Genomic DNA, 144,179 nt, shown 5'->3' with positions numbered 1-144,179 from the left:
TGTAAAAACCAAGATAATTTCTGGTAAATCAAAAGCACCTTGAAGGAATGTGGAGAGAGTGAAGGCACTAAAAAGAACCTGCTGCAAATCCGAGTGCAAGTGGCATAAGACAAAATTTCAGGCTGATTATATTCTCTATAAAGACTTGCTCTGTAAATATAACAAAGAAATAAAAAAATCTAGACAGCATTACTTTTCTCAAATTATTAGCAAAAATCTCAATAACTCTAAGTTTCTCTTCAGCACAGTTGATCATTTGGTCAATCCCTTCAGACCAATACCCACTGAACTCCACTCTTCACAAAAATGTAAGAATTTGCCTCATATTTTAAATCCAAGATTATTAACATTCAAAACAAAATTGTGGCTTCTTCTGCTGGTGCAAGTGACTTCTCTTCTTCCCCTCAGTGCCATACTGCCAACACTCTCCAGCTTCGCTCCCATTCAAAGTTATGAGCTGCAAGAAGTAGTACAATAGTTAAGCTCTGCTAAATGCGCTCTTGACCCAATGCCCACCAAGTTGTTTAAAAGCGCTCTCAACTGTTTGGTAGATGATGTCCTTGAAATTTTCCTTGGAATCTTCCCCACAGCTCTTAAACATGCCATTTTTACACCACTGTTAAAGGAGAGCAATCTTGACCCATTTGTCCTTGAGAACTATAAACCAATCTCAAACCGACCATTCCTTGGGAAAATTCTTGAAAAGGTTGTATATCAACAATTACACATGTATCTGTCATATAACAATTTATTTGTTGTTTACAAGTCTGGTTTTAGAGTTAACCGCAGTACAGAAACTGCCCTGGTCAGAGTTGTGAATGACCTTAAAATTAGCTCTGACAACCACAAAGTTACTGTTCTGGTACTTCTTGACCTCAGTGCAGCCTTTGATATGGTTGACTATGTAATTCTTCTTAAGTGTCTTGAACACTGTTTAGGCCTTAGAGGTACTGTTCTTAACAGGCTTTCTTCTTACCTTACTGGTAGATCTTTTTCTGTGGAGTCCCTCAAGGATCAATTCTTGGTCCTCTACTGTTTAGTTTGTATATGCTCCCACTTGGGTCCATCATTCAACAATACAACATATCATATCAGTCCTATGCTGACGACACACAGTTATACATATCTGTTTCTGCCAGCCACCTTAACCAGTGCATGATATCATCCAGTGCATTACTGATGTCAAATATTGGATGGCTAAAAATTTCTTGCAGCTAAATGAGGACAAAACAGAGATTCTTTTAGCAGGTCCGAAGGCTTTGAGGCACCAGATTCAGTCTTTGTTAACTCCCCTGTTGGTGAAACCCTGTGAGCCTGTCAAAAACTTTGGTGTGATTATGGACGCTGATCTTAACTTTCAGAAGCACATTTCCAATATCTCTAAGACTGCTTTTTATCATCTTAGAAATATATCAAAAGTTAGATCTTTCCTGTCACAGCCAGATTCTGAAAAGTTAGTTCATGCATTCATTTCCAGTTGACTAGATTATTGTAATGGACTCTTTGCTGGACTGGCAAAGCAAGTGCTTAATAAATTCCTGCTTATTCAGAATGATGCAGCTAGAGTATTAACCAAAACCAAAAGGTGTGAACACATCACTCCTGTTTTAATTTCTCTTCACTGGCTCCCAGTAAAGCAAAGCATTGATTTTAAAAAACTTCTTATTGTCTTTAAAGCTATGAACGGCCTAGCTCCCTCCTACGTTGCTGACATGCTCTCTGAATACACACAAGATAGACCCTTGAGATCATCAAATAAAGGTCTCCTCACTATACCAAGAATAAACTCTAAATCAGCTCATGATACCTTCAGTCATTATGGTCCTACTCTTTGGAATTCTCTACCACATGAACTCAGGTCTGTTACAACGGTGTCTTCTTTTAAAAGCAAACTAAAAACATATCTTTTTTTTTGCAAGCTTTTAGTTAGGTTAATGGGTCAAACCTTCATTTTAGAAACAGTATTATTATTGTTATTTCTTTTTTAATACTGATAATAATAATACTTTCTTACCCTACTCTCTTATTGTAATACCTTCTGACCTTCTAATATTATATGTTGTCTTATATGTTTTTATGTATGTAACCTTATTTTATGTTTTTATCTTATTTGTATTATATATAATGTTAATGTAATGTTATGTATTTTTGTCATGTATGATCTTTACTTGTTTTTAAGCATATTGAGTTTATGCCTATGCTATATAAATAAATTTGACTTGACTTTCTAGAAAATTACTGGAGTGTGAAAAAAATGTTTTTTCTACATTAATATATGTAATTATTACTTACGATATGTCAGACATGTAGACTTAATTGTACTGTCTTACATGACACAGCTGAACACTTTCAAAACTCAGTGACTGCAAGCTTTGTTCACATTTTTTAAGTGATGATTTCAAATCTTTCAACTAAAGAAAAAAAGATCAATTTTCAATCATCCATCAATAAAAATAGTTCTTGAAATGTGATGATACACATTTCTGACAACTAACACATTTTCAGATTTCCAAAAAACTCCTCTCAGGTGCTGGAGTGTAGTTTTTGTTGTTTTTTTTTACTTTTATTTAACAATTTTGTTCTATTTCAAGGGTGCATAAGATATTGAGATTCAGCTGCTGGAAATGTCCAAAAACACATTATTCTTTTTAAACATCGATGGCCAAAGCGCAAAACCTCCTATCTGCAGAATTTTCTGATTGACGGATTTCACTTTGGATGATGAGAACAAGGAAGGCTGCTCATATTCAGTCTGTCTGCAACATAATCCCACTCTTCGTTGTAACAGAAAAGTCACACTGGGTAGTTTTCGAAGGCAATGACATTGGACTTTGTTGTTGAGTTTGGAGGACTTTTTGACATGAATACATACTGCATAAAGAGATATTTTTTATATTCATTGTAAAACAAAATGAAGCACACACCAGCACACTTTTTGCTGGTGATGCTGATATTGGGTTGATAATAAGTAACCATGAAATTAAAATATATAATGGAGACAAGCAGCTCAGCAAGCTAGATTCAGACTTTCTTGGTACAAAAGTTCAGAATTAGCTCTGCAGACAGAAAAATAATAACAACAACTCCAGAAAATTGGTAGCAAACCTGCATGTGAATAATTGGCTGATTGCATCTTTAAAAAGATCCGACATCCATCAGAAAAATAACACCACACTGGCAAACACAGCCCTGGAAGCATTTCATTGTGAAAAGACAAGAGCTGAAATCATCAAAAACGGCATCAGAGCTAAAAATGGAACATGATTGACGCACATGCGCATATAGTAAGACAAGATGTAACCTTCACAATGAAGTAAACAGGAATGTAAATGATCAAAATGAAATGTTCACTGCTGTAGCTGAGCAAATGAGCATATGTTCACACAGGCTCTATCTCCCTTTCTACTTTTAGAACCCTCATCTTCATCTTCAGCTTCTTGTTTTTGTTTTCTAACTTCCTGTCTCCTCTCTTCACCCCTTTCCTTCCTTCGCTCATCGTCATCCTTTCCATCTTCTTCCCTCTCCCTTTTCCTCCTACTCCTCGTCTTCTTGTCATCTCTCTTCCTCACTCACGACTTTTGCTTTTTCTCATCAATTCACCCCATGCAAATGAAACCTTTCACACTTTTACACAGTATTTCTACAAATTAATTGTTTTACTTTATTATTTTTTTGTCTTGCATACATAAGATGTCAGTCAGTATTATTTTATTTTAATCATTTTTTCAACATTTTTTTAAAATATACATATGTTTTGTATATATACAAATGTACAGTATGTGTGCTGTTTACAGCCATCAGCAGGACATGCCATTACTTTATAAGCCAAAAGACAAATAAATAGGTTAGTAAATATTTACGTATTTATAAGGCACGCAAAAGTTACAAAGTGCTTAAAAGCATCAAACAAGCATGATAATAGGATAGATTTATAGTATCCACAATGTCTGCTACAGTATATTTAGATATTTATTATATACAACTGAATACTGTACACATTTCAGAGAAATCTGGCCATTTAATTATTGCAATATCCTGCTGTGGAAAAAAAGTCTTGGATGAATCAATCAACTCACTGACTGACCAGCTGATCCTGTCATGTGTTGAATGTGGGTGAACTGTTTAGTAACAGAGTAGTATACATGACTTTCTATTGAGTGCAGGCAGCCCCTGCAGATATGTTTCATAACATATATGAAATACTTTGAATAATCATTCGTGTTGAACATATTTTTTCCTTAAAAATATTCAATTACCGTGGTTAAAATGATTTAAATGACATCTACTCCTTCTCCCACTGAAAAATCTGGAATCTATGAATATGCAAATATTTGTCATTTCAAAGGTTTAGCTGCCGGAGACAAGATGTCTTCTACTGAACTGCTGAATCCAGTCTTAATGTATATGCACTGGAGGTTTTCAAGTTTGGATTTGGACAACGTTTGGTTTCCAATCAAGTTGTGATGTCACAAATCATGCTCATTTGGCATTTCTTAAACACAGATTTAAGGGGAACATAGGAACATTTCCCTCTTCAGCAAATAAATGTTTGTGCACATACGTCATTCTGCACAGTGAAGCCTAAAATCCAAGTAAAGTAACAATAATCAAAATAAATTTTTAAGTTTGGGATAAACTTTAAAGGCAAACTGACAGTTGAATTGTCCTCACTTTTTTGTGCAGGGAAATATGAACTATAATAATACTACTGGCATCTTTTTCAATTTCCATCATAAATCATCATAAAAAATTTCTCTGACATATTGGTGGAAACAATGTCTAAGCGTTAAGCTTCTGGATGGGCTTTTGACATTTCAGAGATGGCGTTACTAGGAGACACACTGTCAATGTGGTGCATTACTGACTGGAGCACATCACAGCCCTGAAGCCTACAAACACTGATGCAAGACTTTAATGCTCACTTCAATCAGTTTGATACTTGGGACAACAAAAGGCTACACCATCAGACGTCTACATTTTTAAAATCAACGTTGTCAACAGTATCTGACTTTTCCTAAATGTTTGGCTTTGAAAACAATGTAAGAACTGAATCAGTCAACTAACTGAGTCAACAAGTTTTTTTCCTCAACTCTGGTAAAACTACTTTTCTTGTCAGAGTCCTGACAAGAAAAAACCTTCATAAAGTCCCACTCCAGTCAAAAATCTTTTATTTCTTCTTGTTCCTCCAGTTGAGTGTTTGAGCTTCTCTGTGCAGAACGATGTATGTGCAGAGTTTGGTTTCACATTCAGGGGCAAAGTTTCTCTCTCTCAAAATCTGAGTTTAGGTCACAAGCATAATTTGTGACATCACAACTATTTTGGAGCCAACTGTGGTTCCAATATTCAACTTATGCAAGTGTGATGATATGATTCCCACACATGATGATGAGGACTTTAAAGATCCCGCCCAGACATACATGTTTTAAGATGTGATTAAAATATTCTACTTCAAAGTGATTGATTGATTGAATTGTTTATTTAAGTGTCCTTCACCTTTCTGGTGTCCAGCCCATATGGGCTTACAAGACACTAGACAAAAATAACCAAGATGGCCACATGACAGATCATAATGTACAGTTCCTCAAATTCAGAAATAAAGCATTTCAGAACATTTAGTTCATAGAAGAAATGTCCCGTTATGATGGATACAATGTTCTCTGTCTTAGCTGCTGAGCATCTCCTATAAATCTCGCTAAAATAAAAATTTCTATATTAAAAAGCCAACTCAACACATCAGCATCGGACAACCAAAACAAATCAGGGTTTTTCAATTCTGTCTTTTCAAACAAACAATCCCTCAAGTCGTTGTACAAAGGACAATGAAATACAATATGAAATTCATCCTCGACAACACCAAGATCACAAAAAATACATAAACGTTCCTCTTCAGGAATACCTTTGTATCCGCCAACCTCAGCTGCCAGTGGTAAAGTACCAGTTCTTAACTGAGCACACTGGGACCTTTGCCTTCTCTGTAAGTTTAGCTTTATATATGGTTCTGTATAATAATGTCTTCCTTCCATTGTTCCTTATAAATCTTTAATAATTTTTGTTTAAGTGTATTTATATTACACTGCAAGTTATTTCTGAAAATAAAATTCAAATCAGAAAGAGGAAATACTTCAAATAATAATTTGCGTCTAATATAATATTGTTAAAATCCTTCTTCCTCCTTCTCTGTATCACACTTGCATAAGTTGAATATTGGAACCACAGTTGGCTCCAAAATATTTGTGATGTCACAAATTATGCTTGTGACCTAATGAGAGAGAAGCTTTCCCTCTTCAGCAGATGAATGTGAAACCAAACTCTGCACATACATCGTTCTGCACAGAGAAGCTCAAACACTCAACTGGAAGAACAAGAAGAAATAAAAGATTTTTTGACTGGAGTGGGACTTTAAGAAGGTTTTTTCTTGTGAGGACTGTCTATCATGCTACAGCCTTTTGAAAACAACTCAATGATCTCTACATGTTTCTATATATGTTTACGTAGACTTAAAGGTGACTGTGAATGTCACACTTGCTTTTCTCGCCTTATTCTACTTTTAAAAGAAATATATTCTCATAGCGGGAAAGAGGAAGGGACACATCAAGGATGTTCCACAAACTGGCTCCGTCGCTTGTCGACTCTGCTGATTGTATTTTCCTGTCAGTGAACGTACATCCACACTGTGCTGAGCAGATACGCTCATATTGGTGAACCCAAAGCCCCCTTCCTTCCCAATCTGTAACTCCAGCCCGTTGCTGTTGAGTATGATGCATGCTGGATGAGCTCCAGTGCCCTCTATTTCTCTTCTTTCCACCCCCAATCCTCCTCTTTCTCTATCCTTCTCTCTTCCCCCACGTCCCCCTTCTCCATCTGTTAGTCAGATGAAAAATTGGAGAAACATTGTTCTCACCATTTGCCATAACCCAGAATAGACCTGGCCTACTAAAATGGCCCCTTCTTCACCTTCCCATCGGAATCGAGCCAAGAATACCTCCTTTTTTTTCATGTCATAATTAACTTACTGTTACTTCCTGGAAAATATTTTACATTTTGTGATTATTTGTGGTTTACCAGCAGTCCAGTAATATGAAGGTAAATATGTTACAAAATGTGAGAGCTTGTAGAACACAAATCTAAACTTGTATGTTGAAATTTTCATTCATAGAAAATATTCATACGCCCATGATTTGAATGTGAAGTCACACAGCTCCAAGTGTTTATGAAGCATGGATGTAATCCTTGAATGCAGGCATGATGATAGGCTAGACAAGCAGCCCCCCCGCGAGTCAATGAGATGTAAGTTGATTGGCTGCCCAAACCCCCGACCCAACCCACCACCTCTGAAGCCACAAGTTCAAGTTTTGCAACACAGTTATCGCAGGAAGTGTTGCAAAAACCAAGGCGCAGATTCGTCACTTTGTGATGCGAGGGAGCACATTTGTGAAGTTGCAGTGACCAGTTCGAGAGGTTGTTTTCACCGAGTTGTGGTTGTACTGGAAAATGGACTCGAGTAAAACAAACAAACAAACAAACAAAAAAGAGTAAATGTCGGATTACAAGTTTGCAACTATCATTGTATTCATGTAAATATCAATCTACACATTTGTGAATATTTTAGTGACTTCACATTCAGAACATTGGTGTGTGAATATTTTCATGAGTTCACATTTTTCTACAAGCTCTCGTGTGTTTTGCTTTGTTCTCTGACTTCAAATTAAGCTCATGTGTGTGAAAATTTTATACAAGTGAAAATTTAAACATATGAGCTCAGATTGATTCTCACTTCAAGTCTAAAAGCTCTTGCATTTTGCATTTACCTTCATGTCAGCATGTTACAGTAGCATGCAAAAAATGACTGATTAGTGCAGCTGAGGCTGATGGAATATAATTAGTTTTGAGTATTGGACAACTTGAATTTTTGACCTGATGATGGCATTAGATGAAAAGTTCAAAAACACAAGAAAACAGGAAAAAAAAAGGAAACATGTCAACAATACGCTTGACTGTGTCAGTCATGAACTTTGATGATAAGAGTATATTTTTAGATGCTAGATGCTCCATGTTAATGTGCCATGCAAACAGTAAATCAAATAGTTCCTCTCTCCATTATCAGCCTTCCTGTATGAGTAACCATTCAAGGCTTCTCAGACAAAACCTAAGCAAAACCAGAATGTCACAGCCGTCAAACTCAATTCATATTACATAATACACTGTATTCTTGCAGCGTACATTATACAGATCACAGGTTTTCTCTGGAAGCCTCACATGTGATTTTTTCTGTGTCTCATTTTTCTGTGTTTCATTACGCATTATTGAAGATTGAACACAACATTTCATTTTCTTCTTGTTTTCATGCATTAACCATTTCATTCTGTCCAGGTCAAAATTCAAATGTACATTTGAGAGCAGTAAAAACACTCACACATTTCTTTTAGCCTGCAATCTTATGAAATACATTGTTCTACATACTGTAGAGGGTGTTGGGGGTTAAATTTGATCCATATTTATTCAAAAATTCTAAAAATCACAATTAAAAAAGGTTGTTGCACTCTTGAGTTTATTTATTTGTTTCATTGTATTTGTTTGCACGGGTTAAAATCAAGCAAATACATACAAACAACAAGAAAAAAATAAATATGCAGGGAGAGAAAAAACCTATTGGGCTTATTGATTACCTCTATAATGTAACATGCTACTTATCTTTACTTGATCTTGTAGATGTATTTTGTCCTTATATTTATTATCTATATATATTTTTCTATTTACTCTTCAAAGGATTCAAACTATTTAATGGGGTCATATAGCTCTTAATTAAATTAAACTTGACTATGCTATGTGCCCTTTCTACCGGTTATCGTTTCCACTGATTACTGAGGTCACACTTCCTTCATTTAAAGAGGCTGCATTGTGATTGTTCATTTGCAGATGGATCCTATTATATAATTATGTATTCTCTTTGCTGATTGGCGTTTGAACCTTACCTGTTAATATATATTTTAATTTCTTGTGTTTTTTATTACGCTGATAATGGCCTCTGGCTGAAATGCGTCCATTGCTGTCTACAATGAAAAACAATAAAAAGATAGATCCGTGAGTGCAAAATAAGAAAAACAAAAACAGACATCAAGAAAAACAAGAACAAAAACAAAAGAAAACAAATGACACTAAAGAATCAAAGGTAAAGCCTTTTTAAAGATCTGCTGTAAAGAGAAATTTTAACCCACTGAGAAAAGTGGTTCCATAAATTTGGAGCCTTTTATCTGATTGAAAATGTGGTTGTCAGACGTTTGGGAAGATGAAGATTAAATGATTGTCTGGTTGAGTGAATCTGAGAGTTAGTTTCAAAATATGATCTGAAATGATCTGGAATATTTCCCTCCTTGAATGATATCCTAAAAGTACATACTTGGAAAATACGAATATCATAGATTGTGAGAAGTTAATAGAGGAGCTGATGGGGAGCAAAGATTTGAGCGGGTTGCAATTCTGACAAAGCGTTTTTGTAAAAGAAAGATTCTGTAAAGAATTGGGAAATGTACTTGCACATACTATATTGCAATATGAAGAGTAAGGTTAAATTAAAGAATGATAAAGAGTATGAAGACATTGATTGTCAACAAAATAGCCTGATTTCATAAGTGTACCGATAGATTTGGTTACTTTTTACTGACATAATCAACATGTTCTCTTCAGCTCGTCAATTATCATTCCAAGGAATTTAGTTGTTTGTTTTTCTCTTTTAACTTGAGGCATGTTATTACTCTCAAGTGAGACTCTTAGATGAGTTCTGACAACATGTTTTTTTGCCACTTAAAAATAACAAAATTTGATTTTGTAATATTTAGATATAGTTTGTTTACTTAAACCACTCTGCATAAACAGATAAATCATAGTTAGCATCTTTAATCAATGACATTCTTCACATTTGAAGTAAAATTAATTGAAATTATTATTATTGCTGTTATGCTCTCCTGATGTAGCAACAGACTATAATGTATTACGATTATGAATGCTTTTTCTTCATAAACAAGTAGCGTAAAACCTAGAGAACACAGTCTTTCTGCTCTCTGAAATCTTAATTAGGGATTAATCACCTATTAATTAATGACTGAGGTATTTATGAATGAATGAACAGTATGTAATGGTTAACACATTCATGTGATGAGGAATTTTACTACTTTGTAGAAAATGCTGACACCATTATACCAGCAGCAGGTGAAAAAAAACGCCAACTTTAAACTAATTACTGCTGCATCAGCAAAATCAATGTGAAAGACATGTTGGATATAAATCTAATCCTAGTGTTTGTTAGCAAATGTTCAATAAAATGTATCATTTATTCACCAAAAACTTCTTAAAGTCAGAGCAAGGAGGAAAAAGTCTCTTAAAATACTTAATTCCTTGCACTGACAAAACACACACATACAGTACATGTTCACTTTGGCACACACTCATACATATTCACCACCTGCAGTCCTTGTATAGAAGCAGCAGACCTAATCTCTTCCACATACTGTTGGGTGTAACACGGCATGAAAGATGCATGCATGACATTTTCAAGAGAAGTTGCACAACACAAGGACATGACTTTCATTCTGTGTTGTTCTGATTGGTTCGTTGTCTTTCATTCTTAAGTAGTGGATTTCTCTCTGCAAGCCAGCAGAGTTTGAATATGGAGTGAGGGTGGTGCTGTTGGTCCAGAACTGATCCTTGTACTGTATTAAGAGGAGAGAGTTCTATTAGCAGGGCTCAGATGGCTTTGACTGTACAGGAAAAAGGTCATTTAGTGGTTTCTAAATAGGTTTGCTGAGTAATGAAGGTCGTTCTGTATCTTCCCTGTGAAAAGGCATGGAGTTTTATCTCTGAATTGCAAATGGGAATGACTGTGGAATTAAGGTCACTCTGTGGGTCCATAATAATGTGCTGTAATATTAAAATAGATTGAGCACTTTTCCCAAGGACCTGAATCTGTTTGACGCTCAAATTGAATTGGATTGATTAACTTAAACTGAAAATTTATAATTCAGTCCAATTATATTTCTGTGCTAATGTCAACAGCTGACGGGAAGTAAACTTGGGTCAAAGCTGTTTTTAACTGTATTTTTGCATCAGAATTCAGATGGATAGGTCTCTATAGGCTGTAAAAATGCATAATGGGAATCACATACAATTTGTGTCATATGGTTAATTGAAACTAGTTATTATGTTAAGTCATTAGAGGATATAAGTGGACATGTTGCAACATAAAGCTTTGGTGTGTTTCAATGATGTCTTTTTATATGTCTTATAAAACTGTTAGAATAACAGCTGAAGCAGGGCTGGATTAAATAGAGAATCTATTTGATTACTACTATTTTGGCACAAAGCAGGATTTGTGTAATTGCTATATGTTGTAATGTAAGTTGTTATAGGTATGTATTATTGCATCATTTCATCTAGTCAGATTCCATCCAATTTTTATAGTTCAAAAAGTGATTCTGAACCTTCCTCGATTCTATTATTGATCAGCTAACGTGTATTACTCTTACTTACAAAGCTCTACCCGGTCAGGCTCCTGTCTATGTTGCTGATCTACTATACCCATACACATCAGCTTGCTCTCTTAGGTCAAACATGCAAAATTCCTCACACTCGCCTTAAGACCCGTCGCGACCGAGCTTTTGAGGCCGTGGCACCTAAGCTTTGGAAATGCTCTGCAAGCAACCTTAAGGTCTGCTGATTCTGTTAATTAATTTAAAAAGCAGCTAAAACACACCTTTTTAGACAGGTGTTTGAGTAATCCTGTAAGTTTTTTACTGTGTACTTTTATTACAGATTGTGTATTTCTCTGTATTTCTTTGTGGCATCATGGTCATGTAAAGCACTTTGTGACTGATGTCTGTGAAAAGCGCTCTATAAATAAATTTTACTTACTTAATTTTACTATTATATGATAGCTTTGGATTTTTTTTATTCAAACCGATTTTAAACCTGAGTGTGGAACTTCTGTCTCCCTCTTCTGGCAGTGAGAGTAAACAGCAGTTACCTAGATGTAACTCCAGTTCTTCATCTGCCACACCATTCATGTTGCATCACAGCTGAAAAAGAAAAGTGATAGAATCAAAACCATCGTGAAGACAGCAGGAAGATTGCTTGATATGAGAGATTTAAAAGCAGACCAGATGCATGCACTGCTGACAGCAAATGAATTTGGAGAAATTGTACAGGTTCAGGGTTAAGACTTTTATTATGATATCTCACATACTACAGTGGAATGTGAGAAGCCTCATAGTGAATGGCGAAGAATGCAAAAAGTATGAATTAGTTCCAGATGTGGTATGTGTGCAAGAAACTTTCAGTTTTGTAAGACACAACAGAGCTAACAACTAAAATGTTGGAGGGTGTGCTACTTTTCTCAAAGATGGGTTGGCCTATAGGGAGCTTTCCTACCCTGAAGATATGGAAAGTATCATAGTTGAGATTTGCAGCCCAAAGAAAGAAGTTAATATTAAGTTAATCATTTTGTTTAATCCATGTAGAAATCTAACCGTGGACAAGGAAATGGCAGGGATGGTATAGAAAGGAAATATGGTTTGCACACAGCAGCTTATGGGTAGCAGTCACGCAGACAGGTCTTTTTTCTTACTGCTGGAGTTCACTGATCCACTCTGCTAACGTTAGTCTTTGAGTGACAGTGTTGAAAGTTCACAATATACTTCACGTTCATCTCGCAAAGGTAATTATTTAGTCATTAAGCCTTTTTTTTTGCCTATTCAACAGAATTTCAATCCTTTTTTTGGAAAAAATGTACCTTTTTCCATTATGAGACATATAAAATGTATAAAACATAAAAGGTTGACATTTGAAACCAACTGCAAGACCCATAAGACGTGCCTCCTAGTAGCTGTATGAACTCAACAGAACTTATTTTACAATTCGACAAACAGAAATTCAAATTGAAGTTGATCAGAAGCTCAATTATGGAAAACCCACTGAAACAGGCTCATACTGGCAGCTTACTGTATACCAATCAGAGGTGAAGTACAGGAGGAAATGAGGACACTGACTGCTCAGCAGTACATTACTTTTGTGTACATCAGTTAAATGAGCCTTTCTACATGTCAGCGAACATCAGCCAGAAAATTGCAGCCACTTAAATACTGCAGTCTGGTGACTCTGAAAAGATATGTCCGTTCCATTATAGCAATGACCAACAGACACACGCCCAGCTCATACATCTCGCTATGATGGGCCAATTAAAGTAATGCTTGCTGGTGAAATGTGCTGCCCCTGCTATTTTGCAAAATGAAACAATACAACAAGGATAATGTTTTTTTGTTTTTTTTTTGGTCTCAGACAAACAAATCTTTTGTTTGGCTCTAAACTGCAGCAGCTCAGCCAAGTACTTGTTGACTGCCAGTGAATCTGTAGCTTGAAGGCCAATGTAAACATAAAACCTGAATAATAGGACCCACTGGCTTGTAACATTTACAGACCAGTACCCTGGCTCCAAAAAATTTAATGAATAATAAATTTGTGGACAGATGTAGCCTTTTCCCTGCCAAAGTCTCACGTTTTCACTGCAAGCCTGCAGAGATGTCAGCTGAACTTTTGCCTCACCCTCAAAGGGGATTGTACAAGACAAGACTGGCCTTCTTTCACAAAGCCATATAGTTGGTTTGGTAACTACTGAGCTGAGAGACATTAGTTTTTTCTTTGTTTTTTTTTTTTTATACAGTATGCTTGATTTATTGAACTTCATAAACTTTTTTTTTTATTGAAACTCTGCTGCTAAGACAACATGGCTCCAGGTTTATTTCCTGTAGCAAACTTTGATTGTAGAGAGGGACGTGTAAGTGTTATACATATACATACAAGTGTTTTGCTGGAAGACAATGAGAGACAAAATAAAAGAAGGACCTTAAAACTCAAGAGTTTCTTTCTTTTCCATAAACAGCACAATAATGGAAAGAATTACACTTTGCTCCATTCATTTCAACACCATTGAGTCTCCCGTTGCTCATATCTGAGCTATCATCTCTTAACCATCTACAAATGGTCTTAAATGCTGCTGCAAGGCTGATAACCGGGTCCAGCATGATGACTCACATTACACTAACACTGGCTTCCCATGTGTTTTAGGATTCATTTTAAGGTTCTTGTTATCACATATAGAGCCCTGCATGGACAGGCACCTGAGTGCATCAGTGATCTTATCCATCCCTATATCGTTAGTAGGTCTCTTAGGTCCTCTGACCAAGACCTACTGGCTGTTCCTCGCTCTCGGCTGAAAACTAAAGGTGATCGTGCCTTTGCAATTGTGGCTCCAACACTATGGAACTTGTTTCCTTTACACGTACGGTCTGCATTCTCTATAGATGCTTCTAAAAAACAGTTGAAAACCCATCTTTTTAAATTGGCTTTTGTGTCTCATTGAGTTGTGTGTGATGTCAAGTGATTGTTCGTTTGTTTGTTTCTTCTTGAAGTACCCTGTTGCCTGTGTTTTGTTTTCATTTTAACTTTAACTTGTGGCGTATGCTTTTATTTTATGTATGTTTTTATGGTCTTAATTTTAACTTTTATTCCTGTGAAGCACTTTGTGAATTTCATTTCTGTGAAAGGTGCTATTCTAAATAAACATATTATTATATGTCTAGGACCTCTTCTTATGATTACAACAGAAAACAAGCTTGAACCCATTTAGGATGATGAATGTCATGAAAATTGGCTGAAACTTTCATTTAAAAAAGTGCTCTGAAGTACTTATATAAGTTAAATCACTGAAATAAAAATGGGCAGAATGGAAATTATAATTCACACGACTCTTCTTCCATAACAGTCATAAAAGAGGAAGAAATCAATACCTAGAGACCTTGTGATGAATATTTCTGTGCATCATGTTTGTCCCTGTACCTCCTGATGAAACACACAACACAAAAGGGAGATATTACAGTGGGTAACCAAGTATAAAGCTAGGACGTACATTAATATCTCTGTGGTTGGCTGTTTGGCTGCTTCTCATTTTTACAGAACAGTCAATGTAAAGAAATGCCGCAGAGAGCTGGAAATGTGTGGATATAAGCAATGAGCCAGTATCCATAGCAACAAGAGTCCTCATGTCCCACATCAGCAGGGCACTGATGACCTATCTATACCAGTTTCTATCTGTTGGGAAAATGCAGGATTAAATGATGAAGGAGGAAGGGCTGCTGCATTTGCTAACAACATTAAACAAAATTTTGAAAGCTAAAACTACATAAAAAAACACTATAATTAAACGCAGGGGCAAAAATATTTAAGCTCCTCTTGTAGAATTTGAAATTTGATGACTTTGTTGACCTCTCAAATATAAATAAATAAATAAATATATAGTGAAGTGGATAAGGCAGCCATTAGCATTCACAGCAATAATATTATTCTGTGTCAAACACAGAAGATGAAATAATCAAACAAACTGCTGTCATTGCTGTCAAATGTCAAAGTTCATCTTTACCTAATGTTATTTGACCTACACTGTATGTGTAGTAGTGCCTTATATCAACAGCTTCTGACTGATCTCAAAACCTACCAGGAACCCATCTCCTTACTACTATCCGTAATGAACTGGAGTCATTTAACATAAGGATACATGAAATTTTCTCCCCTAAAGCTGCATTCAGACCAAAATCAGCCCTGTGTTAAAACAATGCAAGGGGCTGCGTTGGTCGAGGTATATTGTTTAGGGTACTGGTGAGACATTGAAATACGATCCAGGAAGTCGAGTTGGAGCTACAGATTAATTCAAAACACCGCAGAGAGGTTTTTTAATACTCACAGACAGGATTTTACAACTCTGGCAACTATTTTATCTGTTTGCGTTGCAGAAAGAGGTTCAACTTTTTTGCTGAATGAACCTGTGGTGTTTTACAGGAGCTCTCTGCGGTGGCACCCCCGCTGTGTCAACATATTGCCCCCATTCAGATGAATGAGAGGGCTGCATTTTTTTCACATAGAACTATTTTCTCTAAGAATTCTACATCCCACCTTCACTTTAGCTGCTGGCTAAAATGGTGTGTATGTGGGTGCATGTGCACAGGAACATGTTAGCTGAGCCAGTAAACACTTACAGTATACGGTTACAGTATAGCATCAGGGTCATCAAACAGCTTCAAATTATTTGTGACAGTCTTGAATGAGGCAATGTTGGACATTCACCCTGCACAGTCTGCACAAAGCGACTCATAAAACACACAGAGTTAACCCTTTTTCCAACGTTTTCTTTTCTTTTTACAGCCGGTGTACTATGCTATCAAAATTGATTAGATAGTGTTGCTTTAACTGTGGTACATGTTGCAGGTTTAAATATATCAAATGAACATTTGCATAAATGCAGGACTGGAGAAAAGCTTGTTATTCACAGCCTCCATATCAATGCATAATTATATACTCACAATGTAGTTTTGCTGATGCAACACTGATGCAACGCCGGCCCAACCGCTGTCTGTCTTATACCTCTTCACTTTTACTTATTTCTGTCTTGAATGGTTGTAGGTTGAGATTCGTCTCTTCCCTCTCAGAGCCCCTCTGGCTCCCAGTTATCAGATATTTATTCTCTAATCTCTCTGTCCAGGAGCAGGCTTGGTCTGGGTCCATATGGCAGAGAGTTGAGGTGGCAGCTGGCCCTTTATCAAAGCACAGAACTCGGCCAGGTTACACACTAACACACACCAGGAAAAAAAAAAAACAACCACATGCAGTACTAGATACACAGATACAGTGCAGACAGCACCACGTGCAATTCTGCAAGCCCTGGCCATATTACACACAGCAGTCAGTAGACAATGCACATGCACTGGAACAATAACACAGATTGTACAAGGCAAACACAAACATTTGTGCAGAGAGAATGTCAGAGAACTGGCACAAACACCCATGGGAGAAGGTGGACACATGTACACAACACACAGACTAAAAGGAATTATAAAACTGTTTACTACTGAGGAATGAACACAGTTTGGAGACAGAATTGTATTTTTTAGTTATTGACTTATCTGTAAAGGGAGCACAAAACAAATCCAACTACAATCACGATGTAAGTCAGTATAAGATAGCACACGGGGACACAGTCGAACATTTTGATCACAAAATCCTGATTTCTAGCACAGTAAATTTCAAATCTGCCTACACATTTTTCTGCCACTCTGCCACTCTCCTCCTCCATCAAAGGTTTCCTTTTGCGTTTTATTGAAGAGGGTACAGTTGTTGGAAGTTGAGTGCCTTCCACGGTCGGCCCATCTGTCATTTTGAGCAGCTCCACAGAAAGTGATGCTGTGCTCTTCACGTCTCGGTCAGAAGTCACTTGTCTCATATCACAAATCATATGTTACACATATGTCGACCATGGAGTCATATTTATCATTTGTCATATTTAACAAATATTCTTCCTAGTGCAGCTTTAACAGCCCTTCAAGGTAGTGGAAGCTGATGCAGAAGTAAATTAAGAATTGCCAAAAGTGCCCCTAATGGACATCACAGAAAATAAATCATATGGAATGAAAATGAACTCTGATGTCCTGACTACGATAAAAGAAAAAGGTATCACTTTCTGCTCTATATGAGGCTTCTAAACCCTTCATACCTTTTATTAACCTTTATAAACTACCACAGAGGTCATTTTAGTGGAGCAGTTATAAGAATATCTATGTTTTTCGATTGCCGAATGTTAGGAGGGCAAGTTTTATCTAATCTGCAAGAATGGTGGATGCTGCAAAGTAAAGGAAAACATTTTTATTGAGACTGTGATGGAAAATGACGTATCGTGGTGTATCATTTCTGTCTTTGTGTAATTGTTAACTGAATTATGTGAAACAAATGCAGATCTATGATATTGAGGAAAAGCCATTATTTAGTGCCAAATTTAGCAGCATTCTCTCTTCAGTGAAAGCACCTTGTCTTTCCAGTTTAAACCTTGTGTCTTTGCTTTGCCAGATGACTAGACTTACAAACTCTTTTTTGGGCTTGAAAAAAAAAAAATCTCTAAAACTGACTCATAAAATATTTTCACAAACCCAGTGAATCATGAACTTTTTTATATTCTGCCAATATGTTATTTTCATCTGATATTGTTACATCCTGCCTGGACTTTGTTTGTTTTTTGGACTTTTTGTGTACTTTTTGGTTTCCTGTATCTGAGGGTATTGTGTTTTTGGTTTTCTGGTTTCCCTGTGTTTTCTCCACGTGTTCATGTAATCCTCCTCTCAGCTGTCCTGCATTGCCCTCGTTGGCCCTGCCCTGCTCCTTGTGTCTTCCCCGCACCTGCCCTTTATCAGCCTCATCAGCCCTGCTCCTTGTGTCTTCCCCAGCCAATCGACCCCCTGTCTGTTCACTCCCTGAGTTCTCCACCCATCTTCCCACCTGCACCTCATCTCCTCATTAGTTTGGTTGGTATTTAAGGTCTGGTTGTGAGCTCAGTCTCTCTTGAGTCATCTGTGACCTGTCCCTCCTGACTGAAATAGACGACACGTGATCGGTCTATTTTGTGCAGAAACAGTGTTACTTTTTGTTGTGATAATGTATTTATATTCTTCATTGCTCTCCATTATAATGACCTGTCCCTCCTGACTGAAGTAGATGACACGTGATCGGTCTATTTTGTGCAGAAAGAGTCAAATGATGTGCCAAACGCCCCCCTTTCATGGGGATGTGCAGAAAGCCTGAGTTAACAAAGAAAGTTCATATCCACCGTCGTGATACCACTTATCTCTGATTGTGAGTTTAGGGTTTGTCGAGCCAGCTCACACAAAGAAAGCCTGGGTGTGTTGAACTTGCTTTGTAGTACGCCCCTCTGGTCTGTGTCTCAGTGTCTCCTGTGATTTGAATGAATTCATTAAATATTCTGCATCGTATCCTGCCTACCTGCTGTCTCTTGCGTTTGAGTCCACCTGCTCCACTCACCATCCTGACAAATATAAGATTGTGTATAAACAGCTAATTTCATAACATGCACATAAAATAAATGTTTAATAAATTTATTAAAACTTTGAGCTATTAATGACACATTTGTACATTGTTTTAAACTGTTAAGTTGCAATAATACACTACTGAGTACTACTGTAACCACATACTGTGACTTGACATGACATCTTTCAACTTCAGCTCTCAAGTCACTTGTATGTGAGATAATATTCATGTTTTTCATTGGTTGTGTTATCTATATATTTCTGAATGTAACTACTGTATAATTTTGTCTTGTTGACACGTGCTGACGCACCTCCTGCTGATTCATGACAGCAGGTAGAAAACATCAAATCTCCCGCTTGTAAATACCAGGAGACTGACATGAATATGTTCTCCAAGGCCTCAGGCTGTATTTACAATCAGTCCAGTCCAGTCTTGTCACACTGACTGCTCTGTGTAATGAATGGGACAGAAGATGAATCATCCAGCAGTAATGCATTATCAATTACTTGATTTCTGCCCGGTCTTGGTCAAATGGATGGACACGGTGTGGGTTGACAGTGAAACCATTGTCCAGACTGTCAATACGGCACAGCTAGAGGCATCACTAATCTTTTTAATGTATGTGGTGAATTAGGACTCTGTATAAGGGCAGCTCATTAATCAGGTCCAATACTGTATTATCAATAAGCTGATCAATGGCAGACCTGAGCCAAATCTGGTACAGCAGTGAGTTCTTTAATGTGTAATGAATGGGGAGTGTTTGTGTGTGAGAGAGAGAGAGAGAGAGAGAGAGGTGGAAGTACAGTATAACATATAGTCTATAATGGCTAACTGTGTCTGTTTGTCGTTTGGTGTTAGGCAGGTAGTGTTCAGTGGGTTTTCATGGCTTTTTCTCTGAAAATGGCTGCCTACTGCAGCCGAAAACTATGCTATGAGAACGCTGAGAGTGAACCAAAACAGTAAAGTTGCAGCCGGACAGCTAAACCATGAGCTGAAACTCGCTATGAAGCTCCTTTAAAGTCAAGAAGAGCTGCAGATTAGCTGATAATTCTATGTAGCTTCATCACTACGAGCGCCACCTCTCACATGACACACTGTCATTTCATACATTGTTGCTGTGAAAATAGTGATTATAGCCTCTTTAAAGGTAATTAGTAGATCTTTTCCTGCTGCTGCTACATGTATTGTTTGTAAAAACCTCAACAGGAAAAATGTGTAAGCACAGTCAAAGGTGCATTAATTGAATCTTTTGGCCACTTGGGGACAGTGAATAAAGTTGTAAACACAACATTCAGCATATAATGGCTTTCTTCACCAGCTAGTCGTTAACTTTTTGTGCTTTGCAAGTGCTGTGCAGTGGGTTAATCAGAGCTTTTAAACTGGAAAAAAGCTGCTCCTGCTGGAAATGAGTGGTGAGAACCAAACAGTCACAGGCCACAAAAACCAAAACAATAAGCTAAAAGATGCCAAAACGCACAGTGGAGGTGAGGGGAACTGCAGAGTTGAATGATAATTCTCTATATGGGTTCATCACTATGAGCAATTCTCACACTAGTACTGTCGTCAAGTGATCAGTTAACATCAGTTAACATAAAGGTGAACATGATTAGTGCAGCTTTAAAGAAGTAAAAAAAAAAACATTTCTAGGGAGAAGAAAGCAATTCAGAAGCTGCTCATCAGTATGAGTTTAAAAGTCAACCCGATCTTGTTTCCATCTGAATGCACATGGGGAACTCTGGTACCACAGAACCTTACTTTTTTGTCACAATAGTGATGAAGATGTAAGAGTAGCAAAGTTGTCTCATTTTTCATTCATTAAACAATTTTTTTTTTTTTTTTTTTGTCCTTTGGTGTGCGATGAGCCTTACAGCCTAAGGTGGTCTTGGGTCTTCTTTTGCAGCTGCTCTTACTTTAAGAAAGCAGCTTATTCATTTTTGCACATTACTCTTTGATACAGTTCAGTCCATTAACTGCATATCTTAGTCTGAATGCTGGTATTTTATAACTGTAGTTCATTTTGTCAAGGCCAAAATCACTAACAACTGTACTAGATCATGGGTTTCAGTTTAAATTATTCCTTAAGATGGAATTTGATTAAAAAAAAAAACATTTTATAATTATTCCCTTTGCATTCATTACATAGACAGTAATGTTTAATCAACTAAATAAAGACTGATACTAGAAACAAGATGTTTGTCTTTTCTCCTCAACACATGAACGCACTTTAACAAAAGAGATAATTATTGTTCAGAGTGCTGCTGTCCTTCAAATGTCACTGCATAAATAGCAGCGCTGAAGCGAGTAACTTCAGTATGTACACATGGAAACGCCATGACAGACACACATCCATTCACATTTATATTTACATCAGAGGTAAATACAATGGATTATAAATATAGAGGGCACTGAAAAGTGAAACTGTTTCACTGGTGATATCTCTTGAAGCCGTGAGGATTCTTGTATCTCTGGAATGACATGAATAAACTACCATTTCAGCCTGTTCTCCACATTTAAGCCACTGGAATAAGTAGTTAAAGCAGTGATCTGTGTATCATTCTCTGTCAATCAATGTGGAAACGATCACTTTGCTCGGCTTTCATGGAGGAAAAATCACAAGGGAAATAAATGCATAAAGGAGAAAAAAAAAAGATGGAATGGGAAAAAAAAAAACCTCATTCATGAATTCATTCTCACCATATCTCCCTGCGCCTGAGTAGCTCATATCTCTGCTTAATGTGGTTTCATGCAGACGAGGATCTGAAGCTGTTAAATGCAAAAGAAGCTGCAATACGGCAGATACCATGAGAGTCATTCCAAGCCTCAGTCAGAAAGGAAAAAAAGGACTTAGGGAAATTTATAAAGACAGCATTTGGAAGAAAAAAGACAGAACTGGTGTGAAATGTTACCAAAGTGAACTAAGACATGCATACAATTTTGATCCTTATTCGGTCTTTTTATAAAAACACAGTAAATTGCAGGGTAACTGTATCATTTGCAGGTTTGAATTTTAAAATTGTTCAGCCAACTAACCACAATTGCGATCCTTGCCATTAGTGCCATTAACATATCTGTATAACACTGAAAATCCATTTGTGTCAAGGCATAAGAAAATCAATTGAAATGCATTAGCCAAATAACAAGTACAAGGATTCAAAGGCACCAGTTTTCATGTGAGATGGCTGCATTGAGTCAAACAGCTCGTCTGAAGCTGGGAGAAAATCACAGCTGAATCTCATATTTATTTTACTTTCTTAGTAGAAATTGTCATTTAATCTGTTTGTCTCTCTCTGAGCCCGCGAGCTCGTCTGTCAGTTTCATCCGCCCAGTGAGGGTTCACATCATGTTTACAACCGCTTGTCAGTTTTTTTTTTTTTAAAAAAAGAAAGCTCTGTTGCCTAATGTCCCAGTCGTTTTGTCAAAAATGTTGACAGCTGGAGAGCAAACATAGCCACGCTCCAAACACCTGTGATGTAAATCAAAATCACTTTGGGATTTAAAATGAAGTTGGAACTCTTCAAAGTGTGACAATGTGAAAAACTTTCTGAGCAGCGCTAGAAGTGGGGGCACCAATCTATTATATATCATACATTAGATATGGCAGACTCACTGTGGGAGAAATACTCTATTTGACCTTTTTTTTTTTTTTTTTCCATCAGCAGTGGGTTTCTCTGCTTCCCCTCTTCACCTGCAAACAGAGTAATTAAATGTTTAAAAATACTCTTCCATTAACCAACTCCAACTCTGAACCTGCATGATCACCGAAACAACCGTATAAACTGAATAACAAGGTATTATTCACAAATGAAAAAGATTATTTTGAGTTAAGTGACGAATTGATTAACATTGAATTGCACTGTCAAAAGTTCAAACCCCTCATTTTCCTCATTTGTAGATGGAAAGAGACAAAGTACACCTTTTACTCCAGCCAATTAAAGGGGCAATCCATCTATTTTACACATGACGATCACACGGAGTGCCACTCAGCCTGTGAAAACAGTTGTACTGCATGATGTCTTCTGTTGCTCTGGAGGGAGCTTTTTAAAATCTGAGAAAGTAACCCTGATGATGTAATTTGGGTTATCTCAGACTAGACTTGAAACTTGTTACATATTAGGGGCATAGGGTTTGAAAGATCTGGGAGTTTACCAGGCTGTATATGAAGATGGATGTAGCGAGATGTGATGTCACCCATTGGTTTGCATTGGAGCCGGTTTGAGTTGCAGCTTATGGTTGGCGCCATCTTTTCTGCTTGAAAGCAGGATGACCAAAGCGAAGACCAGCTTACTCTTTGTGTTTCCTCGGACAGTGTTTCCCTGTTGAGCTGCCTTGGAAGTATAGTAACATAAAGATGGACTTTGACACTAAAAAGACTGTAACGTTGAAAGATATGATTTGACTCATTTGGACTGTTAAATCCTGTCAGTTGAATGGAAACAGAGCTGTTGTCCCAGCATTTGGCCCCCACGGGTGTTCTGGGTCTTGGATGAGATCATGCATTATTTGACTTTAATGAATAATAGATGGAAGGTCAGCTGAAAACCCTCCGTTCTCTTTGACTTGACATTTCTAGTACGTCAGTTCGATTAAAAAGACGAGGCACTTATAGCACTGGAGCAAGAAGGCACTGAAGTAGCTGTATGATCTTAATCCTCATCTTTTTATTCCCTCAGTCAGCTCTGTCTCTTACATTCACACTTTATAAATCTGCACACTCGTTTTCTCCCTGTGCCCCTTGGTCAGGAATAACAAGGCCACCAGATGGGTGTTCACATATGTTAATAATGGAATGCATGGATATGTCTCAGGTTATAACTCGTATTCACAGCCTTGATCAGCACAAGAAAAAAACATTTAACAGGCTTTTGAAATATTTCTGCATTCTGTAGCTGCCATGCTCGGCCAAGGTGATTTCTTGATGTATGATAATTATAAGAATTTCAAGTTTATCTTCAGTTTAAGTGGCTTGGCTGGCTGGATGGTAAGAAATTGACTGTTCGCTGAACCTTTCCTCTAAACAAAGATTGTTCAATCTTAGCAATCGTATGCTGAGGCAGTGTGGATGAGGAGCTAGTTAGAGAGATACTTGGCATTTAAAGAATTTGGAGAATTTGTATTTGACGTTTTTACCCTTTCCAAAGCCAAAAACACAAGAAAATAAGTCTAAGGAATGTCTTACAAACGTTAGCATGTCCGGCTATCTAGCCTACTACAGCTTACTACAGTTATAACCCAACGCAGTGTTGCTTCCAAGGCCAAAGAGTGATTTATTAGCTAACTACATTTTTTTTTTTTTTTGTGATTAATTATTCACTGTTTTATTTCTTAAAACAGAATGAGACATGGGTCAATAGCATTTCCTCTTTATGTCAGCTACAGTACATACGATGATGCATCTTCCAGTATAAAATGTCCACTTGCAATGTTTGTTCACAACTTATTAAAGGGAGTAGCAAGAGTGCAAATCAATACATGCGACTATAAGGTAACATACTGTACAGTATGTGGCAATTACGGGAAATGCTACTACATCTACCCTGCTCTTTAATGGATAAGTTTACACTCCAGCTACTAGGAAGGTGCAGAGGGCCGAGTATTTGTATTTGTATCTGTATTTGTTGAGGCAGCAAAATTATTTGTATTTGTATTCGAATAAAAGTGAAAAGAGGCTTAAAAATCCTGTTTTTGATTTTATTATGCTTTTAATTTTAGAAAATTAAAGTGTTACAATAAGTGTTCATGAATAAACTACCTTACGAAGGAGAGATCATAGACGACTGCGCTGACTACTGAGATAAAACTTTACTCATCGACTCATTACAGACAGACCTCTACCTATTTATACACCCATAACACAGAGACAGCACAGTGTGTAATGTGTAGGGAAGAACTTCAAAGGTGATTTTTGCTTTGCACTTTTCATTAATTGCCTATTTTTTACAACCTAACTTTGTGGAAAAGAGAAGGGGAACAACAGGTTATGGAGTGTGTCAGTAGCTCAGCTGCTCACTGATGTCCATATTAGGAAATGTGCGTCATGTAGCAGGTGGATGTGACTCCCCTCATTGAGACCTGCTGATAGACGTAACAGCGGAGCAGAGGAGAGAGACTGAGATAGCGATGTAACCGACCTGCGTGCTGGTATTTGACATGAGTTTTTTTTTCTTCCTGAAAACGAATAATTTTTAAAATATTTGTATGAAACAAATATTCATTAAAAAACCCACTATTTGTGCTTTGCTGAATTATGTATTTGTAATCCAGCACACCCCTACCAGCAACCCCAGAAAAACTCATTATCTGTGATTATGTTATGTTTGCCAGAGTCTTGTTAACTTTAAAAAGTGAAACATTGTGGTTGAAAACACCAACAACAGAGCATAAATCTAACCTTTGTCTTGCTTATCCAAGGAAGCAAAGCAGTCAAAGAGGGTTATGTTAGAATGCAATAAAAATCTAATCTTACATTTTTTATTGTTATCATACATAATATAAACTAGGATTAATACACAGGTCATCAACTAGTGAAGATGCTGACTTTTTGCCTTAGGCATTCAGCTTAACCTTGTCTTTTAGCATGATGTCATGTATGTATGTATGTATGTAGAAAAGCTTGACAGACGTAACATCAGTAAATAAAGGAAACAAGACATAAACATGCTATATACTAGAAAATGTACAATTTCTTGTTAATGGGATAAAATGTGCAAAACCACCTGTATGGTCCTTTAACTCTGGCATTCAAGGTTAGCTCACTACAAACTATTATTACTGCTTTCATCTCAGAGAAATTCACTATCCTCGAGTAGATGCATTTGCAGCACCATCTGCCAAACTCATTAAGGCTGTTGTTTGTTTAGAGGCTGATGAAGGTATTAAGGCAGCAGTGGGGAGAAAATAAGTCAGAAAATGAGTGGAAAATGGAATGGGCTGGCTATGTTTATGGTAGAGAGGGAAGCTTTATGATGGTGTTTGGATTGCAATGCAATGAATAGATTTGGAAGAGTGATGGATGGAGCAACAGAGGGAGACAGACAGAGGAGACAGGGACGGACAAACGGTGGCGGAGAGAGAGACTGACAAACAGAGAGAGATGACAGGGTTGCAGGGTAGGAAATACTGTCATTTTTTTTGTATGGTTATAATTTTGAAAATGGATGGCAGGAGGCGGATCAGCATTTAGATGAGAAACAGAACAGCAAAGTGACTCGTGGAGCCATGCTTTTGGCAGCAGGATCCAGATACTATCGCTTTTGTTCCTTATGGAAGCAGATGAAGTCATTCATATCAAACATCCTCATATTGCCAACAATGCTCACATGGCGGTGCCTGTTAGCGACTTGAAAGCAGGCAAGGCTCTCAATGTTACTGAAAACATGCAATTGCCGCATTTCACTGAAAATCTCAACACGTCCTCATAATTGAACAACCACATAGGTCGATTGTACCATGCCCTCCAGAATGACCCATAGGAGCGTTTTCTAATATGCTGCTTTCCAAAATGGTTACAAATCATTGTTAAAGAATAATTATGGTTTATGATGTGACAACGCTGTGGTTAAGGTCTGCTTAGGTTTAGGCACAAAAACCGCTTGGTTAGGGTTAGGGAAAGATCGTGGTTTGGGTTAAAATGATCAATTGAAAGGTGGTGTGGGTTCAAGTTACTACTTCCTTAAAATTAGGCAAATTTCGTCATCATAGCAACAGTAAACACCACGACAGTTGTAGTTACTGTTTTAAAAAAAAAACTGTTCTGACTCACGGTTGGAAAGGTGACACTCGTGGTCAGAAATTGGAAGTGAACAGCGGGTCTCCGGCAGCTAAGTCCACTTTTTGCCATCTATCCATCTAGCCGTCCACCCAACCCGCCTCCTCCTAATATGGGCATTCTTCACCTTTATATATATATATATATATACCTCATCTGAACCGCTTCACTTCCCTGGGTCATTATTACTACGTCACCCAGATGATGTCCTTCATTCAAATGTAACTATAGGTCGTTTTTGGTAACTGAATTTTCAACCTATACTGGCGTTTTTTTCTTGGGGGGATTTGGCGAGAAAATCTCCATGACACCACTAAGAGGAAAAAACACTGTTTGATGGTCGGTGCATTGATGCTGTTATCTTCATTCTCATACTGTGAGGTGTGGAGCAGATATTATACATAATTTAAGAATGATGGTTTTTGAAGATGAGTATGTTTTTAAGCCCCCTTATCTTGAATTCACAAATTAATTGTCTAATTATTGCTTATGTTTAGATTTTTTTTATTACCTTAACATATCAAACATTGTTTTCGTGTGTTAAATGTTTTATTATCTTATGATAATTTTGATCTTTTGAAGTTTGTTTCATCATGGAAGTTTCTTTTCGGCCTCAAGAGAGAGAAAGTGTCCCAGAAGCAAGAAATAAATAAATAAATACGAGAACCCCAGAAACACGATTCCTTATCTAATGAAACTAATGAATATTAGGATTATAACATGAAGTTATGCTGATTAGGAAACTGTTTAAATCACCATACTGTGAAGAGAAAATTATATTAGCAACGGCCTCCACAACAAACATTAGCTTCTACAGTCAGTTCAGTTAAGACAGTTAAATATCTGCTTGTATTGTGTTCAAATGTTTATACTGTGTACATGCATATTATGCACAGTACTACTTAAAACTGGTCTGTACATTTCAGCAAGTAGAATGCTGTAGACATTGCCTACTCAGTGTGAATAGACAGGCACATCTAAATTAAGCAGAAGTGATATTTTTACTGTCTGATTTAGCTCTTTGACTAAACAGTAACTCCCAAATTTTCCAAAACAAACTGTAGTTATGTACATATATGCTGAGATGAAAAGGAGAGCGTTAACTAATGAAGCTTACATAGATGTTACCTTTAGTTATTGTGGTTTTGGAAGTTTTTTGATTATTTTTTATTTTCTTTTTGTTTCTATCTTGACAAGTTAGTTTTTATTCTAAGTTTGCACCACCTCCCTTGAGTTGTTTTTACTCATTTTCTGATCTTTCTATTTGACTTCTTTTTGCTTTTTCTTGTTTTATTGATCAATGTGATTTTAAATTTAAATAAGTTTTGTTTAATGTTGCTGTTGTTGTTTTGCCTCAAGGAAGACTAGCGACTAGAAACTGATGAGGATCCAAATAAAGAATAAAGAGCTTCACTGCCTGCAGTCCAAAAACCTTCAGAGGCATAGTCACTCATTCTTGAATACACGAGGTCAATGAAAACACTGAGAAGATCATGAAAAAAAAAACATCCCGCAGTGAAATAGATCAAACTTGTACATCCTGAGGGCAAAATAGACAATCAGAGGACATTATTTAGAATACTTCTGTGCATCTTGTGCATTAAACCTTTGGTGCACAGAAAAGAGAACATAAAAGAGAGCAAATGGTGACTTCAGAAACACAAAGATATGCAAGCAAACACAAAGTCTGCCAAGAAATCCAGAAGTTGGCAATTTGTCATCACTCCAAGAGAGAGAGATGCACATTATGAACTGCTTGGGGGGCCAGAATTGACACATACGAGAGCAATAAAAACCAACAAGATGCAACAGAAGTCAACAGAAAGGGGCACAGTGGACAATAAACTGGGATGATGGGGCCTATCTATTGTCTCACAGCTGGGATTTTTTTTATCCCAGACAATATTCGAGGCAACAATAGAAGTCCCCTCAGGAAAGATAGGTGTATGACCACCTGGCGGCACCTTTTGATATTTCTTTATACAGGAAAGGAGCAGAACTACAGCCAAAGCTGTCAGAGAAAACAAACAAATGCAGAGACAGTTAATGTGATGTAAGGGATGTAGAAAGTACTGTGGGACCACAGGAGACAGATTTACAGAGGGCACTGGTCCGGGAACAGCTCTGGGAATGTAACAGCCTAATCTCTCTTTCTCTGCCAGTTACACCATGAGTCTTAGGGAATACTGATGAAGCATAATTAATTTATACACAAAGACAGCAGACTCCATTATTGTCAGCACAGAAGGATTCCTGCTTGGAGCATGTTTGATTTGGCTGCTGGCACACATACCACCAAACTGATGGTGTGTCCATATTTAAGTCCAGCTGGAAGACCTTTAGTGCATAAAATGAATAAATAAATGAAAGAATTCAAATTACAATTTCAGTCTGTGACTTTCAGTGCATTCCACGAGTTATCACATGATGTAATGTTAACTGACTTGATTTTTTCATTTCCCGCAATGCCTCCTGACAACTCTCAGAGAGAAGAAATTAACTTTCTATCATCTCAACCAGTAACACTGTATTTTAACTCCATATTTAGCTTATATAAGTAGTATATAAACACTTAATTAATTGTGTTTATTAATGTATTTGTCAACAAATAAATGACTCACGAAGCTTAAACAGTTAATTAATAGCTGGTTGATAATATAACAGTACTGTTGTAATCATATAAAATGTGTCTTCATATTTATATGAATATGAAATACCAGGTAGATATTAGTGTAATTATTAGATAATATTGGTTATATTATTTGTTGTTTTATTCATTGATTAAATATGTATTTAAATATAAATACTTTTTTGTTAAAAAACTAAAAACAGAACACTTTCAGAGTCTGAACAGTATTATGCATGTATACATTCAAACACATGCATACACACAAATATTGATATACATATGGATACCGGTACTTTGTACCAAAACATCATATCCAATTATAAAAACAAGTATCTTAGATTTGTCTATTACATCAGTTTTAAATAATCCATTGAATTTCTGTATTGTACTACATATTTTTACTTCATCCTCAGCTTGATCCATAGTTTCACATCCTCACCCTTGATTTGTGAACATGAGAACATATCCTTCTTTAAATATTTACTGTATCTTTTTGCAGACATATATAACAATTTTAAACCCTACTGTGAATGATCTGTTGTTATATATGCATATAAAATGTTAGAATTGTTTCATGTATTTATTCATATATTATTAAATATGATTGCAGCTATGTTATACTGGGTTTTCAACTATTCAGTAACAGTTTGAACACCAGTTATATAGCTTCCCCTATAGGATAAGTTACAATATATACAATAATTTCACAAGACATACACTTTCACGGACATAACATGTTACAAGCAATGATAATAATTTAAAGCAGATATAATATCTATGTTTCATAACAATGTATAAAATGACAATGTGCAATGTTTTGGTCGTAGCTCATACTGATGAACCTACAGAGAATTATCAGCGACTCTACAGCTCCTCTCGGCTTTACGGAGCTTTATAGTGAATTTTCAGCTTGTTGTTTATGTGTCTGGCTGCAACTTTACTATTTTTCACTCTCAGCGCTCCCATAGTGTTGTTTTCAGCCGCAGCAGGCAGCTGTCATCAGAGAAAAAGCTCTAAAAAGCCACTGTACACTACCTGCTTAGCACCAAACAACAACCAGATACTGTTAGCTGTAGACTAGCTGGTGAACATAGTGGAGCATTTTGCAGCTAAAGAGCCAGAATTTTCCCTCAGGAGTTGGTAGAGAGTAAAAACAGAGCTAAAAGAGAGTGAGTATTGGACTTCACATTCACCAGGTGGACAGAAGCTCAAAATGAATGATAATGTTGCTCCACAACTGCTGGATGTGGAAATAAGCAACTGTTTGCTAACAACTTCAACATATCAACTTAAAAGTTGATGATATATAATTTCTGCTGTCCACAAGTGGCCAAAAAATCTGTTAGTGCAAGTTCAAGTTGTTTAAATACTGCTTAGAAATGCTAAATTTGGTTTTGGACTGTATATTTTCCATTTTTTTTAGCTGATTCCAGACAAAGTGGCTGCATAATTTGGGAGATATTTTTGACAGACCATCAGCTTTAGTTGAGAATAGGTACGAATAGACAACCAATTTCACACAAAGTAGTCTGTTTGAAGCATGCAGAGGTTATCTGGCTTCCTCTGTGGGATGAATCTCTCTCCTAAACTTTCCTGTGCTTGCCCACATGATAGATTGCTGTTCTACAGATTTAGCCAGAGAAGCTGAGCAATTATATAGAAAGCATAAGATGAGAATAGTGAAAGTGGAACCATAAAGCAAACTCTTCACCAGTTCCATGCTTCATAACAGCATACTAGTCATGCCTGATATTATTTCACTGTCTTACCAAGTGCAACAGTAATTTCTCTGGTGAATTACCACATCTTGACCTTTCATGGCATTAAGAAAGGGCAAATTCCACATGAATTGTGTATGGAGTGTTCCTCCAGCTGCTTTATCATGAACAGAAAGAAAGCAAAGCCAGCGAGAGAGTTTAATTATGGGAGATTTGTTTCTTTTCTTTTTAACAACCAGGCCATATTAGTGGTTGAATGCAATTTCCCGTCTGTCATGAATGTGCTTAGCACCAACCAACAGTAATACAGCAGACATTTGAATAACGCTGTCAATGACATTTGAGTGTGCTGAAAGACATACAGTACACAAATCCCGGGCTTCAAGTAAATATCCTGTTGCACATCCTGCTGATTCAATGAATGTTGTTGACAGGTTGTCAGGTCTTTTTTTAAAATCTAAAATCATGCATTTTCATTCTTATTTTTTGTGGATTTGAGTCCCACAAATTTGCCAACTTTAGGCAAGCCATAGCAATGCTGTATGTCAACTAAGAACAAACCAGAGAAACCAGAACTGGCCCAGATCCAGAATACACATACCTGAGAGAACCACATCTTTTACCAAAAAAGGCCCACATTTGATTTGGGATATCTGGGCCATATATGCTATTTTACATGTGGGCCATTTCAGGCTTACATCCATTTTGTCCAGAAGAAGGCCAGTAGTGCCGCATCATTCCCTGAGGTGGCCCACTTTGGTATGCTATCTGGGCAACCCCCCCCCCCCCCCCCCCCCCCCTGGCTGCAAACTGATAAAGATCCAAGAGTGGTGAGACTTCAGTTAGGAGATGTTTTAACATCATCTTCTCAAAACACTTGATAGGCACTGAGGTAGATGTGTTTCTGAAAGCCCATGGGATGTGATTGTCACTACATATAGCACCTGCTATTATGAAAAGCTTAAACTGTGAGACATATATTTTACTAAGGGTGGCAGTTCTGCGCTGCTGTAGTTTTCTATCATGACACAAAGAAATACAACAAATCCTCAAATCTGAGAAGCTTGAAAAAAAACCCAATCAATCAAAATTGAAATTGTTGCTGGTAAATTTTCTGTCAGTCAACAAAGTGACTTGCTGATCAGTGAAGCTGTACAGCAGATGAATCACCACCCGGAGATACAGTTTTTGAGTCACCGGTAAGAAATCCCCAAACACTGTGTATATTATGGTCATTTATGCTACAAGGCAGAAAGAATCTTCCATAATTCTCCTTAGGGAGAATTTCAGTTTCCCATTTACAAAAGGGTGAGATGGTAGTTGGCCGAAGCTGCAGGAACAGAAATAATTGCCCATAACTCTGTTTTGTCTTCAGGGGAACAGTGCCAGCAGTAATACTCCTCTAATCACAATTCAGCTCAATTTAAAAACAGCATTGTTACATAAATCAAACACAGAAATAGATATACACATGCTGTAGATTATGAGGTAATATATTATTGGACAGTGGTTCAACAGGTGCTGTATATGCACCTGTTCTGATGATGATGATGATGATAGACATCCAGTATCTTAACCTACTGTAGATATTTCTGTTCTATTTTTGATGTTTCTTAACCCGACAGCAGACCGCTGTTTGTTTCCCTTTTTAAACCGTGAGTCGGAACAGTTATTTAGAAACTGTAACTACGATCGTCCCCTAACCTAAACCCTGTGGTTATTTTATTCTAGCCATGACAAAGAAGGTTGCCTAACTGTAAGGAAGTAGTAACTTTAACCCACACCATATGTTTCTCTAACGGTAACAATGTGATCATTTTAACCCAAACCATGATCTTTCCCTAAACCTAACCAGACCTTAACCACAGCATTGTCCCATAAAACATCATTATTTTCTAACAGTGATTTGTAACCACTTTGGAAAGCACAGACAAATGTTATCCTGGTGATTACTGCCGATAGAGGCACCAGATTACAAAACATGTCTGTGTGTCATTCTGGAGTCATATGGTCATATGATGTAATTGGTTGTTTCATTTAGAGGACTTGCTGCATGTCAAGGATAAACAGACATTTTCGCCGGGGAAAATTATTGTAATTTCTACATAGAGACTACACAGAGTTCTTTCACACTGTTTTCCCTGTTTGCTCAGTGTGCAGAAGCACATTTTTTGTATTTATATGTGATTATCCTTCCAGCACCGAGCAGAGCTTCTCTGCCAGGCGGAAGTGGACGGTGTTAGCTCTGCGGTTCATCAGTCCATTTGGCCCGCTATTTGAGCTCAAAAATGAAAGTTTATGCATTCATTTTTGCTATTCAATTAACATAAATAAAGTTTTGCAAAAGTAGTTTCTACTCACTTTTGTGACCGTGATTCATATAGAAAGATGTTGAACTCCTCTTCTTGACCTCAAACTGCCCCTGTGATCCATTACTGTGTCAAGTGGCAGCTGATTTGCCTCTTCCCTGTAACCTCTGACACACACACTATGAACAAATCCTCATTTCTAAGCCAGTCAAGCGTCCCCCTAAGTCTCCCCTAGCACTTGCATTTGACAGGCATGCATATACAGAGCAGAGAGAACGAGTGTGGGTTAACTGGAGATTAGTCACATTGTTTAACAGAGTGGACTTGAAACCAGGATGTGTTGGAGTCTCTGCCCCTGCTAATCCTGCTCTTTCTATTCCTGCTCTGGACACTTGGAGAGAGAGCGAAAGAGAGAGAGAGAGAGAGAGAGAGAGAGAGAAAGAAAGCTCATTCCTCTCTCATTCTCTCCATCTGTACCAGCCCGAGTTGTGACAATTCAATCTGTTCAGTGTCTTCCAGCATGAATTATGGATGAACCCTGCAACCTCTGAATGTGCTGGGGATTTACATTTTTTTATAACTCCTCCCGCTCATGTCACAGGCTCAGTCTGGATTTGAAAGAGGTTCGGGAGGGGAAAAAATCAAGGTAATTTTCAGCGCATTAAAGCAGAAGAAATACTAGTATTATTATCCTCTGATGGCAGACCACTGATTGACTCTTATGTGCTAAAAGCCATTAGCAGAGCTCATTCAGAAAGGGTTGGGCCGTGACTTCCCTGATAAGCCATAACTATATGACTATCATCCTGTCCCAATGAAGTGAGCTGTAAAATCTGCTCCTGTAGGTCAAATAAACCCAGATTTCACCAAGACTCTTTTCAGAGAAACCACAAATAGAAAGACATAAATTATAAGTCTGATAACACATTTTGTAATGTACGTCATACTGTGTGTGTGTGTGTGTTTGTGTGTTATGAGTAAATATAAGACTTTCTTGCCAGGTGTCCATTAAGCAATTAATACTTTAGGCAATGAATAATCAGATCAATAAATGTTGGAATCTATTAAGTGATAAATTGCGAAATAATCCAATAAATCACAAAAACCTAATTTTGAAATGTCATGTTTGTCTATAAGGAGGCACAAAGGAAACTAGCATCAGTTAAAAAAGAAAGCCAAACATAACATTACATCAGGAAATGTATGGGAAATCATGCAAAATATTGTATATAGTCATTAACTACAAGAGAAAAGTGTTAACAGAGACATTTTCTTTTTTTTTTTTACCAGTCTACTGCTCCACACTGCAGTCCAGTAGGTGGCAGTAATGGTGAGTTTACACTATCAGTGCATTATCTTATGTTCACTTTTGGTAAAAATGCAGCAAAAGAATAGACCATATACTGTATTTAGTTTAACGCACAAAATAGTAAATCTGTGTGATTTGTAAATGCAATTCATATATACATACCTGTAATCCTTCAAACTGTAAAAAAAAAAATGAAAGTATAAAATCATCACTCAACACAACAGTGAAGATGATTGTGCAACTATTCATTTGGCGAACGATGTGTAAGCTATGAACTGAGTAAATATTATTATAACCAATAGAAAAGACGACTTAATTAGACCCAAGTTGTAAGAAAAAAGATTTCTTCTGACTGGTAAATGGACTGCATTTATATTCTATTCTTCCGATCACTCAGCATTGACTCATTCACAGACACACATTCATACGCTGATGGCAGATGCTTCCATGCAAGGTGCCAACCTGCTCATCAAGATCTAATCTAATTTGCATTTAAACACCCACTCACACAACGCTGGCAAAGCCATCAGGAGCAATTTGGGGTTCAGTATCTTGCCCAAGGACACTTTGACATGCGGACTGTAGGAGCCGGGGATTGAACCCCCAATCTTCCAATTAGTGGACGACCTGCTCTAACAACTGAGCCACAGCTGCCCCTGATAATGTCCCTGATGAGACGATTAATTTCTATTCTATTCTATATTAATGACCTTATAATGTACCGTCTACACAGTGAAGCTTTAGGTGCACCATAGTCATAGAGGGGGAATGGTGGAACAAACATCCCAAGGCCCCAACATGGGAAAATCAAGAAACCTGGAAGTTAGTATTATGTGCAAATTTATGATAAAAATGCTGTTAGGAGGTGGCTGGTGTCGGCTGAACTAATAGTTTGAATATGTTTAGTGTCAAAAACAATATTGAAGCCTTTTGAGGGCCCCTCCCCTCTCTGAAAGGTACACTTTTTTTTTTTTTTTTTTACACAAGGTCAAAGGGACACATACACAAATGTATAAAGAAAAATATTAAGTGTCAGCAATGAAAACATTGCACATGGCTTTGTTTGCTCCTTGTAAATAGATAGGACAAAAACTGTTCATCTCCAAATGTGGTCATTATACAATATAGAAAAGAGTGCTGCAGAGATTTCAGACTATGCAGACCAAAGTGCTACAATAATACATTATTGAGTAGCATTTGCTCATAAACTGTCATTACTGATGGCCCTAAAAACCATTACTAATGCATATGTTTGATTCAATTATTTGTGCATGTGGTATAGGGCTTTCAAATCAGGCTGCATTAAGATGTTCACACCAAACGCTGAGACCAGAGAGATGTGCAGACAACCAACGGGAGTTTATTTCATTACACACGAATATACAACTCATACTCTCAACTCACCAGTATACTCACCTCTTATACCAGAGCGGACCTGACTTTTGGCACTTTGTGAGTCAATGATCACTTGGATTTTGACCAATGAGAGGAGGACATTTCTTAATTTCGTCTTTGCACGCTGTGTGCAAAGACTATTCCCAGATGTCTCCTGTTTGTCTGGTGGCCTGACATTTTTTGGGTGTGTCAATGATCGGCATAGGTCAAAGCATCCTGGCAACAAGAGTATTTACTTCTCCAGAGATTGTAACCGGACCTTTCGAAAACAACTCCTTGTGCTCTGTGTATTATTTGGCACAAACAACTCCTTATCTATCTCTTCTGGATATGCAGCTATTTATTTAACCTGAAGTGCTCTCTGTGTTGTTTGGTACAAATCCACACGCTATCACGTTTTTTCGCTTCTACAGTGGGAGAATGGATGTATTGAGAAGGGAATGGGGCCCAGATTTTTAATGCCACAACTCTGTGTACATGATGTGGGACCACATTAGGTTATAGAACATTCCCTTTTTTCCAGCAGTCATCTACTCTTCCTGCAACTCTGTTTTTGCCTTGAATAATATTTAGCAAAGGCTCTCATTCAGATTCTAGAGTCAAGCATCAGTGGTGTTAATTAAGTAGGAAGTGGAGAGCACAGTGACAATGGACAGCAGTAATTATATCCAGTCTGCAAGTGTAGCCTTGAGAAAAATTGCATGAGATCATCAGGGAGGGAGGCAGTGGAGGAGGGTTGAGGGGGATTTAACAGAACTTTCCACATGGAAGCACGAACGTTTATCTGAGGAAGTTTACAGCTGTGTTTGGCTTTCTATTAAGACAAAGAAGGAAGAAGTGAATACAAAAAGACTCTGGGATGAGGACAATGGCACATGGTGGAAAACAGCCGTAACAAAATGAGACAAAAGAACTGGCACTACTGGTCTCTCTTAGTTTATTTTAAAAGAGCCATTTAACATCAGGGTGAAAAGCAATGTTTTCTCACCCTTTGTGGTTGGAAGTGTCAGTCTGTGCTCTTGCATCTGTGTGATTACAGGTACGACAGTGATGTCACTATACTGACACACCTTGTAGTACACCTATAGATCACTGCAGCAAGGCAATATGCCTTTGTTAAACCACTGGAGATCAGCAAATACAAGATTTTCAGCTGCCGTTAAGTTGTTCTTTGAATACTTGACTGTTATTTTTTTGCATGGTTACCCGAACAAATTATGAATCATTTACATACAGCAACATGTTTTAGACTTTTCATTGTGATTTGTGGCTTTGATTAGTTTAAAACCCTGAAACTTGTTTGTGTTTAGTTATCTATGACTAGTTTTACTGTTGTAGATTTTACCTTATTGTTCAGTGTAGAGTTGTGTTGTGTGGATTGATTTGAAACGTCTGCACCGCATCACCAAACGACGACAATTTACCTTAAAAGCAGACAGGATGTTCGTTAACGTGTCTTCAAATGGATTTCCATACAAAAATGAATGGAAACCAATGGATACATGGATGGTATGAAAAATTACACCATGTTTTGGAAAATGGTCATCAGCCTGAAGACTCAAAGTGGTCATGTAATTGAGCTTGATGCCTCTAATTTGTCCTCTTGTTTCAGTCTCATCTACTGCACTGACAATGAATAGATTAAATGATGATTATAATTATGATGATTATGATAATGATGATTATTATTATTGCGTTTATTACTCGTTGCATACCTTTACCTTAATGTGTATCTCAACATGTTTGTATTTCTGCTTTTGCTCACATGGCAGATTTTTCATTTTAAGCAAGCACTAAATTCTGAAAACAAAATTTGTCATTGTCAAACGTGTGATCCACTGGATTACCTTCATCGGTCCTCTTTCAAAACGATCTCTTAACTGCATCACGTTTGTTAGAGAGAATGAGAAAGCCGCTGATTTATCCTGCAAAACAAAAGTGTCAAACATGTCATTTTCAGAGGAGGGGGAGAGGAAGTGGGAGTGCAGAACAAAATAAATGAAAAGACTCAGTGGAATCATTACATTAACTTCAGAGTGATACTGAAGCAGTAAAATGCTAATTTGTTACAATACTAATAATTTCCTGGTGTCAGAGTTTCTTGTGGCCCATAAAACGTAACATTTGATAACTTAATGAAGCAAACAGAAAAGAACATTTCAGTTTCATTGCAGAGCCATAAATTCAGAAGTTTCTACAGCTTTGCAGAACCTGAACACAGTGTGGATTCTTCCAAATTGTGAGGTGGAAATTTTCTCAGTGACTTCTCACAGCATGGCACACAAACAGTGTTCATACTGACACCAGCTTAGCTCTGATTTGGCAGCATTTGGGAACAATTATGTTACAACCATGGATTTAAATAAACCTTTAAGAGGTAGTAGACTTACTTTCAGGCTGCTAGCTTTATTTTTTCATTGTGTAGCTATGTACATGTTTGAAATCTATCTAGATGAGTTTAAATAATATCCATCACGTACTACAGAATGCCTTTGTTTTGTTTAACACTTAAGATTAAATTTGCATTAGTTATTTGCATATTGAGGCAATTAACAAAGACAGTCAGTCACATACTGCTGGAAAGACTTATTTTGGCCTCTTCAATCTGATATTTAGGGACATTTTAGTTTGTTTCAGATATTTTATATGTATTTTATTGTTTTTATTTAATGGTGATTTGTGAATCTGGAGTGTCTAGGATTCTTTATACCTTTCATAAAAAATGTATTGATTAAATTTCTTTTCCCTCCACTTTATTAAGTCAGACATTGAATTCCTGTCTCCATCCTGATTAATGTTGATGGACTGTCCATACAGCCAATAAAAACTTAATTACTGAGACTCATTTGACTTTACCCTTGTGTTTTGTGACACTGACTTTACTTCAGGCACATCATCTAACACGAACAGTCTTGCACATGTAGTTGAGAACAGTCAAAACGACTTGTAAAGCTAAGATATCTTATTTTGAAAGTCACGACCGGACGTCGCGTATGTTAGTATATTTCAAGTAGCTTATGAGCAGTCCGTCCCGCCAGTCAGAGTGAAAGTTGTCTCCGCTTGGGAGAGCAGGGAGTCTGGACTCGCTAGTTTTCACCGCTGCTGCTGCTGCTGCTGCTGCTTCACACGCTTTCTCCCGGAGAGATGAGGCGGAAAGAGAAGAGGCTCCTGCAGTTCGCCGGGTTGCTCATAGCGGCTCTTCTTTTCCTCCCCAACGTCGGGCTGTGGTCTTTGTACAAGGACCGCGTGTTCGACAACTCGCCCGACATAGGGGACGGTCCGGGCGGCATCCCCTCGATACAGGTAGGGGAAGCTCGGTTACTACTACTGGTGGTCCTCTCATATAATGCTTCTCAAAGTGGAGTCCGGGGACCTTCAGGGAGGATTAAGAACATGCAGGTGCAGAATATTTTTCATAGTGTTCTCCTCGTTTTCCTCTCAATTCAAGCGACCCCTGAGGTGGAGTTGCTTAAGGTTCTGTTCAGGACTCGATAATCTGAAACAAAGAGCTCACTCATAGGCGACCTCATAATTGTGAAAATAGTCCCAACATAAATGTTTTCAGACATGTTGAGAATGTCTTATAAAGCAGAATGTTCCACCCACCGTATGTACAGTATGTTTGGGGTAGAGAGTCAGGACCATGGAGAGCGACTTGGTACTTTAAGCGCAGCCAAGGTTCAGCACCATGGAGAGCACCCAGGCTGTTAGATACCCAACTGACGGCAAACGACGTTTCTCGGTTTTGTATGACTGTAGCGATAAAGCATTAAAGTCTAGTTTGTGCAGGTTGCAAGACTGCAAAGAACTGAAAAATTGAATTAGTAATTGTGAGATTTCCAGCAGCCCCTGAAGACGGCTCTAGAGGCATGAAATTGCAGGCGGTTAGGCGTTTGGATCATTGTTCCGCTGCTCTAAAGTAATTTGTGCTGTTAGTTTTGTTTGCCTGTTGCTATTATTCATCTCTGTTACAAACTTGGTGAACTGCTGCTGTTGCGTGTACTGTATTTAGCAAAATCATGTCTTGGTTTTTATTTTATAAAACCAACCATAAACCGTTTCATGTGTGCTCTTATCGATGTTACAGTCTTTCATTATCTGCTTTGTAGCAGTTGCCATGGGTAATAACTAAGGCTGCCACTGTTTCTGTTTTTTTTTTTTTTTTCTTTTTTGGAGGGGGGGGGGTGCGTTATTGAGTAATGTAAGGATTAATTGATCATGTAGGAGATGAAATGTCAAGAAAGAGAAAGCACTATTCATCAGATCGTTTGTGTTTGGAATTGTTTGTGTTGTTCAAGAATAATGAGGGATGCACTCACCACAGGCTGCCAGAACCTAAAGTGATGCCTTCAAACTTCTTATTAGAAAAATCATTTTGATATCATGATATAATAACAGAGTAAAGCAGCAAATCTTTATATATGGAAAGCTGCAACTATCATGTTTTTTATACTAGATAATGTTTTGCAATTAATATATTTCCTGTTTATCACTGATCCTTCAGTTAACTAGAAATGACAAACTATTATACATAAGCATTTACGGCTAATTACCGTAGCTCATCTACAAATCAATGCTGAAGTACTTTTTGTCTTTGTCTCTGGTATTTGGTATCCCATTCGATGTGTCCAGCATCTCCCTACAGCAGTAATGAAGCTCTGATGAAACCACTGATGATAATTATTAGTCTCAGCTGGTCACATCTACAGGATCATTGACATCACACCAAGCTGTTGTCACGTTTCTACTTGTATATATTCAGGTTTCTACTTTATGTGTGAGAGGAAAGCCACCCTGAGCTCCAAATCTGATTACAATCAAAGCATGAAACAACAGTTTTCCACTCAAAATTACCTCAAAATCATACAGAGGTGTGCTGTTTCAGTTTGTTTGAGGACAGCTATTATAAGTGGGTAAATTAACATGATTTATGTGCCAGTATGTGATATTATTCCATTCAGTTGCTGATCAACGGTTGTAAATGTGACAAACAGCAGAATGTTCAGACATGAGCTGCCATGAAGATTTCCCTCCATGAGTTTCTTCTTGTTGACGCTTGCATTGATTCCTCACTTTCCTTCCCACTGTTTCAGCAGAGCAGATGAGACAAGATGAGCGCAGTGATTAGAGTTTATCATATGGTTTACAGACTGACTGACTTACTGTCCGGCTAATTTACTGAATGCAAGAGTGGATGACTGGCCTGGAGGACTTTTTGTATTTGAATTTGCATCACTGCATAAGGACTCATGGCTCAGTTTTAATGCAACAACTCCTGAAGTCCATACTTGGAAAAACCAGAATCTCTGAGCAGAGCTGGCATTTCTAACTGAATGTGTATACAGTTAGATTAATCTATTGACATGTTAAGTTAATAGATTAGATAAGATAAGATTTTTGCAGAGGGTTTGTGGAGGATATCCCCTACTGTCGCTGTCAAAATCAGTAATACTTTGGATTTGTGTTGGCTTTTTATTTCATTTTCCAATATGAGGATCCTCAGACGGTTATCACTAACAACCCCTTTATGGCATAATGTCAAATTTTGTAAACATTCAAATCCATTGCAGTTGGAAAATAGCTCTTAGGTGCTTTGTGATGTGGCACAAATTTCATCAACTTCTTCAGAGAACATTTTGCACAGATTGCCTTTAATATCCCTCATGAGTTCAAAAATATAAAGGCTAATTATGTTACATAATTACAGTATATCTTTATTACTGAGCTGGATTTACTCAGTGCTCATTTGGCAAAACCAGCAGTGTTTCATGCTAAATATTCTGAGTGAGCAGCATTCTCCTGTGTCAAAGTCTGTGGTTTTGTTGACCCATTCAACCACCCAAACTCCTCTCTCTGTAGACTTTGAGGTATAAAACCTGATAAATTTGATGGCTGGAACTATAACAGCAAGACCCAAGTGGCAAAAAAGCATCATCCCTTAACTTAATTTAGAGGGACAATTTAATCTGATATTTTTCATGCATGCATTTTCTGTTATGTTTTGAGGGATGAAATAAAACATTTACATTTCAAATTGTGAAATAAACCCCAAATTTCTCAATTTACCCTCTCATCTTGTCATCCTACCATTCTTGCTTACTTGCTTATTCACATCATGTTGGATGGAAGACAGTGATGGAAAAGATTTATATTTATGACCTGCAAGTTTTTATATCATAAGATGTATCATTGCAGGTTGGCTGATGTTGTGGTCAGGACAGCATTATATCTATTGATTGAGCATTTAATTACCTTGAACAGCAGGTTTTGGCTGATGTGAGGCATCTAGGATTGTTTGCATTTTCAGGCAGTTCCACATTAATTTGTGCTGAGTTGCAATGATGTTAATGGCATTGTTTCAGTTTCATGTGGGTACTGAACCCTATCCCAGCATACATTGAGTGAAAAGCAGGGAAACACCCTTGACTGACTGCCAGGTTATTGCAGCACCAACATTTCTCATTTTAACATCTAATATAACAGAAGAACCTGTTTTACACTGCGGGACTCTGGCTGAAAGGATTCATCTCTTGTTCTGTTTCTTTCTTGTAAACTTTTAATAGCAAAAGACAAATGGAACACAGGACAAACGAGGAGAAAGGAAGGAACAATATGTGTGTCTGTGATCTGTGTTTGAGTGCTCCCAGTGGGCTGTTATGGCTTCACTGAAGTAGATAAAAATCAATACCCTAATCCCATTGAGCCTTTTCCCACATAAGTCTTGTTAGAGACATTTGTAGTGGATATTTTCTTACCCTTGTTGGTTTCTGTCTGTGTTGTGGTTCACTTGAAGACGACACAGTGCTTAAACCGTCAGAATAAAATCGCAGAGGATTAAATACAAACAGAATGAGCTGCAGCCTCATTCATATACAATCTACTCTTCCACTGATGTATTAGATAAAATGGAATATAAATGAGTAACATTCATTCATATTGTTTTTTTTAAAGATTTGTTTACTCAGGGGGGAGGCCAAGAAGGCTTTTCTTCAGCAGTGTCCTTATTTACATGTATTTAATTTAACTTTTTCACAAATAGTTTATCCTGCAGGATTTTAGCTGGAGGAAAGTGTGTTTTACATACAGTACATGCCTTGCTAAAGGGCAACCTAGCTGCTATCAGCAGCATAAAGCTATATCAGTCTTTGGCCATACAAACAACAATACCTCTTTTAATAGGGACTATTTCTTTAGTAATTCTGAAGATACTGTTTATGCAAGAAAAAAGGATGTTCTCGAGTCAAATGCAATTTTTCAATGATTTGAGCACCACAAATAAAACTGAATTCAGGTTCATTAAATTGGGATGGCAGAACAAATTCCAGACACGGATTCTGTATCTCAAGAAAAAAAAAAAAGACAAGGCAATAAATGAGGCAATAACACTAAATCTACACCATGTGCATGGCTAGATACCACTAGGGGTGAGTGGAAAAATGTCCGTTTATCATTCAGATAAATTGACCCTTCAAAGGGTAATTCTGAAGGGTTAGTGATGTCAAACCAGGTGTTTTCATATATTTATTTGAATTCCCAATTTAATATTAGATTATAAATGTTGGAATTTACATGTTTTTCCACAGTGTGAAAAGTTATTTGAACCATACAGTGTAGACCACCAGTGTGGCTGAATGCCTCCCAGCAGCAGAGTGAAAACTCTTTGTATTAACTCAATTGATCTGCTCCTCTTAACCATACTGAGCATTGATTGTTGTAGTAGAAGGAAGGAGCAACCTGTCTCTGACCCCACGCCCCCACCCCCCTGCCTCAGAAAAACACAGCACGACTCAGCAGGATAAGTCTGCTTTAGATCAGGAGGTGTATAGTATGTAAGGATGCTGGGAGGAGGATTATGTGAGCCAGTGAGATGATGATGTAAGTCACATCTGTCCTTTTGTAGTCCCATGTTGAACGGAGCCAAGCTCAGAGGCTACAAGGAGAGACAAGTCACTCATCTGTAGTCTGAATTCTGCTGACAGAGACTTTCATTCACACAGAGGGAGAGAGAGGACTGCAGGGTTGCCACTGCTGCTACCGGTCATGTGACTGGGAGTTTCATCTGTAGCTCTAAAACCACAACTGTGACAGAGAGATACAGTTTGGCCACTGGTGGCAGTGGAACAAGTTGTAAACGGTTGGGCAGGTTGTACCAATATCAAACAATCTTACCATTTTAATTTCACATATCTTTAATGGTACAATCTATGCAGAGTTGCCAGGTTTGTGTGTTTTTTGTGAAAAGTGGGTTATTATGACAAAGAGTGTTTAAAGTATCATTTTGTTTTACTTTGAACATAAAGTCTATTTATTAGCCTCATCTCAATATCACTGGCACTTCACTTAAAGGTTAACTTTGGTATTTTTCAACTTGGACCTTATTTTCCCATCTTTGTGCATCTAAGTGACTAACAGGCACAATCATTTTTGAAATTGGTCCAGTATTCGGGGAGCAGGTAAAAATGTCAATTTTTCTAACATAGAGGTAAAAATGGTCCCTATTTCTTAGCTTCATCTAAAGGTTTAGTGTATTACTGAAGCTTTGGAGCTGGTTTTGCCGAGCAGAGAGTCAGGGGCTGATAGCTGCGCCTGTCTGTCAGCTTCACCTCTAGCTGGGATGGGACAAGAAGCTTCTCTTTGAGCTGGCAGCACCCTGGCTCAGCACTTAATGGCCACCGTACAGTATTTCTGTGTTGTTATTCCCCTGCCTTCCTCTCCCACAGACATGATAATAAGGAGCTTATTTGAACAGCTCAGATGGGTTTGGACTGGAGCCAGCAGAGGCTGTGATTCCAGCAGTGCCAACACAGCTGTAAATTACCACTGAACTTCCCAGCAGGTCCATCACACTATGCTTATAGCTAACAATGTGCTGTTGTCTGCTCGTTTATATACAAAATCTCGTGCAAGCGTCCTTAAAACATTTTCTCTCTTTAAGAATTAAAGCCTTGGGTTCCAAATTCTCAAAAAACAACAACAACAAAAGATGTATTTTGTCACTTACCCCACTTACTAACCTTGGTTATGCAGATATTTTTGGTTTTATGTGCTGAAGTTTTGAGATATACATCTCTCAAATGTCTGTTGTTACATTACACTCACATGGCACTTTCATCCAAAGTGACTAACAATAAGTGTATTGTAACACTGTCTCCAACGATGTGGGAGAGAGTTAGACATCACCCAAAATTGTTTAGTGCTACAGTACAAGTTGTTTTACCTTTCTTTCAAGAAGTGAGACATAAGTAAGTGCTAGCAGGGCCAGGGTTGTCGAGATGAAATCTGAAATGGTGGTTTTTAGCCTGCGGCAGAAGATGGGTAGTGACTCTGCTATCCTGACTTCAGTGAGCTGTTCATTCCACCACTGTGGAGCCTGGACCAAGCAACCACAGGGTTGTCTGAGTGATTTGACAGCTAAATGTCCAGAGGCAGAGGAGTATAGGGTTTGACCATGGCTTGGAGCTAAGAAAGAGCAGTTCCCTCCACTGCCCTGTAGACCAGCACTACAGTTTTAAACTGGATGCAAGCAGCAACAGGGAGCCAGTGTAGTGAACAGAGAAGAGCATTGGTATGAGCTTTATATGGTGCCTTGGCATCCACTCAGAGATGTCATCCAGGCAAGCATTGATGGGCATCAGGGAAAGGGAAATGGTGAATCTTGTTTGTCATCTTCAAAATATTGGAAAATCAACAGCAAATCACAATAATCCACACTGACCTCACCATCAGCAGTTTTCATATAGGGACTATTTCTCTGGAGGGAAGTAGTCCTAATGAAAACTTCATCATGACAAGAAGCAGACAGGAAAGCAAATAAAGGATGTGGACAGGATTGTAAGAATGGGCAGCTGCAGTATCATGAACTCTGCACAATTTAGTGGGGTCTGTGCATGACAGCAGTAGCAGGAGTGCAACACCTGAAGCACTGAGTTTAATCATTGAGTTTTATGGTTATTAATTATGGCAAGAAAGGTATCTTCAAAGCAGTCAGGTCCTTATTATAAGTCCTCATTGTATGCACTTAACAGGCTTTTAAAAACAAAACAAGCAGTTAGCAGTAGTGTATGAATATATATCAAAGTTTTCAGTAGCAGTAATATGAGCAAAATTCAGGTATCTGCATGTTTCCAAGCTGTATCCACCAACAATAACCTTTAAGCTGTTTGGGAGACTCTGCTGTCAGCAAGCGATAGCAGGACTGCTTTAAGCTGGAGGTGTGTGTGTGTGTGTATAGATATGCAAAGTTTGCCCTCCTTAGTGTTTGTGAAGTCCTCTCGCTATGTTTGTGCACTATGTATTTGCCCTCTACACTTTTTTGTCAAGTTTGTTTGCTTACCATGTGTGTATGTGTATGCAGACCTGACAAAGTCTGCAAGCTGAAAAGAGAAGTAGAGTACGGCAGAGCAAGAGAGAAAAACAGTCTGGAAATAGACAAAAGTATGTTGACACCCTAAAATTACACCCATATGTGATTTTTGAACATGTGATTCCAAAACCATGGGCATTAATCTGCTGTTATAACAGTCTCCGCTCTTCTGTGAAGGTTTTCAACAAGAGTTTGAAACCTGGCTGCTGGGATTGGCTCTCAATCAGCCACAATAGCATTAGTGAGGTTGTATGCTGATGATGGGTGATAAGGTTTGTACTTAGTGTCCCAGTTCATCCAGTTCAGTATGGGGATGAGACCAGGGCTCTGTGCGGGCCACTCAAGTTCTTCCACCCAAAACTGGGAAAACCATTTCTTTATGGATGTGGCTTTGTGCATGGGAGCATTGTCATGTTGAAACGGGAAATGGTCTTTTTCAAACTGTTGCCACAAAGTTGGAAGAACACTATTGACTAAAATATCATTGGATGTTGTAGCATGAAAAGTTGTCTTGATTGGAACTAAGGGGTCTGGGCCAAACCAAGAAAAACAGCCCCAAAACCAAACGCATGTGGACAGTGTGTCCAGCTGATCGTTATTGAAAATATTGGCCCATTTTTCTGTTGTGCTTACAGACATGACTGAAGTAAACAAAACCTTTAACACCATCAACTAACATGAATAACTTGAGAGATGATGTTTAGTTATTGTCTAGTGTTCACCTCTGTATTGTAAGACAATGTCAGGTTATTTGAGAGTGACAGCAGGTTTTTATCCTGTGGTTTAGTGGTTGGACGACCCTTTTGTTCATATTTGAAGTTTGGATTAACATTTAATAGAAAAAAAAGCTACACAATTATTAACAGGTTAAATCACAATGGGCCCCTTGCTGAGCTATCTTATTAGACCAATATTAAACCATTGACACATAAAACAGTCTCTAAAAAATAATTATCCCTGCAGTTTTGCAGCTTTTCATCTTTATTTTCTTTTGCTAGGGTTAACATTTTGTATCAGCCAATGCAACTGAACAAATTGTACAAATAATATAAGTCCACCATTTATCTATCCATCAAGTAGTGTTTGAATAGAAAAATGGTCTTGGTGTTGAAGTGACATGTTGTATTTTATGTTTATACTAATTTTCATTTCTTGTCATGATTGACAGGCTGAGATGTGACTTGACATTTTCTGGAAAGTTAAACCTTTCACTGGAAGTGCTGCACTCTGCCAAAAAAAGCCGCCGGGTGCAGCGTCTTTTTAAAAAGAGCAATTGCACTTTGATTGTGTTATGGCTGCTTTCCATTGCTCTCTGTGCATATAAGGAAAAGTAAAAAAAAACAAAAAACAGAACATAATTGCATGTAAACACATCCATTTGCAAAATTCAGTCCTCAACACAATGCTCTCATGTCCCCAACTTCATCCTTCATCTTTAGTTTGATTTAACAGCTGATATCAAAAAAGGAGCGAAACCCTTCATCTGGACACTTGTTCTCTGGTCATTTCATGGAAACAGCAGGTGGTTCAAACACTTTGTAAGACCAGTGTTTGTATCACAATCCATCAATATCTAAGGAGAAACCGCAGGAGGCGGAGAGTGCTGGCCTCTCTCTGGTCCTCTTGCTTGCTCTCTCTATCTCAGCGGGACTCTCAGTAATGACTTCTTCTGGGAGATGGACTGTGCTGTGGCCTCGCTGAGCTCCTCTTTGAGGGGGGGGTTTGGAGTGCCTCGCTGCAGGGTACTCTGCCTGGAGGTCTTCTGCTTTAAGCTCAAGTCTGGCTCAGACAAGATAGAGAATGGGAGCCTAAAGAGATTTGCATGTGAATCGCAACAGGACTACTCAGCCTAAAAGAGTGTTTCTATGTGCTATTTCAGTGCTTCATCGAAAGTACTCTGAGTGGTAAGTGAAAACAGATACACCTTATGTTATTTTTAATTTTACTTACTACACAACAGCAAAGCATTTTTAGCCAGTGTTGTAACCTGTGAATAGATAGTCAGGACTTTCATATCTCTCTGCCTCACTGAACTGAAGTAGGAGTAGGTCAGTTACTCTCACAGAAGCACACAGGTTGTTCTTAGAAGAGGGAAGGGTTGTGAGTTGTGAGTGTCCAGTGCAGATTTACTAGTCTGTGAAGTGGTTCAAGCTGGAGGAGGAGGTGCAGAGGGGTGAGGTGGAACAGGAAAGACAGGTAATTGTATCTCTGGGGGTCAAGGTGAATCTGTCTGTGATCTGACAGAAGAGGAATGGGGAATAAACAGAACAGAAAGCTTCCTCTTCTCATTCAGAGCTACTGTCAGCTCTCAGCAGAAGGAAAGGAAACAGAAAAGGGAAGTATTGACCCAAGGTGGTCTGATTTGTCCTCCTCAGAGAATGAATGGGCCATTCTGTTCTTACCAGAATTACTGTTCTGCTGGTAATACAAGCTTTTCCTCCGTACCAAACAAAGGCAGTCCAATAGAAGTTTTCTATCTATCTGTTCATAAGAACAGATTTGAAAGCAGCTAAAAATGAACAAAGCACCACCAGCTCACAAGCTGGTGCTGAGCCATTCAGCTGCTGTCGGAAGATACCATAAAGCTCAGCAATGTTCAAATTTCCTGCTGTCTAACTTGTTTTCATCTAGTAATTGTAGTTCCACTGTGTCACAACTTCATTCAAATTTGCATCAGTGTATAGGGTTGCAACTAACGATTATTTTCATCATCAATTAATCGTTTCATCTATGAAAATTCAGAAAACAGTGAAAAATGTCACATCACATTTTCTCCACAGTCTAAGATGACATCTGCGAATGTTTTTCTCCAACCAACAGTCCAAAACCCCAAAATATTCTGTTTACAATGATATAAAAAAGCAGCAAATTCTCACAAAGGAGAAGCTGCAACCGCTTTGAAAATGACTGAAGTGACTATTGATTATCAAAATAGTTAATTTTCTCAGTAGTCACGTGACTAATTGCTGAGTGTCACACAAGTGGCCTTGCTGAGTTGCTGAAATGTGCAACACTGGTGCAATATTATTTTCCTGGTTTTATAAGCTGTAGTGATTTTTATTGATGTCATTGGTCTCATTGTGTTCTTTTTTTCTGTTTGTTTGTTTTTGTATTAATGATGTAAGGTATCTATGTGAGTATATTTGGGAGATAAATTTTGTGATGCAGCAACACTAAGCCTAAGAAAAATTTCCATAAGGGGACAGTAAAGTATATCTTATCTTGCAATGAGCAACAACTTGAAGTTGTTGAACCATGATGTAAAATTGATGGCAGAGCTAAACACAATTAACTGATAAATAAGAGACAACTTTGCTAATATTAGATCCTTACCTCTAGTGTGACAAGAAATTTTAAGTTTTCCCTTGGTGGCACCAGAGGAGAAATCATGCTGTTCCCTGATTCCAAAGTGTTTATCTTCCAAGGAGCACAAATGTCCTCGGAATATTGCACATTTCCTTATAGTAGTACAACAGAAAGGATCTTGAACTAAAAAACTAATAAATTTTTAACGCTGGTAATCACAGGATAAACAAGGATATGATACTATCTAAATATATTACATGATACCAATACTATATCACATCAAAGATTATTCTATGATACATAATATATTGGAAGACATTCAACTTACATATATCTGTGTAACTGCTGGGAAAAAAATACAGTATCTCTGAAATGGCAAAATGTTATTTAAACTGTAATTTGGCTATTCAATGTCCATTCGGTGTGTTTTTTCTGTCCCACCCAGGACTTTGAGCAAATGGAAATGATGGATGGGAGTGTGGTTGGTGCTGGTGGGATGGTCTGGGTGCCACCAAAATTTAAACTGAATCCATGTCATGGTATTCCTCTGTTTAGATTGTGAAGCATGTTGTGTACAATTGCCCCAAAATTAAAATATCAGCAATTTGTCATGAACTAGAGGCTCAGACAAATGGATATTTAATCTGTCGGTGGCACAAGATGAAACTTCAAGGGATCACCAAAGTCTTTTGGATTTATTTCTGGAGACAATGAATGGCTGTAGAAAATTCAATGGAAATCCATCCAAAAATTGCCAAGATGTGTCACTCTGACCAAATTGTTGGACCAATACACCAACTTTTCCATCTCACTAGTGTACATAAAAAAATATACTCTATATGTTCATAAGAAATCCACAGTGGATGCCTACATTTAGCATGCATTCATCCTGGGGATTAAATGTAACTCAGGCATTATTAATGTCACATCTGACCCATACAAGAAAACTGTGTGTAAAGTCAAGCAGCTGAGATGAAAGCAACACTCACATTTTCTAGTCAAATCTCTGGAGGCAGGGACAGCAGTAGCTTATACTGTCAACACCAGTAAATACTGTGCTGCTGTTTCACAAATGAGAATACAAATTTTGCACAGTGTAATATATGAATGCTTTCTGCCAAAAAACCCCCAAAAAACACTCTAATCATTAGTTTAAATAATTATTGTAAATTGTTGACTTGGCACTTAGGTTCTACTCTTGGGGCTCCTCAGTGCAGTAATACAGCATACTTGAATACATAGAGATAGGTAAATAACAAACAAAGAGCAATACAAAGTGGGGATGGGATTTATTAAGAAAAGACCTACGTGGTGCTTTCAAACTGAGAAGACACAAAGCATTTGGAGGCTGGGATGCAACAACCACCATATGTGATAAAAGATCAGCATTCCAGCCTCTTGTGTTTAACTTGATCTCTGTAAAGTTTCCCGTTGTGCTTTAATGGAAAGTTTTGGAAGTACAAGTTAGACCTCAGAGGTCACTGGCATTTTGTTCTGATTTTGCTGTCATTTATTTCTCGGGAGAAATGTTTCTCCCTTGTGCCATAATACAGCCACTGAAGAATAAAGCCACTGCCACAAAGCATGATGAGGTAACTCTTTGCTGAAAAGGTGACACCTCAGAGGTTAGCGTGGCATTTCCAGTCATTGTGGTGTGGTTTTCATTGGTTTTTGCAGTGCTGAAGACCTTTTCAAGTTTGGTCAGGTGCGACGTGTAAGACATTTTCAGAAACCAGGGAAATGGCACAAAATGGTTAGCAGATATGTCAAGAATATAAAGTAATGTAGAACAATGAAGGATAAAATAGAATCAAGAGGTACAATGTGAATCTTTCATGTCCCTGTAGTGCAACCGACCATTCAGGAAGGGTCCAACTTTCTTACAATTATTGTCGCTTCGCCTGTCAAGCTTTCTGTTGTAGAATGACACATATGGAGTTTACACTGATAAACTGTTAGATTGACCATTAAAACAATCATTGGTAATATTTGAAGTAATGGGTTATTGATTTTACTTGTCAATTTTGTCAGCTGAAATGGTAACTGTGTGGCTGATTTGATCAGCTCTAGAAAGCTAATAAAGCTAGTTTGTTGAAAAAGCTTTCTCTGGCTAACTTTAATGTTTCAAGTTGCCTTGTTTTAAAAGGAGATATGTACTTGATGGCTGTGTACATCATATGCTAAAAGACTGAGACTAAAGCCGCACCCTTAGCGGTTGATGATCCATGTAGAAGACATGGTAAGAAGCATTGTTGTTCTGTTATTTCAGGGTAGGAAGTCAGTCCCAGTATGATGAATGAATATTATTTCATTCTAACATAACCCTTTTTAGGTGCTTGCTATAGAATAACATACTTGGACAGTAGCAGAGGTTAGATTTTTGCTTTAAAAAAAACAAAAAACACTATCTCGGGTAGCAGATTTTTGCTACGGCTGCTGGTGTGTAGACATCCGCAAATCCAAGCAGGACAGAGTCTCCAATGTTAGCTTAACTTCTGTGACTGGGCTTTTTGTAACATAACCTCTATCCTCACATAACAATGTGGTTACGTCATAATATGCCCCTTGTCTGAAGATATAATGCGGGTTACAACTGTAGGTAGAATGTAGGAGGCAAGTTAGCCAGTCATACTAATGTTTGCATGTTACAGCAAATAGATACACTGTATTATACATTCCTTGGACTTTGCTCTTGGCTTTTTGGTCTTGGAAAACAAAGACCCTTTTTGACAGACCTGCCGTGCCTGGTTATGCTTTTTCTGTCTCTGTCCATGGTGCTGAAAGAGTCAAGTTTTGGGGTTTTGGCAATCTGTCACTTTCTCTTTAATGTGCAGATAAGCTTGCACACACACACGCACGCACACACACACACACACACACACACACTCACACACACACACACACACACAAATCCATGCTGAAACTTCAAAGTGGAACTCATTCATATTGTTTATCCTCACCCAGGGACAGAGCAAACATTAGATGAATAGATGAATAGACCATTAAAAGACTACATGAAAGTTAATTAGTGATCACTCATGCAGGTGAAATTGGCCACTCCCCCCCCCCCCCCCCCCTCTCTTTCTCTGTCTCACTCTGCTGTACCCTAAATGTTTTGCTCGATAAAAAGAAGAGCTTCCATTCCAGCCTGTCACTTATCAGACACAATGTTTTGTAATTAATGGTTGAACAGTTGATGGAGATAAAACACGGCCTGCATGGCTTGTGGTGTAGCTCATATGATGCCCTATTAGCTTGTTTATGCTGAACCTTGAATATTGATGGAGCAGAAAAGTGCCCTGAGCAGACATTTATTTGTGGCAGCATGAAGCCTCATCCCCATGATGCTGGCCATTAGCAAGGTAGCAGCAGAGCACACAGCAGGGAGGCAAAAAGAGTACACAGAGTAGAATAAAGAAGGCTGTGTTTACTGTCTTTTTTAAGTACAACGTGAAAGCCACTTACACTAGCTTTTATGAGGTGGGTATTGGTGATGTGGTTGATACTACACAATACAACCCCTAAGCAGTGTAGATTCACTCCTTTATTAGAAACCTTCTCCCCTGCCTTGCCAGTTGAATTACCTCTTTTTCAAGTGTTGGAGTGAATGAAAAAGGGTCAGGTAACCCTGGGGGTTTTGTTTAGTGAGGTAGCAGCAGGTGAGGAGCTGTGAGATGAAGATAAATGACGGTTAGGTTTGCTGAAAGGTTTTCTTGTATCTTTTGAACAATAGATTGACTGCCTGATTTCAGGATTTCTGTATGTTTGGAATTAACTTCTAGATGTTATGTTGTGATTAATACCTTTGCAACCTTCATCTCAACCTGGGTTGAATGGAGGTCAGATGCTGCTTGGCTTTGGTGAGGAGGGGATTCTGTTATTGAAGGGAATTTATTTTAATGTGATTGATGTTTAAAGCTGCATTCAATGTACAGTGGGTTTATTAGAGCTTGTTTGCTGAAAACAGTGATGTTTCATTTGTTGAATTGGACTCTGATTTGTTTCGGTGACAACTAAAATGGGAAATAATTTAATTATGTAATGCAATTGTGTTGTTTAGAGGTAAAGAGAACAGAATATAGTTGCAAACTGGAGTGATTGGTAATGGGATGGGATCAATTTATAACAGCTGTCTAGCAAGAATTAGTCCAATGGAGACATAATTTTTTTTCATTGTTGACATGATGTGTTGTTATTGCACAGACCTCCTCAATGATTTCTTGGTATGTGAACTGAAAATGTACAAACAAAGGAAGAAAACGAGCAACACTGTCAAGGTAGCGAGTAAATAATGGTGAGCAGCAGCTTTTCTTGTCAAAAGTCTTTAGCCAACAAATCACACTGACAACTTCTGCTTGATGAGGTTTGACATCATCCCAGTTTTTTCTTTATTTAATGTGCAATAAATGTACTAATTTTAAAGATAGTGTAGTTTGCCTCTTGGTTCCCAGCACAGCCTAGCACTTTATCTCATCCCTATTCTTATCTGTGCCGTTTTTATGGATTTTATTCATGTATTCAGACTAGAGCGAGTCATTTATCCACTTTTATTGTTTAATATTGTCTTTTAAAGCTGCTTTGCTGCAAAACTCTTGTGTGATAATAAAGAGAAGAACTGATGAACCGAATTTTCCCACTTGACCCACAGTAAGAACCATTGTTTACTTACAATAAGTTGCTGTGTTGCATTCATGTCTGTTGACCTCACTGTGGGTGTAGAAATTAATCTCTGGCTCTTGTGCGATGGATTTTTCCTTGTATGACTGTTGAACTTGGGTGCAAAAAGGCAACTCAAGAAAGAACCTCCAGCTTTTTATAGCAGAAAGTAACACCACTGCAACTATGCTCTAATATGCTCAGTGTAGTTCCGTTTATATACTACTATTGATGTTGAACCTTTGTATGGTATGTACTGTATTTCTTGTCATGTAGTGAGGTGCACTACATTGCTTTTTTTTGTTGAAGCCCACAATTTGAAAAAAGAGCAGCTTGCTGCGTCTTTTTTTCATTGCTGCAAGGCAACCACTGAGTAACCTGTTCTTAGCCTAACCATTATTTTGTTGTGAAGTAAACTCACCCCAGGCCTGCTGTTTTCTGTTCAGATCATGGCAACTACAGTTGGTAAAGTCATAAGAAGTCAAAGTCAGCTCCGGGTACCCAACAGTCACCACTAGTTTGTCCTCCATGACCATTAACTCCACTTGTTATTGTCACCACCACAGAAGGCCCACTTCTTGATTAATCTGATTGGACAAATGGGGAAAAAAGGCAAATGATGTCAGGTGTTCTGAGTTGAAGTTTTATAAATTCGAGGTGTTCAGGGCGCTCCTGCAAAAATACGAGGCACATAGAGCAGAAAAACGCAAGGAGATAAGCAACGCAAAAGCAGCGAGTAAAAACTTTCACTCTCATTGAAAACAATTACAAAAAGCTGCCCCAGGCTGCTTAAAAGCGCTCTGTCTGAATGGGGCCTTATTGTGGTGTCCAGTTCCATTCCCTCCATATTAGTGTTGAGTGATTACGACAGCTTTTCTGGGAGCTAAATTCCCCCGGCTGTTTGTACAAGGTCCTCTATATCTACTCTGTGAATGTGTATGAGAGAGAGAAACACACACACACACATACACACACATACAAACCTTAATCTAAGCTCAATTCACACCTCTCCGTTAACCTTAACCAGGACCTCAGAAATGACATTTTGCCTCATTAGGACCGGGCTTCGGTCCCCATGAGGACTACTAGTCCCGACAAGGGCGGTGTTTATTCTGGAAAAGGTCCCATTGAAGTAACAAAAACATGCACACACACACACACATACACACACACACACACACAAACACACACACACACACACATACACATATGTAAATGCCACAAAAAATACTCACAGAGACTTAGAGAGATTATGAAAAATTTCAAGTTCTCCTTGTTTGTTTTTCAAGGTCTTGTTAGAGCAGAAAAGCACCAGTGATGTGTGCTGAAATTTTAATCAAAAGGAAATGGGGTGGAACATTGTTGCTTCCTTTTAGTTGGAAACGCACAGATGGACTCTTGCTGCATGTCAGACCCTGATGTGACTTGGAGGAGAGAGGAGGCAACATGAAGCAATCAGAAAAGAGAGGGATGAAGTTGTAAGATGAATTGGCATTTTATTTTGTAAGAGAAAACTTAAACTACAATTTCAGCAACAGCAAGGATCAAATTGAACAGAAGTAGAAAAACGATGACAACCTTAGATTTGCATTTGTAGTCTGAATCTCGTTAAGTTTTCTGCGGATCCAAATCAATGCTGAATAAATCTCTGTGATGCTTTCGGGATGTTATCAGTGGCTGCAACGGTTCAATGACCTCATCACACAAATCATTCATAATTGACCTCATTACTAACACATCGTCAATCAGAATAACTAGCCGCTAATTATTTCAAAGAGGTGGCACTGAACAATCAGGATGCTGATTTTCCACAGTTAATGAAACTTAAATACTGTAGCTGTGGTATCGACGCTTTGTGTTTGAAATATCCGCACGGGTGCATCAGATCCATTCTGTCAGTCAAAACTGTCAGTCTGACTGCTCTCTGCCTAACAAAGCATTCTCATGACATTCATGACCAATTATTTCTACATTTAAGTACATTTTCATCACACTTGCTGTATGTACAGACGGGTGATAAATTAAAGGAAAAACCATTAAACAGTGTCTTAGTAAGGTGTTGGACCACCAGAACAGCTTCAGTGCGCCTTGGCATTGATTCTACAGTCTCTGATCTCTACTGGAGGGATGAACACCATTCTTCCAAAAGATATTCCTTCATTTGGTGTTTTAATGATGGTGGTGGAGAGCACTGTTTAACACGTCGGCCCAAAATCTCCCATTGGTGTTCAATTGGATTGAGGTGACTGTGAAGGTCATAGCATATGATTCGCATAATTTTCATACTCATCAAACCATTCAGTGACCCCTCGTGCCCTGTGAATTGGGGGCATTGTCATCCTGGAAGAGATCACTCCCATCAGGATAGAAATGTTTCATCATAGGATAAAGGTGATCACCAAGAACAACTTTGTATTGATTAGCAGTGACCTTTCCCTCTAAGGGGACAAGTGGATCCAAACCATACCAGCAAAATCCTTTAATTTGTCAGCCGTCTGTATATGAATAAATCATCTTTACTGTTAGTGGAATTTTCATTCTTATTGGATCTAGTTTTATTTATTAAGGAGACAGTGATTTCATGCTATTCAGTTTGTACATCTGAGTTAAGTTTTATTCATGAGGTTACATTAAACTATTACATAAAATATTAAAATGATGGACATTTTCTGTAATTGTGTGCAGTATATACTTGTTTATAAGTCTTGTTTAATCTGCTCATTAGTTCCTCACTTGGTCTATAAAACATCAGAAGACAGAGAAAAATGCCCATCACAATTTCCTAAAGTATAATGTAACAACTTGAAAAGTCTTGTTTTATTCGTTTATCATAAAATTAAGGATTACCTTTCCTCATTTGGAAGTAACTAAAGGCTAAAATACCTACATTGCAGATATGTCTACTTTTTGTCGGTACAAAGTTTTTAGTGGCAGCCTACTGTAATTGATATTTTTGCTGTTGCTGAATTAACATTAATTAGATTATCTAATCTGCCAGCATTTTTTTCTTTTTACCAGAGACAGTCGGCTAAAAATTAGAAGCCTGCTACTATATGTTTTCCATTGCTCTTAATTAAAAAGAATGAGGAGAGATAAAAGGTTTAATCTGTTAGCGCAGGAGTTTAAGAAATCAGATTATTTTGCAGACCGGAAACTGGATCCAAAATGGAACCAGCTATAGGAACCTGTCGCTAGTATGCACCACCTTGGCAGATTGGCTTGGCCGTCTCTGAAATGTCAAACAGTCATATGGAAACAGAGAAAACACCTACTGTAGGTGCTTTACACTCACATTTACACACACTCTCATTACTCGCCATAGCAGTTTGTTTGACAGTACTGTGATATCAGCTAACAGCCTGGTTAATAGTATTCCATGCAGTCAGACGTGTCATTTGTATTTACAACGTTTCACTAATTGCATCCTCCCATGGAGCTAATTAATTTACCGTTGTGCTGTGCTCCTATAATATCTTGAGTCACTGAAAGTCATTTCTAAAGCGGGGAGAATTTCATAAATTGCTGCTTTTGCATTTTAATGCCGAGTAGAGAATAATAGCTTATGGTGATGAGGGTGTGTGTGTGTGTGTGTGTGTGTGTGTGTGTGTGTGTGCATGTGTGTAAAATTGAATGTCATTTTCTTGGTGTCATACAAATAAACAGATTTCATTTTTGCTTTGTGTGAACCCCCAGCTGTCAGCAGCACATGTAAAGTCTGTTTTTTTTTCTTCTGTTTGTGTTTGTTGAAATGATTATAATATTTAAGCATCTCAGTGCACCAATTCTTATTTTTAAACCAATTATATAGATTATTATGAATCAACTTTATATTATTTTATACCATAAGCTGTCTTCCTGTATTTTTTTATTGTTTGGTATTAAATGACAAAACTTGAACTACATGGATAATCCTGTTTTTTTACAGACACCGGAAATCTGTCAGTATTTCAAGGAAAATTTCTATTCTCAAGGAAACCTCTCAAGTTGTATATGAAAGCATAATGTTCTTTATTGTCATGAGAGTAATACTTATGTTTCAAGTGTTTCAAGTTTCAAATGATGCTCATGCTCGTTTGGAATAAAGTTTTATTTTCTTTAACTTTCTCTCTTTGTTCTCGTTTTTGTTTGAAACGACTTAGTGGTCAAGATATTGCCCGAAACTGAGTGCAAGCAGCTAAAAACAGCTGTGACTAAAGTCTTAATAGTTTGTGTGTTTTCTGTGTACTCTTGCAGGGCTTGAACCAGATGAGGAAGGTCGCTCAGGTGGGACTTGATGGTGTGCGGAGGACAGACTGGCATGACTATGAAGCAATGAGGAAAGATGCTGCTCGCGTCGGTAGGTCCAAACTCTTTGCTGATGCTGCTCTTTTGTTTGGACATGTTTGCTGAGAACATCTGCTCTGTTTCAGCACAAGGCCACATACACAGACTGCAGCACTGCAGTTCAACTTTCTTTTTTGTCTTTTTTTAATTTTCTCAAAGTGGATTTCTCTCCCTCAGAAGTAGTGTGAATCAATGCAGTGAGTACAGTTCTGAGTTCATAATTTAACACTGGTAATCTTCTATAATAAGCATCGATTGAGCTTCAAGGCAAGGCAAGGCAAGTTTATTTATATAGTACAATTCATACATATTGGCAATTGAAAGTCCAAATGAACAGCTAAAAATATAGAAAAATAAGAGATTAAAAAAAGGTGAAGTGCATTAAAAAAGATAAAGGAACACATGAAAATAAGAGATTTAAAAAGGAGGAGTGCATTCGATCAGTTAACAAAAAGCATCTTAGAACAGTTGGGTTTTAAGTCTAGATTTGAAACTGGCTACAGTTGGAGCATCTTTGATACCATCAGGAAGTTGGTTCCAGAGCTGAGCAGCATAGCAGCTAAAAGCTGCTTCACCATGTTTAGTTCTGACAGTAGGCATTACCAACAGATTTCTAGCAGGTATGTACTGCTGAAACATATCTGAAAGGTATTTTGGTTCCGCCCCATTTAGTGATTTATAAAAAAGCAGCGGTGCTTTAAAGTCAGAAGCCAGTGTTATGGTGTGTTCACATCAAATGTGACGTTTTTTTAGTTGTTTATTTGACTCAAACAGCCAGTGAGCAACGGCAGGCACCGACTAGTCCCCACCTGGACAATGGCAGGCAGTGCAGTGATGTTGCTGAAGCTCAGCCTTCCTGCTATCATGATGGCTCAGTCCTCCTGCTAACAATAGTCATACCAACACTTATCTGTAAACACTGAAAGATACATAATCAACTCTTCTCTGTTCGTCTTGCTGTGATAAACTGCACTAACCCATCACACAAAACTCAAATCTGTTGCTTCACTGCACTTCCCAGACAACAACTACAGGCCTTAAAATTGGTATGAACCCAAAATAAACTAGATTTTGCTGTGATTTAATTGCAATAAGTGGATCAAAAGGATGCTGAAATAACTACATCATCTGCAAGACAACAAGTAAACAACAATTAAAATGCTTGTTTTTTGAATGGAGTTCAGATCGTACAGGGCTATGCTTTGCAAACATTGTAGCTGCTCCTCATAACGTTATCTAAAGATACATATAAACTCACTACTAAACTATATAAACGGCTCCGGATTAGAGCAGAATCGGGTGTGACTGGTGTGGTGGTCTGGTGTGTGTTCATCAGCAGCAGCTCCGATGTGCTCCCTGACTCCCTCCTCCTGCTCTCAACAGCTGTCTGGAGGGAAGCCACAGCTGAATCCCCTGGTTCAGCCCTGCAGTACACGCAAATTTTTTGCTCAAGCTGACTATTTTCAACTTACGCAAATATGCGAGTGACTCAAATTTTGGGTATTCGCATTTTGAAATTCACATATTTGCGTCATTATTAGCTGCTTAACCGAATCAAGACATGAAAGACATGAAATCCTACAGTTCTCTGATTGCTGCTGATGTTCTATCAGCAACTGTGCGGCAGAGCTGTGCAGAGCACGTCTGGCTGTGTTTGAACGCTACGTGACAGCCAATAGATGATCTAATCACAAGCACGGCTGGTGTGCCAGTATGCCAGCTGCTCTGCTGAGTATGTCCACTGGACTTTCTGTGAGACCCACTGGCCAGTTGATGTGGTTGTGTGTTCAGCAGCTGTAGCAAAAGCAGGATTTGCTGGGATAGCAGGACGGGTATGTGCCACAGCATCAGCAGAAAGCTACTGCAGCCTCTGGTTGCACAAGAGATCTTTGGTCTGTAGGCAGCAGGTAAAGTAGCTCCTGGACAATTTTGGCCCAAAGGCTGGGGTCATTGTTTGATGGCAGCCATTGAGACATCGGCTGGATTAGAAAGGCTGAGCAGTGGTGGTGACGCAACGTGGTGATTTCCCTTTTGCCTCTCATAACCAGTAGTCTGAGGGTTGGGGGTTGAGCAGGGGGATGGCCGCAGACACGACACAGGATCCCACAGGATAGTGTTCAGTTCTTTGGAGAATTGATGGATGTCTTTCTTGAGGTTGGTGACATCTATGTTGGCTCCATGGAGCAGCTGGCAATCCTCACACAGCACATTGATAGCATTGATCCGAATATATTTGTGCAAATGGTGATTGATCAGTCTCTCGAGTGGAAATCTACAACTGATTTAAAATAGGATCAGAGCAGCAGGATTTGTCCAGGGAACCACTATAATAAACGACTCTTCAGGCCTTTTCTGGGAAACATATCTTTGTCTCTTTACTCCAATTCCAGCAGATTTAACTGGCTTTTATATGGTATTAGGAGATACTTAGGTGGCCAATGAGCTGGAAATTCAAGAGAGTACCAAGTAGTTTGAGACTCTAAAATGATCAAAGCAGTAGATTTTCTGGACAAAACAATGGTTTTGGGTGCCAGGGTCCATGCCTCTATTGTCCCCCACATTTTACTACCTTTTTTTCCTCAACATCATAGTAAAAATTTGCTGATTTAGCTGTGTGGACATGGTATGACAGTCCCATTCATTTTCTGCAGCATTAGGTGACTGACAGTTGGAGCACTTCCACAACTTTGAAACTCTCCTGCTTGAATCAGTACAAAACATGAGCAACAGTGTTAGAAAATATCTCATTCATAAAAATGTGAAGTGGGAAGTTAACTACAACTCCCAAGGTAACAAACAGGATGTGGGTAACAAACACTACACTGAAGATTATGCTGTTGAGAGAACTTGTGATACAATCTGCAGCTTCAGTTAATTTACTTTTGGAGTCAGGGTCAATTTTGGATGAATTCAGCAACTGTGGCACCTCTTACTGGCTTTTTCTCGATGGAAACAAGCTCACAATTATTGTAGTATTTAGAGCCATCCACCATAGCAAACTGATTTATAAACTGAACTGATAACATAAACTGGATTGTTACATTATCAAGGAAACTCATATGTGTCTATGTTGTGTAACTTTGAGGATATCATTAAAAGACAGATTTGCTTAAAACACAATTGAAGTGATCCATGTAACAAGTTTATTATGCAGGGAAAAGTACAATGTTAAGTAGAAGAGTTTATCTCTGAAATGAGCCATTAAAGTGAGGAGTTATTTTCCACAGTTATTACCTTCAGGAATATAGACAGATCATTTCTGCCTAATGGAACAAGGCAGCTCATTTTAATTCGATGCTCTCCTCTGACTATAGATCAGCCTCCATGCATGTGTGTGTTTTGTGTGGTGCATTGATGAGTGGCTAATGCAGCGCAGTGTAATTTGATGCACCCCTGAAATGAGTTCAGATTTCATAATGTCTGTGTGTGAAAAAAGGTTGTTACGGAGTGATTAGGTATACTGATACTGAATGTCCCAATTATATACAGTTTACACCTATTCTCAAACTCTGTGCTTGAATGCTGTGATCTCTTGCTAGGTGGGTGTAGTGAGTTTTGGCCATGCCTCAAGACATTGTTTTCACAGGAGACTTTCTGTTTAAATAGAATGATTAATAAATTAAGAGGGAGACCCTGTAAATATCTTGTAAAACAGAAAGCAGATTTTTATGTTACAAGAACAGATTCGTCTGATTGGACCTTTCATCCAAGTTTCAATCCAAGTTTTGTTGCACATTTGCCTCTGTTGACATCTTGCAAGCCACATATTACATGTAATTAAGAATACTACAAAATTTCATTAAAATTAGGTCAAGTCAAAGTAAGGTTCTCTGTAGACTTTAGGTGTGTTTCCATCCACCGGTTTTTATTCACATTTTCAATGTGTGCATGAAAAAAACGTATCAATGCTGAAAATGTGAAGAAATCCCAAAATATTACAAGAAAGTTTTTAAGCTTGGCAGAGGCAGAAAAGACAAAGTACAATTAAAACAGACTTAGCAAATAAATCATCATGTACATGAAGCACGTTACTTAAGTTTTTTTGAGATTATTGTGGCCAAAAATTCTTGATTTTGCAGCGGCTTTTCTCAAGAATTGCTATACAATTTGCAATATTTTATGTGCTCTTTTTGCGGTAAAATTGCGGGAATTGTGAAAAATAGCAAGCAATGGAAAATAGTGCGATTTTATAAAATTACTACCAATGAAGAGTCATATGTAATCACTTCCTGTGCACTACGATGATGCGAAGTTACCACAACACAAAATGTGACAGTTGGCCCAAATCTCAAGTGGTCTGTTGATTTGGCCATTACATGTGGAAAAATTGTGGTAATTTAGCAAAATTTCAAGCTTGTGCAAATACGGCAGAGATTTCTTGAATTTGCGTTAATTATAGCAATCATGAAATTGCATTTTCCTGGAAGGAAATGATGTGTACTGATGAAGAGTTTATTTTTACACTGACCTGCATGTATGTTTGTGTGTTTGTGTTTGATAGGTAACGGTGAACAGGGGAAGCCGTTTCCTCTAACAGACGCTGACCGGATGGACCAGGCCTACAGGGAGAACGGCTTCAACATTTACATCAGCAACCGGATCTCCCTAAACCGCTCCCTCCCGGATATCCGCCATCAAAAGTGAGTCCTGTGTATGTGTGTTTGTCCCTCCAGGTAAATGAATGAAAGCACTTATTACAGTAAATAAAGACACTATCGCTAACAGTAGTTTTCACCAGCCCTTTAGGTCAAAAAAGGGCCCTACAATGAATTCTGTGATAATCACAAACATGGTTCGGATCAAACCTGATCTGGCGTGGTATCGATGTTTTGTGTTAAGATTGCTTCACCTGGTGCCTCAAAAGAAGTACTCTTTATTCACAATTAAATACTGTGACTTAATTAAGTCCCTGAAATCCACCTACAGTTTGTCTTCATCTTCATCAGGAACAGCTGGTCATTTAGAGGATGCTTGGCGCAGTGTTTGCCAAGGATTACTGCTGAGGCTGTGCTACATCAGGAAATAGTGACAAAGTTTTGGAATTCCTCTCTAAGAACCAGAACATGTCGAAAATCCTGTGAACCGCATGCTCCCTTTCAATCCCAGAATGGCATTGTGAAAAGCCTTTAATCATGTTTTTTCTTTTGCCTGACAAGAACTTTCCTCTGACATTTGACCCTCCCTCCTCTTTCATGTGGAAAGCAGCTTTGAACGCTTCCTTGCTGCCAGTTTCCCCCCTGGAGGACTGAGTCTTTTTTATCTGTGTTTATAAAAGCAGACCTTCCTTGACCTTACACACCTCTTGCCATGACCTGTCGGTGCTGACAGGTACTCACCATAAATGCAACATCTTTAAACATTCACCCACAGATACCTAGTTTTCCACATGGGCCTCCAATTTGGTTCTAAAGCCTCTCAATCTAGATGCGTGGGAAAATGGGACTCCTTGTTTTTGGACAGCCATGGTCAAGGAATGGCTTGTTATTGAATGCATTCATATCCATTTTTAAGATACTTACATGCTGATTAAATAGAGGTAAAGACTTTTGGGGTAAGTCCCAGTCAGTCCCAGTCAGACCCAGTCTCAAATCAAGTCTAAAGTCCGTCATGGCAAGTCCAAGACAAATGCTCATTTACATATCGCAAGTCACAAGATATTCTTTCAGGTGTCTGGATGCTGATCTTACGATGACACGACATTTGAATGTGTTATTTTCAAAGCTGTTAATAGTGTTTTTTATTACATAACTGAGACAGAGTTCTTTCAGTAAATATTCAAGGCCTGTTTGGCACTATCTTATTTGTTCTTTAATGTTCCAGGATTTTAGCAGGTCAAATTAAAGACTTGGATGTTGTTGCTGTTAAGTTAAATCAAGTCTCGACCCTATCCCTCGCTCACACTGGGCGAGAGGCAGGCTACACCCTGGACACATGGCTGGTCTGACAGGATAACACATTCACATATTCACCCCTAAGGGAAATTAAGTCTCCAAACCACCTAACCTGCATGTATTAGGGAGAAACCAGTAAGTTACTGGATACATGACTTTTTAAATATCTAACCATGACCACGCTCTCTTTCTAACCTGCTACAATCAACCACAGCATATTGTATTGCTATGAGTGGAGATGTTAAGGAAAACAAATGGAATTCATTTTCAACATTTAAGTTTTGAAGATATGTTCATTATCTACATTTTGCGACAGAAATGTAGTGAAAAACTTATTTGGTCGAAATTATATGTCTCTCAAAATGTTTTTGCTGTTACACATGCAGCATACTAAGTGCTGCATCGCTGTGCTGTGCTATAATTGAATTATTAGAGCTTAATGAGTGAATGCTGTTGATGACTGACGTGCACCCCTAGCTGCCAGACGCTTGTGACTCTTCTGTGACCAGTCGGATGGACACACCTGCCACAAACCAGTGGCTGTCCACAACCACTCCCCCCCCGTCTGAGTCTGCCTCTTAGTGATTGCCATGTTGTTGGGGCCACGGAGGCAGCCAGTCCCAGATCTGCGACTGACACATTCGATTTCTGCACGCTGACAAGATTTAATTGAAGCACACACACACGTACACACACACACCTCCATCCCCTGCGGAATTGGACAGGGTTCGTTAGGATTCACTTGCTGGCTGCCTGTCGATCACTCTGCCTGCCTGTCTACCCGGTGTTCATATTTGAATGAATAACACGCAGGCTGATGTTCAACACAGACCTTGATCGCCTGACACAGTTCACTACGCACTTTCTCTCTCTCTCTCTCTCCATCAGTGAGGGAACATAACTCTCTTTCCATGATGAGCTCCTTTGCAGGGGGTTCGGCCGCTTGCTGTGATGATCATGTACGAGGTGATCGCTGTAACCCGTCATCGGAGCGCATGTTAGCGGCTGATAACAGCTGTATATACTGCAAATAATGAAATTACAGCTCTTTTCCTCCTGCGTCTCTGATGCAGGAGGAACATGTCAGTAGCATCACTGCAGAGCCTGCTGCACTGACCTCATAGGACCTGTCTGAAGGTCTGGTCACTGTTTTGTAGTTGAACCACTTCTTGACTCTTTTATACAGTATGTATATAGTTTTCTCATTTGACAGCAAAACAGATTATTCCAAAGAAAACAAATTCTTCAAATGCAAATGTTTCGTTGCCAATTTTGTTTTTTGTTTTGTTTTTTTATGGGGAGGGATCCTCAAAAACGAGATCATTGTTCTTAGCCATGCTAGCGACGTGACTGTGCCAATCACTACTGACACTACTACCCAGATTGTTGGCGATCCGCTTAAGCCAGTTGTAAGCGGTAGCATCACGCAGTAATGAGTAAAAGCAATTGGCACAATTTGGCCAATTGGAGATGATTGGAGAGGTTCAGGGACACCAGTGACACCACAAACAAAAAACCACCGACCTCCGATAAGTTAGGCCTAGAGGTCTGGAATTATATACAGGTTGACAAGATGTAGGAGGTATATTGTGTTCTGCATAGTTCTGGCATAAAGCATGTCTTAATTATTGTTATTCAAATATGACTCATTATAGATGAAGACCACTTTTTTGAGCCTTATTTGAACTGATGTAGTTTTGTTTGTGTTTTAGCCAGATGCTAAACAAACACATTTCCAGAAACTAGAAGATGTCACTTGTCAAATGAAGCCTAATACATGCATCGTGGCCTTACAGTTCTTCTGTTATGAGCTTTTTCCATTTGAGTGTGCCAAATAGGTGGAAATTCTATAAAAAGGGTGGATGTTAAGGAGTTAAATGTATTATTTATTATGATATTAATAGTCCTTATGAATCATCCTTCCCTCAATAAAGTGTAAGGAGAAAAACAAGGACAATGTTGTAAAATGCACACCATAGAAGTATGAAATGCTTATTCATATATATATATTAATTCTGTGTGTGTAGCTGTAAACAGAAGCTGTATGCGGAGAAGCTGCCCAACACCAGCATCATCATCCCGTTCCATAACGAGGGCTGGTCGTCGCTGCTGAGGACCGTTCACAGCGTACTCAACCGCTCTCCTCCACAGCTCATCGCAGAGATCATCCTGGTCGACGACTTCAGCGACAAAGGTACAGAGAACACACACTCATCACCGATAAGACCAAAATACACACACCTGCACAGATGACACACCTTGATTTTTTTTTCATTCATTTTTTTTTGATTTCTGACTTCACTGAAATTGAAAAAATTATGTAACGGTCCAGCTTCAAGTACCCCAACAAATGCTTGTCCAACTTGTGTTTGTATTGCACTAAAAAGGCATTTAAGAATATGATAATATATCCAGTACATAAGCATTAACAGTCATTTAGTGTATTAGATGTGATGATATTCAACTTTATTGTCATTGTGTATGGTACAAGTACACAGGCACTGAAATGCAGTTCGCGCCTAACCAGAAGTGCAAATATATATTATTTATGGATAAGTGCTGCAGGAAATATAATTTATACTACAGTGGTAGTGCGGTAACCGGAGGCATATTAATAGCAATGAACAGAGCAATAGCATAACCACATACAGCATGCTGTGCAGAACAAAATGAGCAGTAACATGGCACATATTATGTGTAGTACAGAAACCCCCCCCAGAAATGAGCAGTATATGCAGTATGTATGAACAAGATGTACAGTATATACAGGGTGCAGAATTTACAGAAAGTACTCCTATGTAAACCTGGTAGTCTTGAGGCAGGTGTGTGTTTCTCAATTCAGACCTAAAAACTCCAACTCTGCTGTTACAACCAGGAAACATGAATGTAAAATACAAATTTCTCCCTCAATTTCTGCTGAGGTTGATCTGAGAAAGGTACTAAACTAAATTTATTTAATCTGCTTTAGCTAACAATAGCATTTGCAACAGCTGCTAATGACTAGCAGGGTGGAAGTAAGTGAGAAGAGTGTACACGGTCAGATTTTTCCAGAAAAATACAGGTTCAGGGAAAAAAAAAAGTTATTACCTGGAGATTGAGACACATATGTATCACACAGAAGTCTGCAGTAATTTGTCATTTAATAATGGCTGCCCAATTTCCACAGTAAATGAAATCATTAATTATATCGGACTGAACAAAAAGACTACTGCGGCACTTATCGCCGCGGTCCACTCTGTTCAGCATACCTGGGTTTGTGTATGTGTCTCTGTCTCCCCATTTCCTTTCCATTTTTGCATAGTTTGCGCATGTGTGTGTGTGTGTGTGTGCATGCGGACATGTCTGTGTGTTATTTTCTCCGTCCCTTCACAAGCCCTCTTAAGAAAGTGTTTAATTCCTTGTTAATTAGTGCTCTCTGTCACGGTCCCTCGTTGAAGGATGTGTTTACTTCTTGTCTCCACGGTAATGAGATGTTCCGCTGCCTCACACTCACTTGGAGGTTAACACCCATCAGAGCTCCGAGACGAAACCCTCCCACGGCTGCTGCCGAGCAGAGAGGAAACAAAAACAGGCAAAAGTAACACTATAATCATCAAGACTGTCAAACTCCAGGACATTTAATTAAAAGTCTTGTTATTTTCAAATATTTTCATCTGTAATATCTACATGTTATGTAGTGTATGTAAAGCATTTTGAAAGTAGAAAACATGTTGCGAAATCTTATCATGAAACAAAATCAATGATGCAACACATGAGTGTAGTTGTGACAGTCTGAAGACGAGCCAGGAAGTTTAATAAAGTAAGTATCTCCATGTCCAAGTCAACAAATAACCTAATTGATTTGACCTTTTCATTAAATTATCATTTATTTTAGCGCATGAAAGCGCATTAGAAATGAGGAATAACTTTTTGCAGATGAGATTTTGTAGAAATTGAGCAACATATAGTTCCAATGCAGCATGATGACATCCTTAAAGCGGAACAAAAAGTTTCAGGCAGGGATTTGGATGGATGGATGACCAGGATTTGTGTCCCATACCACAAATGAGAATTTATGTTTTCATAATTAGATAAAGGCAATGATCTTTCCCCAAACTTAAGTGTTTTAATTGCCTAAGCTTAACCATTACCAGTGATTCCCTAATCGCAACCAAACAATTAAAGTTAAGCACATTTTTTTTAATACAGTATGTGTTCAGTATAGTGAACCTTTTCCAATACTGTTTAATACAGTTTTGTCAGTATATTTATACATATAAAAAATAAAAATCACAATCTGGCAACATTATATTTTCTCCAAAAAGCTATCCATTTGACTTCAGTTTGCACCCCACTGTTTGAGTGCAGTTAATCAAAATGAACCAACTTAAATTAGGGTTCTCACCAAAGAGAATCATTTTATTCCTCTGTTTCTTCTCCTCCAGCCTCACATGTCCCTGTGGGTGGGGAGTAAGAAACAGCTCAACTGTGTGAAAATAGCCCAGAAGCTAGGATGGGTCTGGGCCCCTCTGTCGTCAGGATCGATGGGAGAACATTACACAGCTGCAGGGGATGGATTTAACCTCTACAAGCTGTCTGCTCTAACGTTCTCTCTCATCGCTGTTGTCCTTTGATAAGAAATTACTTGAGCTGTAATTAAAATTTAAGAGCCCAGAGAACAAAGTGAACTTCAATCAGTTCTAGTCTCTGGTTGAGAGACTGGTTTAACAACGACTATGTTTACATGCACACTCATTTTCCACTATTATTCTGATTATGACGATATTCCGAATTTGATACGGGTCATGTGAACAGCATATTCCGGTTGGATATTCCGAATTAGGCCTTATTCTGAAAGTAGCATTTTCCCATTAAGACGTGGGATATATTATTCCGGTTTTAGAAGCATTCTTTGGACAGCACTTTTGGAATATGTGTCTCAATTGCAGTTTTTACTGCAGTTTACGACACACGAACCTCTTGCCTGTTCACCCTTGCGCAGGCAAAATGACATACGCTGGAGCAGGAAGGCAGACAGTGGAGAGGAAAGAGAGGAGAGTGGAGAGCTGTTCAGGGCAGGCTGGAAAAACAGAGCGCACCTTTTCTCCACAACAGGGAGGGAGGAGATTGGTTATTATCCTGAGACACAGCTATTTAATGACGGCGATGACTTGGTGTGATGCACCAAAAACTCTCATCATCATGGGACAATCTAGGTGCTGGATTCGCCTGTAACTATAAATTTATAATATCAGTCAAATCAATATCACTTATGAATATCAGGCAGGAGCTCACTAATGTTTTTCACCTTGCTGGTTTACTGCCTGTGGAGATCTTGTGATTCTCGTTCCCACTGGAGCAGCGGGAAACCCTGAAAGTCCTTTGCATGTAAATAGGAATATTAGTGGAACATTCATTTTCATTAGCCATGTAAAAAGCTTAGTAGGAATATGGTCTTTTTCGGAATAAGGGCAAGAACCGGAATGTTTTGTTCACCTAAACATTGTCACTGTTGGAGAGAGTAATTCTGAACAGTTTCTTTGCAGAATACCACAAATCAATGCTCAAAGCTTTGAAACCTCACATAATAAATTAAGGGGTAAGTGCATCATAGAGGAAGAAAAAGTGATTTATCGTGAAGTGTGGTTCAGAACTACACTGTAGTGCTTAATTTCTGGTTTGCACATTAATTTGCCAAGCAGGGGAATAATTTTCTGCGAGAATGTGGAAAAAGGAGGGAGAAGAATTGGTGATACATGTGTGCTGGAGCGTCTGAATAAGTCCTGTCTGTGTGTTGGTGTTTGTGCTGCAGCTGTGTTGTTGAGACAATGAAGCAGTTTAAGTCTTTTTTGGAGCATTTTATACCTTTATTCAACAGGGACAATAGAGAGATGCAACAAAGGTCCCCGGCTGGATTTGAACTAGGTGACATTGTCCATAGTTGTTCTTAACCTGCATGGTCCATCTAGCGCTTTGGTCTTTGGGCAGACCTAAAACCTGAAGACACAACCTAACTTAAACTGAGTCTTAAGGTCCAGACTTCCCAGCTGTCACCCATTCCTGACAAACCTTTCAAAAGTCAAAATGGGGTGTTCTTCTTTGCCTGCTTACTAAAAAAAGATTCAGTCCATAAAGATTTATTTTTTCCAAAGTTAAAGGACTTTTCGCAACATGGTGGGAATACAGATCATAGCACTCATCAAAATTCTGCTTAAAGGGGACGTATTATGCTTTTCCTTATTTTCAGACATATATATAATGTCACAATATCGGATGTTCATGTTAAAAGTGGCCGATGTGTCAAATAACGAGGTAAATGTATGTAGCAGTAATCCCTGTGAGCAAAAAGCAGCAGCTTCAGACTGCTCCGAACGCTCGGTTTCCAACGGAAACGCTTTCCAGCTGACGTCAGTTCATGATGGATTTCTTTATATGGACATCTGCTACGTGCACGGCGTGCGAGTTCACCGCTCTGCTCCGAGAGTAGTTACGCCAAGCCACAATGCCATTACACAGCACAGCAAAGTGAAATAAGTAATTTACCTGTTGGAGGTGTGCTGGTTGTCTGCAGCTCTCTGCAGCTTGTGGGACCGATTTTAATGCACGTTTTTACTTCCTGTAAATTCTTCACAATAAAAGTCTCCCATTAGTTAGTCATTTAAAAGCTTTTAATTTGAAGCAGTAAAGCAGGAAATGTTTGGTTTTCAATGACGGTAAAGTTACACAACTCTGATACGTAAAGCTGGCCAATCAGAACAGAGTGGGCTGCATAAAGGGCAAGCATAAGATAATTAAGGAGTTTTTTGAACTTTGAATCACGCTGAGCTACTCTAGTGGAGTCCAAAAATAAAAATTTAGAGCTGAAATGAGCATAATCAATACACTTAACCTATCTAAACCAAACATAAACGAACCAAAACAAAACACAAATAACTTACCCTGCTAAAACATGAGAAAATCAGTATAAACAGGACACCCACAGCTACATCTCCCAGCGCAGCAATACATTTGTGAAACAGATTTTTAACAGTAAAATACAACTTGCACGTACACAGCAGCACATTGACTTGGTTTCTTGAGGGCTGCCTGCAGGCTCTACCCTCTCCATACCGAGGGAATCACTCAAACACAACTTATCCTTTGGGAGAGAGAAAGATCCACAATGAATACCCAAGTTTATGTCAGTGAGACCTTTGGATGGAACAAGGATTACATAAGTTTTAATTTGTACCAGTCTATTGGAATTTGTTATTCATAGGAGGTTTACACAGCTAGTTTGGAGTTGGATACGGTAACAGACACAAGACCTCTTACTAATTAGAGGCGACTCACCAGCAAACTGTCCATTTGGGTCTTTTTTTCCATCTTAGGTCCAATTGCTAATAAGATTGGGTTTTATAGCATTTTCTTTTAAATGAGATAAATAATTCATTCATTTTGACAAACAGTTCATCTTGGGTTCAGGTTAGATATTAATTTTTTTTTATTGCAAAGTCTGTAAAGTTCTAAGAGTTGTCTTCTTGTCCTTCTTTCCTGAAATATAATATCACTAGAGAATATCATCAGTTTACCGTGTTGTTGTTTCACAGCTCTTGTACCTTTTATTACTTAAACACTTACGCTTTTCACAAAACTGGACCAGAGGTCAGCACAAATCCTGAAATTACACACAGACCGTTTAAGCTTTTGGCAATTTATTGAGTGAGCACAATATAGAGAAGGCAGAACACCTGGGATGGAAAGTGTAAGTGAACTTAAGTAGAGTTGTTTTTTGGACAAGTACAAATGCATGCGATCAGACAAAAATATGTATAAATTTTTAAAAAAAGGAAAAATCCCTGTGTAACAGATAAACTGAAAAATTCATAAAAATCAATGAATCTAGATAGAAAGTTCGTATCTAACTACCTAGTAAACTAGCTAACAGCCCTGCTAAATTTGTTCTAGCTTGCCCATCAAATTTATGACACTTTGCATATCCACACAAAGGCACACTTAACCGCGGTGTATGTAGACTTCAAGATCAAATTGTCATTCAAAAAAAGAATCAATCTGCATGAGTCATTCATGGCCTAGCCCACCCACTGCTCCTTTCATAACACACACACACACACACACACATACACACACACATATTGAAACTATCAGTCGGCTCTGCTGACGCTACTTTACCTCTCTCTGTTCACCAGCAGCTTGCCTGCAGTCATGCTAATACCTGATATATTTATAACACATCATTATGCACCAGAGCTGCTTGTAACAGTGAACTCATGATGAGACTGCTGTTTTTGTTTTTTTTTAACATTGTGAAGTTTGCCTGTGAGGTGAATGAGATAACACATGTTGTATTTATAGGAATGACCTCTAGTTTCAAATGTAGTCATTAAAGGACCCCTACTGTGTTGATGAAAAGCCTCTCTATCCCTTTATTTTTCGATTGTTGTTCTTTGTCTCCTCGATATCAATCACAATTGTGGAATGTATATGTCACCTGTAGCCAAATAATATCCCGCCTAGTGTAGTTTACTGAAAACACAAAGTTTAGAGGTTAGAGCTTTGGAAACCTGTCACCCCAACAGAGATTTGTCCTGCAGAGATAATTCAGATCTTGATGATGGTGGAGGTTTTTTGCTGTACCTTCTCTCATGCATCAGCTCTATTTATACCAGTTCAGAACACATGAAGAATATATTTCTATTAGTCTCAGTCCAGACTTTGGTTTGCAGGCAAAGGTTCCACATTTATCTTCATCTTGCATTTCAGTGCCATCCTTGGTTGTGATGAGATTCTGAGATGCTCATACCACTTTCTTGGTTTTTTTTTTGTTTTGTTTTTTTGTTTTTTTTTCAGCTAGAACAAGACTAGAAATTGTCTGAGTGCCTTCAGGTTTGGAATGGTGTTTTTATCGCTTATCTAATTAGCAAAACTTCAGTCTCTTCCACTGAAAAGGGGTTTACCATGAAATTACCCCCTGCTGTCAAACAGTGGAAACATCGGGAGGCAGCATTTCCATTTAATTTTCATCTTGGTAATTTTCACCTAGTGGCAGATTGAAAGTGTCTGCTCTCCCCCACCTCCCCTGTCAACAAGTCGTGCATCTTCACTCTTGTTGTAGAGTAGATAATAAAAGCAGCTCGGCGCCTCTCTAATCTCTGCAGGTTTTGCACTTTCTTCATATTTATTCAATCACAGGTATCAGTTGAGGCTGGTTCAGGCGTCAGGACAGAATGACCCCCACTCTCTGGTCTCTGCCTCTGTGTCTCTGTCTCGCTCTGCCTCTCTCCCCTCCACCACTCTGTCACCACATCTGACCAGCAGGCAGCTGTGATTTACAGCCAGCAGCTCAAGCGTGACACTGAGTCAGTCAGTGAGCAAGTGTTGCTATCAGAGCTGACAACAGATCTTTTACATCTCCGTGTTTTGACTCTTTTCTTCAACTTATTTTTATGCCTCCCCACTACATACAGTATATAACTTGAAGAAAATAGTGAAATACCTACATCTAAAGCCCCTGTATGTAAAATATTTTCCTGAATACACCATTTACCATATGAAGTCACCAGTAAAAGGGTTAGCCCTTCAAAGGGGTTTAACCATGAATCAAAATTATCGTAATGTATGATAATGTCAAAATTCTATATTTCTGCGATTTGTGATTATAAGAATAGACTGATATCCCCTTGCTGTTTATAGACAGTCACACTGGGTAAATGGTTGTGTGGGTGTGTGTCTGGCAGCTTAGCTTTGGTGGATGAGTGTCAGCAATGAATACTGCGGGTGGAGCCCAAGTCATTTCATGGATTTATGGCCAGATGGGTCAGGGAAAGTCGCTGTAACTTATCACATACAATACCAAACAGAAAAGAACAGAAAGCTGCCTCCTTCTTCTACACATCAGGGAAGAGAAAATAACGTACGGGAGACGAGGAGAGGGAACATTGTATGCAAGACTGTGCATGTAATGGTATGCAGCGGCTGGAGCCTCATATGTTCCATCAGTTCTTCAAAGGATCAGATCAAGAAAGCTCCTAAATCTGACTCATAGATCAACCAACATCAGTTTCAGTCACTGCTCAGTTGTCATATTGTCAAATATAACTTCTGCTCCTAAACTCTGCTGCTGTTGACTTGGTGAATTCTCCACCAAAAGTCAGTAAACTCATAATTGAGCACACCCCTATACAATATCATCAAAATGTTAAATGATTCAAAAATGTATCATCTTACAATAATTTGTAGTACTCTTAGGGTGAAGTGTAGTGTATTTGATCTTATTTCTAGTGAAAAACAAACAAGTTAGATAGACTACACTGACAATACAGACCTCAAAGTACAACCTCAGTGCAACAAAAGTGAGTACACCAGTGACCACTGATACAAAAACTGACTAATTGCCTGAACAAGGTTATAAAAGAACCTGTGAACACCACAACTTTCTCAGTTTTGGCTTTGGGTTGTGTCTCATGCAACATGGCTCCACGCAGGTTGTGAGCCTGCATGAAGATGGGTACAAGATCATCAGTAGGCTACTGAACATCAGCCGAAACACAGTTGCAGCAGTGGTTAGGAGGTACAAGAGGACCCATACTACCAATAACAGAAGGCGCAGTGGCCATCCTCGAAAAATGACAACACGCATACTTCGGTATCTATGCAGCCTTGCATTGAAAAGACAGATGGGCAAGTGCTTCTGACTTGGCACAAGGATTATCTTTGGAAATTGGTGTTTCAGTGACAACAAGTCCTCAAAATTAAACGACCACATAAATCGTTTGTACCTGCACTCCAGAACGACCCCTTGGAGCGTAATATGCCACTTTCCAAAACAGTTAAAAATCACTGTTAAAAAATAATTATGTTTTATGATGTGACAACGCCGTGGTTAAGGTCTTGTAGGGTTTAGACACAAAAACCACTTGGTTAGTGTTCGGGAAAGATTATGTTTTGTATTAAAATGTTCACTTGAAACGTGGTTACTACTTCCTTAAAGTAAGGCAACCTCCATTGTCATGGCAACAGTAAACACCACATTACATTTTAAAAAAAAGGCGATTAGAAACAGGAAGTGAACAGCAGTCTTGTGCATCTAAGTCCATTTTTCCATCTAACTAACATACTAGCCATCCACGCAACACGCCTCCTCCTCATAAGGAAGTCACCTTATATAGACGTCATATGAACTGCGTCACTCCTCCAGGTCATAATTACTATGGCTGCTAGATGGCGTCTGTCACTAAAACATAATTGTAGGTTGCTTTTGGCGACTGAATTTACGACCTATAGGGACATTTTTCTTGGAAGGACAGGGTCTTCAGTGACTGCTTTATTGTTATATATTGTATTTGTCCACATATCAAATAGTGACCCCCTGTAGCCTTGAAATGAGGTTCTGAAAGGTTTGGAGCTTACTTCTTCATGGTGGACAGCAGCTGTTGCTGTAGCTACTGGATTGTTATACAGTTACAATGGATTCAAATCTGAACCCGTTTTCAAGGGCAAAAAAGTACCAAAACATTCCTAAAACTTCTCAAATCACTACTGCAGCAAAAATCAGCATAATGAGGAAACATTTATATTTAAATATCTTCAAACTGTTAACTGTTAACATTTAGTTTTCCAGCAATATCCTTTCTTGGCAAGTTGTTCTGAGGTGTTAACTTCTAACTGGGTACGTTAACTTAGAGCGGAGGCGTAGCAGAGCCATGGCAGCAGCTGGAGATAAATCTGATGTTTTGGCAGCGCTAATCAGAGCCCAGCACACAGTCACTGTAGTCGCATGCATAAAACTGAGGAAAATAGATGTTAAGTGTCTTGCCATTTTGTGGCCTGTGTTGACAGCTGCGCTGAATGAAAATAGAAGCATATCTGTTAGGTCAGATGTGTGTGAGATGGACAACACACTGTTGGACTAAATGAAATCACATTTTCAAGAAATAACATATACAAAAGAACTATCACAGCCAACTGCATAATTATGAATTACATTTACACATAAAGTAGACACAAGACCATATGAAGGAACTCAACATTACAGTTCACCTATACAATCTGACAAAGTTAACAGTATCTGACTCAATTCTAGTAATTATGACAAAATGCAGTTTTTTGTACACATACACTCACCGGCCACTTGGTGGTGTAATGGAGTGCATTATATTGCAAGGTGTTCCTAATATTTTGTCCACTCTGTTAACATACATGAGGGTGGCAAAATATTAGGAACACCATTCAATATAATGCACCCCAGTACACCACCACCACCGCCCACTATGACCTCAATAATTAACATAAAGTAGAATTATCACCTTTCCGCCAGCGTCAACAAAAACTAAAAACGTATAAGCTTCATAAATGTAGAATTTATGGCGGAGCTGTTGTATTGGATTGCATTAGAGTGCACAGGTGTACCTAATGAAGTGGCCGATGAGTGTAGTTACACACACAAACACTTGAATAACAAACAGATGTCAAGAAGAGGCAGCACAATCCAGCCAATTATGCTTAATTGAGTGCAACTGGTGGCTCTGGAACACAACCTAATTAACCTTATGGGTGTTTTTTTTAACACAAGTAAAGCGTAATAAACATTTTTACATTTATGTTTTTAGATTTAGGTTAGGGAAATGAGAACATGACTTGATGCATGAGACATATTTAACCAAAACCAGATTTTTTTCCCTAACCTTAATTATTTCAGTAGCCTAATCCTAGCTATATTTGCGATGCAGAATGTGAACTTGGTCTCCGAACTCAGGCTTTTTACATTTAGACTGCCCACCACTGCCCACCACTGCCGTATAGGAATTTCACACTTCCTGGACTGGAAAAAACTGGAAAACCGACAGCAATTACGATTTATCCAAAGCATAGAAGCATATAAGTGATATATACAGTGAATTCATTACTCAGACACATCGCCATCACATTATCACATTCAGGATTTTGACACCACATGAACACTCACCTTTAGACTTTTCAGCTTTTTTAATGACAACAAGTTCACAAAGAAAAACAAAACATTGTTTACAGCAGTAGCTGTGGGGGAGAGCTGTCCACATTCATATCATCACACCTGGGAGCCGGCCAGTATGACCACAGCCTGAGTCTACTGACACATAAACAGCACCAGTAGAGCAGTTTGGGGGCGAAAGCTTTGTTCTGGGGATTCTGACAGGAGTTAATGATGCAGGGGAAGGTGTTACTCATTCAAGTCCCTCGGCCATCTCACCGTGGGGATTCATACAAGGGGTGAGCTGAAGTAGATAGTTTGTTATTTTGTTTGATCTAGTCACAGCTGTCTCCAACTCTGAAAACTGTGGAGCAATATTCAGAGCCTAAAACGCATATCACATTTTTCAGTGCAGAGGTGAAGCGTATTGAATAAGTCTGTTTGTTAACTTTCCTCCTACCAGTGCTGCCAAGTGCTTGAATACATACTGATTCACTGTTTGCTTATTTTTACTCTTCTATATTTTATAAATGTTAAGAGATCATGTGGGTTTTTTTTTTTGCCTTCTCTGTCCCATTTTATTTGGAAAGTCTGCCTCAAGCTTCTCTGTGATAATATAGCTCACAGTTGGTTTTGATCTGTGGTGCGTTCGGGTGCTGTAGAAACCCATTATTTCTTTCTTCCATTCTTCTGACCACTGTTTTGTTTCTCTGAACCTCATTCACAAGAACGATCAGATTGACTTGTCTTATTTATCCAAATTTTGTTTTTATTCCTATGTCTACTCCTATTTACTTTTAGCCTTAGTTTTACGTCGTCATGCCTTTCTTCTCAGAATAACAATCGCATAGTGCCAGAATAATGATAATCATAGAAAAACATAGAAAAACAACATAAAAAAAATAACTTTATAAGTACATTTTGAACCCCAGAACAATAGTACAAAATAAGAAAATTTTTTTAAAAAAGTTGACAAGTAAGAATCTGTTATGTTATGTTATATAATAGGTCGGATTACTAATTTTTGAACATCTATATTCTGTTTCTGTACTGTACGCATGATTATGCGCAGTAGTCTCCTAGAAATTATGTTCATATACGACTAAATTGCAACAGCAAAGACCTTTTGCTAGAAATGTAACGCTGGCTGAATTATATTTCCTCTCAACATAACAAAAAGAAAAAAAAAAGAAGTTGTTAATTAATTTATTTGAAAAGTTGCAAAATGTTGATACTGAAGGTATGAGTGAAATGTAAACAGACAATGTAGTTCTTTGCCAACGCAAAATAATTAGAAAAACAATTAAGTAGAGGTAAAAACATAATTTAAACTTCCAGGAGACAGTGTTGTTTAGTTAAAATAACAATGTTCCCTGGGAAGAAACATAACTACACTCTCTCTATCTATAAGACTCTCTGGCAGTGTTTTGTCATTTGTGAGAAGTCTCTTTTTTTAATTAGCAAGTGAATACAAAACTTATTATGGGGCACATGCTAAGATACATACTGGCCATTTTAAAATGATTTTGGCAACCGTATTTACTTTTTCAAGGAGATTCTTGAATCATAGCAGATGCTGCCGGTGGCTCAGCTTCTCCCCCCTTTATTACTACAACAGTAATGTAGTCTGGTCAAACAGTTGCTCCAGTGAAAAGCACAGCAGTAAACAAATACCTGTTCCAAATGCCTGATGCAGGTTCGTATTTGGCCACAGTGGAGTGTGACATTCATGTACTTCTGTTGCATTTGTCAATAACATTGATTTTTATTCAGAATGAAAAAAAAAGACTTGTGTCATGTAATCACAGCCAGTAACAGAGCCTGTATTTATTCAGTGTGGCTGCTATGGCACACTGCACTCTCAGCTTCTCTATGATGGAAATCTGCCATTGGCAGATTGATCGCCCAATTACTTTCTCACTTTCTGCTCCACGATGGCATCAGTTGAGCAAATGGCTGCAATACTTCATTTCAAATAAGGAGCAGCCTGCGTGCTGTTCTTATGCAGAGTGAGTTTTGATGTATTTCCAGTCAGTCGTAGGGGCAGTTTGGCGGTCAGACAGCGCGGCTCCCAGCAGGTGTCAGCACAGCCTCCAACCTGGAGCCACCACAGAGCAGACTGCCAGAGGTCTGCTGATAATGTGTCTCACATTTCCATGGCAGACGGATTTTCATCGTGTGATATACACATACAGGTGCTTGCTTGGCTTTAATTTACACCTGGCATCATATAAATATAACGCGTTTGATGTTTCTGAATAAAATGTTGCAAATGAAAAGTCAAACGGGGCTACTGTCTATCTGTAAGAATGACCACAGCATCAAGAAGACAGTTGCTGCTGTTAACTGCTGTGATGCCAACTGTTTTTTTTTTGTTGTTTTTTTTAATTATTGCACCGCACTGTGAAAACCACATAAGAGGAGAATGACACTAATGGAGTATGAGTGCTGAGATGTGTTTGTCAGATTTCTACCATGCCTCAGACAATTTGTTCTGTAATTGTCCTTGTTTTAAGACATACAAAGCTTCAAAACGTGTCTTCCTGTGCTGTGTCCATGTGGATTCAGTTTTCCTTCCTCTGTTTTTTCTTTCTTTCTTTCTTTCTTTCTTGTTTTATTCTCATCATATATGAGTATTCATTGTTAGAGCCCCTCTCTGTGATTATTGTTTTGGTGCTAGAGGAAATACCCTGGAGTCATGGATATACGCACAAAATCTCACAGTAATCAGACTAAGCAGTCTGAAATATGTAATTGTCACAACCGGGCTCAAAGCTGGACTAAGGAGGGGAGACCAAACATGAGTTTTAACTAAAAATAGGGTTATTGTACATAACTAAAAGAGAAATTAAACTTAAGACCAACTAAACACAACAAAACCAAAGCAGGTGGAGAGAGGACTGCCATCAGTTTATAAAGAGCAGCTAGTCAGTCCAGGTAAGCTGAATGTCCCTGATGACCCCACTCCGCCCACCAGGCTCCTGCAGTGAGACACCAAGGAGTCTAGTGAGGGTCGTCACATCATGTACGATGCTATGAGAAAATCTCATAGAGTCTCTAAAATGTAAAATACTTATCATCTGGGGTGCTTGAATATTCTTAATACATTTCAAGGCAATCTTCTCATCAGATTTAGAAATGTCTGTACAATTGGAAATTATTTGCTTGATGGTGGCGTTAGAGGAAAGGTCATGAGGTCACCGATCCCATGAGGATGTATCCCATCCTCATTAAGAGTTGTAGCAAATTTTTGGCATTGCAAGACATTTTGACCTGGTGGTGGCGCTAGATGAAAGGTCAAGTGATACCCACAACCACCAGGAATCAACCTCTGGTGACCATGAGCATCTAGAGCAAATATCATGGAAATCTGGCAAATAGTTGTCAAGACAGAGAAAGTATTGCTCTGAAGCAAAGTGTTTGTGACTGATGGACATACTGGCCACCTGACATCACTATGCTTTGGCTGTGCCCACTATCAGGCATCGACTGAGGCATATGGTATGGACCTAGTACAAATAGAAACAACATACTTTATAAACAGTAAGCTTCTAATCAGTACTTAATAAACTGATTTCATTTCAGGACAGTTTTATTAATGATTTAGTTGCTTTGGCTGCCTGAGACAGCTGCTGTCAGCAGTGTAGAGCTGCTTTGAACAGTCTTATCAACACCAGCAGCCTCGCCATCTGCATGATGAAGGGGTGGGGAGAGGAAGCGGCAGCGATGAGGAGATAGGAGACGATGTGTGGGGATGGAAGCGAGTACGAATGGAGAGAGAGGCAGCAGCAATGCATAAAGATTGAACAAAGTTCAGCATGTTTATTCATTCATGTCACTGTGTGTGTGTGTGTGTGTGTGTGTCTGTTAGTGTATGTGACTGAGGGTGGGGGAAGATAATGAGGTAATGGTGCTCAGTGAAGTGTGACGGCGAGACAAGGGAGAGAGTGATATGAAGAGGGAGGTTGAGAGGGAAACGGACGACAGAGGACAAAAGGAGCTAATTGAGTGTTGCCATTCAGGGATGTAGAACCATCAGTTGGAGCCGATCGATTCAAACATCTTTCTGAAGACGAGAGGACCAGATGAGTCACGTTTCCTGTGTGAAGACAAAGTAAAACATATCTACTGTAGCTCTGATGATGTAATTATTGGCCTCTGCATTAAGTTATGAGGTGAAGAACATGCCATCTGGAGCTTCATTTAAAAGCCAAATTCACTTTTATCTGATCTGGCTTTTAATCTCACAACTACCAACATCCAATACCTCAGCTGTTGTGTTACGTTATATGTATACCTATACCAAAGTTTATCACATGTAAAAGCAATTTTCAAAGTCTGTTGTTAGGCCTAAAATGAAATAATTTCCTCCATCAATCAAGTTTTAACTGTTTACATGCAGGCAGATTATCTCTAAAAGTTGTAAAAACTAAACAAGAGGAAACAAATGTCAAGGTTTGGTGTTGTATCACCAGCATCATAACAACCTTGCTCAATATTACAGACTGTTTGGGAAAGTGTGTAAGAGAAACAAGACATTTTACTGGATTAAATGTCTCTGAATGATTGTCCTTGAAGACGACTGAATCGGGCTGCTCACAAATGAGTTTATTAAGGCTGATCAGTACATTCAAGCTGTCATGTTGACAAAAAAAATATAACCATCTTTGTTGCATTTCACAACTTATCAGAACATCAGTTTACAACTTGGATTCCTGAAACCTTTTACATAGAAACTCTACTCCGGCTTTTGTTTCCACATTACAACAGCAAAGGAAACTGGCTTTATTTTTCAAGGTTACTATACATGTAGAGTTAAGAGTGGTAGAAGTTATTCAGAAATACTTTGATCATCAGCACACTTAGATAGAGAAGTCACTCTGGTTGATGGCCCAACCCCTCAGGAGGTTTTTCTGTGGTTTAGATCCAGATCGCTTCACACAGGCATCTAACAGCTCCCTGTTTAACTGCTTATATTAACATTTGGTGGCAGAAGATACGTGACAGACATTTGTATTAAACCTGTAAAAAAAAAAGTATTTCCTCCTTTACATTTCATTGCCTTATTTTTGTTCTTTACCCCCATTCTTTGCTCATGCATATTTATGCATATTTATTTATAAGGCATTTTTAGAAAGAGCTTATATTTAGCATATCAGCAAACAACAGGGATTTCATTATCCCTCCTGGTCTGAAATCTGGAGTACTGAGATACTTGAGCATAGCAGAAATAAACCACTAAGACTCTGTAATAGAGTTAGACTTGTAATTTGAGTTCTCTTATTTATAGGAGCAGCATCTTAAATCATGAATTATTTTTATACATTCATACTTTTTTTAAATTTACACCTTCCCTACTGATCATGTGGTTTAGACCTTAACAAGACTTGCACCAAGACATCTTTTATTATTTTCTGTGATTTATTTTCTTCCCCTTGTCTCGCTGCTCTTCTCCTCAACAAATCATTCTTAATGAAAGCATTTTTATTCTAATAAGACAAGCCTTCAATTCCTTCGACATCTCTGGCTTATCTGGAAAAAACACCTTTACTCTTTTAATTTTAATTACATTAACACAAAACATGATTTGCTAAATGTCTTCTAGTCTCATTGTACATCATCATATCACATAATATGCTGCGGATTGTGTCCTTTGTTAGTTTTTCCCGTTCGTCTTTTTTTGTATACTACAGTTGTGCTGCAAGGTATCAGCTATGAAAGTCTAGAGAATAATTGAACACAAATGTTGTCAGCTCTGTTTTCCCTGACTGTAAACATGCTGGCATTGCCTGTTGGATATATTTCATTCACATGGATCGAAGATGTTGTCTCGCAAAATGCTGCTGCTTTTCAAGGTTCCTGTCCTCCTCTCCAGCATCTAAAATATGAATCCCTAAAGTAGATAAACTGGTCTAAAAGATAATCATCATTCACCAATATCTTCCTAAGTTTTTTCTTAAATTTGTTCTTAAGAAACGTCCTAAGAAAAGTCTTTGTCAGATTCATGATGTGTTCCGCAGAATTGTTTGCACATGTGTTCTTATAATGATGAATCCCATTGTCCTCGTAAGTTGAAAGAGTGTTCCAGGTGATCCTAATTAGCATAGGTAAACGCCCCACCAATCCCTATTAAAAGGAGACTGCAGGGTCGTGTGCAAACACCAGCAACAGCCCAAACCAAAGTCTAAAGAGGGTGGAGCACCGGACTCCAAACGTAAAAAACCCTCAGTAGTTCTGAAGTGGAACTACTGCTGCAGGAAGTGAACACCAAACGAGCTGTCATATGTAGTAGCATCAGTAGTGGGTATGAAATAACCAAAAAAGAAAATATGTATGAGATGCTATTACTCATTCAGTGGAGAAGGTGACACACAGCTGATGAAGTAAAACGGTTTTACCGTAAATCTGAGGCAAAAAAAACATTGCCAAATACAGAAGAGAGATGCTGACCACTAATGTGTTATCTCAGCTGGACCAGTGGATAGGGGCCATAATTGGAAAGACAGCTCTCTCAAGTGTGCCATCAGATGAGCATTTGGACACAGACCTGGGCCCCGTGTCAGTGGTTTCATCTCCTCTCCTCTCCTGATCTCAGAATCAGAAGGTAAGCTGGTTTTGTGACACATTTAACATGTAAACACCAGTATGTAAAACCTAAAAGGCAGGTGATTATTTTTGTGAATAAGTGTTTTCTTCTTCAACATGTGTTTAAAAAGTGTTACCTAAGTGCTTAGTTTGTATTCAAAATTTAAACATTTGCTTTTGCAGTATAGACCAAACATTACATAATTGAAACCCCCTAAAAATGAAAGGTCACTACAATGGTTTGATTTTTTTTCTATTTAGTTACAGATGTTCCCCCGCTGAGGCAACAACACTCAGAGATTGAACCTGGTACCTCACAGCCAGTAACATCCTGCAGCAGGAACCACCCAGATCCAGATCTGGTCTCAGATGCGATCCTGGACAACCAAGAGAGAACAGCCAAAAGGCTTTCACAGATAGCCTCAACACTGGCCACAATCTCTGAGACACTTGAAGAAATGAATATAAGTGATAATATAATAATACAAATAAAGATATGCACTGAAACCTAATTGATTTTTTCAAGTGATGTGTTTCTTATTTGTAAGATGTAAATAATCACACTGTAAAAGTCAAATTAATTTAAAGCATTTGTTTACAAATGAGCAATTAATTGCTGTTGAACTTGGACAGCAAGGAGTGGGTGAGGACATACGTTATTATACAAGATATAAGACAAGACATAATATTGTACAACTGTAGAAATGAAGAAAATTCAATGATCAATTATTTTGCACAAACATGTCAACACTCAAGTGTGCTCTTGAGTGTGCGTAGATTCTGTTCTTACCTAAGAACAAATCCCAAATAAGAAAACACTTTCTTCTTAACAGTTGGTCAATAAGGGCCCATTGTTATTATCTCGCAGTCTCAGTAGAATATTAGCTCACTATATAATGTTAGATGCCCATTTTATACACAGACAACCTCTATTAAGATTTTTTGGATTCTTTCTTGATTTAATCTGTTTCTGTCTTGATAATAGTGTGACGGTGATGTTGTTTAGAGAGACTTAGATTACATTTAATAGAGTAAGATCTAGCAATAAATGTGCCACCTTTTTTTAAACTTGTCCCTTGCCGCTGCTTCTGTTTTTGACTTTCATGGATAGAATCTGTTGCGATGTGGAAGGTGTCAAATTTGATTGCCTCGGTATTGCATATCTACTTGTGCAGATGATGTGTGGTACTAATAGCTTCATCAATCTGTGACTCCCAGCACACACTGGGGGGGGGGTTTGCAGCAAAGTGTACAGCTATATTTATAATTGATGCAAGGGGTTAATAACAGTTCCTTTCACGTAGGTGTTGAAATTATAGTTCAGAGTCAGATTTCACCCCGTGATATCATCCCTGCAACGCTGGATGTATCACAATCAGGCCATGCTTATATCATGCTTATATTATATCCCTCACAGCTACTGTATTTACCTTTCTGTCTTTACTTGTGATACAGAGCAATGGTGCACATGTAGAACTGGTGTTACATACAGGTAATTTCTGTTTTGCATGATCTCATTACTCAGACTGCTGCCATGCAATTGTACTGGTTACATTATTTTATCAACTTTATGATAGATAGCGGTGATGGCAGTAAGTAAGAAGTATGCAGTGGAAATGGCTTTTCTAAACATAACCCAATCCATGAAATGACCAGATGTTTGACATATAAACTTCTGTCTGATTTCCGTTATTTGGCTGGTATTTATCATGTTGTCTGGTTGATCCGGTCCAATTTAAAAAAAACACTAGTTGCTATAGCAACCTTCTATGCACTCGAATAACCTGGGTGATTTTCATTTCAAAGAGTATGGTCTAGACCTGCTCTATGTGAGAAGTGCCCTGAGATGACTTTTGTTGTGATTTGGCGCTATATAAATAAAATTGAATTGAATTGAATTTTGATCATGTCATGCAATATGTATTTACTGAAGTAAAATGTTTTGCAAGCAGGGTAATGAAAATACATCATTTCATCACCAAGCAACTTTTTCAGAGGAACCAGAAACTAGTGAAAATGAAGTGAAAGTGAAAACAGGCAGAGACAGAGAGAGTTACAGCAGCTGGGAGGAGTCTACCTGTGACAGCGTTACGATTGACTCCTGGTAGTACTGTTAGCAGTCCGAGGAGGGACACCAGCATCCAGCCACAACTCCATAACCAGCAAAGAAGGAGCTTCATTGTGTTTTGGTGAGGCGCCTATTCAAATTTTGAAAGTTCAGAGTGTATAAGGGCTTAGAACATTATGATTGAAGTACATGCCATTCCCATGCTCAGTTATGTCTCATTAATTGCTGCAGTAATTTTCTGCATACTTTCCATTTGTTACACAGATTTGGTACAAAATTTAATGATTTTTAACCACTCGAGAATTGATAAAAATGACTAAAAATCCCTCCAAAATATCCCATTAAGACACCAAGACCTTGAGGAAAAACAATAGAAAAATTCATGCTGAGATTTGGTATCAAAAACTTTTTCACATTTGGAGATTTCTGTAAGAATTGCATTTTTTGGTGATTGGATGGAGAGCACTCCTGTTCTGGAAATTGCCCATAAACCCCCTTATTGCCATTATGCCTATGAAGGCCATATATCCTCAGAACTCCTGAGGTCTCTAGTTTGTGGTTGTAAAGTTTCATAAGGCTGTGATTATCCCAGACACAATAGGTCATTTTATACAGTGAGGTCAAGTTTCAAAAAATGATCTCACTACTATGAAATGGCTATTATGGGGACTAACATCATCACACATGAAACTAATTGGGCTCACTCTCACTCCACATTCTCACTCCACTGAGACTCCACAAGAGTCTCAACTTTCCAGTCATACCAAATTTATGCATTTCCAAGACTGTTTAGAGACCCCAGTATGCAGAAATATTCAAATACACCATTTTTAGAATAGGCGAAAATAACAAATTTATACTGCATGCAAAAAACTGCATGGTTTTTGCCCAAATCTACATGGGATTAGCATAAAGTGGGCATGTCTGTAAAGGGGAGATTTGTGAGTACCCATAGAACACATTTTCATTCAGATATCTTGCGGTGAGAGGTCAAGGGACCCCGTTGAAAATGGCCATTTTCTCTCGAAATTTAGCGTAACTTTGGAGTGTTATTTAGCCAACTTCCTGACAAGCTAGTATGACATGGTTGGTACCAATGGCTTCCTTAGGTCACCTAGTTTCATATGATACCAGTATCTCCTCTGTATCTTTTTTAGCCTGCTACAGACAGTGATGTCACCTGCAGATGCCGGCGTCATCGAGGAGTAGAAGAGGTTCAAGGGGGTTGTACTGGACTGTCGTGGTCAAGGAGTGGAGTGAACAATATTAAAACTGCTATTAATATTGCAGCATGCCAAAGCTCAACATCATTGGTTTGTCATGCACCTCTCCCACAATGCAGCAAGCTCTGACCAACAGTACAAACATGCTCAGTCGCTCCCTTAACAGCCTTTTTTTTTTTTAATGACAAAAGCAGCAAAAATTAAAACTGAAAAATTGACAGAGTGTGATGGAGTTCACAAGGGCCTTTGAATATTTTGCTGAGGGAATAAATGAACAGCTCCGATCTTTGGTGGTGTGCCAGAGCATCTGGGGATTAATCTGCCACCATGGAAACAGAGCTCAGCGGGTCATTTCGGGTCTACAGTGTCTCAACGCTAATGAAATTATTAAGAAATGGATTAAGGAGGATGTCGCTGCTGAACATTAGTTTATGTTTGCTACTGAGAACACGGAACTAACTTTTATATTTCATATAAGATTTTAAGGCTGAGTCTACAAATTTGGAATAGAAAAGTGAAAAATTTGCTTACATGTGCAGTTGAATATTTTGAGTTAAATGCAAAATAAGAATTTTGTGTTTCTCAGCATAATCAAAATAACCATATTTATAATTCAGAACAGCTTGTTTTACTCTAATATCTCCAGACATTACTGATATAAACTTTTCAGCTACACAAAACATTAGAGACTCCGATTTAGTTGTTGTTTACTGTTAATCCTTGTTTTAAAAGTTCTGTCTATCAACTTAAATGTGTTATAATGGGCATGCAAATTACACCATTCATGGTTTGTTTAAACTCTTAAAACTGTTGTTTCCTAACAAGTGACTGTCTGTGGTGGTGTGAAAAATGACAAAGCAGCAAAGGAAGCAGTGTACTACCATAAAAAGTCTGAGAGAAGAAGTCACAGTGGATTATTGGCCATAAAAATGTGTGACTTTCTCACCTGAAGCCAAGATTTGGACCCTGTCTCCCTGTCTTGACCACAGAGGTGGCAAATCAGAAAATACTTACAAATCAAAAAACACTCACATATCAGAAAACACCTTGTTGTGGAAATTTTCTATCGTTGCTCAAGAACCACACAGAGACATAAAGAAAGCATTAAACACTGTAACTTGTTGAAGCAGTTGTAGACACTGTACAATCTATCACACCATCAGTAACAATTATACAAATGTCCAAACACAAACAAAAATACAATCATCTTGTATTTTTGGAGAGAAAGCATGTTGTTCAGCCGGCCCTTTCCCTAAAGATTGTGAACTCAAACTAGACAGCTTTATACCTCTCCAGAAGCAAAGCTAAAAACAGTCTGGTCCCTAAATGGACACTTCCACAAACCATTACACCTTCTTACAAACAAGTATGGTCACACAATCTAACAGAGACCTCATGGTCGATCAATAACTTCAAACATGGACATCCTTCAACTTTAGCTTGTCTAGGTACCTCCACACAGTCTCTAAAACAGTAGGCTTAAGACAAAGATATCTCCAGCTAACCCTAAAGGTCAGCAAGCAATCCTCAGATAGAAACAAGTTCAAGAGTTCAACTAGCCTAGGAGTAGGTTTTCTTCACTAACATGTATCCCCAAAATGACAATGACATTACATCACATTCAGTTGATAACAAACATTGACTCTTTAGTTTAAAACATTTGTAACAAAAGATTTATAAAATGATAACCTACTATTCAATTTTCTTTCACAACCCGTATGAGTAATCTTTGGGTAATTTCAGAAGGAACTGACAAACTAATGTTCTCGTTTAGGTGTGAGGACTTGTTATCTCCAAAAGGGCAGCTGTGTTGGAACTGGAAACCATAAGTCATTATAAGTCATTAAAAAGTTTTGAAATTTTCTGAACCAAGTGAAAAATGTATTGGGAACAAATTATGCATTTTAGCTCACTGGCTGATTTTTAATTTGCTTTAAAGACGATTTGTTAGGAGTCAATACAGCTATAACTGACATGCTAAAAGGAACGTTTTGCAGTTATGGAGCTTATAGACTTGAATTGACTGACTACTCCTCAGTCAGCAGATGTGATTTCAGTTCACAGGGAAATGCATCAAAGTGAGACAAGCATAAACTACAAACGCGCACATTTTATCAATGACATTTTAAATGCATACAGACACTTTGACAAGAGCCCGAGGCCAACTGCCGCACCTTTCATCTGCTAAGTACTAATTCATGTTTGAGCATGGCCCCATGTGAACAGATGAAAGACGGCCGGGCGGCTCCAGCACTGTCCGCAGGAGAAATAAGTGAGTGACAGGCTGCAGGGAGGCAAACAAACAGAAAAGGGAAGAATGGTGTGCTGGCAGTTAAGGTGGAGTTCAGTCTGTGCAGCATAAATGGCCTGGATTTCTATCACCAACCTGATGTGTGTAATGAGCGATTCATCCCTCTGATCCACGCTGTGAAATGACCCCGACATCCACGACGCCTCAGCCCTCCAATCTCCTCTGCTTCACATTCTAATAAAGACTAATGTGTTTGCCAACATCAGCTCGCTCTCATTAGCGTGATTAATTGCCTCCTTACTTTCGGTAAACAGTATGAGCTGTATTCCAATTTATTCAGGGAAAATTAACCAATCATAATTAAATGCTCTGATCTTTCTCCCTCACCTCTCCTTGTACAAGTTCTCGTCACACAAGAGAATTCATTTCGCTTCGGATGATGTAAGCATCACTTTGTGCACGGTGAACTTTCATAAAGAGCAAGAGACTTTAATGGTCAGTTTTTAATAGGTTGATTTATTGCTGGAGTATACGAGTAGGACAGTTTGTTTTTTTCTCACAGTTTGGCGTCGACCCCTGCGACGCCCCACCGCCCTTCTTGCAATGTCACATTTTACAGTGTGTAGGTCAGCTGCTGTGCAACACAATAAACACACAGCGGTGGAGAAAATAAATAAATAAAAAGATGGCTGACCTTCACTGGTGTCAGAGAGAATCTGGAAGGGAGAGACGAAGACGTCACATAGAAATAAAATCAGGGATGGAGAGTTTGTATTCGGGGTTAGTTTTTAGAGAGGGACAGTAAAAGATATTTAAAGTGCTCCTCCAGTTAAAAATGTGTTTTTCTTCTTGTTACTTCAGTTGGATGTTGAGTTTCACTGTGCAGACTGATGTATGTTTAGTGTATGAAACTAGAAGGCTATTTTCACATTCATCTGCTGAAAGTGGAAAGTTTCTATGAGCATGATTGGTGACATCACAACTACAGACGTGTGACAAATTAAAGGAAAAACTAAACAAAAACACTTGTCCCCTTGGAGGGAAGGATTTAGGGTCACCTTTATCCTGTGATGAAACATTTCTATCCTGATGGGAGTGGTCTCTTCCAGGATGACAATACCCCCATCCATAGGGGACGAGGGGTCACTGAATTGTTTGAAGAGTATGACAATGATGTGAATCATATGCTATGGCCTTCACACTCACCAGATCTCAACCTAGTTGAACACTTATGGGAGATTTTGGACTGACGTGTTAGACAGCGCTCTCCAGCACCATCATAAAAACACCAAATGAGGGAATATCTTTTTGAAGAATGGTGTTCATCCCTCCAGAAGAGTTCCAGCGACATGTAGAATCAATGCCAAGGCACACTGAAGCTGTTCTGGTGGCACATGCTGGCCCAACACCTTACTTTATGTTGGTTTTTCCTTTAATTTGTCACCTGTCTGTAGTTTGGAGCCAGTCATGTTCCAGTATGCAACTTATACAAGCTTTTTTATACATACAATGAGAATTGACTTTTCAGTGATGTAGGAGACATCGTGCGTCCAGCAGTTAAACTTGTGAGATGAACAATATTTTTATTGAATTTTTAATAAGGCAGAAGGAGTGGATGTCATCTTGAGGATTTTAAAGACATAATTAAACATTTTTTTTGTGGAAAAACCATATTAGATGTATTAATTATTAATTTACATATTTACATATGTAATTTACATAGTAAAACATGTCTGGAGGGGATCTTTAAAAATAAAATGAGGCTTTAAACAGGATAACAAACACACAGCTTGGAGGGATCAGCTTGAGGTGAGAGTTTAGTTATTTGCAGAGATGATTCCTGTATTGAGGCCTTGTTTCAATGTCCATCACTAAACCTGCCTCCTCATGCAGCAACAGGGGATATTCATTACAAACAGGGGTGTGCAGCCTTTGTGAGTGCGTTGCATCTGAACTGAGTAAGCAAGAAATACAGCAGCTATGTATCTCATACATTAACCCTCAGAGCCTAATTGATGCATTTTGTACCTCCTCTTCTCAAGATCATAACTCAGTGTGCATGAAGGATAAACATCCATAAATCTATTTTGCAAACACAAAAAAAAAGACGCTCCTTCAGATGTTGCCTCTTAATCAATTACTCAAATTAGACACAAACCGTAGCAGCCAATAGCTATTGCAGCATGACATTGCAGATTTGCCAAAATAAAACTTAATGTAAGAAAAAAATAGACTTAGGTGCCCACCAACCCAGTATCACAACAATTTGTGAAATAGTCACGAAATTTAGTGTATAGATTTGTGTACATGGACAAAAATCTCTATTTTTTCGAAGTATCATTCGTGCCTGTACCACGTTTTTTTGGGGGTTAGGGTTAGGGTTAGGGTTAGGGTTAGGGGCCATAAAAAAAAAAAACATATTTCTTATTTCTCAGAATCGAAGGAGAAATAATTCAAACTGATGGCTTTAACACTGACCTATTGTGTTGTGGTTGTTTTTGTGTTGAGAATGTTGCGGATATCATTAAAATCGACAGAGAGGAAAATATTTACTGAGAACGGGTCATCTGGTCCGCCCACTGGACTGACACAGACCATTGACTGTATAATTGAGAAAAAAGATAAAATCTTGTGGTTAAATGTTGAATAATGCAGCTTAGTTTAAAAAAAAAATGAATATCAAATGTGAAAAAAACAGTACAGCTTCTGTGCTCTAGAGTCCATACATAAGATTAAAAGTTGTCACAAAAAAAAGGAATATTAGTATCCATGTACACAAATCTATAGATTAAATTTCGTGACTATTTGAGGAACTGCTGTGATACTGGGTTGAGCCCATAGCCGACTCACTAACTGAATGACACCATTCCTGTTTGCATCATCCAAAGAGTGATGGGAACCCACACAGTTTCAAATCACTTTTTGTCATTCATGTCCTTATACATGTATGGTACCACATGCATACCCAGTGAAGGCCTTTCTTAGTATCTTACAATAGTTTATCCAAAAAATAGTATATCGTGCCTACATAAGAAATAAAGTACCTTCGCCATAAGCTTTCAATAAAGGTGAGAAAAACAAACAAAAAAGCAAAAATTCACAGTAAGAAGGTTTCCTGTGAAGTCACAGATGCTTAAATGTACTCCTACAATCCAAAGACTCTAAATTGCCTGTAGGTGTGAATGTGAGTGTGAATGGTTCTCAGTCTCTACAATATGTGTTAGGGATGTGCAGAGGGCCCAGTATTTGTATTTGTATCCCTATTTGTTGAGGCAGCAAAATTATTTGTATTTGTATTCAAATAAAAGTGGGAAGAGGCTTAAAAATCCTGTTTTTGTTTTTATTACACTTTTAATTTTAGAAAATTAAAGTGTTACAATAAGTGTTCATGAATAAACTACCTTACGAAGGAGATCTCCACACCGGGTCTTGAACTGGAGTCTCCCAGATCATAGACGACTGCGTTGACTACTGAGCTAAAACTTTACTCATCGCCTCATTGCAGACAGATCTCTACCTATTTATACACCCATAACACAGAGACAACACAGCGTATAACGTGTAGGGAGGAACGTCAAAGGTGATCATTGCTTTGCACTTTTCATTTGTTGCCTATAACCTAACTTCGTAGAAAGGAGAAGGGGAACAACAGGTTATGGATGGATGGATGGATGGATGCAAAGACTGGTGCAAAAGGAAAATAGGTGATCAAACCAACACTGCCTGCCTGGTCAGCTTCTGGTAATAGTAAACATTTAGGCACAGACCAACCAGAGAAGAGAAGAAAATAACAATGGACAACTGGAAGAAAAGCACAAAGTATCCATAAATGTCAAAAAAATCCTTACATGTCATTGCTAAACAATAGTTATAACAGAGAGAGATACCAAGGAAGGAATGAATGACTCCTGTCACCTCCTCCCTGTTGCTGTTGTAGATGTGATTCTTCTTTCTCCTAAAAGTTGTGTTTCTCTGCAACACACCTATTGGTCTTCAACAGCTCAGGGAGATACAGTTTTAGTCCTAAAGGTTTGATATATAAAGATGAAACAGATGGGATGAAAACAAGAAGGCTCTGTGGAGTTTGGAGAATATTATTTTTTCTCCTTTAGTCTCCCCTTTGCATCATAGTCTCCTCCCTGTAATTTTTAACATTGTTCAGCCGTACTCTCTACTCTTCCTCCCTCACAATATCATAAAAATAATTAGTGATTATTTCTCCCCCTGCTGCAGGTTGTCTGCATGTGTTTAAAGTGTAGCCTTTCAGAATACTTTCTTTTTCTGTATTTCTTACTCTGTCAACCTCAACTCAGTCGAAGCTGCAATTGGCATGGAAGTAAATAAAGTTAAAAGGTCAACATTTCAACTTCGGCTTCTGGCTTTCTGTGAAGAAGCTGTCTCTGAGTTAAACTGCATGCTTTGATGGCCACAGGAATGACCTCTATTCAAACCACTTTGACTACTGTCCCAGGCTCTGAGACCAAGATTTTTGGAGTAAAAAATCTAATTTTCACATGCTCTCCAAACAAATACAAAGGGAGGCCACAACATCCTTCTTAATTGAGACATATCAAGTTTAGATACTCAACCATTTTTAAAACATCACAACTGTTGCCTCTTGTCCTTCTAGTTGTTGGTGAAATTGATGATGTAGATTAAATAACAGGATTTCTTTTCCCAGTTTATGTGGGCTTTAAAGACAAATATACCAAATACAATGTATTGTGAGAAGATGACCTCTTTCTGCAAGAACGTCTTCAAGGAGACCATTAAATCAACCTGTGTCTAGGGCTAATGGTAGCTTTTAATGCAGGTTTCAATATTTGCTGGTTTGAAAAATCCGATAACAATATAGCAAGGGTTCCCCTTTATAGATGAAAACAAATTTATAATAGATTAATAGATATTGGTCTTGATGAATTTTTGATAGTTACAATATCCTGTTTCCAGTGACTATTACATCACGTACCCAGTTTATCCATTTACCTGTGCTGTTTTGTTTCCATCTATGAGATGGAAGCTAGAGGAAAGCATTTTCCAACCGCCATTTATGTCAACAGACGGAAAATACAGCTTAAAAACATGACATTTTTAATGATGCAGTAAACTGATGCAGTGACTGAGAGTGAAGGTCGCTGTAAACACAAGACATATAATTGGAGGAGGGAGGGGGGCATGAAGAGTGTCTGAATCAGCTTTCACTGTCATTTACTTATCTCAGTGAGTACAGGCCGAATACTCTCTCTAATACTACCAGTCCTCTCCAGCTGTTTTTGAATGTGATGATCCGATATTAGCTAATAGGATTTGTAATTCTGAAAAGGTGATGTGTCTCAGCTTTTGTAACAATAATTTCTCTGGTGAAAATCAGACATGTGTTTCCAATATCACTGACAGTATATTTACTATGATGTCAGTTAGGCAACGCTATACGTTAACAGCTCATTAGCTATCTTCCACTCTATCGACAAGCATTGACATTAGCTAGCTTCATGGCTAACTAGGGAACTAATCTAGCAACAGACAAACTGCAAGTGTGTGTTTTCAACATCAATGTTATACTGGCAAGGGAGAAAATGATATGGCCATTGAACTGCTGTTGAGTGAATGAGAGAAAGTGACACGTAATAAAATATCTCAGAAATTTACTTTTTGCTTTTCATTATTTCATTTTCTTAATTATCAGCCGACATAAACGCATTTTTAGCTGAAATCGGCGATACTATCAGCCCGCTGATGTATCAGTCGGGCTCTCGCGGTCTTTGAATTGATTGCAGTGATTGATGTGATCACATGATTGTCCTGTAGTCCATTTGTTTGACACAGCTGATAGATTTTAACAAAGTTAATAGTTTATATATGCTACAGCATTTGTTTACTTGTTATAACTTGGCCAGAAGGAGGCCTACAGCATTGGTTGGATATGACATATCCACTGTGATTTTAGACTATAAGGAGAATTACTTTGCAAGGGCGGTATGTGTTACTGCAAATACATTCATAAAAATAGGTCATCTACTTTATGTAGCAAGATAATGTATAATCAGATAATTATGAGTATGAATAGTTTGTTTCTGTCTCTTTTCTCCTCAGAACTAATTTTGTACATTTCCGGCTCTTGATCATTAAATTAATAACTGAGTCCACCTCACCAACACAGAGCTGTGGACTGTTACTGATGCAGGATCGTTTTCCATCATTTCCATTCATTTGAAGACATTTGTCCTGCATCAATAAAGCAACACATCTCTTTGTCAGTGTGATTCATTATCACTGCCTTTCTGTCTCTAATGTTGGCATTCACAGTGCAAAAATCCCACAGGCAGAAAACTTTTCCAATTGCCAGTGTTTATTGGGCAAGAGGCAAAGTACACCCTGGACAGGTTGTCAGTCTATCACAGGGCACTGCAGTGACCACTGCACAGCAACCTCTATGCTGTAAATACAATCAAACAGATATGTCCATCCAAAGCAAACGGTTAAGGAAACATATCAGTTATGTGCCTTGAATTCTGAATCAACACTTTTGTTCCTTATTTTTCACTCCTGAAACATCTCAACCATCCAAACTGCAATACAATAACATTTAATTATCGACGTGCACCTGCTGATTCACTCTCCTCTGTCTTCTTTTGCAGAGCACCTAAAAGTGGCACTAGAGGAGTACATGATGCGGATGCCGAAAGTTCGCATTCTGCGGACCAAGAAGAGGGAGGGTCTGATCAGGACTCGCCTGCTGGGAGCTGCTGCTGCCAAGGGAGAGGTCATCACCTTCCTGGACTCCCACTGTGAAGCCAACGTCAACTGGCTGCCCCCACTGCTGGGTGAGGAACACACACACAAAAACATATATTTGCATTTCTGTACCTGTGAGGGCACTAAACCCTAGCCTTAACCTTTACCTAGACCTAATTCTAGCCAACTCTTAGACCATCAAACTGCACTTTGAGAAAGTGAGGAATGTTTACAATATCCCTACTCCAAAAATATCCTCACTTTCCAAAAATGTCCTCAAATTCCAAATATGTCTTGACTTCCCAAGCATGTCCTCACTTTCTAATAATGTCTTGACTTACCAAAAAATTATTTATTTTTCTAAAATATCTCCAGTTTCCCAAAAAATGTCTGATGACTTTTCAAAAAGGTAATCGCTTTCTAAAAATGTCTTTAGTTCCCAGAAAAGCTCACTTTTCATAAATGTCATAATTTAGAAAAAATGTTCTCCTTTTCCAAAAATAATAACACTAAATAATACTAAAAATGTCTTTAGTTCCCAGAAAAGCTCACTTTTCATAAATGTCATAATTTAGAAAAAATGTTCTCCTTTTCCAAAAATAATAACACTAAATAACACTAAAAATGTCAGCTTTCCAAAATGTCCTCACTTTGAAGGTCCTCACAAAGATAGATTGATTGAATTGTTTATTTAAGTGTCCTTGGGCTTACAAGACACTGGACAAAAATAACCAAGATGGCCACATGGCAGATCATAATGTACAGTTCCACAAATTCAGAAATAAAGCATTTCAGAACATTTAGTTTACATGGAAGAAATGTCCCGTTATGATGGATACAGTGTTCTCTGTCTTAGCTGCTGAGCATCTCCTATAAATCTCGCTAAAACAAAAATCTCCATATTAAAAAGCCAACTCAAAACAAATCAGGGTTTTTCAATTCTATCTTTTCAAACAAACAATTCCTCAAGTCATTGTACAAAGGACAATGAAATACGAAATGAAATTCATCCAAAACACATAAACGTTCCTCTTCAGGAATACCTTTATATCCGTCCATCTCAACTGCCAGTGGTACCAGTTCTTATCTGAGCACACAGGGACGTTTTTCTTCTCTGTAAGTTTAGCTTTATATATGGCTCTTTATAATAATCATCTTTGATTTGAATGTAGTTTCTAAGCTTTGGCTTCTTACAAATGTTTTCCTTCCATTGGTCTTTATAAATCTTTAATAATTTTTGTTTGACTGTATTTATATTACACTGCAAGTTATTCCTGAAAATAAAATTCAAGTCAGAAAGAGGAAATATTGCAGCCACCTCTCTCGACTGAGGATAATTGTGTGCTCGATCCCAGTTAAATATCTTTTTGGTCAGTCTTTCCTCTGGCAACCTAACCATTTCAACTCTCTGCTTTACAAGACATGACTCACATCCCATGTCCCCTTCGACAGCTTGCTTAGCTGTCAATTTATGCACCTCAAGAAAACACCTCATGGCTCGATTCTGGGTGGCGTTACTGTCGTGGGCATCTTTAAAACCCCACAACCCTGCAGCATAAAATGAAATTGAGCTGACCATTGAATCATAAAGTTTAGTGTAAGTTGAAAAACTAAGTTCAGGACACAATTTCATTTTATTCATTACAGACTCCAGTGCTCTTCCTGCTGATTCTGCCAGTACTTTTCCTCTCTGTAAAGCATTTTCATTAAAAACCAAACCAAGATATGTATAAGAACTAGAGCAGTTTAGAGGCATTGATCCAAACTTAAATAGATGTTTACTCTGCCGTTCACTTTGCTTTCTAAAATGTATAATCTGTGTTTTGTCATTATTAAAAGTCAGTCTCCATTTACTACTCCATAAACTCAAAAGATTTAATGTTTTTTGTAAATGAATCTCTGTCTCTGCAACCAACACAATATCATCAGCATATAATAAAATACTTCATATTATCAATCGCTATACCTATATTGGCCTGCTTAGTTTCTTCAGCTAAATCATTTACACAAAGGACAAATAATATAGGGTACGTCTCCTTGTTTCTTTGATGGCATTATAAAAGTAAAAAAGTACACACATACATATGCACAGTCTTGATACTGCTGTCAATTTGTTTTCTCAAAACAGAGAACTCATCACTCTTACACACTGAGTGCCTCCTCTTCAAGCTGATGGAGTCGCTCACAAACAATCTCACTCTTCTCAATTACCTTGTCTTCCATCAAGGACTCATGTTCAGCCATGTTTCCCAGCATGGCGTCGTTCCACGTGGAATTGTTTCACAACAGCCCGACGACCCCACGTTCCCTCCGTATCAAGCTGTTTACTCATCATGAGGGAATAGGACGCGTGTCTGCCAGTGTGTAATATTAATACGCAGCTATTGTGTACATTATAGTGGGCTGTGACACTTGGAATATTAATAATGGAGAGAAGTTGTGGAAGCTTTGACAAAATGATTTTACATGCAAGTTCATGTCCTGTGTTGCATTCAAATGACAACAATTTAGTGATATATAATAATCACATTTTTCAAATTAAATTAGAATTTATTATGCATACAGTGAATTAAACTAAATATAAAAGATCATAAGCCACTTCTGAAAAAAAATACTACAGTATATGCAATATAGTAGATGACCCAGTTTTAAGTTGTAGAAGTTTGAAGATGAGTGAGCTTCCTGGTGACTTTTAAGTAAAAGTCTCAAAGGCAATCTAACTAGGTCAGACCTAGTAATGTTTCTGTATCGCTGCTTTGCACACAGCAAGTCTGAACTGAATGCCATCAGATTAACATAAAGGCTGCAGCGACAAAAGATAAAACATACATAGAGAGAAACGCACATTTTGTTTTACATCACTGTGATAAATGTAATATCTCAACTATCATCTCTTATGCAGAAAAAATGCTTTAATAAACTAGAAAACACTTTGAAAAAAGCTAATTTTAAAAAGGCATTGAGGCGATTGACCTTCTCTTATCTGATCAGTCTATCAAAATATATTTTCCACTCATGGTGCAACTGCAGCAGAGGAGGTTAGAAAAAAGCTCTCATAAGCACAGTAATAATCTGACCAGCAGGCCCTCTCTATAATTTCAGGATGCTTCACGTAAAGCATGTCAGCAAATGGAAATGAAATAAGAACTTAACGTCTTGTCTTTCAATGATGCTGGACTTTGCAGGCAGCAGAATTCACTGTCTAATAACGTTAAATGATTAAATTGCCAGTAGTGCTGTCAGTGTCGAGCATCCTTCATGCTCATGATGGTCATTAACTACAGCTTCAACATCAAAATAAGTTTTAAAATCTCTCGGGGACACAGCCTGTAAACCAACAATAAAAAAACCTCACCTCTCTCTCTCACTCTGCCTCCTCTGACACACCAGACGCCAAATATCACGCAAGCATTGTCTCTGTCTCTGTAAATGTCCTGTCATGTTTGAATAACGCAGTGAGGAACAATAACGTAAAAGTCACCTCTGTCTGAATGACAAAAGCTGTCACTTTATCAGGCTTTGAAAATCACAAAATGTGACTGACATGTTGCAGGTAATCTGGCATGCGAGGGGTGGAGTCATTGATGGAAATGAGCAAGAGAAAAAAAAAATTATCACACTGCAGACCTCACATCTACAACATACTTAATCCAAAAGCCAAATAATGAAGGAAACTACAAGTTTGCATTTTCAGTCATCAGTTACCATGAAAAGTATGGGGATGGACAGAATATATCAATGCTGCAGGTCAAAACATTTCCAAGCTCTACTGACAAACTATGGAGGAAATTTGACAATAAGCAGAAGAGAAGACAGCAGAAGCTGTTACATCAGTGACCTGCGTCAACACACTGGCAACCCTTTTTTCAGAGTCAGTTGATGTGTGTCTGACAAGAGTTGAGAGCTCAGTGGAAAGATATTAGTATTTTATTTCTTTCTGGACACCCAGTGGCTTTTTTCTTTACCTCTATAGATGATCAGGACACACTCTTACTCACAATACACAAACACACACAAATATAAGCCCTGTATTTTTTATTTTTTTTTGATCCTTCAGTAAAAACCAGTGGAACAGCTTTTTTTGAACTGAACCAAACATCAACCATCTGCCTCCCCTTGTGTCTCTCAGACCGAATCGCCCAGAACAGGAAGACCATTGTGTGTCCGATGATTGATGTGATCAACCACGACAATTTCGGCTACGACACACAGGCAGGGGACGCCATGCGAGGGGCGTTTGACTGGGAAATGTACTACAAACGAATACCCATCCCTCCAGAGCTACAGAGGGACGGCGCCAGTGAACCCTTTGAGTGAGTGACAACACATTTAACTTAGATTGAATCATACTGTCTATCAGTTTCTTTGTTTTCATTCTCCTCCTATTGACTTTATTTTAGCTTCACCTTTCATTCAGCCCAGCTGATCTGTTAAAAGCTTCTGTCCGCTAAAAGCACACATTGTACTTTTTTCTTGATGTTTCTGTTGGTGTTTTTCTGTCAAAATGCTCCATTAAATGTATCATGAAATTATACTCACAATCAACCACCAACTGTTGCAGGAGGTGAGGCTAGTTTATTAGGCCAATTACTAAGTGCAACACGGTGGGAGCACACACTGGACGTGCTGTGCAGACAGAAGTGGTTAATGTGATAAAATTACTAGTTTTCTGGAGAGTTGAGGCTTCTTGAGTTGAATGTAGCTAAAAATGCACCCTGCAAGTGAAAAGCCAGGGCTTCAAGCTGCTCTGAACGCTCCATTTGCAAAGTGACCTCTATTTCCCCCTCGTGTTGACCTCAGATCGTTCGCACATGCCGACAAACAGCCATCTTTTCTGTAGACTTTGTTCCTAAGGTTGTTTGTGTTGTTCACTCACATTGGATTAATGCTCAAATTGGCATTTTGAGTAAATAACGAGAAAAAGGAGCAAAATCCTACCTTATTATATGTCCTCTTTAAACCATTAGCAGGAAAAGCTAATGGTTTTTTTCTAAATTATGACATTTATGAAAAGTGAGCATTTCTGGGAACTAAAGACATTTTTAGAAAGCGATGACCTTTTTGAAAAGTCGAGACAGTTTTTGGGGAACTGGAGACATTTTAGAAAAAGAAAAAACAATGTACAAAAAACATATAACAATGCTGCTGTGCAGGAATTTTATATTATAACAGTCTATTTTTTTTTTTTAGTCTGGTAATCTTAAGGTCTAATTTTGGAGTTTAACCAAATTTCTTTTGGATAAATTACATGTAAATTGGTGGTGGACAAATATCTTATACTTATTGGAGTCAACCTAAATCAACAGTTTGTGTGAATTTATATAGTTGCATCCTGAGGTAGGTGCGTACGACAGACACCAGGGAGGTAGACTCAAGGATCAGTCACAGTTTGTGTTTTTCTGCACTGTCACTGATGTTATCATGTTTTACTCTTCTACGTTATATATATATATATAGTAAAATCATGCACACACCATCTAATTCAGGAAATGAACTACTACAGATTAAATTATTATAGTAGTTTGCCGAAGATAAATGGAATTATGATTCACTTTAAAAATATTCAGTGTGACAAAACATTTTTGAACACAAAAATTATGTTTTGAGCTCTTACACATCCAAATACACTATGTTGAATTCTAATAATGGTGTAAATGTTGTCAGTTACAACCCTGTTTGATGATGTCATTCCAAATATTTCAAGGTAGTCTGACATAATTGGCAAAAAGTACTTCCTGCTTCCCTACGGCGGGTTCAGCTGCTGTCACTCCATAGTATTAGCAAACCAACTGGAAGCTACTGAGGTAACTAACACTGAACAACACCTCCTACACACACACACACACACTCTGCCACCTCACTTACAGTAGGTTGCTATTTCAGATGTGTGTAGGAGGTGACAGGTAGTGTTTCATTACTTTTTAACTTCACTATTGAGAGCCCTGCAGGAGGGGGGATCCAAGTGCTCATACGCTCATATACAAGGCAGTACAGTTGGAGTCGAACCCCCCCCACCCCCTGAGCAGCCACTTCACTGGTGCACTGCAGTGCTCTTCTAACTGTAGAGACTGTGTCAACACATGCATTAAACATTTCGCTCGCTGGTTCTCCTACTTAAAGTCACACTGTTGTACCACAGCACTTCACATGTGGAACACTTAGAAACAGGACCCAAAATGTCCATTTGTCATCAATATGGATAATGTGCATACTGTAGACTTGAGCCTCAGCAATAGGCCATTTATAATAAAGCAAAAGGCAAATGAAGTGTCCCAAAGAGCCTCCACTGTGAAGGAGATTTTGTATATATGTCAAACAGACAGTGAGACACAGACAGCTGTCTTCTTCCCATTTGAGCCGACCTGGCTTTACGACTGTTGCCATAGCGACAGCACTAAAGTAAATACTCTTATGGTATGTTGTGACCAGGAAAAAGGTTGCCTGGGCGCTGCCTGAATAACAGAGTAGTTCAATTCTTTTTTCCTTCATATTTGTTGTGGCATTTCACTGGGTCTGCACCGGCACTTTGAATTGTAACTGCTATCTTCTTGGTCAATCGAGTTTGTGTTTGTCAGTAAATCTTCTTGGATGAGACATATCTCCTGGAGTTTCTGAATTGACAAGCTCAAGAGTTCCTGTGTCACAGTCGGGGTGTGCATGTTTGTGTATCTATACGCTTTCTCTCGACAACAAAGTGTTGCCAGTTAATTTCTGAGGGTAATTAGAGCTGTACAATGTGTTGTATTGTTGTCAGTGCAGTATGAGCTTTCTTAAATTAACATCACACAAATGCTGAGTCATAAAACTGGTAGCTCCTGCTTCCCCACTGCTTTACTTTGTCTCCGCGGTAATTAAGTCCATTCTTCTCTATTGTTTCAAACTCATGATTTGTGCTCAGAATTGTATTTACATTGAATAAGACCTTTTTTTTGTTAAGCAATGAGTGATTGTTTCAGTTATTATGTGACTGCAGCTGCCTGCTATTTAGTACTCTCTCTACACTGGACACGTTTCAGCCATGGTTTTCATCCATCCATCCATCTCATGCCCATCTGATCAAACAGATGTGCTTTACACTTAAAGTTTAATTAATACAGCCATCCACACCTGCTAAATATTGTTTATCGCCTCACTCACATAACTGTAACACATTTTTTAGGCTTCAAGTCTGTCTGAGATTTTGGACTGACGTGTTAGACAGCACTCAGACAGAACTTTTCTGGAGGGATTAACATCGGTCTTCAAAAAGATATTCCCTCATTTGGTGTTTTGATGATGGTAGTGGAGAACGCTGTCTAACACGTCAGTCCAAAATCTCCCATAGGTGTTAATTTGGGTCGAGATCTGGTGACTGTGAAGGCCATAACATATGATTCACATCATTTTCATACTCATCAAACCATTCAGTGACTCCTTGTACTCTGTGAATTGGGGCATTGTCATCCTGGAAGAAACAACTCACATCAGGATAGAAATGCTTTCATCACAGGATAAAGGTGATCACTCAGAACAACTTTGTATTGATTTGCAGTGACCCTTCCCTCTAAGTGGACCCAACCATGCCAGCAAAATGCCCCTCAAAGCATAATAGAGCCACCAGACCTCCTCTTCCATTATTTAGGTGAATAGTATGCTGTCCCACTGCACAAATCCAGGTACACAGTGAAATGGTTTTCTCAGTTTGATGTGGAAGAACTTGACTCGCCTGCATAGAGCCCTGGCCTCAACACCATCTAACACCTTTGGGATGTGTTAGGATGCCTTACTGTGAGCCAGGCCTTATCACTCAACATCAGATCTCACTAATGCTCTTGTGGCATTAGTGAGCAAATCTCTGCAGCCAGCAGGTTCCAAAATCTATTAGAAAGCCAGAAGTGTGGAGGCTGTTATAGCAGCAGATTAAAGCCCATGGTTTTGGTATAACACGTTCAACTGTCAAGAGTTCAGATGTTCACATGCTTTTGGCCATATAGTCTACATTTTTCTTTTATCAGCAGACACTGAATATGAAATATTATTGTCATTGAGAAAGTAAGTTGAAAATCATGTAGATTTTATTATCCATTATCAGTTATCACACATGCGTATCATGCAGTTTACAGTTCTATCACATGGCATATTCACAGAGGGCACAGCAAACATAAATTGTCACTCCAAATTGTTCTGACTTTAACGCTGGAGTGCGTGACTTTTAAATATAAATGAACGTCTGTTACATTCAAGCACCTTGCCAAATGAGTTCACACAGTGCTGATTAAGCCTATCACTGCCAGATAACTCTCTCGGTATTTCACAGTCTACAGAATTTTTAAATCTGGTGTCTGGTATGACATTCCCGCGCCGCTGCACCGGCAGTGATGCGTTTCACGTCAACCAGCAATGATTGGTTTCCCCTCAGATTTGCCAGGGAGCTCAGCCCTCGGGTATCTTTGTCAGACCGCAAGGTATGCTGGGTATGCATGGCTAAAAGCTGTTGTGATTTCCATTGTAGGACTGTTAATATGGCACTTTATTAAGTTTTAATATTTTTTTCAAGCAAGAAAGTAACCTTTTAGATTCCCAATATGTGGTCGGTTTATCCAAATAACACCTATTTGGAAATTTGCTTCGACGTTTTCAGAGCTGTGAGGAACTGTCGGCATATGTCATATGAGCACTTGTCAACGGTGTTTTTGTTGTTACTCTCATTGCCAGAAGGGAGAGACAAAAGTTCCACACTACAGGTTTAAGGTGACAGTGAAACAGAAATTAAAGCATAATGTTATGTATTTCTGTGAGCGAAACTGAAATAAGTCACATTGCTGAGAAAATATGGAGCAGGAGCCCTGCACACATGAATGGGGTGAAATAACTGAATCAGATGGCATTTCTAGACTTTCTAAATGTTATTGAACCAAATGGATCTAATTTTTTTCAGGGTGTTTGTGAAGCTTAGGAAAATGTATCCTCCGTTTTACAGCTACTCCTTTTCTGATGTTGTATAAGGGGAAAAACGCTTGTTGGGCAACTGTGTGTCACACAATACTGGAAGTTGCATTACCCAGTGTGGCCACTATGCCAAAATTGCTTCACAGCTCAGTGTTGTTCCTTGCCCATAAACTATTGGTCAAGTGTTGTTGTGTGTGGTTTCTGGGATTAACTGATGTATAGACCCTTAACAATAGACAGTTAACAAAGGGAGAAAGGATTATGATTTAAAGAAATATAGTTTTATTTCACTGTGTCTTTAATAATTACCCAAAAAAGAGGTTATTTGTGCTCAGTTGTTGCTGCTCGTATTGAAACGGGTTGGTAAGCTTTAGATGAAGAAAGTTAAATGTTTCCAGTGTGTGCTCGAGATGAGGGGAAATTATTATTTTTACTTTTTCATTTTATTGTATTTATTTATTTACTGACATTTGTATTGAAAATCATGCATCTATTGTTTAATTATAGATGGATATTAATATCACACTAACCAGGGTCTATATTATATATCCCAACTTAACCCTGAAAGCACACAGAAAACAAAACTTTAGCTATTTACTGTTAGATCCCTGCTAGCAGCAAATTTAAGGGTCAAAACATATAAACTGTCGAAACTTGCAGCATAATTCTATTTCTCTGATGTTTATAATATATCTATGTTCAATACATTCACTATGTTGTTTCTCCACTGACGAACAAAGGTATTTACTTCTGTCGTGCATCCTGATAGCTCCACTGGAAGTAGTGTTTTAGTGTTTTAGCAACAGTTGTTTGAAACATACAAAACATACGGATCAGGCAGAGAAGTAAATCACATTGCAGGAGTGGTAAACGTGTATACTGGCTCTTGGTTGAAATCCATTGTAACTGCTTTGAATCAAAACGGCTGATTTCATCCACAAAGAAGAAACAAACGTTTTCAGGGGCTGCCCTTTAATCCTAAAGGTTTTAATATTTAACACTCACATTTTCAGCTGTGTATTTCTTTAAAGAACAACAAAGTAATAGTGAGGATAAGAGTTAGACACAGACAATGTGAGTGTGTGATTTTATGGTGGTGCTATTTTTCTCCAGATAATGAAGATGCTCTGAACAGTACAGAACCAATTAACCCACCACAGAGCGCTGTGACTTCTGTCTGCTGTGACAAGCTCTGTGCAGCTGAGTGCAGGGCTTGTTAGCTGTACTAGCACTGTATCCCTGCTGCACTTTATTGTAGCTGCTGCACACCTGAGGCACAAAAATTGGGGCAGCAGGTGCAGACACACAAACATCAGATCTTCTTGAGAATAAATTCATTGACTAGATCTGAACCTTAAGCCCAACTCCTTCCACTTCACAATTTATTTTAACCCGATTAACACTAATCGTAACAATCAGTCAAAATTCAAGCACATCTTTGACATATTTCTATTCCCCCACAAGTAATGTGTTCCTCTTCAGTGCAGAATGATAATAACACACACACACACACATGCAGGTACACCAGGTTGTCATAGTTACAAGCTTTTCATCAGGTGGAAGTTGGAGGCATCCAGCCAGCAGGTAGTCTGCTCTCCCCAAAGTCCTCCCTGCGGAGGATCAATTAAAGGCAAACAGGGCAACTACTGTGCTGTCAGCAGTGAGAAACACTCCAGGGCTTCCCACGCCTCATGAACAGTGAGCACAGATATGAGTCCTGTGGTGATAACAGCCAGGTTTCTGCAGCTTTCCTTCTCCAAAAAGATGAAATGAATCAAAAAGTCATTACAAAAGACCTCCGTACTTCTCTTCAACACTCTCATTTGTATAATGTTGTTTGATTCTTCTCGATCACTCAGGGCAAACAGGCAGCTTGTTTTCAGGTCTTGATCACATATGTATGCTGCTTTAGTTTACTCCAAACATCATTTGTGCAGTCATGTTTTATCTTGTGACACATCTTCCCTCATACATACAACATGAGTAGAAAGGTTCAAGCATAAAGTTTAAGTTTTAAAGTGCTTCAGTATCGATATTTCTGACGTCTGTTTATTCTGTTTCTCTGACTTTTCAGTTTATGGTGATCTCAGATTGTCTTTCTTGCTATTTCCATGTCATCTTTGTTCCTTTCAATCTGAAAACACGATGATGTGAATGTTAGTTGTTGCAGTTGTTTGTGAATAGAGAGTAAGTTAGTGAGTCTTTCATCTATTTAGACATTTATTTCTTTTGACAGGTGAAAAGTGTCTAGAAAAACAAAGTTGAAAGTGATTCTGCTGATTGCATATGTACAGCTGTTGTACAAAATGCACTGCAAACAGTGAGTGTGTGTGTTGTATTGTGTGGCTTCCAGGTCGCCGGTGATGGCAGGTGGGCTGTTCGCTGTGGACAGGAAGTGGTTCTGGGAGCTGGGAGGATATGACACGGGTCTGGAGATCTGGGGAGGAGAACAGTACGAGATCTCCTTCAAGGTAAAAAACAAACAACAACACAGCGAGCGCAAATCAGGGAATAGAAAGACAGTGATGTGTCACAGCAATTACATTATAATTAAAAAAATAATTTTCCATGTTTTTTTAGACAAACATGAAACCATCATCCTCACAGGCTCATTTTCTGCTTCATTGTGTTACAGATGATTTCTAAATGTGAGCCGTTTCAGTCGGCAGATGTTTTACTGACTGTTGCCAAAAAATAAAATTATAATTCAGTCTTTTCCACCAGCCAGACTTGCTGGCTGGTGGAAAAGACTGTCCATTACAGTACAGTACAATACAGTACAAGTACAGTACAAGATGCCCTCTTGAAAGTTAATATTCCCAAGTAATGATATAATCTTTTATTTATTTTATTTTATTATACTACAGCTGTAGTCACATTTATTACATTAGCATGGCTCGCATGCCGCATCAACTTCAAACCAGCTACAGGGACCTTGTTGTGTTGCTGACCTCTGACCTGCCTGTATTGGGTAAAAGAAAAAATATTTCCATCCAATAATATTTCATTCCGATAATATATTGCTAAATTTAACTGTAAAACAATATTATTTAGTTGTTTCTAAACAAACTACAGTGAACAAAACTCTTTATGGCGAAGGAACATGTCATGACGTGTTTTTAATAGTTTCTGGACAACAAGGCTTTGGATACACACACACACACACACACACAATACATAAGTAGGATCCATTTATTGTTGGTTTTGCTCTGTTGGCAATAAGAAAAACATAGAAAATCGCCAGCCTTATCTTTTAAATAAGCCCTGGGCTAAATGTAGGCATTTGTCATAGTCTCCAGTATTTGACCTCAACAAAAACCAGTGGTGACCCAGAGCTGGTGTGAAAAGCTCTTATGTTTTAGCACTGTTTTGAAGCTTTTCATCTTATTTAAGTAATTACTGTGATGATATCATATACCAAGGTTATTATTTTGGCCAAGATTCTCATACTATTAAATTTTGCTATCAGCACATGCCTAGCTGTGCCTCTTAAGTCTACTTTATGCCCTCAGATATTCAATTTGGTTTCCTTTTTATTAAGATCCCCATTAGCTGATACAGCGCAGACAGCCAGTCTCCTGAGGTGAGAAGATTAACAGGCTCTCATACTAATCCTTACAACCAAACTGCTGCTCCCACAGACAGCCAGGCCCTGTACGCATGTGAAACACAATCACTTTATTCACTGGTACCGGTAATCTAAATCTCCATCCTGGTGACATTGGTATGGGAACACAGAGCGTTTCCAGGTCACATGGAGAGATAATGTCAGGACATAGAAGCACGTGGGGCACAGAGGCAATATGACCTCACATGGAGAGCGAGAGGATAGTGTAAGGCATAAAACTGATGACAGATTATTTATATTACTCTGGAAGATTGGTACAGAAGTGTAATGCATTCACTTGAGAAAAAAATTCTGAATTAATGAGATTATTATCCCTGAAATTCTGAAAAAGGTTTTCATGGAAAAAAAAATATAATTCTGCTCTATTTTTCTGAATTAACGAGATACTTCAAAATCCCAAGAGAAGCTCTCATTCTTACTTGAGAGTTCAAAGTAAACATGTCCCGCCTGTTTGGTTTAATCCAGGTTTATTTTAATGTCAGTTTGAAACATTGGGAGATACTCGTGTCTTTAAGTAATATAGATGGTGTTATTAGTTTGTTGACTTTGCGCAGGCACCTCAGGACGAGCAAAAATGTTTCATCAAAGCCCAAAAATAGATTAAACAAACACACCAGACTGCCTACAGAGCTAGGATGTTATTTTAGTTTGCAATTTCCACAAACAGGTACAGTGGGATGACTCAACTTTAATATTGTTAGAGAGGACATTGGGACCAGCGATCTTCAGGGTTTATCTGATAACCCATTGGCAAAATAAAACTTACAACAGGTCAAACATGAGAAAAAAAGTACAATGCATTATGTTCATAAAAGAACACAGAAAGAACATGAAAGAAAAAGTGTATATGTATCTTTCAGGACCTTCGCCTCACTCAGAGGCTGTTGTTACCATAATTACACTACTTCAGGCACAACGAAATTCAGACAGCGGCGTTACCACAGTCAGGATTTTGAGGTATCTCGTTAATTCAGAATAAAAAACAGTAATTTTTTTTGAGTTTCAGTTACGCTAACATTTCTTTGAGATAGAGTTGCTCTGGAGGCAGAAATAATTAAACCTCTGTGGATGGAGCCAAAAAAAGTAGTTATGCAGGGTAAAAAGTTAGCTAACAGTTGGCAAAAGAAAACTTTCTAAAAGCATACATTAAAACAAAAATTACAGATGTATTCAGAATTTGAGGTTAGGTGGATTTGCTACAATGATAATGCACTTGCTTTCTGATGCTTGTCTCCATGACAACACCATCAAACAGTAATTTTTTGGCAAGAAAAATGGTAAGTGACATCATCCTGCATATTGCCAAGTAAGGATCTCAGGTCCAGGTGCAGGTGATATAATGAAGTCACTGGACTGAACACATTAATTAAAATAAATCATCAGTTGTTAAAAGTCCATTCAGGTTGGTGTGGGAGGCAGTACTTACATGTGTTCATGTTTTATTTATAGTTAGACAACTCAAGTTTTTGTTGCATTTGCCAGATTTTTCTTGCAGCAATATGATTTATTCATACAGCTGGAGTGAATTCTGTTGTTCTGTAGTTTCTCTATCAGCTGAGCTGTGTACAGTCTTGTGATCTGAGCTGGTTCGCTGGTGGTGGAACTTCTTCATCTGCAACAGACCAGAGAAACTGTGGTTGTGTTGCGGAGAAAATAATATCGTCACACAAAGTCATGAGGACTAGTTAGTTATGCGTGGATGATAATTTATACATTTATAGACTCATACAAAAGTAATCCCTCTCAATCATCATTTATGACCCACTAGAAGTGTGTGGAGGTGTATTTATTTGCATTTCAAAGAAATCACATTTTGTTTGTGATTTTGGCATTGCAGACGGCTAAGAATACTACAATACCCACGAGCCTCAGTCACCGTTGCTATGGAGAAAAGGCCATGGACGTGAATCAGAGTGCAATAAAATTCAAAATGCTTTGTCGTTGAAGATGTGAACAAAATGTGGCACCACAGTTGCTGAATTCACTCAAAAGTGATATTCACAAAGCAAATTATAAAATAAGTCCAACATTCTGTGTAATTAAACCCACATTTAATGGATGTAATGTAATTTCATCAGTGCTCAGTATTTTAAACCCTTATACAACCAACTCAATTATCATACAAGTCCTTAACATGGGAATCTTTCTGATCCTTCCCATCCATCTGACATAGTGTGAACATAGCACTAGCTTCTGCCCGCCATCAGTGGTGCGCACGGCCAAATCTTAAGGTTGATGATTGGCTATTTCTTGCTGAAATGCATCTTGGGAGTCGTAGTGAATTTATACCCTGGAATTTTTATGTACATCTGTATCAAAGAACCATATATTTTATAATGTTGTTATTCATCTTTTGTGCTGATGATTTTTACCATGGGAAAAATGAAAAGGACCTTTACTTCCTGAACCAGTGTTGCCTGAAATAGTTCCTCCCACTTTACAATTCTATTATTTCCTATTAAAGACGTAAATCTTTGATAACAGGTCACAGATATATATACAGTACTTTCATTTTTTAAAAAGGCTAAACAACTTTCTCAAACAGCTGTGTGCACTAGTGTTTTGGTAAACATTACTCAAACAGGAGTACATAATGTATTGTTGGATACTTAGTCAGCACGAGTTGTTAATTGCAGCAAGATGCTGACAGCTCTGACAGTCATTATTTCTGTCTATTGCGTCACTATGAAAACTGGCAACGGTGAGCTGTCGTCACCACTGTTAGCTGTGGCATACTTGCATATTTATTAGGGTTTTTAATAGCATGGTTTGAATGTGTGTTCTTCCATTTTGATACTTCTAACTGTTTTATTATGGTTTCTATTATTACATAAAATGAAAGCACCCACTTTGGGAACCATTGTCTTAGAGAGAAAAATAAGATGAAAAGGCTTATGCCCCGTTAGAAACCCCAACAGACTATTTGTACTACACCACACAATATTAAAATGCTGGAAGTAGCTGCTACAGAAGTTTGTTCTGAGGTGCTGCTAGAGGGAAGGTAATGGGCTCCATAACACTTGAATGTGCTCAGGATTTTTTTATGTCATGGTTGTAAGATACCTTTCATGCAAGTTGATATTTTTTCCCCAAAAAGTGGTGCTAGAGGATTCATCCTGTGGGAAGCAAGAATGTGCTCTGTAGATTTTAAGGCCATTTGGACATTAGATTCGAATCAACGGTGAGAAGGGATATAGCAGTCATAACACGGTCAGTAGTTGAGAGCCTGGATGTTGCCTATTGACTATTGTATGTTGTATGTAACTACACATTGGCTAAAGAGTTTATTGGACTGCTATGTATTTTTCATGCTTTATCTGTCCATGTTATTGAACTCCCAACAGCTTCAGCCTGCTTCTAACCTTCAAACAGCATGAATCTTATTTACATATTAAAGAACTTTACTCTGCAGAAACAATTTGGAAGCACTAAACCTCTCTCACTCTCTTTCTCCCCATACTCCCCTTGTTTGTTTGCACGTTTAAACACAGCTTTTCATTTCCCCACTTTTCATTATGCTATTGTCTTACGTAAAAACAAAAGACCACTCTCTCGCTCTCTCGCCTGCTGTCTCTAAGTCTTCCTTTCTTCTTCCTCCTCTTCATCTCCTCTCTTTCTTTCTCGAGGTTTATTTTCAGCATTGAAAGCCAAGGAAGAGAATCCCCACTGTTGTCTTCATTATAGTTGGGGGGGATTAACATGAGGATCCACTGCTGGAGATAGACTATTTTACCTAAGTCAAGCACATTAGGGTGCTTAAAACATAATAAAGCAGCATGGTATGATTTCAAAAATATTTCAAAAGACACAACACGCCTTGTTTTCCTCATTGCTAAAAAGGCTTTTGCAGTTGCATGCTCCAACAACACAGTTTGAGATGCTCTGACAGAGACTTAACCCAGCAACTCATCTTTTTCTGATCCAACCCTACTGCTCAGGTGCAGTCAGTTCACCATCCAATCATAATTTGGTTTTGGTGTCTTCTCGTTCTCCTCCACTATCCATCCATCTAATCTATGTCTTTATAGATTCTCCTCCTGTCCGTCTCCTGCAGGATTCATAAGCCTGTTAGAACTGCTGTTCACTTCCTCTTTCTTCTTAGCCATCAGTCTCCTGCTCATCTCCTTGATTGTCTCCTTCCTTCACCTTCTCTTACCTTTCCAAAACTTTTTGAATATGATGACATGGACAAAACTTCCAAGTATAATAGAGATCCATCTAAAGAGGGTGCTCTCTCTCTCTCTCTCTCTCTCTCTCTCTCTCTCTCTCTCTCTGCCTGTCTTTCTGTAGGTGTGGATGTGTGGTGGTCGGATGGAGGATATCCCTTGCTCCAGAGTAGGACACATCTATAGGAAGTACGTCCCCTACAAGGTCCCTGGAGGGATCAGCTTGGCAAAGGTAATTCTTCACACTTCCACGGTTCAGTACAAAATACAATACAGCAAATCAGTCACAGATTTTCTCTGTTCTGTAACAGTCTGATACAGTAGTTCAGTGTCAGTACAATACTCTCACAGAACCTCTCAGTCTGAATACTATACTGCTAAATCTGAGTCCCAACACAACAATAGTTTGCATTGTGTGATAGTAGAACTAATTTGTCAGATTTATGATAAGGCTAAGCAAAGCCTATTTTGTTTTAATGTTTGTTTTTGTAACCCAGTGAGCTCCAGTTGTCTGACACCTTTTTGAGCTCTATCAAAAACACTAAAGCTGTAGTATTTGGCATTGCAAGCAGGTGAACAGAGCAGAAACACGATGAAGACCAGCTGCCAAAATATTTTCCAAACCATTCTACTTCAAAACATCCACATATTGAAAATGCACAACGTAATGCAAATACGAAATCTATAAATAAAAAGGTATAATGCAGGCTATATTTTGATATATTGTCTCTTGTATGGTTCACGTTCCACAATTTCTCAATTTTACACTTCACATAAGCCAACTCACCAGACTGATCCGTTATAAATGCTCATTTGTCCCAACGTTCATTAAGTTTTTAAATAGCAGCAGTGAAATACTGTGTTGGTGGAACATTTCATGCTCACAGAGCACTTTACAGTCAGTCTACATTGGCGTGTGCACTAATTTAGTTGTTGGTCTTATGTTGATTATGCAATATTTTGGTACAAGGTGAAATACTAATGCAATATTATTTTACAGTTTTTTTTAAGCTGTAATGGTTTCAATGATTCCATTGGTCTTATTGTGTGTTATTTGATGTATAAATGATTGTAAGGTATAGTATGTATGTAAATGTATGTATGCATTTAAGTAAGATAAGTATTCTTTTTTTCTGCATCTGGGTCTCTTTAAACATTTGATTTGATTAAAAAACATAAATAAAGCAAAATCCAATTATTTTCTTGCAAAACCAAATATCACAGTTTATTGTGACACTGATTTTAACTGGATTATTATTGGTATTTGCAGTTTTCATGCACAGTTTTCAAATTAAGTTCGCAACAACAATTCAAAAACAGCATAGAGTTGGCTTTGTGTGGTGCTTATTTATGGCTTGATATGAAACTGAATATATTTTAGCTCAGGAAATATTTAGCTGCTGAAGTCAGAGAAAGTGGAAAATTCCTCTTTTACATCCAAAAACCCTGAACCTGATCCTAAATTTAAATATTCTTACATATTACCTTCAAACAGTCCTTTGATGCAGTGAGGACCATCCAAAATATCCTCAAAATGCATAAATTTCCTCACACACACACACACACACACACACACACACACACACACACACACACACACACACACACACACACACACAGAGCACAAACTCTGTAAAAACAACATCTGTGTGCTTAAATGCACCAAAAAGTGAAACTGAACTAAAAGTGTTAAGTGTAAAGAGGAGTGAATGGACCTTGTTCTAATTAAGCTCAAGTAACTAAATAAACATATAGATATATATATGCACACATGCATTACAAACTACATATATATGCTTTACACTTTCACAAACAAACACTTCATCCTGGTGTTAAACTAGTTTAGGAGGCACATGATAAATAATGACAGCCTGTGGCTTGTATCCTATTTCCTCTTCTGAGTACTCTTCTTTCTCCTCCACATACAAGAGCACTTTACAGTCGGCTCAGCATCCACAAACAAAAGACCACCAGACGAGAGGCAGCAGTATGCGGTGTATCCACTATCTACAAGTTATAGCCTTTTCAGGTGCTTCTGTGAAGAATGAGCTTAAGTTTCTTTGTTCCTTATATTCCTCAAAGTACCTACACAGAATGTGAAATTGTCTAAAAGTGCTAAATCATCTGGGATGCACCATTCATTATGTATGCCTCAGCCGCAGCCTGGAACTTGGCTCAGATTGGCTCAGTATGCAACTGAAAGCCACTGGCCTTTACTTTGCTTTTTTATTCTGACCAACAGTCTTTAGACTAGACCTCAGTGGAATGCTGATGGCCCTGAATCAGTCTGACCCTGCAGATGAAGGAGAAAATTTACATGAAAGTACAAAAAAAAAAAAAAAAAAAGAACCCAGACTTGTTCTCTGCACACATTTGAAATTTATGTTCTATTGTCAGCGTTATACCTCTTTATTTTTTATCATTCTTCAAAGTTGTCTTTATTATTGAAGTGACACTAACTAAGATTCATAGAGACCAAGAGATAAGGTCAGCTGGAATTCAGCTGGTGACAAGTTTTCACAGCTGAAACAAAGATGCAAAATGTTGCCGTTATCATGTTGAGTTGTTCTGATGATAATCGCAAATTAAGCCAGAAGAGTAAGCAGGAAATGGATGTCATCATCTGGGCAAACTGCCTCTCTCCCTGGTAACTCCCCTGTTACCAATCTATGGTAATATGCTAACGTTTATGTTCACAAAACAGTTGAATGTGGTTCCATGGGATAATCCTCGCTGCCAGGGAGTGTGAGATTTTGTGTCTGTTTGTGGGAGGCTAATGGGATACCTGAGATGCCAGAATGTCTAGAAGATGAAGATGTCTTTTGAGTGAATGCCTCTATCCACCTAACTCCTTCTCTTTGATTTGATTTCAGAACCTAAAACGTGTGGCGGAGGTGTGGATGGATGAATACGCTGAATACGTCTACCAGCGTCGGCCGGAGTACCGCCACCTGTCAGCCGGAGATATGACGGCGCAGAAGGAGCTGAGGAACCGCCTCAACTGCAAGAACTTTAAGTGGTTCATGAGCGAGGTGGCCTGGGATCTGCCCAAACACTACCCACCAGTGGAGCCTCCTGCTGCTGCGTGGGGAGAGGTAAAAGCTGTGAGGAAATAAGGTCCAAAATAGATACTTAAACTTAAACTTCAGCATGCCCACGCAAGGATTTATCATGAAAAGTTCTGGTTTCATGAACACATCGGTCAACCATTATTTCAGAGATGTACTGTACATGCTCTAATGCATACTTGACAGACAGATCTGTGGGAGAACAGCCATCAGATAAAAAGGTAGTGAACTCCCACCTGCTGTCAGCACTAATAGATTTATTTAAAGTTAGTTCTTTGGTCCTTCCTCTGTCTGATTACTTCAGGAAAAAAAAAAAAAAAAAACTTCAGAGACAAAAGTAGGAAGAACAATATCAAAGGAAGGGAAAATTATTATAAAAATGTATAAAGACTGTTCCTTAGGTAAAAGCAAAGTGAAAACAATGTTTTAAGCCTTTGTTTGAAAATGTCAGCAATTTATAATTCCCCTTATACTCTCTGAGAAACTCTGAATGCTGTGAGGCTTTTTCACCAACTCTGGTTCTCGGAACAACCGAGATCAAACATTACTATACTGTGTGAGGACATCGTTAATATATCCAGACTCAAATCATAGAGATAGTGCAGTGCAGTATTTACAAATGGATGAAACATGTCGTTTACTTTATACCAGAATCTGTAGCGCATGTTTGTATGGGTTATGCATTACAAATATATAAATAAAACTGCCAATAAGAATCATATAAAAGTCTGCATCCTAGTGACACCTCAGAGACAATCTAACAGTGGTGTAAAGTGAGGGTTCGATCGAGAAGAAACAGCAGGATGGAGACGGATAACTCTCTTTAGCAGCACTTTACTGTTCTCCGCACTTCATCAGCTTCACAACAACACCACCTTGTTTCTAACTCACATGTGGCTGAACTAACCAATCAGAGGCTAGAAGGACTTAGACTGAGGTGAATGTGAGGAAAACCAGATTATTATAACTGTTTTAAAGATGCTGATGTAAATATTTAAACATGTAAATAATAAGTGTGTAAACATAAATATGTAAATAGTTATATGTGTAAACATTGTGAATATATTTTAAGTAAATTAATTCAAATATATGAATGAACCTCTAAACCTTACAATGGTTTAAAAGCTTAAAATATACAAAATAGCCCATCTTAGTTCGCTCACCATTCATTAGTCTACTTTAGATGTCTTCTACTAAGATCAACCTCTCCATATACATTTTTAATATTATATTATAGACAACAAGTCCAACTAAGATGAACAGTTTCTCCTCTGCTGATACCGTAGCAGAGTTACATTTATTGCTGTGCATGAGGATCGGCTTGGGTTTTGTAGCACGAACACTGTACGGTGTCGTGCACTGGATAAAAAAAAAGAAGTAATCATCAGAAGCCATACATCATGTTCAATACAACACAGCATTTTTGACTTATTAAAATTAAATACTAGTGGGAGATTTCCAAGTTGAAAGCAGATGGGTGTGCATCGAGTTTGAGATAGTGATTGCAAAAATTCCCAGTGGTAACAACAGACGAGAAACGGTGATGAAACATGTTTGCAATAAGACGAGATTTATGCCTTTTCCTCTGGCATTCTGCAACTACAAGCAGAGTGTCCTGCCTCCCATACCCAGGGGCCAAACATGCCTATGGGCCCTTGCAAGGCTGTAATCAGGGCAAATTTTTAACCGAGGTCCTTTGGCAGCTGTGGGTGTTGTGGAGAGAAATTGTTACAATTTCCTGCAGTCCAGAGCAGCTTCCATCTATTCTTAAATCTACATTTAATCTGTCTGATTCTCTGTATCTCCTCTTGATGAATCACTGACTCTAAAGATCTTCGGGCAAAGAAGGTGATTTTTATTCACCTCTACTCCCTCAGCTGCTTTAATGAAACTAATAAAGTCAAATACTAGCTACATATATCACAGTTAAGTATAAGTATAGTAGCAGTGTGGAAGATCATTTCTAAGTATAAGGCCATTTAAAATGGTTTGCATGATTTCACAGATCAAACTTATATTATTAGGAAGAACCAAAAATGCTTGAGATATTATCACTGTGGTGTTCGGGACATCAGATTAGTCTCTCGTTGTTTTATTTGAATAATTTAAAGGCAACGTACTCAATGCAATAATCACAGTTGACTGACAGTCAGAAGCAGCTTTTAAAAAAACGTAATGTAAAACAGGAGAAAATGTGATCCAACCAACCGAAAAAAAAAAAAAATCACTCAACCAATTCAACAAACAAACTGATATTTTGATATTTGGAAAATATTCTCAGACCGTAGCTCACAGGACGGTCAGATAACAGAGTCTGAGTACTCGGTTTCCATAGCGACTGACAATGCACATTGACTCTCTTCATATCTAACCCCAGCATGCAGTTACTACTACTTAATGCAAGTGAAAAATATCCCGGGGGGGGGGGGGGGGATGCTGATACACTCTATATTTCTGTGCATTATGCAGACCTACACAAACACTGTTTATCATGATTAAGAAATTACATGAATGCCTGATGTTACTCACTTATATAAATGTTATCTCTCGAATATCTTCCTGTGTTACTGGTAGAAAGTCATTCACCTGAAAGAGCATGTCTGTGGTAAAGGTTACAGAGGTCCAAACCTCTGAGAGATCAAAGGCATATCGTGTGAGATATATATACAGTATATACTGTATATAGCATACACACAACACAGAACCCTCTGGAAGGTACATGTTCATTCTTGTATGCAAGAAAATGTGTGTGATCAATGTATTGATTGACATGTGTCTTCCTGACTCCATGTCCATGTGTTTCTGTGTGTGTGTGTGTGTGTGTGTGTGTGTGTGTGTGTGTTTTCTAGATACGGAATATGGGTAGCGGCATGTGTATGGAGATTAAACACTTTGTATCAGGAAGCCCCATCCGCCTGGAGAGTTGTGTGAAAGGACGAGGTGAGGTGGCCTGGAGTCACGGGCAGGTGAGGGTCATCCATTATGCTTCCTCTAGTAAAATGTCTGTTTTATTTCCCACCCTAACAGATTGGAGCTACTGTACATGTACAATAATATTATACAATACTCACCTCATGCTATATGGTTGCTGTGATGCACTGTAAATGTCATATTTGCACAGTCCTGTATGTCTTGAATTTGTTAATTCATTTGGATATTTTTAGCTGCACCAATTGATGTTGCTTAAACATGAGATTTATTCCCTACAGGTGTTAACATTTGGTTGGAGGGAGGATATTCGGGTTGGTGACCCCATGCACACGAGGAAGGTCTGCTTTGACGCTGTCTCTCACAACAGCCCCGTCACTCTGTACGACTGTCATGGCATGAAGGGGAACCAGCTGTGGCGCTACAGGAAGGTATGAAAGAGGAAAGTGGAGACTGTATTTACTGCCTCTTTTCAGCTAACCAAGTGTGCTGCTGTTTTGTTTGATTTGGTCAGCTAAGCATCATTTAGTAAATTAATGAATCATTTCATAAGTGTGGCTATCTGCTAAACATCTAATTAAATAATACGAGAAACACTTGACATAACACTTCTGCTTGTGTCTCCTTAATGACACAAAGTGAAAAAAAAGACAGCATATTTAAATGATGGCATTACATTTTAATTTGTCTGCTATTATGTCCATTTTGATACAACCACTGATGGAGTTGGACATTTTCAAAACACCTAGTGGCTTTCAAGCTGCCGTAATTTAATTTTTATATAAAAATATGATCAAATGACTATTTTTAATGTGAGAGGGGTCACTTGTAGTAACAAACAAACTGAGATCACCCAACTCTGCAGCTCTACAAAGCGTTTGAGCATCTTTCAGCTCATTAATTTGGTTTTCCAGCTCAAATTTACTGGTTTGGTTCATTCTTAACTGCTTTCAACTTTCCCATAATTTCTATAACCAGGTATCTGCATACCAATGCAGAATCTGTAGGCAATCTGTAGGTTCTGCTTTGCGTTTGTAGTCTGAGTAGTACTGACCAATCACATTTGAGCAGGCTTTGGTTGCATGCAGGTAAACAGTCTGGATGGAGAGCAAAAGAGGACAAACCAATGGCTGAAATGCAACCTCAGAACCCATCTGACTACAATTTAGCTTTTTATTTGCGTTTTTTAAATTTATCTGCATTCATATGCATATATCTATTGTCATATAATGTTGTCTGGACCGTCTCAAATCGGTTATAGGAACAGTCCTATTACAACAACGCCCGGTGCACAGAAGAGGAAGTCTTGGCCCAGATATCCGTTATCTGGATATCCGCTTGCTACACTGGAACCCCCAAAACACTGGTCTCACTCCCAGAGACTAAATCATCATCAGACAGATAGCTGATGGGTTACAAGATTGACTTTCCCACAGTACACACAATGAAAACAGAGCTGAAAGGAGACTGAATATTGGACATTCATCGGGTGTACACAAACATGACTCCAAATGAATGCTACATAATGTTGCTCATTGTCTGTTGAATGTGTAAATAAGCGAGTGTTTGCTTACATGTTCACCAAATTTCCAAGATGATAATATGTCAGTGTTGTGTATACAGCTTATTGTGCTGCCCCCATGTAGTCAAAAAAAAAGATCAATCAAGGTCAAAAAATTGAAGAAACAAGAAAAACATTCAGTAATAATAGCAACAGCTGGTTAAAATCTGAATTCAGCCTGCTAACTGCAGCATTATCAACATAAGTATTTATAAACCAGAAACAGTAGGTTGTGCAAAATAAAGTTATATAAAACATATAGAAACCATAGTTTGTAATAATTGTAGAGAGTAGAATATTTAAAAGGGATGTCTGTCTCTGCTGTGAGCTTCCTCTGTTTGAAAAGGAGTTTTATAATGGTTTGGTTTGTATCAATGGACAATGATAAGCTGCAGCAGAGTGGTGAGTTTTTTCTTAGACTCAAAGCTATAAGCAAAGTGGAACTATGTGGCATGAGTAATGCAGAAAACCATTTTAATGAGATCAGGGTTGAAAACCTCTCCTTTGATACACTTTTCTTATGTTAGTTTGATGAAGCAGCTTCATCATTACACTGAACAGAAGAAAACATTCAAGGCCTATTTATGAAAGGACATACAGTTGTGTCCCTCTTGGATTAGAATACAAAATAATTAATTTAAGGCCATGCATGATGCTTCTTTATTCGTCAGGGAAAAAAACAAAAAAAACTATTAAGTGAGGCCCCCCAAATCATATGGAGTGGGAAATAAAATGCCCTGTCAAAAGGTTTACTTCTCTGTACTGTGTGAATATGAATAAGGCTGTACTTTCTCTTTATGTGCTCTTTCTCACTCTCTTTCCTCCAGGATAAGAGTCTGTATCACCCCGTCAGTAACAGCTGTATCGACAGCAGCCCGAGCGAGCGGCGAGTCTTCATGAACACGTGTGACGCCTCCTCTCTCAGCCAGCAGTGGCTGTTTGAGAGAACCAACGCCACCGTGCTGGAGCACTTCAACCGGGGCACCAACTGAGAACAGTGGATGGTGAAATCAAATGTCTTCCAAAGAACAAGATCATTAAGAAATGATCGCCTTTGATTAGGTGAGTAATACAATACAGTACTAGCTTCTGTTAGTAGTTCTGTTAGGCTAGGAAAGTCAGATTGAAGTATTCAGAGACAAATAAATGCACTGTTGTGTGTTGGTCTTTTTGTGGGAGTAAAGACAATAAGGCAAATAGAAATGTCAACCTCATTCTTTAAACTTTGTTATAAACTTGTCTGAGATGCTGCAAGCTGTCTGTTAATTTTTCCTCTGTGTCACTGTTGTCCAGATAAGAATGGGTGCTACAAGTGAATAATGCGCTGCTTCAGAAACATTCCCTGTGGTACAGCAGTGATTGAGTGCACTGGCTGAGAGCTGAAGAGCTGGTTGGACCACACACAGAATTACATCGAATGTCCAATGATACAGTATGAGCTCATGACAAGGAAGCAGGTAAATCACTCTACTGTCAACTGAAATTCTTAGTATTGCTAAATTCTTTCTGATATAAAGAAGTTAAGTAAGTACTGATATAAACTGATTTAAATAAAATTATTCCCCTCTCTGTATTCTGTCTTTCTCCGTAGTGGGGGAACCACAGTGAAACCTGATTATCCTGTGGAAACCAACATGGAGCTTTTACACACTGCACTTTGGACCTCAAGAATTTCCAAGAATCAAAAATTTGCAAAGATGCTCCTTTCTTCAATTGCCAGTGTAAATCTGTTAAACACAGACCCTTTAATGGATGGTCTAATTCTTGCCTTTTTTCCCCTGGTCTTTTTTCAATTGATGCCTTAAAATTCTTCCCTGCTCCTTATGTTTTCATCTAAAACAACATTTGGTGATGTATATGGGACTTTTTGGAAGCCACAACTGTATGGAAACCGGAGAAAAGGCCTGCACAGTGTGTAAATTCACTGCAAGAAGATGCCTTTTTTCAGAGGACCAAATCTTGTACAGACCCATCTTGGAAGTGTAAATATTCTTTTTATACTGAGCAATAAAGCAAGAAAATGGTTGTGTAGGCTGTGTTCATTTGTATTTCAATATGCAGGGTTTTTTTTTTTGTTCATTTAAATGCTGTGTGAACATTTGCAGATAACATACTGCTCACACAGGTTAATGGAAAAGATTCCTTAAAGGCAAACAAAAATGGAACTACACAGAACATGTATTAACATTTATTAAATATGAATGTTCTTTTCAACAGGGATACAATCAAGGTGAAAAAACGAACAGCGTTAACAAACGAAAACTAAAACTTATTTCAAGCGTACCACATTTTTATCCATGCCAAATTGTTGCTGAATGGGTGTTGTTGGACTGACGGTTGGTCCTGAGTGAAATATCTCTATACTAAATGGATTTCTATGATTCCCAGACAATGTACTGTACCAAAAAATACTTTGGTGATCACCTGACCTTTCTTCTAATGCTACCTGCACATTGACTTTCTAGTTAGGAGAAAAATGTCTCAACTATTGAATGGATTGCCATGAAATGTAGTACAGATACTAATTTTCCCCATAGGATGAATTGTAACACCTGAAGGGACACCTTACAGTCCATTTGTCCAAATTTTACCAAATTCCTGCAAAACTATTATTCCCATTAGTCTCACCTGGTCTTGTATGCTTATTTTCACCTGTCAGCGAAACAACTTTTACCAGAAAAACAAGCCAGTCCATTTTGCCCCAGACCTTTCCCATTGTAAAATAGTCTCCGCCAGCCTGTAGGAGTTGGTAAAGAGACAACAAAGAAAAGACATCTCAAACACAAACACAAACACCGCCAGTTGTGTTGGCTGGAGTATTTGGCAGCTGCTTAGGGACTGAACTTGCATCTGTCTCTGAGTTAGTGGATAAATGATTTTACCTCAACATTTTATTAAACAGGTATGATTGACCAATTTAACAGTGACTGACTTGCAAAAATTCTTCAGTTGATTTACACATTATAATGAAAAAACAGTGCCAGATGCCTGAAAAGGAGGGAAAGCAACAACTCCACAGCATCAACTGTGACAACAGCATTTTTTTCACAGATATATGTCAAAACACGGACTGCAAAGAAAAATATACATTTGTCTACCTAATGATTATTGGTTGATTAGCAACAGGTGTGGAGTATAACTCACTATAGCCTGCAAAAATAAAAAAATAAAAAAAGGAACCTAATACATATGAATACCTTTCATTGCATCTGATAACCATATCCCAGATGTTATCACTACCGTCAGGCAACCTATAAATAATACAGCTGAAATTGACATGATTATCATTGTCAGAATATACATGACTCATAGTAGCACAAATATGTAACAAATAATAATAACATAACAGCCTCAGCCGGAATGCTGTAGACATGCACTTCATTAACATTATAGTACAGTTAAAAGAACCTGTAGTGAATTAAGGGTCAAGAATGGGAGATTCAAACTAACTTTTCTCTTAGCACACCAAAGGTCTTTGACGTTTTGAAGGCTGTTGCATCACTCAAGAACATTTCTTTATCACTGTTTGGGTAACAGTTAACCAAGTAAAATAACATGAAAGGTTATTTTACTTGGTTATTTTATTTGCTAAAAAATTCATTCATCACAGCCTAAATATGAAACAAAGATTGATAATGTAGTATTAACAACAAGTCTTCAAAAATAAATCACAATAATATGCTGGTCCATGCACTCCAGAACACCAGGGGCCTGTACAATGAAGCAAGTTCAACATACCCAGGATATCTTTTTGTTAGCTGGCTTCACTGAGCCTAACATTGGCCGTCCAGATAACCAGCACTACGAAGCTGTCTATCAACTAGCTCAGGCAACTCCGGGTTTTACCATCTAAATACCTGCACATTCATGTGAAAGAGGCGGGGTTGTTAATTATGAGCGACATCATCAGAACCATGAATGAAGTACTTCATATGATATGAGAGGAAACGATGATACCAAGTACCTGCGGAAAACTTCTGGTTTAGGGACAGCAAAACATCATATTCAGTGAAGTGCAGTTGTACAACAGAATAAGAAGATGCAGAAACACTGGAAATAATTGCCACATATGAAAAGTAGGCTAAGGCTTAAAATACATGTAGGAATGACTGTATATGACTTATATAGAGTGAATATTTTCTGCTATTTAGTTGGATGATGAAGAAACCGTTCTGAATATGTCACATAAAAAAAACTTAAGCAATGCAGAAGCAGAGAGTGGAAAAGCACTTAATGACTGATGAGTTCTATCTAACCAAAATGTTGCATTTATAATAAATGGGAGCTGATTAACAGTGTGTGGATTATTTCTCTAATAAAAGACAATCTTTCATTTTTATTTCCAGTTATCATCACACAGTTGTCTCATGTTATTCTGAGCTGCAGTGATGGAAACAGAGTGTAAAAACATCCACAATGTCAGCTGTCACTCCAAGGATAAAATCAAATTTGCACAATTAAAATGCAGCTAAAATCATCATCATGTGTTTAGTGTCGTAAACAATCTCTCTGTTTGTTAGAAGCTCTGTTTTAAAACCACAGCCGAAATACAAAGCCTGGAACAATAAAATGTTTCTACTGACCTATAAAAATATACACACACACACACACACACACACACACACTCATAACTTTATTGTAACTCTTTATTTCCAGTGATCTGATTGGTCAGCAGTCAGGGTGTTGACAGGTAATGATCCGATTCTCTGAAGTTAACCTGCTCCGGAGCAGGTTAGCATAAGTTACCATGGTGATGTACCCCGGTTAGAAGTGAACCACCGTTTTAAATCTGAAAACCCAGAGATAAAAATGAAGTTACCTCGCTAACCCTGAATCCTGCTTTGTAGTACAGGCCTCTGATCTACTTATAAATATTGTGTGTATGTGTGTGTGTGTGTATTGTGAAAGAAAATTGAATAGTAGGTTATCATTTTATAAATCTTTTGTATATATGTTACAAATGTTTTCAAACTAAGGAGTCAATGTTTGTTATCAACTGAATGTGATGTAATGTCATTGTCATTTTGGGGACACATGTTGGTGAAGAAATCCTACTCCTAGGCTAGTTGAACTCTTGAATCTGTTTCTATCTGAGGATTGCTTGCTGACATTTGGGGTTAGCTAGAGATAACTTTGTCTTAAGCCTACTGTTTTAGACACCATACTTGTTTGTAAGAAGGTGTAATGGTTTGTGGAAGTGTCCATTTAGGGACCAGACTGTTTTTAGCTTTGCTTCTGGAGAGGTATAAAGCTGTCTAGTTTGAGTTCACAATCTTTAGGGAAAGGGCCGGCTGAACAACATGCTTTCTCTCCAAAAATACAAGATGATTGTATTTTTGTTTGTGTTTGGACATTTGTATAATTTTTACTGATGATGTGATGGATTGTACAGTGTTTACAACTGCTTCAACAAGTAACAATGTTTAATGCTTTCTTTAGGTCTCCATGTGCCTCTTTTTCGAGAGAAAATTTCCACAACAGTATCCAAAGCCAAAATATCTTATTCCTCTGTGCCGTAGACCTCCATTGTCCAAAAACTATTAAAAACATGTCAATGAGCCACAACTTTGCACTGGGTAACATGTTCCATCACCAATAAGTTTGGGCACATTAGTTTGTTTAGAATCAGCTCCAAAGACTAATAACAGTGATCATGTTTTCAGTCTCCAGAGAGTTGTTCTGTGTAAGACACTGAGCGTGCAAAGGAATGAGTTTTGGTTTACAGTGCTCCGCTAGCTTTGCAACTTCTTGACTTTGTAGTAAGTCCTTTGAGAAATTTACAATTTAGTACAAAGTCAAGAGGTTGTGATGTGTAGCACAACAAGCAAGCAAAGTTGTGCTATATATAGTTTTTTGACAATAATGGAGGTCTACAGTACAAAAGGATAAATACTTGTAAGTAGAACTTGTTGGTTTTGCTCTGCACATGAGAATTGTTGACAAGAAAAATATACAAAATTGCCAGCCATGTCCTTTAACGTTAGGGAAAAATCATGGTTTTACAAAAAACCATGTTGACTCGCGGTTGGAAACTGGAAATGAACAGCAATCCCTTGTTATGGTCTAATTTTTTTGTTGACCCATCCATCCAACCTCCTCCGACCGCGGACTTTAACACCTTTGAGATTTTCTCCTTTACCCCTGTCATAATAACTATGAATGCTAGAAGGCTTTTCACTTTAACATAAATGTGTTTTGGCTCACTTGCTTAAACAACTAATCTGTCTGTTTTAATTATCATATCTGGTACACCCACAGTGTACCCACTCCAAGCACTGTGTGTTTGACCACTCAGGTACTTGACTTAGCCCCTTTATATAAGAGCAGACGTCTTATTGGAAATCTGAAAAAAACGAGGTCACACAAACTCAGCATCTCCGTGGGGAAATGTTAGCTTGCTGTGCAGGTTTAATTTCCAGACCGAGTAAAGGACAGCTACTGCTAAAGCCCAAAGTTCATTTGCCACTTTCACTTTTTTATTGACAAAATGAGTCATCAACCTTAGTGGCAAATCCAATACCTGAGTATGAGTCTGGGGATCTTACTGGAGGTCTAATGCCACCAAGGTCAAACAAACATCGGAAGCCTTTGCAGAAATGATTTAACCTTTGTTTCTGCAATACATGCAATAAGGGTAAAAAAATATATTATAAAATAGACCTCCAACTACCAAACTTCTCAAAAATAAACTGAAATTGTATGCCAAACATTTTTTTCTATAACATTTTGTCTTATTTGAATGGATGTATCAAACCTCCAATGATGAACACTGATCTATACAGCTTCATACAAACTACAAATGGCAACAAATTTGCCTTTATTTTAAAAAAAAGCCTTTTGAGACCCCACATTGAACGTTATAGTGGCACAAAATGACATCCTAGTGTCAGAAGTTCACTTCATAGCCAAGATATATTTACATGGAGAAATGAACCTCACAAATGTCTTCACAATGAAAAATTGCCTCCTTAATAATAACAAATGTCTCTTTAGTTATAATTAAACGTCTCCTCAATAATAATGAACAAATGCCTCCTCAATTAGTATATAAATGCCTCCTCAATAATTACATCTTTGATAATAAGGAAATGTGTATAAAGGAGGTTTCAATGAAAATAAATACATACACAAAACAAAATAAAGCCTGCACAAATAGCACTAAGAACTGCCCTACTTCAGATATCCTAGTTGAAGGTCATTTTTTAATATTTACACAAACTAGGCTCCAGAATGCTCCAAATCACCCTCCATCAGAAAAGCAAAAGACAGAAAAGATGTCTCAAAAAGGCCTAAACAGTCCAAAGTTTCTGGCTGACAATAACCCCTTTTACACATGCACTGCAACCCTGAAACTTTATCCGGAGGAGCTGTATGTGTGAACGCAAATGTTTGAATCAGTCGGACCGGACATTAAGTGGACTTTACCCTGCCAGCTCCCTGGTACAAAGTCTGTGTAATGTCTGATTGAGTCCATGTATGAATACAGCGGGTCATTTTCCAAAGAATTCACAGAGAGGGAGTGGGTGTGTTGATGAGTCTCTATCATGTGGCTGGTGCTGGATAAATGCAGCAGGCCAGCTAAGCTGCATTGTTTTGACTGAGCCTGAACACTCCACTGTGAAGCTAGCGTTAATGGGAGAGAGGACTTCCTATGATTTCATGTAAAATAAAAGCTGTTTCGTTTCTGGTGCAAAGCTTAAAAACGCTGAGTTACAACGGCGTGATTTTTTTTGCATCATGTCATGCCTCCTGCACACGGACAATCTACTGCTGTGTGCTACATACGTGAAAGGGCATCTCTGGACAATGTCTGGACCTGATCCTCCAGACATTGTTCAGGGCTCATATGTGAAAGCGGCTGAAATCTGCTAAAATGAGGTCTGCAGTTAGTCAAGAAATGATCAGAATGAGATGGGTGTGCAATTTCCCACTTCTCTTAAGCCCTGAAGACAGGGCGTAATCACATCTCGATTGGTCAAGAGGAAAATTAATCCAGCTGCTCTCAGTTATTATTTAGGTGCCAGTCCCCACACCTTGATCTAAATAACCCTCCAATCAACTCAAAGGAATTTCGACAGTCAGCTACCATGAATTAGGAAAAGAGAGATGACAGCAAGTACCCAAGAATTGGTGACTGCTATAAGTAGTTGAGTCATTTTTGCTTCCTCCAACAGCAGAAATAAATGGGGGATTCAACCTGTACAAAGAAAGAAGAGACAACATGAGATAAAAACAAGGAGAAAGAAGACAGTAAGACAGCTTAAGCTCAGTGATGGAAGATGAAAAAAGGACATGGCATCTACAGGAAACCTCCCAAAGCTTAATGCACACACGAATGCCTCATTCCCCATTCCTGTGTCCTAATTACTTTCCAGATAGTTATTTTCTATAATTTGTTAGATAAATAATATATCTGTTAGACCAACCACACTAATTCACTAAACACCAACTCATCAATTATTCACCCAACAATCTACTCACATGAAAAAATGTGAGTTAAATATAGTTCCTGGAAACTACTTACATTGTATTTACTTATTACAGTATTTTTGTTATTTATGTCGTTATCTATCAGTCTTTCATTCTTTTTTTTAAGGTTGTCTTTTTTGTTAAATTAGATATTTTATGTATGGCACCTTTACTTTGTTATTTCCATATCTTTATGACCTGGAAACTGATGGGAGATGCAGCTGCAGTTTACTTGCCAGAGAAAATGACAATGAAGCTTTCTTGAATCTTGAAAACATGTTTTCGCTAACATCAGTTCATTCTGAACTCAAGTTGAACATGAATGAACATGGCTGATACAGTAATACAGAAGCATAGGTATGGTGAACTTTCATATATATATATATTTTTTTTTTCTGTGCTGTCACCTTTATAGTATACCATTTTTCCACTTATTATACAAATATGTGTTTTTCCAAAGATTTTTTTTTTTTTTTATTGTTGAAAGATCCTTTCACTGTCTCAGTGTCACACAATTCATTTGAAAGTTTTGCAGCTGTGATTAGCTTCTCCATTTCCTCTGTGCATTGTATTGTGCTACAATTGTGTCCAACAACAGCAAACTCAAAAATCAAACAATGGTTGGTTCAAAAGTTGAATATAGTGAACAGTAAATTGAGATTTTGGACACTTCGGTGCAGAGTCACACAATGCTCATTTCTAATTTCTAATTTGTGGGATTTTTAGCGTATTGTACATATTTTGCACAGTACTTTTTTCATCCAACTGTTGAAATTTTTGCAATATATAGATACACATAACACTGTGCAAAGGTTTAGGCATTTTATTCAGATGTTTAAATTCTTATCGATAATGCAAACCCATCACAATCCCAAATTTACTCTGCAGCAACGACCCCCAAACATACAGGCAGAGTCATAAAGAACTATCTTCAGTAACAAGAAGAACAAGCAACAGATGGTTTGAGCCCCACAGAAGCAGCTGAGACGCCTAAATCCACAGAAGAACTGTGGCAATTTCTCCAAGATGAGGGAACAACCGACCTCCCGAGTACCTGAAAAACTGTGCGCAGGTGAACTGAGGAGAACTGCTGCTGTTTGAAAGGCAAAGCTGCTCACACCAAATATTGATTTAATTTAGGTTTCTTCTATTTACTTTACTTTGAATGAAGATAAGTAATAAATGAAAACTATTCATGGCATTATTTATTGAAACTCTGAAACTTTTGGACAGTTCTGTATATGTCACATTCAGAATTCAGATGCTCAAATAAAGGATAAATATGATGCACTACTAAACAATTTTTGTCACTTTCCAGTGTGAATACAGACTTAAAACACATTTAGGATGAGTGCAGTATGGAATTAGTACAGAGAGAGAGAGAGAGAAGTGTTTTTCTTAAAACAGAGGTCAGTAATAGTACGTTCCACATTTCCAACTTTTAACCATAAAAGAAAAAAAAAAGCCTTATGGTTGTCATTTTAAGCTTTGAGTCAGTACAAGTCTCATTGGTCCTTTAATTAACAAGCCTTCTGTCTGTCCTGGGATTTTTTTTTCTTTTAATTTACAGCTAAAATAAAAAAAAAAAGAAGAAGAAGAAAAAAGTCTAAAATTGAGTTGCCTACTCAAAACATTAAACCCTCAAAGAACTTCAACTTCAAAGAAAACCCTCGCCTGCACTTGTTCTTTGTCATATTTTATAAATCTGAATGTATTTTAATGATCATTGAAACCTACAGCGATGGGCTTTTCCACACAATGAATTCAAGCTCCAAGAAACGATGCTCTGAAGTGAAATTGGTTAGAAGTGACAGGCTGGTGTGCATTTTGACTAGTTTGATTATTTTTTTATTCACTTAAAGCTCTTCATTCAGAGTGTCATTTGAAATGATGTATGATTGAAAGTTTGACATCTCAAGCTCTAAACAGAGGCAGAGACAGTCTGAGGTGAATGGTGGTTAATCTTCCTAACTACTAACTCCAGATCTGTGTGTGTGTAATGCACCGTGTCGAGTCAATTTTACAAGGGATAGAGACCCACTGTCATTTAAATTCCATCTCTAACACATCCAGCTCGACATTTGCCTCCATCATATTACGACCCTGCAAATTGCAACCGCTCCATTTGATGATGTACGATATGAACATCAGACAGCATGAAATGGAAAGATAGATGCAAGCTAGAGACAAAAACTGAGACAAAAAATGCTAATTGAATCCTGCCCTGACTGAAAAAATAAAACTGTCTTCCTTCCTTGGTGTCAGCTTTTATCTTTCTTATCTGGAAAATATGTGTGCAGAAATGGGTCAGGATGAAAAGCAGCTTATTAGCATGTGTGTTAACCGCGCTAATGGAAGTATTAGTCGCATGTTGGAGATCAGACTGAAAGAGTCCTTGAGTGAAACATGTAATGACTCCTGGTGAAAGCACTGTTCCTCATGGGGAGACAGTTGCCGCCAGTGTGACTAATTCCACATGCTCCTCTTAGCTTGTGATTCCTTCAGTCCAGGGAGCCAGGAGAGGTGTGACAGGCCTGCTCTGCTCATAACCTATCAGCTGAATAATTACAGCTAACCTGCTTCTCCACAGGGCTTTGCTGCTATAAACGGCCCTGCTGCCACACACTAATGGAAAATCACAGCTGTAGTAGTGTTGCAGTGGCAGGCTCGGGTCACCGGGGACCTGGGTCGACGTATTTGGGTCAAATCCCTTAAAATGTCTCGCTGTTTAAAAAAAAGGCAGACTGGAGCTGTTCTACAAGGGTTGTGTATTTAGGTGATATAACACATCCTCTGGACGCCATTTTAAAGTCCAACTGAAATCATATTGCTCGTAAATTACATGTCTTCAGCTTTCATTAAAAAAAATAAAGAAATAAAGAACTAGAAAGAAAGAAAGAAATCAGCACCAAAAAGGGAGAAATATATACTTTTTTGTCATCGTTGTGCATATTTACACAATGTTATTGCTATGTGTACATTGACAGGACACTGATTTGTATAGCCAATCAAATCATTTAATTTTGCATCAAGTAGATGACACTGACTAACAGCCACATAGAAGCCTGAGAAACAAAAAAGGCCTCAGACTTTGACCCGCAACTCACATTAGCTTTCTAGCTAACGCTTCCTTCTCGTATACTGTCGCAGCATGTAGCCGGTCTTAAAATAATCAGGTCTTCAAATTAAATTAGTCTTTAAATTAGGTTTTACTTACCATAATCATTCCTCCTGTTCATACTGGCCGTCAGAAGATCCCTTCATAACGCACTTACAATATAAGTGGTAGGGCCCAAAATCCACAAGCCTCCTTCTGTGCAAAAAATGTATTTAGTCGTAGTCATGTATTTAAGGTAATGAAGCTTCAAATCAAGTAGATATCTTTCAATGTTAAAGTCTTTTTAGTGCCAAAGTTCCTCTTTTTGTTACAATACTTCCACCGCAGCTCAACAGGAAAACACTGTCCGACGAAACACAAAGAGGGAATTTGATGCTAAAAAGACTGTAAATGTGGTAAAAGTGTGCTCCTTGCATTTTAATGCACTCGATTTGTACTTTCTCTCCATTTTACCTCCTAGCTAGATTAAAAAAACACATCACCTTGATCATTAACTTGACAGTGTGCAACAACATGACACATTCACGGCACACGGCATACACAGGTTGCTAGCTTTAAAACTCCCAGCAGCCAAATAGAGTGGTGGGGGCCTGATTAAGGTGGTAATAAGGGGTCGGAATCAATGACAATACAAACAGGCCACAGTGCCCCCACTGGTGCTGTTTGCTGCATAAGACGAGAACCGCTTGGCAGTGATGGGAGCTCGTCTCTGCTCTGCAGAAGACAAAGACATGGTATGAGTCTGACTTTTTATTTTTTGCCACAATTATTCCAAATATTCAACTAAACAACAAAATTGCATGTTCAGGCAGGTTGGGCCCAAGGTGGGCTCCGTTGTAACTGGAGAGACAGCCGTGCCCTGTGCCTCCCTGCTTACTCCGCTACAGGGTACAGTACTGAAGTTTGACTTTCCAATATAACTAATATTCAAAAGATGAAAAACTACACAAACTCAAACACTTGCAAATGTCTGAAAAAATAGCAGCCAGTCCTCTTCCTCTCAATCCTTCATGTATCGAATGGATAAAACAGTAATTTGGAGGAGAGGCTCCATCTGAACCGAGCCATGTTTCAGTCAGAAAAATAGAGTCTAGCTTATATTCACTGATAAGATCATTTATAGAAAAAGTCTTATTAGTAAGTGCCTGGATGTTTAATAGTTTAACAGCCATGTTTACCTTTTATTCATATCTGAACTTTTTGGCTGAGCTACGACTTTCCAGGAGGTACAGTGATTAAACTAGACCTTCTCTTCGACTGCTTATGTGCTTTGAGTTTTCTACGTGAAATAACTATTTCATCATCGAAGACATTTCTATCAGAAATAACACTTTCAATATTGTAGACAGCATAGTGTGTTTGAATATGTATGAAAATTTCAAGCAGTGAATTTACTGCCGGTCTGTATATAGGAGCACACTGCTCTGTTATTGCAAAGTCCTCTTGTCATAATAAATGGTCCATGAAGTTATTTGCCAGCACTGACATCCTGTTTGACTCGAGTGAAGCCCATTTCTTCTGAACAACGCAGGCCTGCCTCAGAAACAGTCCCAATTATCATAAAATCCAAATTGTTTGCATGAATAACTCAGACAGCTGAAGCCTCATATAGGCTTCAAATAAACTTTTAAATGAATTTCTGCACAAAATGACTGTGTGGACACACTGTGGATTTTGGCCTCCATCACTTATATTGTAAGCACATTTGTGAGGACATTGTAATAGCCAGTATGAAAAGGAGGAATGATTACAGTGAGGAAAACCTCTTTCAGTGTTCATATCGGCACCTGACTGTTGTTTTAAGACTGACTTGAAAAACTGTGAATCTGTCTTTTAAGTTGTTTTTTTAACAAAACAACAATTTAATATAATTTGTTCTGTCTCTGAGCCATGTTAGGCTATGAACACATAAACATGCTGTATTCACATATACACAGTAATGATGTGCATTCCCTTTAGGCGTAGTATTGACTAGCCTCAGACTATGTTTTTCATGTACTGCTTTTATTTATCCAAATCATTACTTTTATTCTGCGCTGCACTCCAGAATTAATTACTGACTGCTTCATTTTACAAACGCTGTGATGAAGACTGAGAGTAAACTTACTGCACTTGAATATGGTCCATCTTTAGCTTTGGGTAAACAACTGTTGTCAGGAGTTTATCATGTTATTAAAGACAGAACCAAGGCAATATGACACAAATGAGTCAACATTAAAGCTCTGTTGGTGTATTTAAACAGTGGGAACATGTTATATTTACATATATACATTTACATATATATTTAGTTGTACTTTGTTGTCAAGGACTCTATTTTTCCTTTGTGTTCAAGATGATCTCGTACACTGTAATGTCATTTAATTATTCCCATAACTGGCCGAGGGCAGATGATATGACCACTTTCAACCATCAATTGCTGACAAGGGTTTGAGACTCTTTGCCCATGAACATCAGTTTGGCAACTCTAGGGATTGTGGAACTCAAGACAGTCATGTTTACTTTCTTTAAATTGTTCATGTAAGCTAAAACATTGATTCTGGTACCTCAGAGAGGAATCTGAAGGCAGCATCATGTTAATTTGTCAAAGCAATCCAGTGGCGTTTTAGGACAGTCAGTCTGTCACTTCAGTGTGTGAAAGGCAAAATGAACCATAGTTAAAGTGGCAAAGAGAACTACTGATTCGTAAAATGTGATGAATTTATGACACGTCCAAGATGTGACAGATGATTGAACAATGCCTGGACAGAGACCAGCTTGATTGCAGATATAGGACCCTGAGGCTGCATCAATGATGTATTATACAATTCCAACAACACACATAACCCCCCTAAACTATAGATTCGTGGAGAGACAAGAGATAGCATGCCACTTTTGAATGTCTGGACATTGTGTTACATTTGATCCCTGATCATTTCCATCCAATTTGGAAACTAATTTTGACAAGGTTTTTCCCATTATTTTCACTCCTCCGTCATAACAGCTTGTCCATCACGCTGCATATTTATTTTTATCTTCATCCTTCTAGCTGTAACGTGAGTCTGTCTGAGGCTCAGTGACTTAGTTAAATACCTGTTTTTTTATATTTACATAAACCACATCCAGCCTGTGTGAGTAAATCATGGTCTAGAGCTGCAGAATAACAACAGCATTTTGACAGCAACAAGCAGAAACTGCAGCTCATTGTGCTTCAGTCAGTTACTCGCTGGTTGTTGGTGACACACACTTGCTGCTGTCACATCCGTCTTTGAACAGATTTATATAGCATGCTATATATTCTGTTCAGGTTGCCTGAACCAGGCACTCGTCCAAAAGTAGCTGAAGAACAGGAGCCAAACTGTTCTTCAGCGACACTTCAGCTGAGTGAAAGCCATTAAAAATGCCAGTCAGGAATTAGACTGAGTTTACTTTGCAGGGATCATACCAGTATTTTAGCATTTTCATTCCATTTACTACAAATCAACTGCAGTAATTTAGTTTTGAGTGTTTTTTCCCCCACCCCCTAGGAAGCCATTCTCTTCTAACTATCTTTACTACAGTGTGAAAATCAACTTGCAGAGACATGAAACTTGCTTGAGTTTAATAATCAACCACAGATAACATGTCTGCAAGAATAACCAGAGCACAACCCAGAAGCAGAGTCCTCAGGGAGATCATGTATAATTAAAGTTACTTGTTATTTTTTCGGTCAGTGGTCCATTTCACCAGACTGGCAATACGCAAGCTGTGATAATCAATATTAGATCATTTCCTCTTGCATTCATTTTGAGACTTTAACTAATCAAAACAAATATCAATCACACTCGTGAACCATGCATGAGTATGCAAGAACCCTGAAGAACTCAAGATAAAATTATCAGAAATTGGCAAGTGACATTTGTGAAGCAGGATGTTGCTAGTATTTGCGATCTGTGTGTAAGGAAATCACTTTTGTGAAACGGGCCCCTGGCAGGCTTTTAGATTACATCCACTGGTGTCACCCTCAGGATAAAAATTTTCAATTTTAGGTCCATCACTGGAAAGGCTCTTGAATTCATCCCCAAACTCTCATATTGCAGCCTCTAGGGGTTCTGGAGGTTTTAAACTTTTAGTTTTTTTCGCTGCACCAACAAACTCTAGTATTTACTTCATATAGTCATGTGTTATTCCTCTAAATACACAGTTATTCAGGAGGCATAAAATGCCTTAAAGGATAAATTGTGAACAAGAGAGGAAGACTGAGACTACTACTTTTGACTGGGGGCTCTGAATCCTCACAGTATGTTGTGAAATGCTAAATTAGGCCGTTCCACAGAAAAAAAGCAGCGCTATTCATTCTTCATTTAACAGACAGATTTATACAGGGAGGGTGGAGCTGAGATTGATGTAAGTCTGAGTTTCTAAAATCATGCAGAAGTGCTTTCTTGGAAACCAGAAAACTGAAAAAGTAAATACTTTTCTTTCTGCACTTCTGGGATAGCCTATCATTTTAATTCCATTTCATCTTGTTTAACGTGACATCTCATGGCATGCGGTGTGCCCAATCCTAAATTCAAGGCATTTATCCGAAGGCTTGAGGGCTTTCTCTGATAGGATGATGACAACTAAAGAAAAATCTCCCATCTCACTTCGTTATATATCATCGCTGTGTGATGTTCACTGAGCTCCAGGGGGCATTTCTGTGATCAAGTGGAGTAATTTACTCTCTGTGTGTACCCATTTACACTCAAGCCTGCCTCGTCACTTCAGCTGGCAATTTCCTACGTTTCCCAGAGTGCATCAACAGTCCCCATGCTATTGGCATGATTCTGCTTTAAGCAACACATGTAGCCATTGAAATCAGAAGTAAGAGAATAGTGAGAAATAGTTGAGTCACAGCATTAAGATAACATAAAGCCTTGTACTTGCAATGCATTCTGGTCTCTTTTTGTATGAATTGGTCTCTTTGCGTCTTGTACAATGAATTTATGATGATGGCTGAACATTGGTACAGAATAGTAGCTTTGTATGGTTCAAAACGTGACTTGAGGATTTTTATAGGGCCATATTACACCTGATTTAGCTTCCTGACACTACTTCTAATTAAGATAGCCTAATTGATATCTTACAGAATTCCTGAATCTCCTGGGGAGACATTTTCACATTCAGTAACCCAGGCAACAGCAAGCCAATTCAGATCAATCCACAAATTGATTTTTTTTTTCTCCAAACCACAGTCATTCTTAAGCTCCTCTCTGCCTCCCTACAATCACTGCACTCTCATGCCCAGTGCCCTCTAATTTTCATCCATCCAGTGCAGGTAATTAATTATTTCATACCAGGCCTGAGCACAGAGGTGCTAATTCCCCCAACAATGGAAGCAATCACAGGTGGGGAAAAAGAGGAAGAATATTGTTCAGTAATTCACTCCTGAATTCGGGGGAAAAAGGCCATTTCAGACTACCTGTAATGAAAACCCTTATACACCACAGAACAGAAAAAAGCATATTGTGTTTTACTGAAAAAAAAGGATGGAAATTAGGCAGTCAATTAAAGCATATAAAATTGGAACATTGGACACAACAGTGAAAGCCAAATGTTTAGCCAAATGTATTTTATGTTAAACACTAGCTATCTGGAAACTAGATAGAAACAAAACTACACACAAAAGTGTTGAACAGAAATAATACTGTGTGAAGAGCCATATCAGAAGTGAAGATAAAAAAAGATAAAAGGCCAGCGGGTCATCAAAACCAAATGGGTTAATTTCCTCAGGAGCATTAATTTGCTCAGTTAATTAAAAATCTACCTATTAGTGTAGAATAGCTCCAACATTAATAACAAACAAAACAGAACTAAAGTAATCCAAACTACAATTAAGCAAAAAGAAAACACAAACATCTACCTGAATTGGTGCAATTAACGTGGATTTTTTAAATACCAGACACATCCAGATACACTATTCACTTCAATATCTGATGCAAAAACCAGCCAAGATTGCACAAACAAACATTATTCTTGAGTGGATGGTGGTTATTGTATATGAATCTCTCAAATGCGTCCTAGCAGCAGTTTCTGCTGAACAAGAGGGATTGGGAGGAAAAAACAATCACACCCTGCAATTTCAAATGGATTTTGGCAAGGATGAACTGACTGTTTCATTTGCCATAACAGCTTTGTTACATTGTTTTCTGCTTAAATTAAATGCAGCTGCAGGAAGAAACACATTTACTATGATGGTTGATTCAGGGACACATTCACAGCAGGTGCCTGTGAGCGGAGGGTTTTCGCAAAACTCCACAAGGGAAAACCAGCATCTGCAAACAAAAGCTTCACTCCAACACACACCCTACCTGGAAGTGTCTTACAAAGAGTTTTAAAATACTGCAAACAGGATTGTCTGGTTATGTTTTAAAATTGGGGAGCAAACTTGGAAAGATACAAAATTGGCGGAGGGGTCTGGGGTTCCTCTCCCAGAAAAAAAAATTGTAGTTTGAAGCAAATTTCCTGCATTTCTACACCACCTAACCTCATGGATTAAGTCAAGAAACAGCCACCTGCACTAGTCTAGTTCAGTTAGATTGAGGGTGCTATGAAAACCAAGAATGCATCAAGAACAGTATATAATGGGGTGGATCAGGACAGGAAACAATTATACGAAGACTGGCTATTTCATATTTGAAATTATATTTTTAAAATCATTATTTAGCCTAAAACGGTAGTAGGTTGCAGGCTACTAGGCTATCTGCAAGGTCGAGCAAAGACAAACAATTTGTAGAAATGAAATTGTCAGGTTGGGGAAGCAGGAGTGGACCCAAACGCAGAGGCCGGAATATAGATTTGATGAAAAAAAAATCTCCTTTAATCGTGGATGGTCGTGAACAGGCAAACAGAGCTGAACAGAACTAGCAGACGAAACAAAACGAATGATCCAACAAAGACTTGACTCAAACTCAGACCTTAAATACAGACTAAACTAATCAGGGAATGGGGAACAGGTGACCAGACACAAGGGCAGGCTGGGAGTGATTGGCTGAGGAAACACAGGAAGCAGGGCAGGGCTGATGAGACTGATACAGGGCAGGTGTGGGGAAGACACAGAGAAGAGCAGGGCTAACAAAGGTGAAGCAGGGCAGGTGAGGAGGAGTACATGAACACACAAGGGAAACACAGTAACAAAACCAAAACCCAGAAAACACAATACTCTAAATACAATCCACGCCAACCTGTCCAAGAACCATCATGAACCTAAACTAAAGTATACAACACATGAGGCTAAACAACAAAAGGCAGTCCAAACCCACCATCCAAATATAACAAGAAAACCCATATGAACCGAAGGACTAAACAGAAGTGCAAACCAGGAGACCCCAAAGAACACAAGAACATAAAAAGACCAAAAAACACACAAAGTCCAGGCAGGGTGTGACAGAAATAGCCTTACAGCACATCACAATATGATTTGGAAAATTAAACCTGGTTCAACAATGTTAACCTTGAGGGCTGCTGTTCTCAATACTCACAAGGCCATCTTCAAAGTATAACAATTCCGGCAAGGCACAAACAATTTGGATGAATGAAATGAAACTTGCACCACTAGCTGAAGGTGAGTTTTTCTTTAAAGGGCCATTTTAGTCAAGACTAGACCTTACTGTGAAACCACCCCTTAGTGAAAACTAGAGAATAATCATAACAATGAAAGGACAGCACAGAATACGGAGCGATGCGTCCTTGTATTTAAAAATAATTCCATCCAAAGTCTGACTAAACTAAAGAAAAGTAGTCTGTAGAAGTCTAACTAAGTCACTTTCCACCACTAAGCATTTCACTGTTTGTTAATTCAGAGCCATGGAGTGGTTCAGATGTGTCATTTTACCAACAAAGTTAACGTCAAATTTATAGTAGTGTTCTATTGTGACAACAGATTTATGTTTTAAAGTGTAGGTTCACATCAAAAAGTATTAATGCATGTATCAAATACATGACTTACACACTCTTATCAGTATGCACGACATACAACACATAGCTTACAAAGCTGACACTGTTAACACTTGTTATTCTAGTTACTTTTAGTATTTAAAAAGTCTTAATTCTGATTACTTTAAGCTTATTACTCATATACGGCTCAGCTTAAAAACGAGCAAAGAAGAAACTCTCACAAGCAAGCAGCCAGACCTCCTGCACACTCTTTCACAAATCACACAACATCAACAGGTGACTGAACAACCACTCAATTAATCAATTCCAAATAAATCAGGCTCTTTCCATTTTAGTCCAGACAGCTCACTGTAACTCTTCGACAGCTTCAGTGTCAAGGCAAACTACCTACAGCACATTATGTGATATCTGCTGCTTTCTTGTCAAGGAGATAAATTTACATAAAAGCCACAGAGACAATTAACCATCAGAGAAGAAATTATCAACCAAAGAGACAGAGAGAGAGAAAGTGTATCTAACTCACATTATCTGATGTCTTCTTTCTTTCATGGAGATTAAGTAATTTAAGATAAGTCTCCCGGTTGACAACACCAGTGTATTCACACCATGTGTCCAGCCCTGACAGCTGAGGCAGCCCGGCCTGAGGCTGCTCCCCGGCGGCGTCCTGTCACTGCCATGCCTCCAAGTCCAGATCCATTCTCCCATTAGCTTAACAACAGTCCTCAACAGTCCTTCAGGGCTGCTACAACAAGCTAAATGTTGCATTGGCTGACGCAAGTAGGTATCTACTGCGCGATAAAAAAAAAAAGGGAAACGTAACCACTAAATCAGAAAAAAGGAAATTTGGACTATCTCTTTACTGCATACAGTGGTGGAGAACTGAAGACGAAATCTGGAAGCTGTCATTATACAACAGATAGTTCCGACCAAGCGATCTGATTGGTCAACTAGACATTTAGAATGTGATCAGATCAGCATGACAGCACACCAGGCTGTGCTCAAATGAAAAATGCCTCATCACTATAAATATAACTCCGCCATTGATTAGAACTATAGACCATGACGTCATACTAACAACAACAGTCACTTCCAGGTAGACAACTGGCAGTTGGTTTGAGTTGCAAAGATATGTGAACTTGGCAAACTTGTTTATTTCTGTTGTCATTTTCAGCTGTAACTGTAATGTTTGAAGATATATAGTTAAACACGATGGTCCAACCTGTCTGATGTTTCTCCTGTGCTTATTTTATGTACTGTATTGCTTTTCTAACGTCTTTGGTTTGTTTTGTCTTGTGTGGATCAGCAGTAAAACCCAGAGCAGACTTTTGAGTTATGTTTGTGAAACTGGATTGAAATGAACTGGTTTGGTGTTGTGGGGAAAACAAAATGGATCCTTTACCGAGTGGATTGAACTCTGAGACCATGGGATGAGTTACACACGCACATACTCACACACACTGAAAAAACCTGAACCCTTCTCCACTCTTTATCGTTACCCAGCACCACGATACACAACAAGACTTTTCCATTCCATTTTCCGCCCATTTTCCCTTCAGTTGAGAGTATATCTCAGCTTCCACTCTGGCATCCTCCATCAGCTGTGACAGTGAGTCGGTGACATGGCGCTGAGCTAGCAAAGCAGTTTTGTGTTTATATATGTGGTATTTCTTCAGTTTGGGAAATCCCACAATCTCTGGAAATCATTAGCTCATTTTGGCTGGCTGACTAAGCAGGGACTAGAAATTGTCTCTGTTGCTAGGTTGTTAATAAGGGTCAGCCTACTTGCTGGAGTAGTTAACTAGGTTTCATTACATAGGAGTCTACCAAATATGATGGATTTTTTCCAGGTATTAGTCATACCCAATGTGTTTTCATGGAAATGGAGATAACACTAACAAAAAGTTTTTGTTTGTTTTTGTATTTTTACAGTGAATTGCCCCACGATACATCTTGTTTATATCTTTTATTTTGCTGGTAACTATTGTATAATCACAATATTATATATTATAATATAATATCACAACATCATATTGCTTAATTGGACCAAAGCGATGTCAATATTGTATATTGGTTGTTTATTGGTTATTGAGGACGTCCTCTGTTGGAACGTCATATTACATGTTTTGGCCAATAACAGATTAACATGAAAGAAAATGAGTACACTCTAAATCCTTGTGGGCTCTCTTTTATCAATCTTATTGTTAAAATATGACAAATGGGCATGTTTCATTATTTTTTTTAATTCATCAGGCCTTTGTGGGCACATTTTTTTTATTTTGAATTACTTAAAACACATGGGTTCATGGGCACATGGGCTGTCTTGTAAAATTATATTGACTAATGTGTCGGTGAACAATCCACTTACACAGCCAGCAGAACCAGAGCAACACTAAGGTATCATGAATTCTGGAGTCATATATCTATCCACCCAATGACTGTAAGTCCAACATTCACCCTCCTTTTTGCTCTGTTTTGGTCTCCACCAACTCTTTAGCTGCTAAATCTTCCACGTTCTTCATCAGCTGGTTGCTAACTTCATTAGTTGCCATTTGTTCAGAGTGTATCATAGCTTATTTTCTGAAAAGTGGCTTGAAACAAGGTTGCCGACAGCACTGAGACCATACTGTAAATGTCCTCTAAAAATAAAAAATATGAGCCAAAACAGACTAAAAATCTCAGTAGAGTGGCAGAATTGAGGGAAGAAATTGTCTCTATGATTTCAACTTGATGAACTTTTCATATAACAGATTCATTAGATTCAAATTTAATATTAAAAATATTCATAACTGCAGATTGAATTGCCCAAATTGAGGAAAATTCTCTCCCATCACCAACACATATGGAGCCATGTGGAGAGATGTTGGCTGTATGTTAATCTTTAGATTTTATATCGTAAACCTACTTTGTTCAATTTCATCCAGCCCATAAAATTCATTTATAACAGATTCATTAGATTCAAATTTAATATTAAAAATATTCATAACTGCAGATTGAATTGCCCAAATTGAGGAAAATTCTCTCCCATCACCAACACATATGGAGCCATGTGGAGAGATGTTGGCTGTATGTTAATCTTTAGATTTTATATCGTAAACCTACTTTGTTCAATTTCATCCAGCCCATAAAATTCATTTATCCGTCACCGAGCAATTCTCATGGCCGACATTAAATCAAACACCGAAAACCACACCCACACGCACACACACACACACACACACACACAGAATAACCTTCAGAAACTTGCTCCATGATCGGCAGCATGAATCTGTCACATAAGGAAGTGTGGAGAGTGAAGAGCCTCTCTAAAACGCCTGCCTCGCCACTATTCAGTGTCCCAAAAACCATCCGCCTTGTCAGAGTAATTTTCTTCACTTGAAATTAGCTGCTTCTAATAAAATTTTAATTCAGTTATTACAAGCACAGTAACGCCTCAAGTGCTGCCCCTAAGCCCCGTCTGGCTTATGTAAATTTATTCACCAGATGCACTTAAGGCTCATGCAAATGAATTTTAATTTGGTGGAAATTGGTTCTGTTCATTAACGTGCATTACCCGGGCTACAAATGGAATCTGACCATTTGTCTCTACACATTGACATCAGTTCAGTTTGGCTGTGGGAGTGTTCTGCACGAGGACGGTCTATTTGACAGTGTCATATGAAGTTAATGAATGCATTTACACAAAATGACTTTTTGGGAAAAGTTGGTGCAGTTTCCTCTGTTCCAGCTGCTCCAGTAATGGCTTGAAATCTATTTCAGGAAAGGAAAGGAGAGAAACTGTGACTGATGAAAGTTAAATTTCCCAGGAGAAACCACAACAACACATGAAAAGAACTTGGGATGCATCTATTACAATGTTTCAAAAAAAAAGAAAGTACATTTTGGAGTGTTTTGTGATGCCCCCAGTGATGAAAAATAGATGCCCAAATAGATGCAAGTAGATGTATCTCATGACAGCCTGATCGCTTTTTCTGATCTGATCTGTCACATCAAGGCTTTTTCTTTCTACAAACTGTAAGTGTTTACAAATATACAAACAGCTCACAGCACAAGCTGTCTT

At 38.3% G+C, this 144,179-nt stretch overlaps 1 protein-coding gene and 1 long non-coding RNA gene across 2 annotated transcripts; both read left to right on the top strand.

Moving 5' to 3' along the window:
• The first annotated feature begins 39,072 nt into the window (after window positions 1-39,072).
• On the top strand, window positions 39,073-122,635 carry LOC121909618 (polypeptide N-acetylgalactosaminyltransferase 10-like). The gene is made up of 14 exons (XM_042430134.1): window positions 39,073-39,337; window positions 58,593-58,695; window positions 63,184-63,322; window positions 66,601-66,767; window positions 96,267-96,452; window positions 100,493-100,676; window positions 107,645-107,762; window positions 113,210-113,317; window positions 115,959-116,180; window positions 119,003-119,119; window positions 119,363-119,512; window positions 121,470-121,704; window positions 121,936-122,099; window positions 122,234-122,635. Exons 1-12 carry the CDS (start codon window positions 39,179-39,181, stop codon window positions 121,632-121,634), a joined length of 1,818 nt encoding a protein of 605 aa, XP_042286068.1. The 5' UTR covers window positions 39,073-39,178; the 3' UTR covers window positions 121,635-121,704; window positions 121,936-122,099; window positions 122,234-122,635.
• LOC121909619 lies at window positions 83,522-84,599 on the top strand. Its single transcript, XR_006099485.1, has 2 exons — window positions 83,522-84,105; window positions 84,354-84,599. It is a non-coding gene; the product is annotated as an uncharacterized LOC121909619 (long non-coding RNA).
• Window positions 122,636-144,179: the final 21,544 nt, after the last annotated feature.

The sequence above is a fragment of the Thunnus maccoyii genome, chromosome 13, assembly GCF_910596095.1.
Source record: "Thunnus maccoyii chromosome 13, fThuMac1.1, whole genome shotgun sequence".
In the NCBI taxonomy this organism is placed as follows: domain Eukaryota; kingdom Metazoa; phylum Chordata; class Actinopteri; order Scombriformes; family Scombridae; genus Thunnus; species Thunnus maccoyii.
This window is presented reverse-complemented; position numbering and strand designations above follow the sequence as displayed.

Excerpts from the sequence above, each read along its gene's own strand:
- LOC121909618 (XM_042430134.1), top strand. The coding sequence starts at position 39,179 with ATGAGGCGGAAAGAGAAGAGGCTCCTGCAGTTCGCCGGGTTGCTCATA. Across the intron at positions 66,768-96,266 it reads CGACGACTTCAGCGACAAAG|AGCACCTAAAAGTGGCACTA; the intron begins GTACAGAGAACA and ends CTTCTTTTGCAG. Across the intron at positions 119,513-121,469 it reads AGCTGTGGCGCTACAGGAAG|GATAAGAGTCTGTATCACCC; the intron begins GTATGAAAGAGG and ends TCTTTCCTCCAG.